Source organism: Peromyscus californicus, unplaced genomic scaffold (assembly GCF_007827085.1).
Source record: "Peromyscus californicus insignis strain IS unplaced genomic scaffold, ASM782708v3 Scaffold_11__1_contigs__length_118956290, whole genome shotgun sequence".
Taxonomy (NCBI): Eukaryota; Metazoa; Chordata; class Mammalia; order Rodentia; family Cricetidae; genus Peromyscus; species Peromyscus californicus.
This window is the reverse complement of record NW_026294402.1, coordinates 116,140,873-116,281,912: the sequence shown is the minus strand read 5'-3', so window position 1 is coordinate 116,281,912 and position 141,040 is coordinate 116,140,873. Positions and strand designations below refer to the sequence as shown.

General features: G+C 50.1%; 3 protein-coding genes and 1 pseudogene across 7 annotated transcripts; 2 read left to right on the top strand and 2 right to left on the bottom strand.

The window, feature by feature from the left end:
- Positions 1-4,069: 4,069 nt before the first annotated feature.
- Sec22c (SEC22 homolog C, vesicle trafficking protein) lies at positions 4,070-27,958 on the top strand. Of its 3 annotated transcripts, none has more exons than XM_052724802.1 (8): positions 4,083-4,194; positions 4,417-4,670; positions 12,333-12,540; positions 14,748-14,911; positions 17,906-18,085; positions 20,149-20,267; positions 22,474-22,539; positions 23,055-27,958. In XM_052724802.1, exons 3-8 carry the CDS (start codon positions 12,359-12,361, stop codon positions 23,253-23,255), a joined length of 912 nt encoding a protein of 303 aa, XP_052580762.1. In that variant the 5' UTR covers positions 4,083-4,194; positions 4,417-4,670; positions 12,333-12,358; the 3' UTR covers positions 23,256-27,958. The 3 variants fall into 3 exon arrangements, with proteins under 3 accessions (XP_052580755.1, XP_052580762.1, XP_052580769.1); XM_052724809.1 differs by having other exon boundaries at positions 4,115-4,194; positions 4,436-4,670; XM_052724795.1 differs by lacking the exon at positions 4,417-4,670 and having other exon boundaries at positions 4,070-4,194.
- Positions 27,959-32,582: 4,624 nt separating this feature from the next.
- Positions 32,583-62,693, bottom strand: Vipr1 (vasoactive intestinal peptide receptor 1). Of its 3 annotated transcripts, none has more exons than XM_052724763.1 (13): positions 62,477-62,693; positions 52,733-52,838; positions 48,662-48,769; positions 46,567-46,673; positions 45,799-45,905; positions 45,269-45,401; positions 41,249-41,402; positions 40,728-40,788; positions 40,458-40,524; positions 40,073-40,119; positions 37,380-37,509; positions 37,118-37,159; positions 32,583-36,556 (listed from the first exon to the last, which is right to left on the bottom strand). In XM_052724763.1, exons 1-13 carry the CDS (start codon positions 62,552-62,554, stop codon positions 36,365-36,367), a joined length of 1,332 nt encoding a protein of 443 aa, XP_052580723.1. In that variant the 5' UTR covers positions 62,555-62,693; the 3' UTR covers positions 32,583-36,364. The 3 variants fall into 3 exon arrangements, with proteins under 3 accessions (XP_052580723.1, XP_052580704.1, XP_052580714.1); XM_052724744.1 differs by having other exon boundaries at positions 40,073-40,164; positions 62,477-62,692; XM_052724754.1 differs by having other exon boundaries at positions 40,073-40,164; positions 45,799-45,902; positions 62,477-62,692.
- Lyzl4 (lysozyme like 4) lies at positions 62,070-123,826 on the top strand. The gene is made up of 7 exons (XM_052724784.1): positions 62,070-62,283; positions 78,052-78,153; positions 108,987-109,086; positions 112,298-118,448; positions 118,551-118,700; positions 119,795-119,873; positions 123,577-123,826. The coding sequence occupies exons 4-7, from the start codon at positions 118,301-118,303 to the stop codon at positions 123,644-123,646; spliced, it is 447 nt and encodes a 148-aa protein (XP_052580744.1). The 5' UTR covers positions 62,070-62,283; positions 78,052-78,153; positions 108,987-109,086; positions 112,298-118,300; the 3' UTR covers positions 123,647-123,826.
- Positions 88,462-89,395, bottom strand: LOC128101533 (60S ribosomal protein L17-like; annotated as a pseudogene).
- Positions 123,827-141,040: the final 17,214 nt, after the last annotated feature.

Here is a 141,040-nt window from a genome sequence, read left to right as displayed (position 1 = left end):
GAAAAACCAAAAAAAAAAAAAAAAAAAAAAAAAAAAAAAAAAAAAAAAAAAAAAAAAACAGGATGGAGACCTCGCTTTATGCCACTCTGCCTTTAACAATTCTGATTTTTAGACAGTGGAGGAATGGCGTTAGCAGGAGATGGTGTTGAGGGGGGCAAGTGCAGGGGATGGACAGTGACCCAGCCATTGAGGAAAGACAAGCCCTCCAGGGCAGGAGACGTCTCAGCGTGAAGATGTGCAGATTACAGAGATGATAGGGCTCAACTCTGAATTTGGCATCTGCTGGATGACATCAAGGACCTGGCTGAGGGCTGGAGAGATGACTCAGTGGTTAAGAGCACTGGCTGCTCTTCCAGAGGACCTGGGTTCAATTCCCAGCACCTACATGGCCACTCACAACTGTCTGTAACTCCAGTTCCAGGGATCTCCTCACACAGACAAACATGCAGGCAAAACACCAGGGCACACAAAATAAAAAGAAAAAACAAAAACAAAACAAAATAATTGACTGCCAGGCATGGTGGTGCACCCCTTTAATCCCAGCACTTAGGAGGCAGAGGCAGGTGGCCAGCCTGGTCTACAGAGTGAGTTCCAGGGCAGGCTCCAAAGCTACACAGAGAAACCCTGTCTTGAAAAAAGAAAGGAAAAAAAAAGGACTTGGCTGAGGTTGGCAATGTGTGTAGTACAGATCCACGTGGCCGGTAGAACTTACAGCCCAGGAGGAGATGGATAGTAGGTGGGACAGAAGGATAACTGTGCAAGGGTGTCAGTATGTCAGAAAGAGTGTGATAGATGTGATCACCTGGGACTCCCAACTTATGTGGAAGGAAGTTAAAATGAAAAAGAATTAATGAAAAGGGCAAAGTAGAGGGACATGGACTAGAAATTTCTAGTTTGGGAGGGAGGCAGAAGAGGAGAGGACAGAGATCAAATGTCTAAAGTTATAAATAACTACTTGTGGAAGTTGTCTGTGGAGATGTAGAGATTGTGGGGGTGGAGAGCTGAAGAGGCTTGGAATGGAAAGCCTCTGAAGATGACAGTGGTTGTGAGCAGTCAGTGACTGGAGATGAGGGCTGGGATAATAGGTATCACATCTTACCTGTTTCCCATTCCATTCTACGGTAGTGCCAGAGGCTCACCAGGTGTACCAAACAGAAGGTGAAGGAACATTCTATCTAAATCACTCAAGTCTCAAATACTAATATCCCAAGGCTCCATCCACATTTGAAAAGATCTTATTTTGTTTATTTGATTTTGATTTTAAGATAGTGTCTCAGATAGCCTGGGCTGGCTTCAAACTCACCAGGAATGATTGTGAGCTTGACTCTCCAGAGTGCTGGAACTGCAGGTGTTCATGTGCTGGGGTAGAGCCCAAGGCTTCACTCATGAATGCTAGGCACACACTTTCCCACATGAGTCACACTCCAGCTTGGATTTTTCTATGTTGTTTTGTTTTATTTTGTTTTTGCTTTTCCAGACAAGGTTTCTCTGTGTAACAGAGTGACTGTCCTGAACTTGCTGTCTTCCAAGTGCTTATTTATTTATGTGTATGAATGCTTTGCCTGCATATGTGTATGTGCACTGCATGCCTGTCTGGTGCCTGTGACTGTCAGGAAAGGGTATTGAATCCTTTGGAACTAGAGTTACAGAAGGTTGTGTGTTGTGGAATATTACTTTAACTATGTAAAGGTGTGTTGCATTTGTTTAACAATGTAAAGATGTGTTACATTTGTTTATGCTGCATTTATTTATGTAAAGATGTGTTGCTGGTTTACCTCACCTGCCTAAGGCACCTGATTGGTCTAATAAAAAGCTGAATGGCCAATAGCTAGGCAGTAGAGAAATAGGGTGGGCTGGTGGGCAGAGAGAATAAGTAGGAGGAGGAATTTAGACTCGAGAGAGGGAGAGGAGAGAGAATGATGGAGAAAGAGAGGGAGATGCCCAGGACTAGAAGCCAGGCAGCCTCCATCCAGAGAGACACAGAGTAGGACATACAGAATAAAAGCAGAATAAAAGAAAGTTAAAAAGCCCCAAGGCAAAACGTAGATGAAGAGAAATGGTTAAAATAAGTTATAAGAGCTAGTGGGACAAATGTAAGATAAGGCCCAGCACTCATAACTAATAATAAGTCTCTGTGTCATGTTTTGGGAGCTGGTTGGTGGCCCAAAAGGAAGGCTGCTACAGTGGGTAGCGGGAGTCAAGCCCCAGGTCCTCTGCAAGAGTAATAAGTGCTCTAAACTCCTGAGCCAACTCTCTAGCCCCACTGGTTTTTTTGTTTGTTTTTTTAAGTAGGGACTCAAACTGTAGTCAAGCTGGCCTAGAATTCACTATTTCCCTCAGGCTAGCCTCAAATTCATGGCAATGCTCCTGCACCAGCCACCTGAATACCGATAATACAGGTGTGAGCCACTACACTGGCTAAATCCAGAATTTTAGAGGTCTAGCATCAAAGTTTCTCTAGACAGAGCAAACAGTGGACAGGGTGTCAGTCTCCTTTATCTACCAGTTTTTCTCTGTGAATGTTATGACCCAGCCTTGCTGGGGCTTGTTACAGACCAGCCCTGACTCAGTGTGGGAGGGACTATGGCAGGACTTGAATACCAGGAATGCCCAGAGGCTATCTTAGACTATCACAAGTCTTCCTCTGTTCATTTTGTAATTTGTCTGTGGTTACATAAGCCCGGTTTCCATTTCCACCCACAAGAAAAATGCCTTTTAGAAGTCTTCACTCAGCTCAGCTCTCTCCATGGACCTGCAACCTGTCTATCCAGCTGCTGTGTTTGCACCTGTACTAGGCTTCTCCATAATGACAGAACTGCTAAGGCTGTTTCTGTCTATATGAGGATTTATTAGGAGAATGAGTTCACATGGTGATGGAGGCTGAGAACCAGAGGAGCCACTTGTGGGGTTCACTGACTTGCACTTGGTCTCAGAATCAGGAAAGCTAACTCTGGGAATGTGGCTCAGTGGACAGAGCTCTTGTCTAGCAGGCAGGAAGCCCTGGGTTAGAGCTCCAGGGCCACACGGACTGGTTGTGGAGGCACACTTCTGTAATCCCAGCACACAGGAAATGGAGGCAGGAGGATCAAGTTCAGAGTCACAGTCAGATATATAGTGAGTTCAAGGTCAGTTTGACATACATAAGGCCCCTTCTCAAAAAATAAAAATGAAGTATCAGTAAAGCTGACGGTGAAACTTAGTGAGAAGTCGAGGTCCTGAGAACCAGGAAGTGGGGAGTCACTGATTCACATTCTAAGACCAAATGGCAGGAGAGCTTGGAGTTCTGATGCCTAGGGCAGAAAATAGGGCTGATCCCGGGTTTTGTAGTTCAAGCATTCTACAGGGTTACATCCTCAGCCACACAGTACTGCACACAAGCAAAAGTCTCTGAAGCACACCAGCTCTCCTTTGCCCAACCTGCTGCTACATGGGGGAAGCTTTCCCTGAGCCCCAAGTCCAAGCCGAATGCTCCTGTAAATTCTCTTTAGAATCCATACTTCTTTGAAGCATGACTCATGATTAGACTCTGCTTTCCTGCCTGGTGCTCAACCCTACCCTCTACTCTAGACATGGTCTCTGGAGTAAGGAGTTCCTTGATGTGTTCACACTGACCGGCACACTCTGCGGTGCTCAGCATGTGTCAAAACAGCAGGGGCCTAACTTTGCTACCCTATTCCCCCTCCAGCCTCACAGCGAGGGTGTGTCGCTTGGGGATCGGACTTTGGCACCTCCTCCAGGCTGGCAGGAGGGACGTGCTCTTCGGATCCTCTATCTCGGGCCTCTAGCCCAGCTGGGTAGCCTGCAAGAACCCACGCCCAGGGAGTGTCACTCCAGTCACGCGGGGCCTGGACGTCTCTGGAGAACAGTCCTGTCCGCTCCCGGCCAGGCATCGAGGAGACATCGGAGCCTCTTCACACCGCTCGAGGTGAGATTCCCGCGTGGGCGGCTGTGGGGGAAGCAAGCGGGTGCCAGCCCTTTAAGATTCACGCAATTCCCAAGTCTGAACAACAGGACTGCGGAGACGCACCACGATTGGTCTGTTTGGGTGTGAGCGTCGCTTAGCAGCAGCGAATGAGAGTTCAAGGTGTGCGCAAGCGCACTGTATCCTACCTCCTGCAACCCGGCCGCCGGTGACCTGCACCCGGCCGCCGGGTGGGCTGCGGTGGCCGAGGCGGAGGTCGGCCGCGGGGCGAGGTGAGGCTGGCGGGCCAAGAGGGCGTGGAGAGGCGGGGTCGGGGTTCAGGCCACCTGGGACTTCCCGAGGCCGGGCCCCCTGCACCGCGCCTACCTGCTGGGATGCGCAGCCCACTGAACCTGCGGCCCGGGGCGGGGCCGGGGCGTGTCTCGGGAGGGGCGGGGTGGCGATTCCCTTTTGGTAAGCTGAGCTCTAGTCCTGGCTCTTGCTTCTTTTGATAGCAGACTTGGTTTCTTCAAGGCCTGGTCACCCCTGCACCGACTGTCCTGGACTTGGGTACCCCAGGACAAAGGACCCACAGAGCAGGACGGGCGTCTAGCTTGCACAAAGCCAAAGCCACGGAAGGAAGAGAGCTGCCACTGATGAAAGGAGTTGGTGCAGTTTGTGGTTTTGTGAGGCAGGGTCCCACGTAACCCGAGTTTGGCCTTGAGCTTGGGATCCTCCTGCCTCCAGCTCCCAAGCTCTGGGATCACAGGTGTGTGACTTCCATGCCCAACTTAGTTGGTGTGATTGGTGATAAGGTCAGAAAAACAAAAGCAACACAGAACAGCACCAGTGGGTAGGGGAAATGTCTGTAACAGTCTACAGAAAGTTTCTCCAGGTGAAGAGCACTTTAGGGAAATGAAAGTGGGGACAGTTTTAAGCGGTTTGACACTGATAAGCAGGATTCAGTTGCACAGTAGCTTCCTCAGGAAGACGGTTGTACCAATTAATGTAGACACTACTTAATGTTTTACAGACAACAGAGAGGACATCTTGAGGTCCCATAAAGAATTTAAGATCAAGCCAAGGGTGGCGTACACCTTTAATTCCAGCATGTGGGAGGCAGAGAGAAGCGATCTCTGTGTGTTTGAGACCAGCCTGGTCTACAGAGCGACAGCCAGGGTTACACAGTGAAACCCTGTCTCTAAAAGCCAAAACAAAAAAACACAAAGCAAAACAACAACAAAAGGGATTTCAGATCAACTATGCCCAAAATGTGCTTGGCCAGGCAAGACAACTGACGTTAGAGCATAATACAGTAAGGACAGGTGGTTTTGTTTTGTTTTAGAGACAGGGTCTCACTGTGTAGCCCTGGCTAGTCTTGAGATCTGCTTGCCTCTTCCTCTCAAGTGCTGGGATTAAAGGCGTGCGCTGCTGAGCTACTGAGCTATATCTCTGCAGCTCACCCACCTACTTTGTTCTCTTTTAGACAAAGTGTCATGTAGCCTAAACTGGCCTTGAACATGTCACTTAGCTGGGGGTGACTTTGAACTCCTGACCTTCCTGCCTAAGCTCCCCAAGTACTGGTATGACCATAAACCACCATACCCAGCTTCTTAAGGGGCAGATGTAACAGGTGTCACCTTGGGCCTCCTTCGCTACCAAGAAGTCTCTGGATTTTTTTTCTTTCAAGCAGAGTCTCACTATATCCTCAGCTGCCTTGGGATTGCAGGTTTGAGCCCCACACCCGGCTTCTGGTTAGCTGTTTGCAGTACTGCTCTGGAGAAGGAAGTCTTTAGAGAAAGAGTAGCTGTGATTCTAAAGGTTTGGTTTGGAGGTCCTCGTGCCGTGGAAAGAATGCAGGAGTCTGGGATAGAAGCCTAGCTTTACCTCCCAATCCACAGGAGAAGCAGTTTCTTCTCCTGTGTAGTGGACCAGAGGAAGCTCTGAGCGCTTGCTAGCATTATCCATACGAAGGTCCCAGTCCCTCTGCATCCTCGGGAGGTTGGGCTCAGTCCATCGTATGCAGTGGCTTAGTGTTTGTGAATAATATGTGCATATTCTCTTGTATGCTTCAGATAATATAGTCATTAATTATAACGTCTTGTGCTTTATATGTGGTTGCTACATGGCGTTGTTTAGGACATGATAAACCTATACATGTTCAATACAGATGCAGTTTTTTCTTTTCTTTTTTTTTTTTTTTTTGGTTTTTCGAGACAGGGTTTCTCTGTGTAGCTTTGCGCCTTTCCTGGAACTCGCTTTGGAGACCAGGCTGGCCTCGAACTCACAGAGATCCTCCTGGCTCTGCCTCCCGAGTGCTGGGATTAAAGGCGTGCGCCACCACCGCCCGGCCTCTTTTTTTTTTTTTTTTAATATTTTCCATCAGAGGTTGGATGAATCTTCAGGTGCAGTACCCACGAATACAGAGGGTGGGTTGGACTGCTTCTCAGCCTTTGGGCTGAGATCAAGTGTAGAAGGACAGCTGTGATGTTACCCACATCCTATCCAGTTCAGCTTCCTTCAGTTTTCAGTTCCCTTAAAGATGGTGTGGTTGATCTCTGTGTCCCTCTCTACGTCATCCCCAGGCAACTTGGAGCCTAGAGGATCTCAAGTTAGGTAATCACGTCTCAGATCATGTGGCTGAGAGTGAATCCATCCAGGGTTCCCTGCTCCCTTAGCATGCTTTCCTCAGGAGTACTGTGCCTGTGGTGGGTGCTTATACTTGACTAAGTGTTTGTGTGCTGAATTTGGCTCATTTTGCTAGTTGACACTTGGTTTTTTGCCCCTCCCCCATGCCTGCATGTTAGGGGGATTTGAGGGAAGCTATAGCGTAAAATGACAATCACAGAGTGGCTTCTGGTATAGGCACAAAGTCTATGGAAAGAACAGGGATAATCTGGTGTTTGGCAGTTGCCAACACGGTAAAGGGAATTTAGGGAGTTGGGAAGTGGATTAAGATATGCCATATAAACCTGCGGTTGTGGCCCACATCTTTAATCCCAGCACTCAGGAGGCAGAGGCCACACTTGTCTACAGAGTAAATTCCAGGACAGCCAGGGCTACACAGAGAAACCCTGTCTCGAGAGAAAAAAAATGTGTTACATAAAACATGAACAGGGACCTTTTGATTATCACCCATGCTTCTACTCACACAGAATGCCGTCCGTAGAAACGTTCCTTGTTCTTTCTCCAAGAGAATTACTGTGTGAGAATGCTCAAAATATGGTTCAGAAGTATGGCTGCATACCCACATTTCTTGTTTCCGTGAACAGAAAACTCGGTTCCTCATCCATCTGCTCAGCAGTTCTTTTAAAAAATATTTATATTGTTTGATTGTTTTTTTGAGATAGGGTTGCTCTGTGTAGCCCTGGCTGTCCTGCTCACTCTGAAGCCCAGGCTGGCCTCGAACTCAAAGATCTGCCTACCTCTGCCTCCTGAGTGCTGGGATTAAAGGCGTGTGCCACCATGCCTGGCTTATTGCTACCTTCTTTATCTAATAGTATGTTGTGGTGTGAGTCTCCTGTGGCGTGTTTAGCTGTTCATCTGTGGGCCATGTTCAGTTCTAGTTTTTGGTTAGTGAAAACAAAGATGTAAGGAGCAGCTGTACACAGTCCTGTGTGGTCATCCTTAGCCTGTTCTGGGATGAGATCCAGGAGTGGCATTGTAGTGCCCATATTTTATTCTGAATGTGGGTAATTTGTCTTTTCTTTTTCTAACTTAGTTACATTGGTTTCTACTCTATTCTGTCCTACCTTCTGCCTGGACTTTTAAAAATATATTTTTATTTTATTTTATTTTTTGAGACAGTGTCTTACTGTGTACCAGTGGCTGTCTTGAAACTTGCTATGTAGACCAAGATGGCCTTGAACTCGTGGAGATGCCCTTGCCCCCAGTGATGAGATTAAAGGTGTGAGCCACCATGCCCATCATGTTTTTTAGTTTATAATATTTCTGTGTTTATCTTTATATAGTTTTTTCCATTAGTTGAGCTATGAGCAGGCTTTTACCCATGAGTTGTGTGTGTGTGTGTGTGTGTGTGTGTGTGTGTGTATTTAGAGAGAGAAATTGTCACAGTCTCCTGATAAAAGCATTTTATTATTTCAAGTTAAATGTAGAAACTTTTCTGTGACTCTTCACTCTTGCATATTTATGGGTGTCCTTTTTTTTTTTGGTTTTTCGAGACAGGGTTTCTCTGTGTAGCTTTGTGCCTTTCCTGGATCTCGCTTTGTAGACCAGGCTGGCCTCGAACTCACAAAGATCTGCCTGACTCTGCCTCCCGAGTGCTGGGATTAAAGGCGTGCGCCACCACCGCCGGGCTATGCGTGTCCTTTTTAAAGAATTTTTCTGTTTTTATGTTCATTGGTGTTTTGTTTGCGTGTATGTCTGTGTGAGAGTGTCAGATCCCCTGGAACTGGAGTTATAGACAATTATGAGTTGCCATGTGGGTGCTGGGAATTGAACCCGGGTCCTCTGGAAGAGCAGCCAGTGCTCTTAACCACTGAGCCATCTTTCCAGCCCCAATTATGATTGTCTTGTATGTTTCCTTTGCATACAGGACACAGCCATCAGGCCTGCTTTACAAAGTTCAGTGGGAGAATGGTCTTTTATGTTTCCCATGGTTTTATTCTTTTATTTCCTTCTGCTCCAAAGTTCCTGCTTTTACAGTTTCCATTTTGCTAAGTGAACTTTCTTTAGCAGTTTATGATAGTGGCACATTCTTTAGGTATTCCTTTAAGCATGCTCTGATTTTTCCCTTCATTCTTTTCATTTTAGATTATTAATTGTGTGTGTGTGTGTGTGTGTGTGTGTGTGTGTGTGTGTGTGTGTGTGTGTAGGTGTGTGCACATGAGGACAGTACCTGAAGAAACCAGAAGAGGGCTTATATCACCTGGAACTGGAGTTATAATGGTTGTAAGCCACCATGTGGGTGCTGGGAATTGAACCCGGGTCCTCTGTAAGAGCAGCCAGTGCTCTAAACACAAGTCATCTCTCCAGCCTCCAGACTAGTCTTTAATGCAAGGCTTTCCTAGCTTTCGAGGCTGCACCACTCCTGATTCTGAGTCAAGGAAGCAGGTTTTGTTGCAGTGATGGGATGTGTTACCTGTGTCCGCTCCTCATTGGCTGCTGTTAGTGCTGGTTCCTCCAGCACTAGGGCTGAGATCTGAGACACAGAAGGGTCCGTGACCCTCCCATTTGCTCTCTTGCCTCCTTTTAGAACCTCTTTGTGATTGTTCTATAGCTGAGGTCCAGGGTTTTTTTGCACTTAGTAGGACCTGAGAAAGCCCTACTCTGCACTTCCAGGAACAGAGCAGCCACATCTCCTCTTGATCTCCCATTTTTCTCTTCCGAGTTTTGGAGGCAGTGTCTCACTTTGTATCCCAAGCTGGCTTTGAACTCAGGGTCCTCCTCCTTCAAGCCACTGGAGAGCAGGGGCAACAGGCCTCCAGGCATGCCCTCTTATTCAGTATAGATTGGCCTCACGATAGCTCATGGCCCCCAAGTTCACAAACATAAATCCCCACAAAGGTCAGCCCTCCCTTTATTACAAACTCTTTCCATCTTTTGAAGCATGTAGTTCTTTGCTTGCTGTGCTGGAGGTTAGCCCCAGGGACCTTGTGCTTACGACATGAATGTGCTACCACTGAGCTACGTCTTCCCCACCCCAGGGTGCATGTTATTAAAGGAAAATGGTGTTAAAAGCACTGTCTCCATTTTTTAAATTCTTCCTCAGCTGGTGTTAAGTCCCTCAACCCCTCAGGCAGCTGCCATCTCCGTCATGCAGAGGTGACATATTCACAATGCCACCTTTATTCAAGATATTTGAAGGATTCTAAGGTTTCCGTTCTTGGCAGCTCTCATATACCTGGACAGAGCTGAAGTCAGAACTTTTGTTTACCTTATTGAGGAAAAGCAGGTTTGGTCAGTAAAGTCTTATGGGTGAAGTTGAGGTCTTCTGGGTCCTTCTGAGAGTGGCCACACTGGTTCTCAGGATTATTGTCCCCTGGAAATGGCACCTATTTCCTCCATGCAGCCTTAGCAGGCAACTAACATATGGTAGTTTTTGTTTTTCGTTTTTTGTATTTTTCTCATTTTTCAAGACAGGGTTTCCCTGTGTAGCCATGGTATGGCTGCCCTAGAACTCGCTCTGTAGACCAGTGTGGCCTCAAACTCACAGAGATCCACCTGCCTCTGCCTCCTGAGTGCTGGGATTAAAGGTGTGTGTCACCACTGTCTGGCTGGTAGATGTTTTACACTGGGGTGCCTAGGGCTTGTCTTAACTCTTCTGGCATAGTTTTGATTTGTTTTTTCATTTTATTTTTTTTCTTCATGCCAGGTAAGGCCATACTGACCATATGAGGCCCTTGTTTGGAATTAGTGTTTTGAACCCCAGGCCTGTTCTGTTCTCAGACTGATCCTGTGTTCTTCCTCTGTTTCAGTTAGGACATTGTAAAAATGTTTTTAAAAATCAACATTGCAAACACAAAAGTGTTTGACCTCCATGCCCAGTGCCCTTCCTCACTGGGGTTGGTCTCAGCATTAGCCATGTAAGGTTACAAAGCCTACAGTGCCCTCTGGTGGTTGGCCTGGCTCTGCAGGTGCTGCAGGATATTTGAGGCATGGCTTTTGTTCTTAACAACCTACTGTAGGGGAAATGCAAAACCAGGGAGACAAGAAAAGTGGATATGTTTAATAGGGCGGAAGTCAGTCCAGCCTGCAAGGTTTGGGGATATAATGGGGTTGAGAACTCCCTTGGTTTGGGAGTGTGTGTGTGTGTGTGTGTGTGTGTGTGTGTGTGTGTGTGAGAGAGAGAGAGAGAGAGAGAGAGAGAGAGAGAGAGAGAGGGAGGGGGAGGGGGGAGGGGGAGGGGGAGGGGGAGGGAGAGAGAGAGAGAGAGAGAGAGAGAGAGAGAGAGAGAGAGAGAGAGAGAGAGAGATTGATTCCCTGCCCCTGAGAAGGGCACAGGTGAATAGAAGCCAGGAGTGGTGTTGGAGTAAGGTGTCTCCCTGGGGCAGTACCACTGCGTACCACTAATGCCCACAGAGGTGCAAAGAGGGACGTGTAGCATAGAAAGACCAGCTGAAGCTGTTTGGCCACCTGGCCAGTCCTGGATGCAGGGCTGAATCCTATGCAGCTGTGCAGGCTGTGTCCTGTACAGATGTCCAGGAGAGTCCACAGGTAGACCTCCCCCTGCTGTGCTGTGTGATTGTGCTAGCAAAGGTTTCTATCTATCCTGAGAGGTTCCTTTTCCTCATTTGCCAAAGACACCACAAGGCCCAGATCTATTTCCTTTTGTTTTTTAATACGTTCTCATAGCATGACCAAATATTTAATATCTTGCCGTGATGCGATTTGCTACCTGATTCCCTTCAGCCATCTGTAGGGACTCATCAGTTTGAAGACCAGCGTGGTATCATACAGCAGAAATTTGAGGATGTGCTCTCTTAGCTCCCAGCTGCCTCTGCTTCTCTCTGTCCCCACCACTGCAGTGCCCAGACCCCCGCTCCCCTCCACCACTGTAGTGCCCAGACCCCCGCTCCCCTCCACCACTGCAGTGCCCAGACCCCCGCTCCCCTCCACCACTGCAGTGCCCAGACCCCCGCTCCCCTCCACCACTGCAGTGCCCAGACCCCCGCTCCCCTCCACCACTGCAGTGCCCAGACCCCCGCTCCCCTCCACCACTGCAGTGCCCAGACCCCCGCTCCCCTCCACCACTGCAGTGCCCAGACCCCCGCTCCCCTCCACCACTGCAGGGCCCAGACCCCCGCTCCCCTCCACCACTGCAGTGCCCAGACCCCCGCTCCCCTCCACCACTGCAGTGCCCAGACCCCCGCTCCCCTCCACCACTGCAGTGCCCAGACCCCCGCTCCCCTCCACCACTGCAGGGCCCAGACCCCCGCTCCCCTCCACCACTGCAGTGCCCAGACCCCCGCTCCCCTCCACCACTGCAGTGCCCAGACCCCCGCTCCCCTCCACCACTGTAGGGCCCAGACCCCCGCTCCCCTCCACCACTGCAGTGCCCAGACCCCCGCTCCCCTCCACCACTGCAGGGCCCAGACCCCCGCTCCCCTCCACCACTGCAGTGCCCAGACCCCCGCTCCCCTCCACCACTGCAGGGCCCAGACCCCCTCTCCCTCCATTTTCTTGTGTGGCAATTGGGCTACTTAGTACCACCTTTCTGGGTGACCTGACACACACACACACACACACACACACACACACACACACACACACACACACACTGCCACTTGTGTCAGGCACTTCCTGTCCCTGTTGCTGCTCGTGCTCCTGAGTCCTGCTGACCCCACCTCCTCTGCCATCCTTTTGTGTTTCAAGGTGGAGAGGGTCACAGTGACAAACGATTCGAAGTTCCAGCGTGGGGTCTCTGGCGTCTTCACCGGCCCCCCTGACAGGGCGACCTTGTTTTCCTCAGGTTCCTCATGACTTCTCTTGCGGACCATGCCCATGATCTTTTTTGCCAGCGTAGTACGGGTGAGGGATGGACTGCCCCTCTCCGCCTCCACTGACTTTTACCACGCCCAGGAGTTTCTGGAATGCAGGAGGCAGCTCAAGGCCTTAGCCCGGAGGCTGGCTCAGTATCCAGGCCGAGGTTCTGCAGAAAGCCGTGACTTCCATATCTAGTAAGTAACACACGCGCTTTTCCAGACATCAGCAAAGTTGGGGTAATTTTGCTGGTTAAAGGTTAAAGGTACGGTCTCGGCAGTCGGGTGGTGTATGCTTACAACAGAATCAGGGAAGGAGTGGGTGTCCATCCTCGGGGGCCCCCATGCAGCACTGTTGACCCATTTGTTGTTGGTAGAGCACCCTCGAATCTGGGGAGACCTGGCTCCCCTGCAGTGGGCACCCCTTTAGTCACTCTTTACTTGGGTACACCAGAAGGAGGGAAAGGATGAGAGTGGAGGAGCCCAGACACAGGAATTCCCCAAGCCATAGCCTTAGACTGTAGCTGAGGATGGCCTTGAACTTCTGACTGCTGCTTCCACTTCTGGCTGCTGGATTTACAGGCATGTGCTGCCACACTTGGTTTGTGTGGCATTCTACCAACCAAGCCTCACCCCAGACCAGTTTTCCCTTTTGCTATTCTGTGATAGGAACAGGGGAATGAAAGTGAGTGAGGGTAGGTCTCTCCTTTCAAAGAACTTAAAATCTCATGAGAGAACAAGAGAAATGTATTATTGAGTTAATAAAACAGGGAAAGCCCGTGGTGGGTACCAGTGATGATGATGCTGGAGGCTGTGAATACTTTGGCTTTCTTGTGCTTCCAGTGGCTTATGAAGCACATGGCAGGATCAGGCAGGTCAGGCCGGGTCACGTGCTTTACAGAGGAGGAATTGAGGTCAAGGGACTTAAGGAAGCTTCAGCTGGTGATGGTGGAGCCAGGATTTGAAGGCAGCCATTTGGGCCCCAGGTCCGCCACTCATGTGCTTGGTCCTTCTTGTGTTGAGGGGCAAGGCAGGCTTTTCAATAGCAAAGTGGCTTATTACAGAATTTACACCTGCGATTTCACTAGTTAGGTCTTTGCTTACCAGGTCCCTTCTCTTCCCCTTTCATAATACATACAACTGGCCAGAGAAATTGGCATCACTTTAGGGCCGTTTGGTCTCAGAATGATAAAAGCAGAAAGCAAGTGCCAGCCTGGCTTGAGGGAAGACTGAAGGGTAGTACCAGGCAGGAAGGGCGGTGGATGGAGACCTGGATGCCACCTTGTGGAGGCCTCCTCCTCCTCCTCCTCCTCCTCCTCCTCCTCCTCCTCCTCCTCCTCCTCCCTCTCCCCCTCCTCCCCCTCCTCCCCCTCCTCCTCCTCCTCCTCACATCATCTACTTGAGCCCTGAGAAGCTATTTGTGCATCAAACAGGACTCCCTTTTCCAGAAAAAAAAAGTGTCTGACATCATAATCCAATCTGGGTTAGTTTGGTAACTTTAAAAACAGGATTATAAATGCTCCACCTTTGCTTTTTCTCATTTTGCTTGCCTTTGTGGTGCAGGACCCCAACACCTGTGCATGCAAGGCCAAGGCTCGCCTCGTGAGCCACCGCCAACTCACATGATTTATCCTCGTCACAGAGGAAGCTTAGTCACTTTTTTTTTTTTTTTTTTTTTTTTTTAGTTTTTCAAAACAGCGTTTCTCTGTATAGACCTGGCTGTCCTAGAACTCAGAGATCCACCTGCCTCTGCCTTCTGAGTGCTGGGATTAAATGCGTGCGCCACCACTGCCCAGCAGTCATTTCTTTTTAAAATTGAGTTATTATCGTGTGGTGTGTATGCATGTGTGCACACACGTGTACACACAAATGTGGTTATTCAGATATCGTAGCATGCACAGGGAGGTCCGTCTCCCACTGCGTTAAGGTCAGGCCTCCCTTGTTGTTACAGGCTAGCTGGCCTGCAAGCCGCTAAGCAGTTCTGTCTCCAGCTCCCATTTTGCCCTGGGAGTGCTTGGATTACAGACGCACACCTCCACATCCAGCTTTTAAATTCTGGGGATTTAACTCAGTCGTCAGTCTCGGCAACAAGCACCATTATTTGCTGAGCCATCTTGTCAGCCTTAGTCTTTTCTTAATTTTTTTAAAATTTAGATTTATTTATTTACTTTTATGTGTCTAAGTGCTTTGCCTGTATGTGTATGTGTCCACCAAGTCTGCCTGTAATCCTAGCACTCAGGAGGCTGAGGCAGGAGGCTCATCAGTTAAAGGCCAGCCTGGGCTACATAATTTGAAGCCAGCCTGAGCTACATAGAGAGATCTGTCTTTAAAGCAGAGCAGAGACAACAGCGCAGATGGGGATTTTTTCTGTTTCCTGGCAGCTCAGACATCACCTTCTCTTTCAGTTTTTCGTCGTCGGGGGACGTGGCCTGCATGGCTATCTGCTCACACCAGTGTCCAGCAGCCATGGCCTTCTGCTTCCTGGAGACTCTGTGGTGGGACTTCACGGCCTCCTATGGCACCACGTGCATTGGCCTGGCCTCCCGGCCCTACGCTTTTCTCGAGTTCGGTTTGTGGCTGTCTTCTTGCTTTTCTTTTCTCGTACGATGTTACGTGTGTGGAAATGGAAGTTTAGGTTTGTCTTTAACCATCAAGGAAAACCGAGGAAGGTTCAGCCACATGCCCCTGATTTCATAGCAGTTAAGGTGGTCATGAAGCTTACGGTTGCTTTCTGTGTCTTCAGAGCCAGTAGGGAGGTGGAGGAAGGAAGCTGGAGTCAGCAAACCATAGCCTGTGTAGTTCAGAGCTCTGTTATAGAAATCAGGGCTGTTATCTGTGGATAATAGATACCCATAGATATCTGTCTGTGGATGCTTTGCCCAAGACAGGATGTGTCCAGCAGCCTGAAGTGTTACTGTCTTACACTTGGAGAAAGCTCTGCTGACACCAGTCCTGGGCAGAGCCGCTCAGGAAGTTCCTCCATGGTGAGTAAGTCCAGAAGGTGGAGGACGTGTTTCCAACTTCTATGGTGATTTCACATTCCTGCAATATTTTTTTCTGCATTTTTTCAAAACATCCTGCTGTGATGGTTTGGAAATGAGAAATTTTGGTCCTTCCTTCAGCAGGTTGACAAGGCCTGCTCTGGCAGAAGACATTTTTGTTCCACACTCAGCCAGAAGGGCCTGTGTGGTTCCCAAGTCTACAGAACACAGCCTGGTGGTCACAGTGCACATTTAGTTTTTGCCAAGCATGATTCATTTTGAGCTCTAGGGCAGCAGTTCTCAACTGTGTGTTGAGACTCTTTCGGGGACTTCTAAGAGCCTTTTCACAGAGGTCACTTAAGACCATCAGAAAACACAGATATTAGCTGGACGGTGGTGGTGCACGCCTTTAATCCCAGCACTCGGCAGGCAGAGCCAGGCAGATCTCTGAGTTCGAGGCCAGTCTGGTTTACAGAGCGAGATCCAGGACAGGCACCAAAACAACACAGAGAAACCCTGTCTCGAAAAAACAAAACAAAACAAAAAACCCCAAACGAACAAACAAAAAACCACAGATATTTACATTACAATCCATAACAGCAGCAAAATTACAGTTAGGAAGTAGCAACAAAATAATTTTGTGACTGGGGGCCACCACAACATGAGAAACTGAATTAAAGGGTCGTAGCATCAGGAAGGTTGAGAACCACTGGTCTAGGGAGTCAGAGAGGAGGGTATTAGATATTCAGTCTCTGGGGTGGACTTGAGCAGGGATCTGGAAGTGTTTGGTACAGGCAGGCAGGTGTGAGGCCAGCACTTAGGCCATCTGGCTATGACTGCCAGAATCCTCACCTTCCCTCGGTGACCTCCTGCCTGGCCATTGGGTGTGGTCAGATTTTTCTTTTGTGACCTCCAGCTTACAAATAACAACACAGAGACTTATTATTAATTATGAAAACTTGTCCTTAGCTTAGGCTTTTTTTTAATTAGCTCTTATAACTTAATTAACCTGTTTCTATTAATCTACGTTCTATCACATGGCTTGGTTACCTTTCCTCTGTCCTGTATGTTCGACTTGTTCTGCAACCCAGTCGCTTCTCCTGCTTGCCTAGATTTATCCCTCTTTCTCTCTGCTAGAAATCCTACCTATCCTCTCCTGCCGAGCTGTTGGCCATTCAGCACTTTATGACACCAGTCACAGTGACACATCTTCACACAGTGTACAAATATCCCACAATTGGGAATGCATGGGAGCAGCACCCCCTGGCTGTCACTCTTGGGTAGGGACGCCCTGGTATGCAGACCTTACTGTGGCAGACCTGAGGAGCTCTGGGAGGCTGTGAAGCTGCTGCCTGTGGACCCTCTGCTTGCTATCAGGAGTGTGGTGACTGTCCCCAGGCAGACCACATCTGTGGCTCCCTTGGCATCAGTTAATTTGGAGAGGAATGGCGCTGCATTCTTTGCCCCGAATCTCTGTATGTGCACAGCATACACATCCTTGCACAGCAGTGAGCTGGATCTGCCAGGAGACCTTCCCTAGCACCACCGTGACTCCTTAGTGTTCGGGAGTAGAAGTCAGAACAGTGGTATTAGAATTGTGTGTGATTGGGCCTCCAAACGCATGCACAGTTCTACTTCAAAAATTTGTTAGGCCAGGCATGGTGATACACACCTGGAATCCTGGCAGTTGGGCCCATTAGGCATTCAAGGCCATCCTTGGCTACACAGCAAGTTTGAGGCCAGCCTGGACTGTATGAACCCTTAGCTTAAAAACAACAAAACAAATAAAACCATGTCATGATTTGTTGAAATGGGTTAATAGTAACACAATTAAAAGAATCAAAACCAATACTCCTCTCCTAGTTTGTTGTCTGTTGCTGTGATAAACACTATGACCAAGAGCACCTTGAGAAGAAAAGAGTTATTTGGCCAGATATATATGATATATCAATATCACAAAGGGAGGTCAGGCAGGGACTTAAGGAGGGAACCTGGAGTGGGAACTGAAGCAGAGGCCTCAGAGGAACCCTGCTTACAGGCTCGCCCCTCATGGCTTGTTCAGTCTGCTTTCTTGTACAGCTCAGGCCTGTCTCCCCAAGGGTGGCTCTGCCCTCTCACATCATAGGTCAACCTCATGGAGGCGATTTCTCATCTGGAAAGGTCCCTCTTCCCAGATGGCTCTAGCTTGTGCCAAGTTGGCAAACACAACCTGCACACCTCCAAACATGGCATCCCAGCTTGTACATCGGATCGGGGTCGTATTTATTTGTGATTTTTTTTTTTCAAAAAGCTTTTGATATGAGACCATTAGGGATAGTCCTTCCCCCTGCCAGGCTCGGCCCAGTGCCTCCTGCCAGGTCTGGGTCCCTGAGGTTGGTCTTCCTGAGGCCACACTTAATTATTCTGCTTTGAAAAAATGGATCAGACTAGTGTTAATGCGGCGTAGTCACCTGACCTTCCGTAACTGACTCAGTTTGGAATCTGGCTGACTTACTAGTTGCTTAGCAACAGGCGCTTCGCCTCCCACACGCTGTCTTGGAGCACCTATTCTGATGATGCTCAACATGGACTTCTTTCTGCAGACAGTGTCATTCAGAAAACAAAGTGGCATTTTAACCACACGAGTTCCTCCCAGATGAAGAGTGGCTTAGAAAAGATTCAGGAGGAGCTTGAGTTCCAGCCTCCAGCAGTTCTGTCCCTGGAGGGCACAGATGTGACAAATGGCATGCTGAACGGCCACACCCCAGTGTACTCTGAGCCTGGTAAGTGAAGATGAAGGGATGTATGTCAAATAGAACTTTTTTTCCCCACTGGAAAAATGGACTGGTTTGGTGGTGGCATATCAGATATGTTGGGAAGAATTTAGATGGACCCTATATCTGCATGGTTGTTATAAAAACAAAACAAAAACCTTACTGTTGTGATAGCGACTTGCTTCAAGGAAGCAGTCTGATGACATGCTGGAGTGTCCAGACTGACTTGGCAGGTTGTTCATCAAGGTGACGTTCACAAGTTTACACGTTATGAGAATTGGTGTGTTAGAAGCACCTCGTTGGACTGCATGGATTCTCCTTGGCTTACCACATTACTGAGACACTGGAAGCCTGCTCTGGGAAGCCCCAGCCCTCTTGTTGGAAAAGGGAAATAGGGGAAGTATTCTGCCCTGGGGACCAGTGGGATGGCTCTGTATAAAGGCTTGCCTCTAAGCCTAAGCACCTGGGTTTGTTCCCTGGGGACCACACGGTAGTAGGACAGTCCTTTCAGTTGTCCTCTGACCTCTGAACTTATGCGATGGCGCATCCCCTGGAAGATCTGTCTACATTGCAACAATCTAATTTTAAAGACTTCTGTACTAAACTCCAGGCTTGAAGTTTTAAGGGGCATATTAAATATGTTTGGTTTCGGCTTAATGTGTTTAAACCAGTAAGTTCCCAGGTTGGCTCACCTGCCAGTCAGCAAGCCGCTCTTGTTTATTTTGGGAGGATTTGAAGAAGGCTGGGTGACTGAGCCCAAGCTTCTCCCTTGCCATGCATGAACACAGGGACCCCTTTGTAATGTATGTTTTGTTTTTTTAAACGCTTAGAAAAGAGGAGCAAATCCCAAAAGCGCCAAGTTACCCATCTGTCTAGGACATTTTACTGCCTCACCTAATTGTCCCAAGGCTAGAGTCCTCACAGGTAGCATGTTCTGTTCTAACGGGAACTCGAATTGCTCCATGCGAACTAACACACTAACATTAGCATTAGCTGGGCTGTGGCTTCCAGGGGATGTGTGTGTGTGTGTGTGTGTGTGTGTGTGTGTGTGTGGTGTGTGGTGTGTGTGTGTGTGTGGTGTGTGTGTGTGTGTGTGGTGTGTGGTGTGTGTGTGTGTGTGTGGTGTGTGTGTGTGTGTGTGTGTGTGTGTGTGTGGTGTGTGGTGTGTGTGTGTGTGTGGTGTGTGTGTGTGTGTGTGGTGTGTGGTGTGTGTGTGTGTGTGTGTGTGGTGTGTGTGTGTGTGTGTGTGTGTGTGTGTGTGTGGTGTGTGTGTGTGTGTGTGTGTGTGTGTGTGTGTGTGTGTGCATGTGCGCGCACGCGCGCAGGGAAATGTCAGGACCAGAAAGGATACTGAGGAAGGAGCACAGCAGGAGAGCAGACTGGCAGCATCTGTGAACCAGACTTGGTTTTAATGGTGACCTTCGGGAGAGAGCAAGTCTGTGTTCCCATTATCGTCCTGGCTACAGTTGCAGCCTAGACAGTCAGATTGTTCTAGATTGACTACCTCCTCTTCCTGTGCATTTTAGAGTTTAAGGACTTGTCTTCTGTGAATTTCTCTGGATGCCCTATGACACTGAACATTGTCCTTGTTGGGAAAAGAGAGGAGCAGTTTACAAACTGAAGACTTGGGGCGGGTGGCGGGTGCTCTAGAGACTTGAGGGTCCCTGCCCCCAGCATCTCAGTCTGACAGGTTGGCATGCAGTGTCGGGTGACTCTGTGTTGGGACATCCCACTGGCACTTGCCTGTCCTGGTGACAGTTACAGGTGTCTCTGGACACCTCCCTCTGGGAGCACATCACCCCTGGTTAAAATAAAAAAACTACTAAGTGCTTACAAATTTGTGTTTGACACAAAAAGGGCTTTTTTCCGGAAAAGATTCACCTCCATTTCTGAGATCCATTCTGGCGTTCATTCCTGGCTTGCCCCGCTGACTTCCGTTGCTTTTTAGATGTGTGCTTGTGGTTCTGCGTTTAGCATCGTGAGTCTGTTAGCAGAGGTCTAGTTGGTGTCCTGTTCCCTTCTGTCACAGAGACGCAATTCTCACAAGACACTCTTTTCTTTTCATTGTGAAGCTCCGAATGTCCGGATGGAGCCGGTGACAGCCCTGGGTGTCCTCTCCCTTGTCCTCAACATCATGTGTGCTGCCCTGAACCTCATCCGTGGAGTTCACCTCGCAGAGCACTCTTTACAGGTGACCCCTCTACAGGTCCTTTTTTTTTTTTTTTTTTGGTGGTCTTGGATTGAATCTAGGACCTTATGAATGCTTCAGCATGCGCCTTTTGCCCTGGAGCTGCATCCCCAACCCTTCTTTACAGTCCGGATGGAAAGACGGGCACAGAAGCTGTCATGGGAGACAGATTGTCATGGGGTTAGGATTTTTGTTTGTTTGTTGTTTTTGTTTGTTTGTTTGTTTTTGATTTTTCGAGTCAGGGTTTCTCTGTGTAGCTTTGGAGCCTGTCCTGGAACTTGCTCTATAAACCAGGCTGGCCTCGAACTCACAGAGATCTGCCAGCCTCTGCCTCCTGAGTGCTGTGATTAAAGGTGTGAGCCACCACTGCCCAGTGCTTTTTTCCTTTTTTTGAGACAGGGTTTCTCTGTGTAACAGCTCTGGCTGTTCCAGAACTCATTCTGTAGACCAGGCTGGTCTCGAACTCACAGAGATCTGCCTGCCTCTGCCTCTCAAGTGCTGGGATCAAAGGTGTGTGCCATCACCACTGCCCGGCACAATTAGGTTTTATGAATGTTAAAAATTCAAATAAAATGTTTTAGAAATTTTAATCCATAAGCTGGATATGGTGATGCACCCCCATAATACCAGCACTGGAGAGGTAGAGGCAGGAAGATCAGAAGTTCGCATCCCATCTTCAGCTACATAAGAGTTCTGGGCCAGCTTAGGGTAGAGTATAAAAATAAAAGAATCTGAAACAAAAAAAGTTGAACAAATCTGGAAGGATCCCTTTGTGGTTATCTTTGGGAGTTCTGGGATGTTGCTAAGAAGTAGGTAGCTTGCTGTAAAGACTTTGGGCTGCCTCTGAGCCCTTAGGAACCAAGGATCTACTATCAACAGGATGCAGGTTGGGTTTTCACACTGCCAGGCTCTGGGTAAAGATGTTCCCACCGAGTGGTGTGTGGCCCACAGGAGCCTCTTCTCTTGTGGGAGACCCACATCCCTGGGATGAAGTGAGCATTCCTTTTGTTGGCCACTGGTGGTGAAACAACTTTCTGTTTCAATGCTTTCTTCAAATATTTCTTAAAAAATATTTTTGGAAATATTTCAAACACTTGACAAAGGAATCAAACTATTATTTGTGTAAGCAGGTAGTTGTTATTTTTAAAGATAGAACCATAGTTTTTTTTTTCTTTATAGATTTTTGTCTCATTGTTTTCTTTGGGCATTTTTTAATCTTACTGGCCTTTTGAATATATATTATGGTTTCTGATCTTGTGTTTTTATGGATTTTGGGGTTTGTGTGTATTTACTGTGCTTTTAAATTTTCTTTATTTTCTTTTTCTTTATTTTTTATTTTATTATTATTTTTGCCTTTTTTTTTAAGAGAGAAAGAAAGCATGGAGTTGGTTGGGTGGGGAGGTGGGGAGAGTCTGGGAGGGGGTGGGGGAGAGGAAACCGAGACCAGAATATACCATGTGAATTTTCAATTGAAAAGATAGCCAGGCAGTGGTGGCACCCGCCTTTAATCCCAGCACTCAGGAGGCAGAGCCAGGTGGATCTCTGTGAGTTTGAGACCAGCCTGGTCTACAGAGCGAGATCCAGTACAGGTTCCAAAGCTACACAGAGAAACCCTGTCTCGAAAAACCAAAAAAGGAAGAGATAAAGCCATAGTGCTCACAGCAGTGTTACTTGTTGACTAGAGAGGAAGGGTGGTGTTTGGTGGGTATTGAACCAGGATGATGTGGACGGAGCCGCTGGAAGAGCAGCATCAGCCTGTTTTAGAGCTGTAGCTGTGAAACCCCTTAGGCCGGTTACCACAGCTCATTCTTGACCACTGTGTGGTGTGACTCAGGCATCTGTCAGCTGTTTGTAGTAGGATTGGTCCCTGGCTGGCAAGGTGGTTAAGATAGACCTTGCCTTGAGGTTCTCATGGCCTCATGCAGGGATAGCACTGAGGAGGCAACTGTGCCCGGGTTCTAGAAGCTTAGCATTAACAGCTGAGAAAGGTTCTGAAGGGTGAAGGGATGGGGAGCTCACTGCATGTGGAGGATGTATCATGGAGGCATGGGACAGGAGTAGAAACAGTTTGTCTAACTGTTGAGAAAGGTCACATCCAACCCTGGATGTGGCTAGGCATGTCACCCCATTGAAATGGGAATAGCAAACTTCACACCACCATGGTTCCTTTCAGTCAGACCTTCTTCTTTGTGCCCCCGATCTGTTTTAGGTTGCCCAGGAAGAAGTTGGAAACATCCTGGCCTTCTTTATTCCTTCTGTGGCCTGCATGGTCCAGGTGGGTGCAGTCCCTGACTGGGTGCTTTTGGAGACTGCAAGCAGGTGCCTGAGGAAACAGTGACACCCAGTGTCATGCATCCCTACTGTGATTTCTCTGGAGTCACGGCTTTCCCTCATAGCTTGCTCAGCTGTCATGGTCTCTGAGGAGGACTTCACAAGGAGGCCACTCAGTCTTGGGAGGGCCTTCCTGCTTGCTCTGCCCCCTATACTGCATCTCTGTCTTCTCTGCATCCCCAGTCTGGACATCTGCCTGTGTGTCTCCAACATTCCCCCTTCTGTGACACCTGTTTTGTTCTCTTTGAATCTCCTCCTGTTCATCCGGTGATCAGCAGCCGCCGGTCCCAGCTTTGCTGTAGCGAATTCAGTTAATAAGTAAACACATACAGGTATCAGTTAATAGGTGAATGCATACAGGTGTCAGTTAATAGGTGAATGTATATAACTGTTTGTGGCTGCATCTGACTTGAGGCTGTCTGCTGCTCTCTGATTGAATGTGATGTGGTCTCATTTCAGTGTTATCTGTACCTGTTCTATAGTCCAGCAAGGACTCTGAAGGTGGTGCTGATGCTGGCCTTCATCTGCCTGGGCAATGTGTACCTGCATGGGTTGAGGAACACCTGGCAGATCCTCTTCCACATCGGAGTGGCTTTTCTGTCTTCGTATCAGATCCTGACCAGACAGCTGCAGGAGAGGCAGTCTGACTATGGAGTGTGAGGACAGCATCATGCAGTGATGCCTTTGATTTTTTTCCCCCGGAAGGCCAGTCTGTTTCCACTCCTGCTTCTCAACTTCACCTCAAATCTCCATCCTTGAAGCTCACAGATTCTGGCAGGTGCAGCGGAGGACCCAGGGCTGCTGGTTGCAGTCTTGGTCTGCGTGGAACATTTGTGCAGAACTGCCAGCCGAGCACAGGACGGGGCGGCCGAAGCTGGAGCTTGCTCAGAGAGCATCTCTGAGGTCAGAGTAGCAATGTTTTGGTCTCCCGAATGGAATGATACTGCAAACCGCTAGATTCTGTAGTTTTAGTCATTGGTGGGTGTCTGCTGAAGTCCGTTTGCAGCTTCAGTGTGACTCCAGCTGTCCTCAGAGTGTCAGTTCAGGGTGAATATGCTTCATACGTATAAGCTAGGTAAATTTTGTTTACATTTTTGATAACTTGGGTTCGATATACTTTTGGAATATTTAAATATATTTTGGATATAAATTGAAGCTCATTTAGAACAAAGGCAAACTTAGACTGAGGAAATGCTAAGGAAATCCGAGTTTATTTAATTTACAGAGACCTTTTATGGTGATGGGACTGTTATGGTGGGATACAGATGTGGTTTATATCTATTTTCAGGGTCTAGCTGAAGATCTCTAAATTAATAACCAATATTACTGGGTCATAAGCACATGGGCATGAGCAGACGTAAGAGCTTTAGGGTCCTTTCCATGGGGCAGAGAGGAGTGGGAAATGCCGGGGTTCAGAGGTCCTTGACAGAATTAGGGAGAGGCTTCCGTCATCAGGCGTTGCGTGGCAGCTGAGTGCCTGTCATGGCGGCATTGCTGGAGATGTGGTCTTGCGAACCTCCCAGAGAGGCCTCCCCTGAGCATCTCAGTTAGACCAAGGGCCTCACTGTTCTGTGGACAGGCATTAAGTAGGCATTAGCGCAGTAAGGCTTTGTGTGACTGACATGCGCGTTGCAAAGCTGCTGAGATGTGCTTCTGAGTCAGAGCCTCTGTGTCTCCAGTGTGGGTGTCTGGTGGCACTCAGGAAGCTATGTTGGGGTTCACCCCTCTGACTTCTTCTTGGAATAGTGCACTCACAGCTGTGTGGGCTGACCTGTATGGCTCCATAATTGGTAATCCTGTACTGATCGTTTTTAAAGGAGAAAGCCATCCCCAAAGTTACTGAGGAGTAGGGCGGACAGGAGTGGAGGGTTAGAACTCTTTTGTTCGGCTGTCCCTAGTACCATGTGTTGGTGAGCCACCAGGTGTCATTTTAGGAGAGAGCGTCCGTGACTCAGAACTGGGTTGGGAAAGTATTGCCATTGTGATTTTGTTTCCTTAGAGAATTTTCTGTTTTTAGTCAAATCTATAATGTCTGGGTTTGAATTCATAATGGGAACATCCTTGGGCGTGAATTTCAACCTTGTGTCTTTGTTGATTTCACACCTATGTGATTTTGTATATACTGTGCAGGCAAATGCTGACTCTTCTGAGAGAGAATTTTGAAGTGGCCAAAGAGGAAGCCAGAGGGAGGAGAAAATTCTTTTAATTCAAAGCACACACTCAAAAAATTTTTTAAAGTAAGTTAAAAAAGATCAGCCTAAAAATATATTGTTTTCCTCGTAAGCCTGTGTGGTATTGTGTTGCCTGTGTCTGGAGACCACACATACTCGAGGGTCTGAGCCTGTGGTTGTCAGTTCACAAGTGGTAACGAAGCAGTCCCTGAGGGTGAGCCCTTGCTAGAGATACTTCATAGAAGCTAGTGAGGGTGTTATCCACACTTGGTTGACACAGCTTGTGAGTTATCATCTACACAGGGTTCCAGACTGTCATATATGGAAGGAAAAAGTGTCCGCGAGGGAAACAGAAAACAGAGAACCTTTAACCGGAATCTAGCCAAGAAGCCTCACCTCCCTAGCGGAAGTGACTGGTGACAGGAAAGGAGCTCCAGGGAAACCCCAGGCTTTGGGCTAACTTACTCAGGCCTAAATGGTGGTAGCCCCCGTGGGATTTTTGATGCCAGGAAGCTGGTCCCACGGCAGGAGTGCTCCTCGGTCCACCGTGCACGATGCTGCTCTGGCATCTTCAGATGAGTGGTCAGGTGGTGCTGCCCAGCTGGCTCCCGTGAAACGGTGTTGAACAGCCTCAGGGGCGCTCCGGTCCAGATGAAACGGTGTTTGTTGAACAGCCTCAGGGGCGCTCCGGTCCAGATGCTCACAGACTTTGGGCTTCTGCAAGTGCTGTGTCTCTGCTGATATCTGGATGGGAGTGGCCCAGCAGAAAGCATATGATTTGGGTTACTTTTCCCTCAGTGATCCTTATCTTGGCGGGGACTGTACCTGGCTTTCCTTTTTCTAGGTGGATACAGCTGGGCCATCTAGGGTCGAGTTTCCTCTCAGTCCCAGATGCCTCACTGACTCATGGCTGTGGTTCTTGCTGTCCATGAACCCTGCTGACATGCATTGTGGGCCTTTTCCTTGACCCGCCTTTCTTTCCTAGCTGCCGTGAATTCCCTCTCCCCTGCCTGCTTCCACTCTGCCTCCTACATTCCTGTCTCCACATAGAGGTACAGGCTGGAGTCTGTGGAGAGACAGGAATCATGATGGAAAGGGAGCTGGCTTTGCAGTCTCACCCTCTGCCCCACCATGGCTCAGCACTCAGGAGAAACAACTCTTTGGCTGTCATCCCTGATGGGGGCTAGGGCAATAGCAGCAGACCCATGAATGTGGCTGTTTGGAGCATAGGAAACAGGGAACGAGGGCCGAACTTCTGTTCACACCTATGCTATGTTGATCCTTGAAGGAGGAGCTGCCTGCTCATTGTAATACCAACACAGCCCTTTAATCTCTTCTACATGTTTGACAATGAATGACACACGGGAGAAGCCGGGCATGTCCAGGAGTGCACACACAAGAGAGGCTGGGCATGTCCAGGAGTGCACACACAAGAGAGGCTGGGCATGTCCAGGAGTGCACACACAAGAGAGGCTGGGCATGTCCAGGAGTGCACACACAAGAGAGGCCGGGCATGTCCAGGAGTGCACACACAAGAGAGGCCGGGCATGTCCAGGAGTGCACACACAAGAGAGGCCGGGCATGTCCAGGAGTGCACACACAAGAGAGGCCGGGCATGTCCAGGAGTGCACACACAAGAGAGGCCGGGCATGTCCAGGAGTGCACACACGAGAGAGGCTGGGCATGTCCAGGAGTGCACACACGAGAGAGGCTGGGCATGTCCAGGAGTGCACACACAAGAGAGGCCGGGCATGTCCAGGAGTGCACACACAAGAGAGGCTGGGCATGTCCAGGAGTGCACACACGAGAGAGGCTGGGCATGTCCAGGAGTGCACACACAAGAGAGGCTGGGCATGTCCAGGAGTGCACACACAAGAGAGGCTGGGCATGTCCAGGAGTGCACACACAAGAGAGGCCGGGCATGTCCAGGAGTGCACACACAAGAGAGGCCGGGCATGGTCAGGAGTGCACACACGAGAGAGGCCGGGCATGGTCAGGAGTGCACACACGAGAGAGGCCAGGCATGTCCAGGATGCTCAGGTCTGGGGCCATTCTGCCTGTGTGCTGTGAGAGCCAAGAACGGTGGAGGAAGGAAGAGAAACCAGGTGTGCCCTGGAGAGATGAAGTAAGGGAAGGGTCTCACAGGTCAGCCCACCCAGTGGCCTGGAGACTTCCGCTCAGTCCTGGTCACAGTGGGAATCCCTGCCTGCTGTCCTCAGTGTCTTCACCTGCAAGAGGACAGGAACACCAGTTTGCAATCCCTGTATGCTCCTGTGAGAAAAGCATATGCACTTGCAAGTGGCCACAGGGTGGATTGTCATAGAGAAAGAGAAGGGTTGCCAGATTGCTGGGTGTGTGCAGCAGGCAGCAGACCTCACCTATGTTCAAGCATTCACAAGGTGACATTTTCTGCTGCTGCAGATTAAGGCTCCATGCCTTCATTCCAGAAAGGAAGTGGCTCCTTTCTCCCTGGACCTGCCTCTGGGTTTTTGTGCATGGATCGTTATCATCACTAGACCTGCTTTAGGATCCAGGAATCTAGTCTGTAGACTGGATCAGACTTCAGTGTCTGTCTCCAGTCTCAACAAGGAGAGCCCCTCTCCGCCCACTCACCCACCCAGAAGCGATGCTGTCACTCTTGTGTCTCTGGGGACAGCCGTGGAAGGGGGCTTACTCTTCACATCTGGTAATAGTGGGCTAGGGGAATGCCTGCCCGTGGGAAGTGATGGGCAGGGCTGTGGCCCACAATTGCCTTAAATTAAACCCATTCTTTCTTTCCCTTTGACCCATGTCTGCTGCACTATGTGTAACCTTTAACCCTTAACATTGATATCCTTAATTGCTTCAGAAACGTTATCTAATGAATACTTCGTATGACTCGGCCCCCTAGGATTTGATTTGGCTTAGTGGGTTTTTCTAAGAACATAAAAAATTGAGGCTAATTTAGGCAAAACCATTTATTCCACATACTCATCCCTAGGGTTTGGTGCCCATATTATAAGCTACTTTTCAACTGATAACAAAGATCTATTTTGAGTACATGATGGGCACATTTTAACTTTCACATACTGGTAAACTGAAACTTGTGACAATGTACTGATGTTGTACAGCTGTTTATATACCGTGTATATTAAAAGGACATGAGGTGGCTTCAGAATTGTGTGGAGAATAAATCTAAAGTGTTTACCAATGCGTGTGTGTGTGTGTGTGTGTGTGTGTGTGTGTGTGTGTGTGTGAGCAGTTCTGAATCGGGGGCTATCTTATTGGTCTGAGGTGGTCTGTGAGCCGCCTCACAGGTGGGAGAAGCGACATCTGGTCTGAACAAGTCTGAGGACTTCAGAACAGGTCTCTAACCAAAGTAGCAGGAGTGGACTGCTCTATGGGTTGGGCAGCCTGCAGGCTCTGGAGCTTCACCCTGCTGTGTGAGTTCTGGGCTTCTGTGAGTGGCCACCAGGAGGCGCAGGAGCCAGCCACATCACCTCGTCCCAACTTGGGGACGCTATCCTTTGTCTGCTGCTGCTTTGGAACAAAATCCCCAGGAAGGGGTTTGATGCAGCCTCTTTGGACCAGCCTCCCGAGCTGTTAGGAGTGTTTGTTCCCAGCGTCCCTCCTTTGTCTGTCCTGAGTCCCAGCCATTGGAAGCCAAAGCCATTTTCCAAAATATGCATTTTAGTTGCTGGATTTTGGGATTTGAAGGTAGACAAGTCCTGTTGCTCAGGTGTGGAAGTTGAGCCCTGGTCTAGAGAGCCAGTCAGAGAACATCCCAAAGATCTATCCCCTGGCCTGGAAAGGGAGGGCTGTCCCCATCTGGTAGTACTCAAAAATAATAGCAGCCTTGGACCGTGAAGATGCTTCTTCTGTGCCAGGAGGACTGGGGGAGAGGTTGGGCTGCTGAGTCTCTGCCTTTTCCTGGAGTCCTACCCTTGCAGGGGGCCTGATTACAGCTGCCAACCATGCTTGCCCAGCACCAGAGGAGGAAAGACTAAGGAGAAGGGCCTGGCAGAGCTGTGAACCAGGTCTCAGACAGAGGGTCAGATGGACGGACAAGGCAAAGTGTGTGGAGTTTGCTGAGCACCAAAGAGAAGACCTTCTGATCTGAGGGGGAAGATACTTTACTTAAAGTCATAGGCACACCTATTAAAAAGATTGGCAGGTTTGGGGCTGGAGAGACGGTTCAGCAGTTCGGGACACTGGCTGCTCTTCCAGAGGACCTGGGTTTGGTTACTAGCATTCACATGGCAGCTCACAGTTGGCTCTAACTCCAGTTACAGGGGATCTGATGCCTTCTGGCCTCTGCAAGCACCAGGTATGCATGCGGTGCACAAACACACATGCACAGAAAATCCCCACAGATAGGAAAATAAGTAAGTACATATTTTAAAAAAGTTTGATGACAAGAGATCCTGGAAAAAGTGAAAAGAATGGGAGGGCTTGGTCACAGAGCTGGAAGTGGTAAGGATTGGCATAGGAGCAATTTGTGTGGATCAGCAAGAAATTGCAACCCTGATTTAAGAAACAAAAGCCAAAAAACTGAAGACAAGGTCTGAAAGGCTCATGAGTAAGCAACAGAAGAAATGACTGTTAGAACCGTGGGCACACATTAAAATAACAGGGAGACACCACCTTATGGGTAGGCCTGGGCTGTGGCTAAGTTGGTAGAGAGAATGACTAGTACTTATGAGGCCCCAGGTTCAATCCCCAACACCACATAAGCCAGGTATGGTGACTCAAGACTGTGGTCCCAGCACTCAGGAATGGGAGGCAGGAGGATCAGAAGTTCAAGGTAATCCTTGGTATATGGGGGTTCAAGCCCAGCTACATGAGACCCTGTGTCAAAACAATGGAAAGAGTGTCCATGGCTGCTTCTGGGACCAGGGAGGAGCCAAAGCGAAGGCTAGCAGCTGGAGTGGTAAGGGTGTGTTTCTGGGGGCCACGAGGGATGGGGAAAGTGGGAGCAGAATGAAAGGGAGAAGAAGAGTTGGGCACCAGTCTGACCCCCCCAGGGACTGTCCTCCCCAGATCCAGGCTGCCTGAGGTAGTTTCCTGGCTGAGGCTTTCCCACAGGAGGCACTCTGCCGAAAGGCTCTCATGAGGACGAGGAACAGCTGCAGGGGGACAGAGGTGCCCCAAAGCCAGCCTTCCCTCCCACCCCAGAAATAGCCTGAGCCCAGAGTGTGCGCCTGGGGAAGTGAAGCCAGGGTGGTGGGGGTTTGGTGAAGCAGACCGGGACCACCCTGGCCCTGGGGGCTTGTTCCAGGCGCATTTCCAAGGCCCCAGGGATCCGCACAAGGGCCAGAGGCAAGGAACGTGGGGCCAGTCAGAGTGAACTTTCTCACGGGACCGTCCAGCAGGCCTCACAAAGGCCGGGAGCTCACTGTCCTGGAGGTGTGCAAGCCGAGGGGCTGGGTGCAAGTGGGCCTCAGAACACGCTGTCCCCACCTCACAGGCATTGTCCTGTCTCATTGCTGGTATCTGAGAGGACGTCTGTTTGTCTCCCGGAGTGCTGCCTGTTGTGTCCATCCTCGGGTGAACCAGACGCCAGCCACAGGAAACAACCCATGCCAGCTCCCGTTTGAAGAGTAAATATTAGTCTTTTCAAGAGCTGCCCGTTCTCTGTCACTTGGCACAGAGGACGTTGAGTTGGGCGGCGGGGGTGGGGGGGACCTCTTGGTCTACATATACTATGGAGTTGTGGCTCTCAGTTGCTAATGCAAGGGGGGGCTTCAGAAAGAGCCCCATCCTTTTTCTAGGAATGCACCCGAATGCCTGTGAAGAAGACCACTCTGAGACCCCAAGCCCTACCTTACCCCCGCCTCTTCCCCCAGACATGGTTCAGGCTGCTTCTACTGAGGAAGGGGACTGGAAAGTCTGACTTGATCTTGAGGTATCTGGGCCCCTGTTCTGAATTACGTGACCATGAAACACACTGCTTATCAGGAAGGGGGAAGAGCCTGCCCATTTCTTGCATCAGTGCCTAGGGAAGGCCTTGGGAAGTACCCTACCTGGCCACAAAGTCCTGACTCTGGCTTCCCAACCTGTTTCTTTCCTCTGGGACCATCCTCATTTATCTCCACTGTTATCACTCCTGGGATGGTCCTAGCCTCACCTCCACCCTCAGTGTCTTAGATTTGCACCGGGTGAGTGCGGAGCAAATGGAATGGTTGTTCTTCATGGCAACGGCTGTATTTGGAATTACCTAGAAGACATGCCATTGGGTATGCCTGTGAGGACATTTCCAGAAAGGCTTAACTAAGATGGGGAGTCCACCCTGAATGTGGGTGTCTCCATCCCATGGGCTGGGGTCTCAGGCTGAGTAAAAAGGAGAAAGCGTATTGAACACCGGTATTCACCTCTCTCTGCTTCCTGACTGGGGACACCTGCTTTGACTCCTGCTGCACTGAACGCTTCCTCCTGTGACCTCCCCGCCATGATGAACTGTATCCCCTCATGCCATGACATGCCAACATACTGTCTTCCCTAGGTTGCTCTTGATCTGTTACGGCAACGAGGAAACAGTTAATAAGAAACTCTGCCGAGCCGGGTGGTGGTGGCACACGCCTTTAATCCCAATACTTGGGAGGCAGAGCCAGGCGGATCTCCGTGAGTTCGAGGCCAGCCTGGGCTACACAGAGTGAGTTCCAGGAAAGGTGCCAAGCTACACAGAGAAACCCTGTCTTGAAAAACGGGGGGGGGGGGGTTAGGGGGGAGGGAAAGAAACTCTGTGGAATGAATGTGAAAGGACAATGTGAAGGCATCAGAGAGCTGGGATTCGAACCCCCGACTCCTGCAAGCCGCTGCTTTCTTCCGTCCCAGGAAGAGCTGGAGAAAAGGCCTTCCATCCCCAGAGGAGGTACTGTAGAACAGCTGGGCAGGGAAGGGATGAGAACTGATAAAAGAGGAGTGTGGCCCCCACTGGCCACTGACACAGGAGCCCCGTTTCAGTGCCTCCCCCAATTCCTAGGCAGCCTTCAGGGACACATGAAGCTACAGATTGAATAGAAGAGGATTTGAGTGAAGGTGAGGGAAGCCAGGGCAAGAACTCAGGCAGGAACCTGGAGGCAGGAACTGAAACAGAGACCACGGGGAATGATGCTTACTGGCTTGTTCCCTGTGTCTGTGCAGCAAGCCTCTGTGTATAACCCAGGCCCACCTGCCCAGGGTGGCACTACCCACAGTGGGCTAGACCCTCCCCCATCAGTTAACAATCAAGAAACGCCCCACAGGCATACATGCCTGTAGGCCAGTCTGACAGAGGCAATTCCTCAATTGAGGTTCTCTCCTCCCAGGTGTCTCTAGTTTGTGTTAAGTTGAATCCCTTCTCTTGACATTCACGATCCTTCCTGTCCTGTGTGGAGGCTGGGGCATTGTCAAGATGGCCTCATGATCTATCTTCCTCATCCTTGGGGTCTGCAGAAGGTAAGTCCTAAATGAATTATGTTTCCCGATAAGGCATATCCTTCGTTCCCATGGATGGGCTTCTGAGGGTAGGCCCTGGGGCGTTGACAGGCATCCTACAGACAGTGGCTGAGAAGAAAAGCCAACACACTGAGGAGAGCAGTGGGAACACCGGGCTGTACACTGACAAGAGCCCTGGGTTAGCCCTGGGGCTGTCACAGCTCTCTGCCATCACCCTGGCGAAGTCCTTTGTGGAAAACAGAGGACAGCCTGGAGCTCTTCAGTGTTTCTTCCACTGTGGCATCCTGGAACTCAGGGATGCTGGGACTCCTGGGATTGAGACAAGGACTAGGGTGACATGAGGGAGGAGGTTGCTGAGAGTATGGGATCTAAGCAGGTAAACAAAACAGCAGCTCAGGAATCAAAGTAAGTAATAGTTTAATGCAGTATTTTAAAATATCAAAATTAATGCAAAAATACAAGATGAACAATATATCAAGACAGAATCAGGATTGCTGGCTGGCTTGACTCTTCTTATGTCTCCAAGTAGGGCACACCCAAACGATCCCATCTCTGACAATATACAGAATATCTGAGGCATGGCTATGGGATTTGGAGAGCTGGGTTCAACACCATCCTCTACAGTGACTTCCCTTCTCTGGATTTTGGCTGTCCCATCTGTCTTGTGTGGAGGCTGGGGCATTGCCAAGATGGCCTCCTGACGCATCCCTCTGGCCTGCTGAGGTTACTCTGTTCCTTTTCCTGGGAGTCTGTGTCTTCAGAGTCATAGACTCCGGGGCTATTAATATCTTGGCCATCCTGGCTGGAGCAGGGTGTTTAATGACTGCCAGCTGTGGTTCCACTCCTTCCCCTTCCCCCAGAGAGATAAGAGCCGTTCCTGTTCCCACATGGGGGGAGGGAAGCTCGCCACTGCTCATTAAAACAAGGCCTTGCATGGCAGCTAGGATGGAGGGGCTGAGTCACAGTCCTCACCCCACTGTGCCCAGCACACCCTGTGGGAGTGCCTGGGGACTTACCCTTCCACTCACTGTTTCTTCCAAGGGGCTGCCTTGGTCTTCCCACCTTCTGTCCCTTTAGGTCATATTTCCAATAGCCTTAGAGGGTCTCTCCTCAGACACCCTGCAGACATTACAGTCAACATGTCCCACACCAGGCCACTGTCTCCCCAACTGACCTCCTCACTTTCCTGTTGATGGCCTAGCATCCTTTCCAGACATACACCCTGGGTCCTTCTCTGCATCAACCCCCCACCATCTCTCGACCTCATCTGATAGACCTTCTCTTTGTCTCTACTGGCAAGCACCCCAACATCGACTGGGCTGGATTCAGGTGTCCCTGACACCTAAACACGTTTCCTTGGGATCCTAAGGCCTCTCATAGCCTCAGACACCTCAGTGACGTTCTGCTAGCAGGTAAATCAGCCTCCTTGGACAGGCTGTGTCCCAGAGTGGGAAGACTACCAGCAATCAGGCCTTTCCCAGAGATCAGATGGAGTCTCTCTGGGTTCAGATGGTATGGCTCCCTGTCCTTACCCACCTGAGTTAACTGGCCTTTGCCCTTGGAGACTGTGAGTAGGCTTCAGTTTTAAGGAGCCACCAGAGTATGGGTTTCATTAGGTTCTTTTGGGTCAAGGCAGGACTCACATGGGCCAGTGGTTTGATCTTAGGGGAGCTCCACACAAGCTGGCCTGGGTATGATCCTCACCACACCCTCTATCTCACTCTTGGGAGCTCAGAACAGAGCTGTTTCTGTGTCAGTTGCCTGCCTGTGAGAAACCTTGACTCTATTAAGCCCGAAGGTGGACAAAGTTGGTAAAGTCTTTGAAGTGTCCACCAGACGGCGCTAGAGATGAGTTGGCCTGGTTTGACAGGTCCCTAGCAGGACCAGAGAGCGACCTGTGTATTGGCAGAGGAAGAAGGGACTGGGATAGCCCTGCCTGGAGTCACCCCTGCCCCACGGGTGTCATTAACCCAGGATATCGGCACAAGTTTTCTTAGCTCCTGAACCAAGGCTTCCAGCCTCTCTTTATCCCAGAACACCCTCCACTGAGCATCTCACCTTCTTTGAGCGGTGCCCCAACTCTGCCCTTCCTGTCTTGAGCACACCTTGAGTCTTACTTTTACTCACTCTTTATCCTCTTGGATGGTACCTGCTCCCCTCCCAGGGCTCCATGATTTACCCTGTGCCACAAGACACTGGGGAGATTTAGGGCCCATTCATTTAGGCATGGGGTCCCTTCTGGCCTTCACATAGCTCAGGAGGCATTTCTGATATGTCCTGGGATGGCACTGAGTGGCATCAGCCTTTGAAGGGGCCTTGCAGGTATATCTGAGCCTTTGCTAGCCCATCCCGGCCTCTCTGCACCAGCCTGGCATCCATGTCTGGCTTGTCCAGCAAGACAACACCACATGTTTACAAAGTGGAACCACAGAGGTGCGTTTACAAACCCTCGGCAGCTACGTCTCTCTGACCGGCTGATGTCATCTGCTTTGCCACACGGCTGTGTCTAAACCTTTCTGTTAGTTACACAGCCTCCCCTCACTGACTTGCGCTGGGACATCTGCCCTGATCTAATCCTCTTGGTTGGCTCCTAGGCAACAGTGACCTGGTTATTGGATTCTCTGTTTGCTGTGTTTTCAGGAATGAGTGTGAAACCTTGCTGTTTCTGACTGTTCTATTGGATGTTTTGAGTTGCTCCGAAGCAGAATCAGTCTCCTTCCAGCTGGATTTAGGGGGTGAGGGTCACAAGGGAGCCGTTACAACCTCTTCACACCCAGGTGTGAGTCAAAGGCTCTGGGGGATAAGCCCTCACATGGAAATGTAGGGCTCCTGTCCAAAGTTAGAAGGGTGGTAACTCCATCTCTCATTGGAAAAGGGGGTGGCACACGTGCTTAGAGGAAGCAGGAGACCCACACCAGCCAGGGGAACTAAGCCTGTTAAAGCCAATATTTATTGTAATACAAGCAAGGTGCAGTTCTGAGGGGACCTGCTGACACCAGCTTGGGTTAGAAGCTGCGTGGCTGCAAGGGTAGAGGGAGGCATAAGATGCCTTGACACCCCCCCTCGTCTTTAATGTCAATGACACACTCTGCCACTCTCTAAGGAGGCACAGCAACTGGGGGATGAGGGTAATATTTCTGGTAATACAACTCCAAGAGAATCCAGCAGGTCACAATATGTAAAAAGGTAGTCTTTAAAGCCGGGCGGTGGTGGTGCACGCCTTTAATCCCAGCACTCGGGAGGCAGAGCCAGGTGGATCTCTGTGAGTTCGAGGCCAGCCTGGTCTACAGAGCGAGATCCAGGACAGGCACCAAAACTACACAGAGAAACCCTGTCTCAAAAAAAAAAAAAAAAAAAAAAAAGTAGTCTTTATGTTGGCATTAGCGACAGGAAAAGATACTTGTTCTCTCTGAGACTCAGTTTCCTATTTGTGACCTCAGGATCAAGGGGCCTGCATGTTCATGTCTCTGACCCTTGCTGTGGTAATTGGCATGTAGACGAGCACCCAGGGTGGGCAGCTCACTATTGCTTTGGTTGTGCATAAGGCTGGTGTGACTGGTCCTATAGACAAAGCCCCTTGGTGAGCACTGGCTGGGGCTGTCTGCTCCCTTCCCAAAGGTAGGTCCCTGAGCTCCCAGGTCTGAGAATAGACCGACACTGGGACAGTTCCTTCCTGAGCGAGGATCACAACACAGCTGTGGTCCCCAAACTGAAACTCCAGGTCACAACCATATCTGCCTGAGGTAGAGGAACTCACCCACGGGAGGAGCTGGCAGATAAAAGCAGGACACTCGGGGAGGGGACTGCATCCTCAGAGAGGGGTCTCACTGGCAACGCTTGACCCAAAGCGACTTGAGGGCCACAGTGGAATTCTAGGCACAAACAGGGCAGAACCATTTTGCCCTGAGTCTCAAAGCTTTGAGGACCGTTGCTCTCCAGGAGGTGTATGCTGATTTTGTGCGCATGACTGGCAGAGGAGCCTTTGGAGGCGGAGTCTGATGCCGGTTCCTCTCCACATTTTCCAGGGTTGGACCTCCTTGCTCTCTAGCTTCCACGGACCCGGTCCTGGCTGCAGCAAAGGAATGTGTCCAGACCAAAGGTTGGAGCTAGCGGCGCTGCTGCAGACCTCTGCTCCCGGGCCGGCCTGGGGAGGGTGCGAAGGGGCCTGGCGGCCTCTGGCGGTCACACTAGGGAGACCTCGGCTTGGAAGCTGGAGGAGCGGCGCGCGCTGGGGCTGACGCGGGTCAGCATGGACACCTGCGTGCTGCACGTGGCGCCGTTGCTGCCTCCCCACGGGTGCTGGGATTTGGAGCTCCAGCACAGGACACCCTGCAGGTGCCAACGCCGCCACTTCCGGCGCAGCTCCGCCTGCACCTAGGACGGAAAGGGTGGTTAGCCCCCATACTGTGGAGTTCCAGGGCAGCCTTGTTAAGCTAGCCTTACATGTTCCCTAGCTTAAATGAAGAGGTGTGGATGTTATCCTGAGAGACGAGCAGAGTTGGGACAGGGTTGGGCGTCAGGGAGAGAGGGAAGGTGGGATGAAGATGGGCACTAAATGTAGTACAGGGAGGCCGAGGGGTGCTGCCTGGAGAGTGTACCCCGATTCTTCATCCAGGCACCCACTTGAGCGCAGTTTTATGGCTGCAGCTGCACCTTCCCTTGATGACTTACCCCATTTCAGCCCACACGCGCCTAGCTGGAAGTAGTCTGCACCTCGGATGCGCACAGGAGCCTGGCTCCTAACCCCACCCAGGGGATGTCAGTGCAGGCTGTGTCCCCACAGTATATCTTAAAGTGAGGCCCTAGGCAACTGAGAACTACTCTTGAGAGAGGCAGGCTTTAATCTATCCTTGCTCTCAATGATCCCAACAAGGTTTGTACACCCTGAGCCTGGGAGTTCTGGTCCCGGGCCACCAACATCTGGGAGGTGCTTACCTCGCCATTGAGGAAACAATAGAGGATGGCCACCACAAAACCCTGAGAAGGAAGGGGACAGGAGAGGTGAGGCAAGACCCTAGGCACTCCCAGCCCCACCCAACCCATCCCTGGTTCCCCACAGCCCCTTTAGTCCCCTGATTAAGGGAGATACTGAACGTTTAACCAGCGTTTAACCAGCACTTATGACAAGGGAAAAACTGGAACCCCCATCCAGGGCCCACCACAGCCCCAGATGAGTTCCCTGATCCCACATTCATACCTGGAAAGACCCCACAACAAGTTCGAAGACCATTTTCACCTCGGCCTTGAAGTTGTCAGGGAAGAAGGCAAACATGACGTAGTGGACTCCAAACAGGGGGATCAGCAGAAGCGTGGACTTAGCCAGCCTCCTGGGGACAGGAGAGGCAGCTGTGGGCATGTGTAGCTACATGTGGAGATGGGTGTGGCCCACCAGATGGCCAGACTGTGTGAGGATGGACAATGGTTTCTCTACCCCCATGTTTTGCCCACATCTATTCCTGTCCTCTGTCAATGTTCCTGCTTTCTTGTCCCCTACCTCCTTGCCTGGGGGAAGCACATGAGAGAATTAAACTCCCTCCATGCTCTTTCTTCTGGAGGAAGCCCACTGAGGATGTAGTTGTAAGAGGCAGGATTTCCCAGTCTCCCTCCTCCTGGTCAGTCTCCCCTGCCTGAAGAGTGAGGGTAAACGCATGCCCAGCATAGCCACATCAGAGATGCTTTCTCCTCGTAAGTGCTTTGGGTATATCCACGGACACTGGCTCCTTTTGGGAACGAGAACTCTGAGGAATGAAGTCTTCCCAGCCCAAAGGCTGATCCCATGTGCCCCGGGTGCAGGAGGGTGATGAGCACTCAGCTTTATGCCTGGTCATCAGGCATAAGGGCAGACTTGTGGCCCCTGTTCCTCTGCTGTGACCCTGTCTCTGGGAGTTGCCTATTTCCCTGATCCTGCATCCCTCCTCCACTCACCACATCAGTACAGAGTCCTGCTCCCAAGAACTAGCTTGTTTTTCTGCCACCCCGGTGCCAGCAGGGCCAGCATTCCCTCTAGGCACTCATCTGTCCCTCCACTGTGTACACTCAACTGACCTGACAGCTGGTCTAGGAAGTGAGGGCCATGTTTTCCTGAGTCCTGGCAGAGAATAGGTCCAGGGGAATGTGGGTGGGATGGGGTGCCCCTGTCTCTCTTGCCTTAGTCCTGGGATCCCACCCCAAGCTCTGTACAGATGCACCCTGGTCCTTCCCCTCCTTATTGGGCCTGGCTCCCAGCCACACCTCTTTGGCCATGAACCCATCCCACATTCGGAGGCTGACAGATGGAGGCTTTCTTTAAATTGAAGAGTGGGAACTGACAGCCCCTCCTTAGGAATTGCCAGCTCCAGCTCCCCCTTCTGTCTGTGACAGCTGTTCCTTTCCCTCTCTCCCATTCAGACCTGGCCACGGTCAGTTTGGGTTCTGTCCCCAATATTAGCCCATTGCAGCTGGACTTTTGGAAAACAAGGCTGCTGAGGTAAAGAACACCAGTGTGTGCAGGACGGCAGTGGGCAAGCCCCACAAATTTCCTTCTGGAAAGGAGAGTGATGTTCTGCCCACACAGCCTGCTGGGTACAGAATGCTGTCACACCAGGAACGGGAGGAAGCCTCAGTCTCAGGCCTGACAGTTGCAGTGTTCCAGAATAGAATACCAAATCCAGCAGCTCGTGACTCTAGCAGGGAGTCTTCCAACCACCGCTGAGATTCCCCTAACAGAGGCCAGTCTAAGGACACCTAGGATCCCAGGACTGGATGGCCCCTGTGGGACTTCCAGGCTTATCTGGCCTGCATGATGGTCCTCCGTCCTTCATTGCCACAGTAAAATGAAGGTCCCATGGGCCTCTGCATAGGTGCCCTGGCCGTGTTTTGTGTTTCTTTCCCTTCCTGTAAGCTCCGATTCCCGTAGGAACTTGTTGATCTCCCCAGTACCCAGCACAGGGAATGGACTTCCTCTTTCCAGACAATGAACTCAATATCTGTCCCACGGACACTGTGGCTCCCTGTGATGGTTAACACCAACTGTCAACGTAACGGAATTTAGAATCATGGAGGAGACAAACCTTTGGACATATCTGAGAGGGGCTTTCTGGATGGAGTTGAGGTGGGAAGACTCACCCTGACTGTGGGTGGCACCATTCCATGGCTGGGGTCCCAGACGGAATAAAAAGGGGAGAGTGAGCTGAGCACCAGCATTCACCTCTCTGTTTCAAGACTGTGGATGCCATGGGACCAGCTGCCATGATGGATGGCACCCTTGAACTATGAGCAAAAATAGACCTTTCCTTCCTGGAATTGCTTGTCAGGTACTTTGTTACAGACACAAGGAAAGTAAACACCTCTTCTCTTCCTGCCCATAGACCCCAAACCTTGGAGGGCGAGGAGGTATGCATCTGTCTTTTGTTCAAAGTGGGGAGCATTTTACAGTGGACTCTGAGTGTGACAGGGGCTGATGCATGGAGACCTCTTGGCTGGTGCCTGGTATGAAATCTGAAAGTACGATTATTATCAATGGGGAGTACGGAACATGGCTGCCTCATGGTGGAATGGGAGCTCCCTGGAGCATCACCTGCTGGACATCTATTGTATCCTCCTTCTCTACCAGGTACAGGTCAGGGATTGAGCACAGCTCAGTTTGAAGAAGGCACAGGTTTTTCATCCCCATCAAGCTCCCTGGGGGGCAGTAGGTTTGGACTTCAAGGACACTGGGTGAGTATGAAAACAGCAGATGTGGGGTGCAGAGGGAGGGCTGCCTGGTGACAGGCAGTGGATGCTGCTGAGCCTGGCCATGGATAAGAATGATGTCTGGTTTTGGGTAATTCTAGAGGTGTGGGGTGAGGTGTAGCGGATAATCTGAGGATCCAGGATGGAAGTTTGGAGCTGGCGTGCTGGGTCCACACTTACGAGTATGGGCTTCTGTCATTCTTCCCAATGTCGGGAGGCCGTAGTTTCTGAACCAGGATTCGGATGATGCAAATAAACAAGATGAAGTTCACCTATTGAGTGAGGGACCCCCAATGTTGGTCACTTAGAGCAAGCTAGGGGTGGGTTGCCTTCCCCAGTGTTCTGCCACCCCTCCATAGTACCTCTTAGCAGCTCCTCCCTTTGAAGAAAATCATCTGGGGACTCTCCTGAGGACCTGGCCTCCAACTTACCTGCTCTAGAGAGAGAGCTGGAAGCATGGGAAGGTGATGGAAACCTGAGGTTCCTTCCTGACCTAAACACTCATTTCCTATGTGTTCTGTGGTTAGCTGTATACTCTGGGATCAGTGAGGAGAGGAGGGCTTACCAAGATGGAGGTGAGGATGGGAGCCTTTATGATCCACCACAATGAGGAGTGGATGGTGTCCCAGCACCTGAAGAGAGAGAGCACAGAGGTTTGGGAGGAGAAGTCCTCAGCTTGAAAGTCAGCCATCCCCCAGAGTCTGCTACCCACATCTCCCTCCAGCCTCTTGCTTTGGACTTGGTGCTGTGGTCTGTCTGGGCAAGTATCATCATTCCCAGGGACTCTGCCCCCAAATGACAGCAGCCAGAGGGAGAGGATGGGACAACAGCTCACCCAAAATCTTCAAAATGGATCCTGACAATGGTCCATACCATGATGAATACACTGGGCACCCCTGTGAGGGCCAAAGAAGAATGGAAGAGAAGGAAATGGGCAGAGAACACAGGGAGAGGGTTTGGAGAAGGAACCAGAGAGAGGGAGGGAGAGAAAAGGGCAGGCGTTTAGGGCTGCTACCTACAGTGGCACAGGTTATTCACTGAGTAAAGACCCTCCAAGAGTTACTGAGGCTGTATGTCTGAGGGTCTGTGACCACTTAGACAGTTTTTTTTTTTTCTGATTTTAAGCCCTTATAGATTAGCAGTGGCCCTTCGTGTCAGGGTCAGAAGTTGGAAATGGATGTTTTTGTTCAGGCTCTGTGCCATAGAGTAGCTGTGGGAGGTTAGGAGGTGGGCTACCCCCAGGTCACACATTCTGGGGACATTCATCACTATTGGTGGAGCAATAAGCAGGCTAGGGTTGCACCCTCCCACCACCCAGTGAGCTTTCCCAGCCTGTCCCCCTCCCTGGTACCATACCCCAGCCGATGAGTATGTACCCCCAGAAGTACTTCCGTTCGGAGAAGAAGGAGACGGCCAGCAGGGTGTGTAGGTAGAGGCCCTCCACCAGCAGCCAGAAGAAGTTGGCCATGATGCAATACTGGAAGAAGACCACAGCTGCCTTGCAGCCGACCTGCGGGGAGCGAAGGGAGGTTCAGGGGTGGCGGGTTCCTCGCTGCCCAACCTCTGGTTGTGGGGACAGACACACTTCATCACTGTCAGCTCCCAATCAGGCTCTTGAGACGTACACAGTGGGTTTTCCTGTGATCTTGACTTTATATCCTTGGGCACTTTGGGCCAAGCTGGTAATTCAAATTATCCATCTGTCAATGTACCTTCTGTACATCTTCTGGCTACAGATCCCAGTGACTCTGGGCATGTCCAGTCCTCAGCCTGTGGCTGGCTACATGTGGCTGAGAATAGCCATGGATGCAGTCCAACACAAAATGGTAAACTTGTTTAAAATGTTAGGAGATTTTTTTTTTCTGGTCATATTTTTGGTAACTGTATTTCAAGATTCTCCAGCATGAGCTTGATCAGTAACAACATGGTGTCACAGTGTCAGAAAGTTGGACAAAAGGTGTAGACAAGCTTCTTGTCTGTCTGTACACCTGTTCATTTACCCGTCCACTAGAAATCTGTCTATTTGTGTATGCACATTATGCATGCTTGGGTGGATTTTCAGTCAGTCTCACACTGTAACCAGGCTGGCCTAGAACTCACTATGTATCCCTGGCTGCCTTCCAGTTCACAGCTAGCATACCTCAGTCTTCTGCATACTGGGATTATAGGTGTGAGCCACCATGCCTGGCCATTTATCCATTTATTGACCTCCCAACTCATGACAACTTAGCCATCTATTCAGCTACCATCCAGACATCCATTCATCAACTGTTTATCTGCTAAACAACCCACCCACTCACCTGTCTCCTCACCCACTCACCTGTCTCCCCACCCACTCACCTGTCTCCCCACCCACTCACCTGTCTCCCCACCCACTCACCGAGCCGTCTCTCTGTTCACTCCCTTCAGCTGTCTCTCCATCACCGAGCTGTCTCTCTGTTCACTCCCTTCAGCTGTCTTTCCACTCACCGAGCTGGCTCTCCATTGTTAACCAGTCCACCCCTATGGTACCCTTTGTTTTTGAGCTGGCCCAGGACTCACGCTGCCCCGTCCATATAACCACTTACCAGCTCCCTCTAACGGCCTGTCTCTTTCCTCTCTCCTTTGTTCTCTGCGCACTCAGCCCTCCATACACCTCTTTACCCTCCCCAGCACCAGCCCACTGCCCCTGCTCCCTGTCCCCCAGTGAGGACTGGGGGAGATGGAACCCTGAGGGCAAATTCTTGCTGGAGACTTCAGGAGCTCCCTGACCATAAGGTGTGAGCTGAGGCGTTGGAGGAGTCCCAGAGACAGTGTAGTGGACGCTGACAGGAGGGTAGAACAGGGTACTGGCTAGCTTTCTGTGAAAATGACACAAGCTGTCTGTTCATCGGGAAGAGGGAACCTCAGCTGATAAAGTGTCCCCACCAGTGTGAGTGAGGCTGTGGGGCATGGTCTTGATTGATGATGGATGTGGGAGGGCCCAGCTCCCAATGGGTGTGGTATCATCCTCGGGCAGGTGGTCAAGGGACTATAGGAAGGCATGCTGAGCAAGCTGTGAGGAGCAAACAGTGAGCAGTGCTCCTCCATGGCCTCTGCGTCGGCTCCTGCCTCCCCTTCATGATGGACTACCAGCTGTACGAGGAAGTGAGCCCTTTCCTCCCCAAGTTGCTTTTGGTCATGGTGTTTATCACAGCATAGAAACCTGACTTAAGAGAGGAAGGGAGGCAGAAGTAAGGGAAAGAAGGGCAGGGTGGGTCTTCCTTCTGGGAGCCATCAGAACTGGTAGAAAAATGGCCCAGGCAGGTAGGGACAACAGGAGATCCAGAGAGACATGGAGCAGGGTGATCAAGGGACTCTGGGTGGCTTAGTTAACACGATGGGAATGAAGGACTCCTGGGCCTCTGTCCTCGCTCAGAACCCTTCACTCACTTCACAGCTTCACGCACCCTCCCAGAGCGGCCCTTTACTTCCATCCCCCACACAGAGCCTGGGTCGCCTGCCTTCTCTTTCAGGCCCTTGGCTGTGTGGCACCCTCCTGGAGCAGCCCCCTCTCCTCCCTATGACTGGAAAGTCCTTTCCTGGGTCACAGTCTAGTCTCTCCAGCTGCAGGCCCGTCTTACCGGCCTTACAGGACTACTCCACAGAACCACTCACAGCATGGGTTGGGAAGCTAGAGTTGGCCATGATGCTGGACAAGCTCTCTGGAGGCTGCTGGCCTCTCCCTGGCCCTGCACTAGGCTCTAGCTTGTAGAATCACCCTGGGTTTTTCTGTCCTCTTGAGATCACGCCATCAATGGAAGCAGGTGATCCAGATGCAGTGTGCTGCCTCTCTGGTCTCACTCAGGAGCTGTGACTCCTTAGAACATGGTGTAGGAGGGAGTCCTGGCTGCTTCAAGCTCTGTCCTAGGGTGGGGTCCTCTGAGTCACTTGAAGACGATGATAGAGAATATTGGCAACTTGACAGAAGCTAGAATACCCAGGAGACGTGCCTTTGGAGTTTTTAGATTTGGTTAATTGCGGGGTAGGCAGAACCATTCTAGGAGCTGCGGTCCCAGACTGAACAAACAGGAGAAAGTGAGCTGAGCATCGGCGTTCCTCTCTCTCTGCTTCCTGACTGTGGGTGCCATGTGACCAGCGCCCACACTCCTGCCTCCATGCCTTCCCTGCCATGCTGCACTGCACCTTCACACCCTGAGCCAAACCAACCTTTCTTTCCTTACATTGCATCTGTCAGGCATTTTGTCATAGCAGCGAAAAAATAACAAATACAGAGGCATACTCTCCAGTGCCTGGAAATGGATTCCTCAGAGGTTCCCCGAGTCTCTGACCCCAGGAAAGCCTAGGACTGGGCTGATGAAGGCAGTCAGCAAGAGCAGGAAGAGAAGGACAGCAATGTGGGGACCAGCACCTCGGCTGCAGAGAGCAGAGGGTTGACCTGGGAGCAATATGGAGGGGGCTTGCAGAGATGGGGAAACTGAGGCAGGGAGTTGTCTGAGGTCAGAACAGAAACTAGTGATGAGGGAGGATGGGGGCCTGACTATGAGGTGTGGGGGCTCTGGTCCTGACTATGAGGTGTGGGGGTTCTGGACCCTGACTATGAGGTGTGGGGGCTCTAGGCCCTGACTATGAGGTGTGGGGGCTCTGGTCCTGACTATGAGGTGTGGGGGCTCTGGTCCTGACTATGAGGTATGGGGGTTCTGGGTCCTGACTATGAGGTGTGGGGGTTCTGGGCCCTGACTATGAGGTGTGGGGGTTCTGGGCCCTGACTATGAGGTGTGGGGGCTCTGGTCCTGACTATGAGGTGTGGGGGTTCTGGGCCCTATGAGGTGTGGGGGCTCTGGTCCTGACTATGAGGTGTGGGGGCTCTGGTCCTGACTATGAGGTATGGGGGTTCTGGGTCCTGACTATGAGGTGTGGGGGTTCTGGGCCCTGACTATGAGGTGTGGGGGTTCTGGGCCCTATGAGGTGTGGGGGCTCTGGTCCTGACTATGAGGTGTGGGGGTTCTGGGTCCTGACTATGAGGTGTGGGGGTTCTGGGCCCTGACTATGAGGTGTGGGGGTTCTGGGCCCTATGAGGTGTGGGGGCTCTGGTCCTGACTATGAGGTGCCCACGTGCATTTCTTATTAACAGAGGCAGATATGTGAACTTTCGGATGGCCCAGCAACCAACCGGTTGCTGCTGCTGAGAGGGGAGAGGGATTTGTGGAGTGATCAGGGTGTGTGTGGTTCTGTCCTTAAGGAGAGAGGAGAGAGGAGAGAGGATGGGCAGAGATTGGAAGACAGAAGGAGAAAGAGAGAAGAAGGAGCAGAGAAGAAAAGAAAGAGGAGGAAGATGTGAAGCATGAGCATAAGGAGGATGTGGAGCAGGGTGTGGGGAGTAAGGTGGGTCCTCACCGAACCCTCAGAGCAGTGGTCCATCTCTCCTCTGTTGAAGAGGGCCAGGTCCTTGATGAAGACAGCAGTGGCCCTCAGGACGAAGGACATAAAGAGATGCATGTGGATGTAGTTTCGGGTACAGTGCAGCTTCCTGCAAGGGGCAGATACATCTAGAATGTGGAAGGGACCTTGGACTACCCCACCCTGATTGGCATGGTGCCATGCTTTAGGCAAGGTGGTGGGAAGATATGTGGCCTCCATGTTACAGGCCTTGCCTCCAAGGTGACAACCCCTAGTCCCCAAACTCCTGGGCATCAAGAGTATTTTGGCAGGCCCTCCCTCAGTTGCCCAGTATACAGGAAAGGGGACAAGACTGCTCTAGAGGTCACACCTTGGCCACTTGCTGTTGAGTCTGGGATGGCTGGCCTGGCAGAGGCAAGGGCAGGGACCGTGAGCTGTCTGAGGGTGGGAAGTGGCAATGGAGGGCCATACTGGGGTTCCACCAAAAAAAGACACATTTCATGCTGGCTGCTGGGGCTGGGCCTCACCTGAACAGGCTCAAGACAGCCATGGCAACCAGGAGGCTGACCAGGGACAGGCTGTAGCCGATGGTGTAGCCAGTCTTCACGGCACTGTAGAACTCGGTCTGCTGCTGCTGGGGGGAGGTAGGCAAGGGTCTTGGGTAGGAGTCAGGGGAGCTCAGCTTGGGACTGTTGATGGGGGATGAGCTGGCTATATGCTCTCCTGGTGCCCCTGCCTCACATAAGGAAGATGTGCTCAGGGCTCCCAAGAGCAGCTGAGTGGTGCCCACTAAGCTCTGGTTTTCATAGACACATGGACACTGTGCCCAGAGGTGACAGGGGTAAATGGGTCCTACTTTCTGCTGTGCATGATGAATATCAGTGTGGCAAAGAGTGGAACTTCCAACTCCCACTTGCCAATCATTTTTTTTAAATAGAATTTTGAGAGTCTCCCTTTATAGCACAGGCTAGCCTCAAACTCATGATCTTTTTGCCCCAGCCTCTCAAGTGCTGGGATTGCAGATGTAGAGATGCAGACCAGCTTGAGGGTTAGCCCAGGCTAGCCTCAAACTCATGATCTTTTCACCTCAGCATCCCAAGTGCTAGGATTACAGATGTAGAGGCAAACCAGCATGGGGTTCTATTTCAGTTTTGGCTGCTCTGAGGACAGCTCCCCTTGGGTGTGATCCTCATGAAAGGCCTGTGTGTACCCTGCTGGGGGAGTCGGGACAGGCCTCGGGAGTGCAAGCTTGAGGAAAGTGGACCTCGGTGTACAGAGGCACAAGACTCCCTCACCTCATCCAGACTCGATGCGCTGTCATCCAGTCCACAGGCAACGTAGTAGGAGCCTGACTCCAGTTGTGACCAGCCTTCTTCAGTGCAGCTACGGCTGATGTTATGTCCTGGAAGCAGGTGACAGAGGGAGAGATGCAGAGTCTAGAGCCAGGAGGCAGGGCAGAAGACACAGAACTCGCTCTCCCCATGCTCTGGTGCTCCCAGACCCAGGCCCTTGGGGTTCCCCTAAGGTGAGAAGTTCCTGCAGAGAAGCTGCCTGATGACAGACTCAGAACAGACGTTACTGTGACTCCATTTTACAAAACAGAATTTGGCTCCTTTTTTTAGTGCAAACACAGAGGCAGGAAGACTCTGGTGTGTGTACATAGTCACCTCCTGTGCAGTACCAACTGGAAGGCACAGACTGATGAGTGATTTAGTCATGCAAACAGAAAAGTATCATGCTCTACACTTACCAGAGCACATTAAGAACATGTGGACCCATGGAGATATTAAGACCATATCAGAAGAACCAGGCAAGAAATTGTCAAACATACCAGACCAATGAAGGGTTCAAGAAACCCCCTCATCTGAACCCCATAAAGAGCAGGACACCTAACGCTAGGCTCGCCCCACCGACCTGTTATCTGAACACCCAGTGTGTGTGCCAAGAGACAGAGAATGCCTCATTGTCCCTGAGGCTGTGCAACTCAACTTTTTCCCCACTGCTTGGCATGGCCCACTTGAATTTCTATCCACCTGTCCATTCATCTACTTGTCTGTCTGTCTATCCATCTGTACCTAGTCCTATGTCTTGCCTCAATGGTCCTGTACAGACTGGGCACTCTGTCTGGGCTCTCACCTCCAGTAGCCCGCCAACTGGGATCTTAGTAACTTATCTAACCACCTGGTTTTTTCCATCTCTGTCAGCTCTGCCTTTAATGTTGGGGTTGCAGATGCACCCCACATGTCTGTGTTTACAAGGGTGCCAGAGATCTGAGCTCATAGGGGTCTTCATGCTTGCACAGCAGGAGTTTTCCCATGGAGTTATACCTCCAGTCCTCCAGTCCTCCTCCTACCCAGCCAGAGCAGACTTCCTTCTAACCCTCTGGTTTTTATCTTCCGTAAGAACCAAGACTCTTTGCAGGGGGCACGCTTTCCTCACTCCTGTTACCCTAAAGCACAGGAGTGGGGGTTGGCATCACTCTTTATCCACACTTGCAAATGCCCCCCTTGGGGTTGAAGGCCAACTGATCTCACCCCTTCATCCACACTCTCTCCTGTATATCCAGTCACTAGCCATAGTCTCCCATTCCCTCCTTCAGCTTCAGAACTGGGTCCACTGAGTACTGCTGCATAGACTTCACAAGGTCTTCACAAACTCAAATCTTCATATTCATGTGCACTCTGAGGTGAGGTCTGCGGCTAAGGAAGGGCTAGCTTGTTCACATCCTCTCAGGTCCTCATCTGAGCAGAGCATCACTTGCGTCCCCACATCCTCCTCCCTCCCAGAACCTCTGCCCATTTACTGTACATTTGCTTATTGTTTCACTTAAAGGTGTCTCCAGCTAGCACCATGACTCCCAGAGGACAGGCAGGTGACAGTCTCCAAAGTCCCTTCCCACTGTGTAGCACGGAGCTCAGAGTGACGGGAGGTATCTCATCTACTGGCTGAATGTGGGCTGGAGGTCTTAAGGGGGCCCCTTCCCTTTTTGTCTAACATGTGAATGTTTGATCAAATAGAACATGACAAGGTATGTAAGCAAAGCTGTGTGGTGGTTTCCTAGGGCCCCAAAGGTCATCTGTTCCAGGCTGTGACAGACTGAGTCATAACCAAGACAACAAGAACATGGGAGGCATAACTCAATCAGACCTGCCAGTCAATCAGTTATCAATTGCTGAGCAAATATTTAATGAGCCCTTCCCACACGCTTATCTCCATGTGAAGAGCTAATCAAATCCCACAAGTCCTCTCAATGCCATCCTTGGTTGTGAAGCCCCCAGGATCCGCTAGACCCTTGGACAGCTTTCTCACTTCCTTAAGTGGCAAAACCCCCAAGCTTACACCATTCACAACATGTGGCCCAGCTTCTGGCCTTCAGCCCACAGCTCGTACCATGAATAGGAGAGAAGAGCTGAAAGATGAGTGGGCAGTCCAGCACCACCACCTGGCCCAGAGGAGTGGGTGGCCAGCAGGTGAGGTTGTCCCACATCTTGCTGCAGCCTGTTGGGTGAAAGCAGAGGACACGTGTCAACGAATGGGCACAGTGACCACTCTCTTCCTCCTCCTTTCCTTAGAGGGGCTCTGTCTGAGTGGAGGCTGTGCCTGCCCAGGCTGCAGAGGTCCTGTTCTGATGGAAAGAAAAGAGGACCCTCTCTCCATACGGGATGGAGCTTCCCTACATGGCATCAAATATTGATTTTAGACAGGGTCTTGTATAGCCCAGGCTGGCCCCAAGGAAGACCTTGAACGTCTGGTCCTCCTGTCTCTACCTCTTGAGTGTTGCTGGAATGACAGGTGTGTGCCACCATGTCCAGTTCATACGATGCTGGGGATCAAACCTGGGGTTTGTGCACGCTAACTGCCAACAGCAGAGCTACATCTCCATGTGATAGACGAGCACCAGAGATGCCAGGGAGGTAGCTAGCTGGTTCTGCCCAATGGCAAACTGTCTCTCATTCTGGATGAGTTACTGGACACGTGTACAGGTGTCAATCTTTTTGAATGACAAGAGCTAAGGCTTTGGCATCCAAATACTCAGAACAGCGGCTTTAACTCTGTGGAGTGTTCTGGGAAAGCAGTCCCTGAGAAAAGGGTGCAAAACCTGTTTTCATTATGTTCTGAACTTTAATGGGAGTTGGTCAAAGTGTGAGAAGGTCATGTCACCTACTGTAGTGCTTGCCTGTGGTATCTGAGTCAGTGACGAGCACAGCTGTATACTCCAATCCACGTTTACAGCTCTCTCGTTCCCAGAGCTTATATTTATAGGCACAACCTTCAGACTGTCACCTTTATCTTTTACTGCTATCACGCCTGCACATGCATACGGCATTTGATTATAAATCACTCTCCTTTCTGTTTTTTTCTTTTATAGAGAGTCGTATATGTTTCTAGCAGCACAATGAGTGGCCTTCATTTTTATGGTTTGTAAGAAAACAGACATTTAGATTTCAAAATCTTATATTACCAAATTACCAGCAGCAGTTTCTAGCAATTCAGTCCCACAGTTTGAGTCTGCCTTCTCAACACAAACAAGGCTATTAATCCACATTCAAAAAAGCAAGATCCATCTCAAGAGGCTCTGTTAGAAACCATCATTGTTTAAAAACACAAGTATGCATCTTCTGAATTAAAGGCAGCACTGGAGATGTTTCTGTAAGATGCTGGGTACCAGGAAGCATGCTGAGCGCACTTCTTCATAGAGCTTGCAAAGCATTGCAGGCTGGCTGGTGAGGATGCTGAGGGGTGTTTCCAGGGGGTCTACAAAACTGGGTGTCCCTGAGGTAAGATGACTCCTCTGGACCCCTCTCCTGAAGGAGGCTGCCTCTTGCAATGCTGCCAGCCCCACCGGTTTGCTCAGGAAACCCAACCCCAGAGTCAAAGTCAATGCCAGCTGGGCCAAGCCCAGACCAGCCCAGGTCCGAAGGTTCACAAGTTCTCAAGAAGGGGGCCTGGGAAGAGGAGGTGGAGGGATGCATCCACTTGGGGGAAGAGCCTCCAGACTCTCAGTGCTGTGGTCATGTGGCAGCCAAGGAGGGGATTGGGGTGCGCGGGGAAGGGGGCAGGACCCCTGGTGCTGTAGCAGTATGGCTGGCACCTGCAGCCAAGGCTAAGGAAGTCACCCAGAGTGCATCCTCTCTTCCTGTGGTCCTGCCACTTTATCATGTCCCTCATCTATCCTGAGTCCCATGGTTGCTTTGGCTGATGGTCCGACTTCTGCTCCTAGGAGGACATAGAGCAACCCCTCAGGCTGGGAAAATCTGCTTATGATTTATGACCTGTTTCAATTAACATCAGTCAGCTCTAGGTTTGGAATGTCCCAACATTGTTTCAGTCTCTAAATAAGCAGCTTATATAACCAGTCCATTTCACAGATGAGGAAATGGAGGCAAGGTGGCAGGATGAGGTGTGGCCGAGCCTGGGGCTTGCCCATTCACACATTCCTCTCCTGGTTTACAGGGCTTGGTAGCATTTCTCTGGGAAATTGGCTGCTGCTGGACTTTATGTACCCTTGCTGACAGTACTGGGCACACCCTGTTTTGCAGGCCAGCTATTGTGTCTGGGTCTCTGCCAGACCTCAAGCTTTCAGAGTTGCCAGTCAGAGCTGAAGAGTGGGGGGCAGGGGTTCAGCTTCCCCAGAGGTGGGACAGAATTGAAGGACACTGCGCTGTGCCCTGTGGGGACTCTGCATTTCGCCTCAAAGAAGTGCAGCATGGCCAAGGCCATGCTGTGAACTGGACCCAAATCAGCAAGAAGACCCTGAGGAAGAGAGGCCTGTAGGTGTGTGGGCGAGGAAGCTCCTTGCAGGGGGCACCTCAGGGGTGGGTGGCTTGCTGGGGCAGCTGCGCTGGGAAGCATAGAGGAATGACAGTCATAAAATGTTTGGTTTGTAGAAATGACTGTGTCTGGGAGATTTCCCCATGTGCCCATGCAGGGCTAAGACCCCAATAGGAAAACCAAGAGGCTGAGATGATGGATAGAGAGGCAGGCAGGCACAAAGCCCCCAGGAAGTCAATTTTATATAATTTCCTATACATAATGACACACACTTACATGTACTTCCAGACACACTGACCCCAGACACACATGCAAACATACATGAATGGTCATGGGAAGGCCACCAAGTGAGCAGATGCAGAGAGACACAATGTACAAACTGACCCCACACGGATGCACTCACACACGGACACTCGGGAGCAGGCAAAGTGGTATACTGGAGGACCAAGCACAGCCTCAGATAGACGGGAGCCAGGGGTGCCCACTTGTGCCCATGTGAACATGTACAGAGCCTCAACAGCAGTCAGGCAGACCCGAAATCTGCACATCTATGCCTGCCTTCTTCGGGATCCCAGTCTCGTTGCTGCGTACAGGGTGTTGGCACTCCACAGGCACCCTGTGCCAGCAGTGACCTCACTGGGCTCATGAGGGTGGCCAGTCCCCTCTGGGGACAGGTCTGGAGAGGAGCTGCAGTGGAGCCCAGGGCCTGGAGTCAGGGCTTCTTGGGTTTGCCCCATGCTCTTGAGGCCTGCTGAGACCAGTCTGTAACTTGGCAGCATAGGGTGGGGCATATAGACAGTAGGCGGGTCTAAGTCTAGTCACCCACTGACCCAGGCCTCAGTCTCAGGGTCACAGGAGACAGGGGGCCATTCTGCCATAAAGTGTGGCTCAGGCCAGGCCCATCTGTGAGACTCCATACCCACACACACCCATGAGCACAGGAGGCCTTTGCACCAGGGTTAAGGAGGGACCCCAAAAGGTTACATAACAGCTTCAGAATGGTGTCGGTAGCCAGGAGTCAGCAAGCTGGACAGGTGCTCCCTGCTCCCATTATGTAACCATAAACACAGCCTGGAGAGGTGACCCAGGATGGAGGCCCAGCTGCCTTCCCGCCTCCCATTCTCTCAGGTCCTCTGCTTCCCTAGACCTTCCCGCCTTTCCAAATTTGCTCAACCCTGGGTGACCAAGTCAAGCAGACAGAGCTCTCCTTTGTCCTGACGGCCTCTGCAGGGTCTGGCCAGTTGGTCTCATCTACTCTCTGGGAAAGTCAGGAGTCAAGGACGTTATCTGGGAGTGCTCCCATGAGCAGTGGGATAGGGAGGGGACGGGGAGGCAATGGACCCACCTGGCTCATCATGGAAGGTCTCGACCATTGAGTACCCCAGGTCTCCCTCCTCAGGTGGTCCAGCAGCCATGGCTGGACCCTTGAAGGCAGAACTGTCTGTATTTCACATCCATGGTTTACCGTGTTGTTCCCAGATAAGAACTGGGAGCTCCCCAGATTTGGGTGGGGTCAGGAAAGCATGGAGGCCTTGTGGCCCTTCTGCTGTGTGACTTCTCAGACCCAGAGCTCTGTGGTGTGATCCCTACCCTCGATCCCCATCTGACTGATGGTTATGGAAGGCGCGTGCTTTGGATGGGCTGGTGACACAGGGGAACTTGGGACTCCTCTGTTTCCATCAGACTCACCCGTGGTTTCATTCTCCAGCTGGGCCTCCTCCAGGCATTGCTGGCGCTGTATTTCAATCATCTGCAGGTACTCACACTCCTGCTGTGGGCTGGCTGCCCGGATGCCCTGAGGACAAAGCAGACAGAGATGTCAGCCTCATCCACAGACTTGAGGAGCAGAGGGCTGAGCAGGGCCAGCAAAGGTTGAACTAGCTCTCAACCTGAGGATATGAGTTCCACACTGAATGTCCATTGTGACCAAGGTCTTCACCATAGCCTCAGACTGAACCCCCAACCCAATCTCAGTCTATAACCCATCTTAGTCCAAGACTGAACTCATCCTAGGCCCAGATGAGCCCTTACCCCAGCTCCACTTTGTACCCTACAACAGCCCCAGGCTGTACCCCTGCCTCAACTCTAGACAATCTTCTCACTGACACCCAGACTCTGCCTTGAGGATCCTCTCAGGCCTCTTGGCTCGCGAGCAATGCTGCTGCTGTAAGGATTCTGACTCTGGGGGAAGTACAACCCTAGGTGGAGGTCAAAGATCCTTTCCTCAGAATCTTGAGCTGATCACTAAGCTCTGCCACTCTGTCCCTGCCTCAGTCTCCCCTGCATGGGTGGTGCCATTCTAGTGATTCCCTGTTATAGGATGTTGGACACCAGCCTGGAGCTCCTGGGGCCAAACCTGGGCAGAACAAAGGAGTCTGGCTGCAGCATCTCCTTCATATATGTAGCCTCTGCTCATTCTTGCTCATGAAGATGGGACAGGATACTGACCCTTCTTACCCAGTCCTCACCATCTCCTTCACCACAGAAAAAGGTAGAACAGATTCCACAAGGACTAGGAAGGCTTAAGCAAGTAAGTGAGGCCACAAGAAGTCCCCAGACCCACCAGCCTCCTGAGTCTCTAGGAAGTCAGAGGGGATAAAGAAGCCCTTGCTTCTCTCCTGGCCTCCAGCATGCCTGGGCCCAGGAGCAGGGTTGGGTGGGCAGGCAGCATGGCAACACACAGCACTGTGGTAGACATGAGTCTGAGGGTAGCTGCCTGGGATCAAGGGGAAAGTGTCAGGTGTTGAGGGTTTGTGGGTGTGCACAAGCTGAAGGCCTCTGTGAGTGAGCAATAGCACTATGGCAGCTTCTGTCTGCCTCTGACTTTAGGAAGTGGCCGCTGTTCTGGGCAGTCCTGTTTCCACATCTCTTCCTGGGTTGGAGAGTATCACAGTCTCCACCAGGGCCCTAGGCAAAGCTCTGGGGGAAGACCTCACAGTTAGAGATCCCGAGTCTCCCTTTCATTACTCTAACCCTGGACTCAGTCTCTGCATGGAAAATGAACATCAGTCCCAACCCCCACCCCCAACTCGGCCTTGCTGACCGAAGCTTGTGGAAACAATGTAGACATGGGAGCTTCTCTTTATTTCCTCCCTCCAAGGGGACCTCCTGGCTTGCAGCATCAAAGTACATAGAACTCGACCAGTGGTCTAAGTGGGTCAACACCAGTGACTGCTCTGCACCCAGACCGCGGGGTGCTCTCCACTACCATCAAGAGAAGGGTCTAAAATGAACCAAGCTAGTGGGAACTCAAGAACTTTAGACCAACAGCTGTGGAGCCTACATGGGAATGGACTAGGCCTTCTGCATACAGGAGACAGTTGTGTAGCTTGGTCTGTTTGAGGGGCCTCTGGCAGTAGGATCAGGATCTATCCCTAGTTTATGAGCTGGCTTTTTGGAGTCCATTACCTATGGTGGGATACCTTGCATAGCCTTGATGCAAGGTGGAGGGTCTTGGACCTGCCTCAACTAATGTTCCAGGTTTTGCTGACTCCCCATGGGAGGCCTTAGCTTTTCGGAGGAGGGGATGGAGGATGGGTTGGAGAGGGAAGACTGGGGGGGGGGAGCGGGAGGAGGGATGAGGGGGGATCTGTGGTTGGTATGTAAAATGAATAAAAATTTTCTTAATAAAAAAAAAAAGAGGTCTAAGCTGAGGCTTGGCCATGACGTCCCTTCTACCCCAATGGGTCTTTCACTCCCGGGAAATTTCATTTCCCAGGTCACCAGTGGTCCAACTAGCACTGTGTCTGTCCTAGCCCAGGTCCATAGGAAGACCTCCTCCTTCATCTATTCCTGCCACCCAGACCTCACTTGTCTAGGACTGGAAGTCACGTACTGAACAAAGGTACCCAGCCAACTGGGGTCCAGACAAGGTGCTAAGTTCTTTTCAACTTGGCAAATGGAAATTAGCATGGGACTGTCATGGAACATCGCAGAATCATTTAAAGAAAAGGCAGTTTGAAGGAGTCCCAGCACCTGTGTGTCCTCTTAGGGACCATATGCTTCACCTCTTTCAGCTGGAATGCTTGTAGTGATATGGCTTAGGGGATCCATGACTGGCTCATCCTCAGGTGTAGAGAGTAGTGGGGTAGTCATGGGTCTCCTGGAGGTGACCTCTGAAAGAGGAAGTTGGGACTGGCCAGCCAACTGTTTTACCTTGCTCATCTGGGAGCACGCACCTCCTCACTAGGTACCCTCCCAGGCCCAGCCTATCAACAGCTAGATACCTTCAGATTTGGGGCTTCATCCCCAACTCTCAGGGTTCCCCTCACATTTTCACCTTCTGTCACACTGTGCTGTGATATGAAGACAGGGTGGCCATGTGGATACCTGCTGTTTCTGTGTATAAGCCCACCCACAAGCTTTCCTCTCCTCTGGTGCCAGGTTCTCATTAGAGACTCGCCTCTCCCCAATCACTGCTCCTGGTGAACCCTCTTGCAGGGGATTGGTGTGACCAAGACTTAAGGCAATTAGCATTCCCAGACTCAGAGCCTGGCACCTGGCCCAAGCCATGCTCCTCTGAGCCAGAAGGCTCTCACTCCTGGGACTTTGGATTAAACTAGGAGGCAAGTGGGTTTAATTCTCCCCACTGGATTGGGAAAACCTCAAAGGACCAGAGGCTGGGCTACTGTAGTAATCTTGTTGACAAACAGAACATGAAGATGAAGGCCACGGAGGGGGTGGCAGGATGGAGACAGAGAAAACCCAGAGCTGCTTGACAGTGAAGGCAGGCAATGTCTGAAACCAGATCTTCCCACAACACGAGCCAACAACCTTGTTTATAGTTTAAGCTAGTTTAATTTTTTTTTTTAATCTCAGGAACCCAAAGTGTCCATTTTTATGGTCTGAGGACAGAACAATGGCTGTTCCTAACTTTTGGAGTCTTCTTAAGCCAGAGTTATGGTCACACAGATTGCCAAGTGGTATTCCATATTTGTGTGTGTGTGTGTGTGTGTGTGTGTGTGTGTGTGTGTGTGTGTGTGTGCATGTGTGTAAATGTGCACATAGAGACCAGAGATAACCTAAGATGCTGTTTCTCAGGCACTCTCCACCTTATTTTTTGAAACAGGGGCTCTCATTGGCCTAGAATGTGCCAAACAGACTGGGCTGGCGGGCTTGCAAGGCCCAGGAATCCACCTGTCTCGGATTCCCCAGCACTGAGAATTCAGGTTCCTGCTAACCACCTGGTTTTGTGTTCCTTCATTCCTTCCTTCCCTCTATTTCTTCCTTTATTTTTAGCACAGGTTCCAGGATCTAACTCAGGTATTTGTGCTTGCAAGGCAAACAGGTTATGAACAACCATCTCCCCATTTTGAATCACTACGGGACACCTAATTCTTGGCCACTTCTGCCTGATACTCTTTAATAAAATTCTGGCTGACACCATGCAACTGTCCCTCCAGAAGTATGCTTCAGAGCATGGTTTTGAGTCAGAGAGAGGAGAGAGGCATGGATCCAGGAGTCCCCAGGGTAATTTGGAATCCTGGATAGCTGTGAACCATGAAGAGGTATGGTATCCAGTAGTTAAACTATCTTTGCCAAAATTTAGTTGATTAAAACACCCCTGTCCGGAAGAATGTAGAGGAAATAGTGACCCAGAGAGGGACTTGAGGTCACCCAGTAAGTCACATCCTCAGATAGGACCCAAGTCTTTGACCCTAATTTGTGTAGCATCAATCCTTTGCCAGAGATTTGCCTTTGGCCATCTGGTCAACCATGGCCCTTGGGAGGACAGAGCTAGGGCAGCTCCCTGTGGCCCTTATCGTGGAGGAATTCAGGCAGACCTTGGACTTCCTCTCCCATTTGTTTCCTTTTTCTAAACATCCTCATTATCCTTCTGGACTTCAGATATACAGTGGACATTGAAAAATTTCCTGGGCAAATACTGCCAAGTTTGCTGATCACTGGACAAGCTCCAGGGTGAGATCCTGGTGGACAGTGGGTATCAGGGTGGGGCACAGAGTTTATATAGAATGAGGAAAGAGTTAGACAATCTGGGGTGGACTCAGCATCTCAGGGTACACACAGACTGGGAGACATGAACTCCTCACCATGTTCAAGGTTGCAGGAAGTCTTGTGTTGCTACTGTGAGGAGTTCTAGGGACATCTTGTGAGGAGTCATAGAAAGGAGGCAGGGAGAGACTTGGGAAGGGCCTCGAATGCCAGTTTTGAAGTATGAGCTTTGACTCCTAGGTTACTGGGGACCCTCAAAGATGTGTTCCAAAAGGATGAGGGTAGGGGAAACACACTTTGCAAAGACCTGTCACATTATAGGTGGTTGGATACAGGGGAACAGGTGAGCTCTGCAGGGAGTATGAGGTGGACTGAGTCAGGAAAAGTGTGCTGTCTGCAGAACTGTAAGCACGAGGAATCACTATGAATGACTTGTGCTGTTGTGTCCTGTTACAGAATTTGGGACCATCAGGCAAGGAAGGAAATCGGCAGTAGTTGGTAGGACACTGGGTGGTCCTATTTGATATCTTCCTTATTGCATTGGCTCCATACAGAAAGCATCACACATACTGAGATTTGTTTAAGTGCCCCCATCCCTGAACCCGGATCACATGATGATAGGCATACGTGGAAACTGATGACCCGGGAAAGGAAAAGCTCTGTAGAGCACTAAAGATTTCACCTTATTGGTGAGGGCATGAGAACCCCCAACAGGAAGGTGTAGTAAGTTGACCTGTGTGGTTGCCACCACACCAACACACACATACACACACACACACACACACACACACACACACACACACACACACACACACACGCCGTCTCTTATTTGTTTGTTTTTGACAAGGGCTGGCTGTGCAGTCAGAGCTCAGCTCTACCTTGTGATTCTCTTGCCTCAGCCTCTTCAGTGCTAAGATTACAGATGTGACACCATGCCCAGCTCTAACACACACACACACACACACACACACACACACACACACACACACACACATACACACACACACACACACACAAACAGAGAGAGAGAGAGAGAGAGAGAGAGAGAGAGAGAGAGAGAGAGAGAGGGAACTTTCGAGAGCTCTCATAATTGCTGGAATCTCAGCAGAGACATCCATCCCCAAGCACTTGTTGGGAAGTTTCCTCTGGGGCAGGAAGCCTCTCACAGGGTACATATTCAATGTAACCCCCTGTTGTCCTGGACACCCCCGGGGAAGAGGACCAAGGATCTGTGGGTGCTGCTAGAACTAATAACACCAACCACCCAAGGAGCCTGAGGCTGTAAGTCTTCAATTTACAGATGCCAGCCTGTGGACTCTTCCCCTCCTCCAATGCCCTGTTATGCAGGAAGAACTTGTTTTGAAGGTGGCTAGGAGGAGGTGCTTCCTGAGAGATGTAGATCTTAGTACCTTGAACCACATAAGACAGAATGCGTAGAGGCTTCCCCAGGCAGGAAGCTTCCCTGCCAAGACACCTCACTCTCACCCCAAATGCCTGCCAGCTGGCTGTCTAACCCCATCAGTCATGCAGAAGAGCCACTGCCATAAGACAACCCTCTGAGAATGTCACTGTTCACCTTGTGGTGCTTAAGTGTGGTTGGAGAATATTTAAATATTGGATATGAGGGAGACTAACATGCATATCGTGTTAGGTGTGACCAGAATATCATAGTTATATAGGAAAATGGTCTTTGCTTTTAGAGATGCATTTGGATCCAGGGTTTCAATATTCCCCTAATTGACTTTAAATGTACTTTAGCCAAAATAAACAAGTGATGTAAAAATTAAACATTGAAGTTACCCAATGTCAAACCTAGGGAATCTGTATGTTCATTATACTATCCTTTTACAAAGATTTTTACATTTTTTATGTGTATGTGTGTCTGTATCTTAGCATATGTGTCTTCATCACATACTTGCAGGTGCCCAAGGAGGCCACAAGAGGGTATTGGATGCCATGGAACTGGAGTTACGTGTGGTTGTTGAGGGTACCAACATGGGTCCTCTGCAAAGCAGTATGCTGCTCTTAGCCACTGAGCCATTCCTCCAGTCCCTATTATGCTATTCTCGTTTACTTATTTATTGGAGACAAGTTCTCACGGAGGAGCCCAGGCTGGTCTTGAACTCAGCCCTCCTGCCTCAGCCTCTTGAGTGCTGGAATTACAGACATGAGCCACTACTCAAAGCTTTAACATAATATTCTTTCTATTTGTTTATGTTTGAGACATTTTACAGTAAAAGGAAAAAAACCTATTCATGTAATGGAGAGATTAAGCTCTTTTCTTCAGAAGCACTGCTGAGAAGCAGGAGAGAATTTCTATATTTTGTGGCTCTCCTGCGTACAATGCTGGGAATCCAAATGGGAGGGCAAAGTCTGAGAGGCTGAGAAAAGGCCAAGGCTCACTTTAGTCCCCAGCCTCCAACCCTCACCTGTGAACCAAGCAGCCACAGTGAAGGGGTTGGTAATGGCAGGAGGGTGGCCGGGTAGAGGCCCTGTGCCGGCGTAGTTACACACATCGGATTGCCGTCAAGGCTTCCCTCACTGTGAGATGTCCTGCCAACTACTGCCCAGCCTCCTCTAAGGAGGCTTTGTCACTTCCTGAAGAAACCTCATGAGGATACCTCACCCACTCCATGGATCTTGCTTGCCCTGGCTGGACAAAGGTCCAAGCTTGGGGACCAAGGAGCAGGGATGACCTGTCACATGGGCCACACAACATCTTCACTACCTTTTCTTCCTTCAGAGTTCACACAGGTCCTGTCTGGACACCTGTACCTGTCTCACTTGGACATGGGGTTCAGAGAATATCAGGCCCCAGCTAGAAAGTGGGGCTAGTAGCTCCAGCCCCGCCTAGCCTTCTCAGTTCTCCTTCACACTGGGCCAAGGGTTCCTTTGTCCCTTCAGAGATGAGGAAATCAGGTCCTTCTATGGAGATTAAAGATGTTTCCCAAGCCAACTAGACATGGCTGTGAGGGTAAGGCAGGGTCTAAGGCTCTTGTCCTAAGCTGTGACCCCCATGCAAGCTACAGAAGCCTCAGAAGAGGTTAGGTCTCCAGACTGTAGGGTGGGGAAGCATAAACCTCTAGAGAGTTCTGTCTTTCAGCGTGGCCCTGGGAGTCCTGAGCAAGCATAACTGAGGTTGTCTCTCTATTCCAGAAGGTAGCCTGGCCCAGTAGCCACCATATTTCCTAAAGTTCACAGTATGGTCTGCTGAGGCCAGAGACCTGGGCAGTAGTGGGAAGACCCTAGAAAGGCTGACTGTAGTGGCCAGGAAGGCCTCCTCTGGTGAGGCGTGACCTTCAGGAGCAGGTGGCTTCCACCTGTCTGGGGAACACTCAGAGGAGCTGGCCTTGCCTTTCATCCAAGCCATCTCAGTTCTAATGGGAACCGGGCACTGGGGTTCTCTCTGCCTCTGGGGCTAGGCTAGTAAAGGCTGTTTTCACAGTTTGCAGTTGAAGTTGGCCAATGGAGCCAAATTTAAAGGCATTGCCCTGCTTCTTCCAAGGAGGTCTCCCTGTTTGTCTGTCACAGCAACCCTGTCCCTCAGTCCTAAGAGGCTGTTCCCCACATCCATTCAAAGTCGCTGGTTGTGCCGTGCTCCTACAGTGGAGACTCTTGCAAAGTAAGGCCTCAGATTGTCTCCAGTCTGAGTGTTCCCACTAGCCTGGCACTGGGCATCTGTCTGCTGCCCAGGGGGCAGGAGCTATGGAAGGCCTTGGGACATACTTCACTTCCTCCTCTGGGACATTGGAGGTTTTCTTTCCTTTCTTTTTTTTTTTTGGCTTCCCCGTTCAAAGATTTCCCTTCCCAGGCCAAGGCAGGGCCCCATAAACAGAGTGATAAGGCTCTGTGCCTTCAATGTGAACTCTGCAGCTGCCATTTTATGGCTCTGATAACGTGTCCCCCCCACAAGTCCGGCTGGAGCAGGAACACTGGGTGTCCATTCCAGGAGAGAGCAAGTAAGGACAGCAAGGCAGGAACTGGGACCCTTCTCCATGCCAGGCTAAGTCCCTTCCCCTCGTTTTGTGGGCCAGGCCACAAGAGGACCGTGAGTCTAACTCCACAGGAGGAGCAGAACAGCTGAGGCAGGGAGGCTGGTAGAACTGAAGGATGGGCAGAGTGGGAGATCAGAAGCAATCAGGAGGAGCCAGAGTTGGGAAGATGGGAAGAAAGGTATTGGAGGGGCCAGGCTCAGGCTATGTCTAGATGGAGGGCACCTGGAGACCTCCAGTGGTCCAAAGAGTCCTGGCTTATCCAAAATAAATCAGAGTAGCTGGGACCCAGAGTTGGGAGCACTGGAGAGTTGCTGGTGTGTGGCCGGAAGAATGTGACACTGAGGGCCACTGTGAGTCACACTGTAAGTCCGACGGAGCCTGGAGTGTGAGGAGGTGGGACTGTGAAGTAGAGGGAGGGGCAACACCTGTCAATTCTCAGAGGGCTGCTCCTTCACCAGGGCATGAGCTTTTCCAGGTTAGGGCGTGCCAGACACCAGCCAGGTGGGAACAGATTCATGTTCTGATGGAGGCCATGGTAGGGGAGGTAACCATGGGACAGAACCCCCTAGGTGACGAAGATTCCCCACCCTCCTCCAGGCAGCCTGCTGTTTCCAGACCAGAATCCACTTGGGAAAAGACTATCTTGAAGCAACAGCCCCACAGGCGGGAAGCAAAGGGAGGAAGACAATAACCTCTATCCAAGTGCGTCTGACAAGGACAGGTGTGGCTCCTGTGGCCTCATTTTGCCCTTCTGTAAAATGGGCAGACTGAGTCTTGAGGTCTTCCTTACTCTCAGAGGAGGTGACCCAGCATCTGGCCCATGGTCCTGGTGAGCCATCCACAGCCACAGGATCACACCCACACACATCGGTGTGGTGAGGAAGCAGAAGTCGAAGGCAGAGCAAGGTCCCCTGCTTTTCCCAGCACACCTGTCCCTGCCACCAACTCTGACCTTTCTCTGCTCACCACCATCCTATAGTTAGAGGAGATAGAGCACAGGAAGGCGAGTCCTGTACCCATAAGCTCCCAAGGACCCCTTTCCAGGCCATAAGTATAAACGCTGCATCTGCTGCTGGCCGGTCTTCATCCCACAAGTTCACAAAATGCCTAGAGACGCTTTCAGAACCCCATAGTCTCCTTCCCACCTCACAGTCTACCAAACCTCCCATCTCACCTGATCCTGCTACCCACGGCTCTCCTCCCCCATGCACCCCCACAGGCACTCCTCGAAAAGCAAGTCTGGGGCTCCCTCTCGCCCTCAATCTCTCCACTGCTGCCTGGGATCGCCTCGAGGTGAGCGCTCTAGCTGCGTTAGGAGGGCACCGGTGCCATCGAGCTCCCACGCCTCTGGGCTAGATACGGCCCCCGGTGGAGAGAGACGATGAGAACCGCCCTCCCGCTGCCCCCCGATGGCCGGATGGCCCCAGATCCACCGCCCCCGCAGCTCCCTCTTCCCGGGGATCTGGGTGGAGGGGCGCATACTCACCGCTGGTCCGAGGGCACAGGCGAAGGCTCCTGCCAGCACGCAGAGCCAGCGGGCAGGCGGTGCGCTCGAAGGGCGCATGGTCCGCCCTGAGCCCGCCGCAGGCGGCCGGGGCAGCTGCGGGGTCTGGGGCGGGTGCAGCGCGGCAGAGTGGCGCGGGCCGGCGGCCCCGGCGCTAAGAGGAGCAGCTCAGGGCCCCGGGAAGGACGGCGGGGGCTCGTCTGACGGGCGGCGGGGATACCCAATGGCGCGGCGGGGGCGGGGCCTCGGCGCAGGTAGGGGGCGGAGCCTGGGCGCCCCGGGGCGTGAGCGCGGAGTCCCGCTAGTGGTGTGCGTCGTCGGGAGCTGCAGCTAGCGAGCCTCGTCCTAGCGGCTCCGTTGCGGGACTCCGCCCAGCGTTCCCCGCGCCTGCACCTTCTCTCCCAGCCCAGGCCGCGCCCTCGGTCCCCGGCAGCGTGCTCCTACGGTCGTCGGCTCCAGGGGGTGGGGGTGGAGGGGAGCGGTCGCCTCCCTGGTTCCCACGCCGGCGCGCGGCCCAGATTCCTGGACGAGAAAGACCGCAGCTTTCCAGGGCTTCAGGCTGGGTTCCAACGGGGTCCGGTGGATCACGCTGCTGCAGCGGTCTGTGACAAGGGACAAGCCGAGGGGAGCTCAGCCGGAGTCGGGGAGCCCTGACTCGGGGTTCCTCCAGGCCGCTCTAGGGCCAGGCAGGGCGTCGTGGCCCTTCACAGGATGCACTCAGACGGTGGACTCGTCTCGGCCCGCGCAGATCGCGAGGGACGCGAAGTCAACGTTCCAGCGCCCCGGCGTGGGGGACAGAAGCTTGTACCTGTTCGCGGGCCCAGACTGCCCACAGACCCTTCCTCCCGGAGTCTGAGGTCCCCAGGAACTAGGACCAGGGTGCCGATGTCCCGCGCCGAATCTCCAAGATCGCGCAGGCCGGCAGCGGGTGATGTGAAGCTGCGCTCCCTCCTACGCTTGTCTTTAGGACCCGGTTATTCGGTGCTAGCGTGGAGCGCGGGGTCACCGTCTCTGAGCTCCCTGCGCGCGGCTTATGAGGGAACCAGATGGCTGCCTGGTCTCCTTGCCGAGAGCTCGGGTGGTCACAGTGAGAAGGTGTTGTGGGGGGCTGATGGTGCGAGGGGATAGAAGGAGGGAGGAGGGGCGGAGTTGGGTGCACAGACGGAGAGAGCCGCGTGTCCCTGCGCGCGAAGTGGGGTGTGCACTCCGCTCGAAGGAGGTCCGTCTCCAGGCGCTTTCTGGCCAGCAGGGGCGCGGGAATGTCCGGAGGACGCTCTGGCCTTCCCAACCTGCAACGTGGGAAACTAGGGCTGTGGGCGTGGCCTTGAGGTCGGTTACAGAAAGGTCTGGAAGCGACCCCTGGCCTTCCTCCGTTTCTTCAGGCTGGGTGGAGCTTTCCACCCTCCCTCCTTCCCCTCCTCCTCTACATCAGTCCACCGCACCTCCCTTGCTCTCTCCCCCTACTTTATTAGTCTGTGATTCCGAGCCAGGCCTCTTTTACACACCAGGGCTTAGAGGTAAGAGGACACAGCAGGCGCTTTCTGCAGTTTCTGCTTCCTTATAGAGAACGGGCTAGCTGGACACAGGCCTTCCTCCAGATGCCGGGATGTCAAAAGGAGCGAGCTATTCAGTAGTTGCCTTCCAACGCTTCAGCATGGGCACTGTGAGCTCAGGAATCAGGGGTTTACCTCTCTTTGTGGCCCTCGGTACCCTCCTCTCAGGTACCTTAGGCCCCTCATGGGGCAGCAGGGTCTTACCAGCTCTTGAGGTGGTGTCCTCAAATCCTAGATATGAATGTTAAACCTGTGGGCTTTGGCTCTCACCCCTGCCCGCCCCCACATGTCACCGATGCAGTTGCAGAATGCTGACGTCCCATCAGAAAATGGGGCATGGTGGCAGATGCCTGTGATCCCAGCTCTCGGGAGGACTGCAGTGGATTTCAGGCCAGTCTGGGGTGCAGTACTTCACATTATGGGCCTGTTAGCATTTTCTTGCTCTCTGTGGACAGGATCTTGAGGAGGCTTTAGGGTGCATGGAGGGGAGTGGGGACTGGAGGGTGGGAGGGAGCCAGACCCCTGTGACCCTCACCAGGTAGTTGAGGCAAGTGGGTGAAAGGGAGAGGCACCAGTGATGATGGCTGCCCTGCCCACACTGACGCCTCTTAGGCTGGAGGTTGGAGGGCTGGTGCCAGGCTGCAGCTGACAGGGCAGGCGGGATCCTGTCTGGTGTCTTCCCAGCCCACCCCTGGAAGAGGAAGGTGGCTCGGGGATAGTTTTCCTTCCAGTTCTCTGCCGTGAAAGGCACTCTTGGTTCTTTCTGGATTGTCCCCTGGGGGATCCATCCTTCATTACCATTGAAGGACACAGACACATTCAGAAGTAAAAGGAGCAGGAAAGCAGCAAACAGGCCTTTAACACTCAACTTAGGCTACACCCACCACGTGCCAACGTCCCGTGTCCTGAGACATTGGAGCAGCAAAACAGCAAACAGGCCTTTAACACTCTACTTAGGCTACACCAACCACGTGCCAAACCCTGACTCTCAAACCCTGTGTCCTGAGACATTGGGAAGTCAAGCATGGGCTTACCCTTGGGGAGCCCTGTGGAATCTGAGGAGGGCACCTGCTGTTTACCTAGGCCATAGGAAAGGCTTCACGGGAAAGGGAAGTCAGAGGCAGAGGTGTAGGCACATGGGCTTCCTGAGGCTGAGGGAGCAGGCACTTGTGGTGGTGGGTGTAGTTACCTTCCTTCCCCACATGTCCTGAGAAGGAGTCCCTGCATGGATGTCTTTGCTTCACTAATCTACTTTGGAACAGTTGCACAAGAGCCTGGACCATGGTCTGTTCCCGCTCCTGAAGCTCTTCTTGCTAGGCAGATCTGTTTTGGAGCCCTGAGACCTGTTCCCAGAGTTTGGCTCAGCCCCTCACCTCCCTTCTAGTTGCCAGAATCACAGGGGTGCAGCAGATTCAGGGGGTGGGGGAGAAGGGAGACAGTCACTTGCCATTCCCCGTGACAACAAGCTCGGCAGAGGGAATCTACAGTTACTCATCTGAGCCTGTCTGGCTTCCAGCCCGATGCATCCCTGTGGCGTGTGCCGCCCTCGCCTCCTCCGGGCCTGCAGCCACCTCTCGGGATGCTTTAGTCTCAGAGCCTTGTGTTGTGGCTGATGAATCGATGGTAAGGAGGTTCTGGTGAATGGTAAGGGCAGCGGTGAAACATGGAGGAGTGTCCCTGACCTGCATGGTGGGAACTAAGTCAAGGCCTGGGCAGCCACTGCGCCAGGCTCACCAGCAGATCCACCCACATTGCCATCTGGATGAAGACAACCTTCCCTTCCCCGAGCTTCCGGGCAGCTGTCCCCACCTCTCCAGTGCACCCCTTCTTTGGGGGCTAGACCTTTCTGAGTGCCAGAGCATTTCAACTCCATTTGTATCTTGGAGGAGGGTGGGGAGAGTTGAGCAGATGTTTGAAGGGTATTCCTTGTGTGTCTTCTGTAACAGCATGGATATCCATTCATTCATTCATTCATTCACTCATCTCTCATGTATCATGTCTGGCTCTGTGATGAGGCAAGGCTTGTCGCTGATGGAAACATGTGTTGTGTCTTCTGAGGACCCTAGCGTTGCTTGAGCAGAGGATAGGGGGTCTTGAAGAGGCCTTGCAACCCCACCTGGGAGCAAAGCTCATGGAACTTGGGGTGGGGGAAGCCTTGTAATGACTGGTGAGTGGGGCAGTGAAGCCCGGGGCCCAGTTCTGAGAGAGTCACCCTTGATCCTGAAGGCTGGGCTCTGGGGAGGGCTGGCACCATCATGTGTATCACCTCAGGTGGTCCAGGGAGCAATACTGAGAAGGATATTGGAGAAGTTTATTGAATGCAGGGTTCCTTGTGGATGGTAAAGGGGAGGAAAGCAGGGTGAGATCTTCAGGCTGTGCTACAGAGATGAAACTTGAAGACTTCCTCTCCATTCCCCCCGCCCCCACACACAGGGTCTCATGTAGCCCAGGCTGGCCTTGAACTTGCTACGTAGCTGAGGATGCCTTTGGACTTCTGATCCTTTTCATCCATGTCCTGAGTGCTGTTTGGTCTTATGGGCAGGCCTGGATTATGAGTGCTGGTCTTAAGGGCAGGCCTGGATTATGAGTGCTGGTCTTATGGGCAGGCCTGGATTATGAGTGCTGGTCTTATGGGCAGGCCTGGATTATGAGTGCTGGTCTTATGGGCAGGCCTGGATTATGAGTGCTGGTCTTATGGGCAGGCCTGGATTATGAGTGCTGGTCTTATGGGCAGGCCTGGATTATGAGTGCTGGTCTTATGGGCAGGCCTGGATTATGAGTGCTGGTCTTATGGGCAGGCCTGGATTATGAGTGCTGGTCTTATGGGCAGGCCTGGATTATGAGTGCTGGTCTTATGGGCAGGCCTGGATTATGAGTGCTGGTCTTATGGGCAGGCCTGGATTATGAGTGCTGGTCTTATGGGCAGGCCTGGATTATGAGTGCTGGTCTTAAGGGCAGGCCTGGATTATGAGTGGTAGGAACTGAACCCAGAGCATCGAGCATGCTGAGTAAGCACACTACTCACTAAGCCCTACAGGTTCTTCCTTGAGGAAGGCCCAAGTGATGTGCCTGTATGTCCACAGAGAGAAAACTGAGTCATGGAAAGTGTAGGCAGGAAGTAGGAGAGCTTCAGTTCTGCTCCAAAGGACTGAGGAAGAGGCCCTGGGCCTCTGTGAACAGAGGGGCGACTTGAGAACTCCTTTCTCCAAACTCAGGGGTTAGCAGTCCCTCCTCCACACTCCTTCACCATGAACCTCAGCAGGGGTCTGCAGAGGGGCTGCTGACTTCTGAGTCTCGAATGTGCACACACAGACAAGTGTCGACCTGCAGTGCCCATTAGGGTGACTATCACTGTGAGGAAACACCATGATCTGGGGTTGGGGCAGGTGCACAGGACAACAGGCAGTACCAGGTTGTCTCTCAGCTCATTTCCCACTCCAGGAGAGCTCAGAGTCTCTCTCTCTCTCTCTCTCTCTCTCTCTCACACACACACACACACACACACACACACACACACACACACACACACACCCTTTCCCAGCCCTGTGCTCCTGTGAACTGTTGTACAGGTGACCTTGGGCAGAGATTCTGAAAGGGGGTGGGACAAAACACACATGGAGTTTCAGCAACGTAATTAACGTTGCCAGAGATTACTGAGTGTTAAACATGTAGCTGTCCACTGGGGAAATTAAAACTCCCATGTAATTCCTAAACAATCAGGAGGAGGGGGAAGAGGAGAGAGAGGATGAGGAGGAAGAAGAGGATGGGAGGGTAGGAGGAAGGGGGAGAAGAGGAGGGAAAGGAGGTAGAACAAAGCAGGTGAGGAGGGAAGAAGCGGAGTGACCCAGCAGCCCAAGGGAAGACGGTTTTTGGAGGGTTAAACCAACACTACAGCACCTGTAGGAGCGTCATATCAGAGATTAGGGATAGTTTTGAGTTTTAATCAGCATAAACAATGTGAATGAATGAGAATTTAAGATGGAAAGCAATTTTAAAAAGCACAAAGAAGACTCTATTAGATGGGTCTCTGAGAGAACACAACCAATAAAATGTGAATATATTTTATAAGAGGTGATTTATTAGAATGGCTTATACTGTAGGGTCTGGGCAACCTAACAATGGCGGTCGGCAAGCTTCAGAGGTTAAGAACTGTAGCTTCTCATTCCAGAGGCTGAATGTCTCAGCAGTCCCAGTCCAGTGATGAAAGTCCAAAAGCTCCCTGGAGAGTCACTACTGTTGAGAACAGGTTGGAAGGCCAAAGAAGCTGGAATCTGATGTCAGTGGAGGAGGGAGACAGCCACAGCAGACACACTTGCTCAGGGACACTGCCTGCTCCTCAGAACTCTGAGCTGCCTGTTCCAAGATGCCTGTTTGGAGATAGGTTCCCTCTCTCCTGATGGCAGTCGTTCCTGGAAATGCCCTCATAAACATATCCAGAGGTGTGTCTCCTAGGTGACTGACAATCAAAATTAACCAACAAAAGAAAAATTCATATTGTTAGAACATTCAGTCTATCAAGTAGGTATATTGACCCTAAACATCTAATAAATAACATCAAAATATATAAAATGGCTGTACAAACTGTCAATCTATAATTATGGTGGAAAGACCTGGAAATCTTCACTCAACAGACTATTCAGCAAAGCAGAATAAGTGAACCAAAGTCACATCCATAGGTCAAGTTATATCTATCTAAAATACATTGTTGGGCAACTAAGGCAGGAGGCAGAAATAATATGCATCAGTTACTAAAGAAGAATTTAACCTCAACATAATACTAACTAACTCTTACAGACACATAAATATGTAGCAAGGTATAAAAAGTGTCCTGGTGTTGTGGAATATTTTTTTTTTTTTTTGGTTTTTCGAGACAGGGTTTCTCTGTGTAGCTTTGCGCCTCTCCTGGAACTCACTTGGTAGCCCAGGCTGGCCTCGAACTATGCAAAGATATGTTGCATTTGTTTAACTATGTGAAGATGTATTGCTGTTTACCTTGCCTGCCTAAAGCACTTGATTGGTCTAATAAACAGCTGAGTGACCAATAGTGAGGGAGGAGGTATAGGTGGGACTTCTGGGCAGGGAGAATATGCAGGAGAAAGAATTTAGGCTTGGGGGAAGAAAAAAAGAGACACCAAGGAGACGCCAGGGGCCAGCCAGTCAGACACAAAGAAAGCAGGAAAGTAGGACATATAGAATGAAAGAAAGGTAAAAAGTTCCTGAGGCAAAATGTAGTTGAAGAGAAACAGGTTAAATTAAGTTATTTGAGCTAGTGGGACAAGCCAAAGCTAAGGCCAAGCATTCATAATAAGTCTCCGTATCTTTATTTGGGAGCTGGTTGGTGGCCCAAAGAAAATTCCAACTACATCCCAGAACAGTAAACACCCAAGTCATGTGAAGAATGGATGCATTAGGTTTCAATTGCTGGGTAAGACATGACAGGAATGCAGCAGCTTGCAACGATACCCACTGATTCTCCTAAATTGTCTGTAGTCAGAGGTCCACGTGCTGGGTCATCTGCTGAAACCAGCCAAGGTGTCAGCCAGAGTTGTTCGACAGAACTGGGGTCTTCTCCCAAGTTCATCCAAGCTGTTGGCAGAACTCCATTATCTGTTACTATATGACTCTCTTTTAAAAATATCTATTTTATTATTAATTATGTGTAGTTTTGTATGTGTGTGTGGGTATGTGCACATGAGTACAGGTGCCCATGGAGGTCAGAAGGGCCAGATTCCCCTGAATCTGGAGTTACAGGCAGTTGTAAGTTGCCTGAGGTGGGTGCTGGGGACTAACCTCTATCTTTCATAGGAGCAGTATGTGCTCTTAACCACTGACCCATCCCCTCCAGCCCTTGACTCCCTTTATTTGATGGCCACTGGTTGGGTTCATTATGAGGTCCTAGGGACTGACCTCAGGTCCTAGCCCCATGACCTGCTCCGTAGATGTTTACTTCACTGTTGGGTTGCTCTTTGAGTCAAGGTCTCTATAGCTCAGGCTGGCCTTAAACTCCTAATCATTCTGTCTGAACTTAGTGCTGGATTGCAGATGTAGTCCATAATGTTTGCTTTTTTTTTTAAAACCAGGCTAGCAAGAGAACTACTACAGCTTTAAACCTCTCTGCCTCTTACCCTAGGACCTCTGTAAACAGGCTCACCTGGGGCTGGAGATGTAGCTTAATTGGGAAAGTGCCTGACTAGCATGCATGATGCCCACCACGTAAGCCTGGTGTGGCAGGGCAGGCCTGCAATCCCCGCACGTGGCAGGTGGAAGCAAGAGAATCAGGACTTCAAGGTAAACAGGGAATTCATGGCTGGCCTGGGTTTCATGAGACCCCCATTTCTGCCCTCCCTCCCCCCAAAAATCAACAAAACCAAGAAAATATCACCTGATGAGGTCAGGACACCCATGCCCAAAGGGAGAAGATCACACAGGGCAGGGTGTGGTGGGCAGGAATCTTGGTGTCACCTGAGAACTCTGCCAGCCACAGCAAGAATTGTTGAGTTCACAACTAAAAACACTGGAAACAGATAAGAAATGACAAATTAAACACAAAGAAAGAGGGCAGGAATTAGTAAAGATCAAACAGAAAGCGATGAAAAACAGGGAAAATATCAAATGAATGCACTTTCCTCTTGAACAGAGACGGTTATTGAGTCTGACGACAGTAAGAGCACAGGGCACAGTTCCAGGAGGAGAGGGTGTGTTAACAGAATGCTGCTGTCATTCAAATGTCTAGGTGAAATGGACAGGTTTTTAAAGACAGGGTTTCTCTGTGTAGCTCTGGCTGTCCCAGAACTCACAAAGATCCGCCTGCCTCTGCTTCCCGAGTACTGGAATTAAAGGCATGTGCCACCACCGGCTGCACACATAATTCTTATCAAACCGAATTCCAGAGCAGCAAAGAGCCTGCAGCATTTCCTGACATATTCTGCAAGGTGCTATAATGTTTATATCAAAGCAGGAAGCCAGGGATGGAGCAGGCCTCCCTCCAGTCCCAGTACTTGGGAAGCAGTGGCAGGAAGGTGGCCAGTTTAAAGCCAGTCTAGGCTGTATAGCAGGACTGTCTCAAACAGAAAGAAAAGTGTAGTCCCATCCACACAAGCCTTACAGCCCGAGTTCAATTCCCGAAAAACCTGCAGTGGAGGAGAGAACTGACTCCCGAAAGTTGTTTTCTATGTGCCTTGGCATGCACTGGCCTGTGCCCCTCCCTCAACACACACACATACACAGGCACACAGGTACACACACACAAACACACACACACCAATAAAGTTGAGGAAGACACCAACCTTGATTTCTAGCCTCTGTGCTCACGCTCATACATGTGTATGTGCACACATGAAGACACAAACATGTGTCACCAGCTGTGGAACAAGGGTTTACAAAACCAGCCCTAGAAGGTTTCAGATTCATGCTGACTAAGTAAATGGCCACTTGTGTGCTTCCAGTACTGAGGTGGGCTCTGAGATGGGCCAGACCTGTGGTTTGAAGACTGGCAGACAGCAAAACCCTTGGATATGATGGGAGAGCCCAGCTCCTGTCCCTTTGTCCTCAACCCCAGCCGCGGGAGCTTCCTAATGGCCTCTAGGGTCCTGTGGCCCTACTGTGGCCACAGTGAACTTTTCTGTCTTCCTGTCTCATGATCTGACTTCCCTCTGATCTCAATGCTCTGCCCTGGGCCTATGGAGCCACCCTTGCTGGAGACAAGGCTACTGGATCCAAGGGGTGGGCTGCTCAGTCCTCAGGATGACAATGGTCTACAGTCTACGTCTGTGGAACCTTGGGCCTGGCATAGCCAAAGCCCTCAGTCTCCCTCCCGTCTTTCCTTCATGTGGGGGGAGTGTTGCTCCACAGAGTGAATTTGAGAACAGGGCTTGTCATCATTTTCTAGAGGTCAAATTAATTTTGACTTCATCTTCTCATTACATTACAAAACCCCCCAACTTCAGCCTTCTTGGTCCTTAGGTGGTTTGTACTGGGGAAGGCAAACCCTTCCATGGCTGGTGCCAAGACCTGTGTTAGCCCAGCAGCAAGGTCCTAGCAGGGGCAGAGGCTGGCACTCTGGGCCTGAGAACCGTGGGGAGGTTGAGAGCTAGTGTCCTGTGTACCCTGCTGCTGACTTCCTGAGGCAGAGGCAGGAAGCAGGTCCAGCACTGCTCAAGGGAGGCACTCTGGGGATCACAGAGAAGTCCCCCACCACTCTTGGGTTCCTAGGCTTGGCACTCTAAAACAAATGCCTGGGCAGGAAATGTCCTGAGCCACTTCCGCCTTTTTTCCAGCCAGTCTTCCGCTGTGGTAGCAGATTGTCTGTCCAAGACAGGAACCATCACCTGCCGTTGCCAAGCTGGGCCCTGTGAGCCACCATCCCCGATTCCCCCTAGGCTGTTCTGAAGGGGTACTACCCTCAACAAGGGGAGAGCAGATTCAGGGGGCCTGGAGTGGTGGGGCTCAGAGGACTCACACCGGAGCTTCCTGGCAACCTCGCTGTTGGATGGGGCTACCTGTCCAGGGCTAGGAGCCAGGCCTGGAGATGGTGGGAGGCAGGGAAAGAGAGATGAGGAAGTGGTGACAGGGAGGAAGAGGGTGCACACAGGATGGAAACTTGGGAGGGAAAAGAAGGAACAGGCATCAGGGAGGGAGGAGGAAGCTGGGTGCTGAGGCAAGGGAGCAAGGGGATGATTCTCTGTCCCCTCCTTTCCACTCTGTCCTGCCCAGGTTGCCTTTATCTCCCTGATCTGCATCTCTACTTTCCATGAACCTTTGGCTTCTCCCTGGTGCCCCAGTTTGCAATCGCAATACTGGGTTGAGTATTCATATTGGTGTGTGTGTGTGTGTGTGTGTGTGTGTGTGTGTGTGTGTGTGTGTACACATTTAGCATTCATTGTCCCTGCCTGGCATGACAGCATGCACAGAGCAAAGTGCATGCGCATGTATGTGTATGTGTGTGTGTCTGTGTGTGTGTGTGTGTGTATGTGTGTGTGTATGTGTGTGTGTGTGTGTGTTCAGAACCAAGGTTGCAGTAGTCACTTCATGCAACATGAGACTTCAAGCAACTTGAGTGAGCCAGAAACACCTCATATTCATGACACATTTGATTTTGAAGTAATGTTTGGTCACTGTAATGTTGGACACATAACTTTCAATCCACTGCAGTCCACTCTGTGACCTATGTTGGGCCAAGGCTCACCATTTAAGGAGCTCTGCTCTGAAGAATGAGAGCTGGTGAGCAGTTGGCACCAAGCTGCGCCAAATGCTGTGATTCCTTCATAACTCTCGATATATAGTCAGTATTTAATTTTTAATTCTCCTTCCCTGCTTTACAATGCTTTTTAAAAGATGGCTTGTTTGTTTAAATAAGCCTCACACATTAGACAGAGCCCTACCTCTTTCTGATGATGCCTCTTACAAATTCTCTTCATCTCATGCACCAACCGCCGGTGGTCAGAAGTTGGCTGACTTCCTCTCTCTGCTGTTATTTAACATCTTTCATTTTTGTTGCTATAGTTTTCAAGACAGGATTTCTCTGTGTAGCCCTGGTTGTCCTGGAACTCACTCTGTAGACCAGGCTGGCCTTGAACTCACAGAGATCTGCCTGCCTCTGCCTTGGTGTGCAGCTGTAACATCTTTCTTTCAGACTAATTCTCTTAAAACACCAGTGATGCCTTGACTCTCAGAGGATTGCAGACCCTGAGTGTTCGGGTCCTGGCTTCTCCTTTTCTCCTGTCTGTCTTCTGTCCCCCTCCAGCCACTCAGGCCTCCTGCTGTTCTGAGAACCTTTTCCTGGAATCCCCCCTAGTTTGAAAGTCCCAGGGATTCCCCTGTTCCTCTCTCTCCCCTCCATGTTTGAAGCCACAAACTGCTCCTTCTCCCGCCCCAGTTCCTAAGCCCCCTCCTATTCAGATACCCCACCCCCTGCTCGTACCAGCTTCAAAGATGTCATCTAATTATTTGTGATCCCTAACCAGAACATCTGTCATTTTATCCCATTCCCGGAACATAAGCTTCAAGAGGGCAGGAATTCAAGGCTGTAACCTGAGTTCCTGGATTGCTGGATTAACCTGGGCTAGTCATGTCTATGGAATAAACTCTGAATCTTCGTAGGAACCTTTGTCTGCAGGTCTCTAAAGTTGCCCCAGTTCAGGGGACCCCTCCTGCCCAGCCCTGCCTTCTGGTCTTCAGTGTTCTTTCTTACCTGGGTCCTGAGATCGGGGAATGGGGAGGGAGATCATACTCTCACCCTAACTTAGCTCTCACAGGTCCTTCTGGGAGGATACCTCCTGCTTCAGGGGAGAATGCCCTGTGAGGTTCTGAGCAGGGATCCCTGTCAGCCACACCTCTAGGAAGACTGAGGGGCTCCCACTGGGGATGACAGGCCCAGAGTGGCTGTCAGTAGGGTGAAGAAGCATGGAAAAGGTTGGCTTGGGGTTTTTTCTCAGCTTTTCTCTCTCTGACTGGCCGTGACCAAGCCTCTCTCATGATTGCAGGCTAATCCCCAGGTCCAATCCCAGGCCTCCACCCAGCTACCCAGGACTCTGAGTTCACTTCTGACCCCAGCCTGACCCTTGACCTGATTACAGGCTCCAATTCAGATGGACCCCTGATCCTGACAGTGATCCTTTCAGTCCACATCGACCCGTGATCCCAGACCCACACCTGACTATGATCCCTCTCCCCACCCTGACCTCTGACTCCCGTACTCTGACTGCAGCCCAGCCCACAGGCCTGATATGGGACCTGAGAGGTTCAGCTTGTTCCTGGCAGGCGGTAGCTGAGTCTGAACCCACCTTGCCTAGAGGAAGCTAATGCCTCCAGACAGAAAGTCCCCAGGGCACCTAGGGGCAGTTCTTACTGCCTTTTCTCTAGCTGTCCGTCCTGCCTCTGTGGCTCCAACCAAGCGGGCACTGCCTACCTGGTAATGGCTCTGTGGGCCAGATGCCAGGGGAGGGAGAAACTAGCCGGACCAGCCCGCACCTCTGTTTGCACAGGTCTTGGTAAAAATAGCCTCATCTACGCACACCTCTGTCATTTCCTCCCTGACCTGGATGGTGCCCCAGGCCCAAGACACTTGCCAGCTGTTCCTTCCCTGAGGCTTGTTTTAGCCTGGAACAGGACAGGGCTCAGAGGGGCAGGGCAGTGGCCTCTCCCAGGGTTGATCAGAACCACTCTACCAAGACCTTGGTCTCAGGTGTCTAGTTCTCAGAAAATTAATTCCTGTTGTTTCGGCCACTCTCTTTGTGGCCCTTCTTCATACTAACCCTAGAAACTCATGGTGATGACTGGTTCAGGTGACATCCAAGGGGTAGTATGCCCAGGAGCACCCTGAGACAGGAACACCCTGAGACAGGAGCATCCTGAGACAGGAGCACCCTGGGTCCTCAGCACCCCAGCAGGAGTCTCCCGGCTGGCTCAGTAATAAAGAAACAAGGTTCTTCCTTTACATAAGGTGCTTGTTGGTGTCTACCACATGCAGACATGTGACTGAAACCGCATTCCAACAAGTGCACTATCTAAAACTACCCTGTGTGTCCTCCAGGGACATGAGTCCCCCAGGCAAACAGACAGTGGCCACACTGTGGGTATTAGGCTGACTTCTCACAATGGACATGTCGACACTAACATCCCCTTGCTAGGTTTAAGTTTTTTCATTTTCTTCTGTGTGTGTGTTCATATCTTTACATGTGTGGTTGCACATGGGGGTGGGGGCATGTGGAGGCCCTAGGTGGGTGTTGTAAAGGTTCTTTTACCGTATTCTTTGAGGCAGGTTTCTCAAACAAACCTGGTCCCTGATACAGCTCACTGCCTTGCTCAGAAGACATGCTCTCTGCCTTCCAAGGCTAGGATTACAGGCAGGCTGCTATGCCCACTAGGGATTTACATGACTTCTGGGGATCCGAACTCAGGTTTTTTGTTTGTTTGTTTGTTTACAAATCAGGCACTTGAACTGCTGAGCCACCTCCCCAGACTGACCCCTGTGCTCCTTAACTGACTTAGGGTGACAGGTGGGCTGTTTTTGTTATTGTTCCTCGACGTGTAGAAGCCGCACCTTGATCTGCTCTTTCATGGTTACATGGGTTTCCCCTCTGCAGCTCACAGCTGTGGCCAACCTCTTCCTATGAGTGTGTGTGTGTGTGTGTGTGTGTGTGTGTGTGTGTGTGTGTGCGCACGCACATGGAGGCCAGCGTTCAATCTCAGTGTCGTTCCTCAGGAGCTTCCCACCTCTCTTTTTGTCTGACAGGCTCCGTCACTACTGATTTAGCCAGGCTGGCTGTGTAGAAAGCCCCGAGGAGCGGCCTGTGTCCATCTTTCCGTCACTAGGGTCCCCAGTGCTTAGCACCACACTTGGCTTTTTTCTCTGGGTTCTGGGGATCAAACTGAGCTCTTTATTCTTGTGCAATGAGCACTTTCCTGATGGAGGCATCTCCCTCGCCCCGCAGCACTCTTTTCAGGGTTATAGTGGATGGGGCCCACCCTATAATCTCATTTGAGTCTGATCACCTCACTGAAGACTGTTTCCAGTGCCACCACATCCTGAGGTCCTGGAGGCTCAAGCAAGACTTCAACATATGAATTTTTGGAGAGTACGTTGTCTGACTTAGCGATTGACCCTAAGATTGAATCACTGTAGTAAATCACGGTTGTCTGCCTCTGTGGACCTAGGTGTCGTGGCCAGCAGGTGTCAGCAGGGGACCTCCCTTGCCCCATCTGCAGGTGGATATGGCAGGGTGGTGGTCCTCTGCAGGCCTGGCTGGGTGGAGGGTCCATTTCTAAGGTGGCTCACTCACGTGGCTGTCGAGAAGGTCTCAGTTCCCACACCACAGTGTGGGAGGAGGCACCACAGGGTGTGAATGCCAGGAGACTCTTGTCCCCATGGCCCAAGCCGGCCACCGCTACTTCTGCTTTCCAGTCAGGAGGAAGAGGTCAAGGAAAAGAAGAGGACATACCTTTTCCTAGGAACAAGATGGCTTAAAAGTTCACAGTGACCTCTTTTCACGTCTCACTTGCTGTGAGCACTCACAATGGCTGTGTGTGGCTGAAACACAGCTAGGAAACGCAGCCTTCGTAAGGGACTTCAGATCTCTTGCCTGAGGAAGTCATAGGCCCTGCCGGCAAAGCTGCTGCTGTTTCACTAAATAGAAGCAATTGCCCATCAAATAGCCTTCCAATCACCTACCTATGCTCACGCCTATGCTCACGCCCGTGGGTTGGTGTTCTGATCACCTATGCTCACACCCCTGGGTTGTGAGCTTTGGCCAGAGAAACTTGGTTCCAATGGGCAGCAGTTCCTGGAGGGACACATAACTGGTCAAACTGCTGAGAATTAGTGACTAGTGACTGCTAGGCCATAAACAGGATAGACATGTTTATCACCCCTTCGAGGCTCAGGAAACACTGGAGACAGGTGGAGAGAGTGTAAGAGCTGGAGGGAGGGTGGGGTTTGTGGAACACTGTCTTCTGCCTTGGCATAGATGTTGTACTCTTCTTTTTTTTGAGACGGGGTTTCTCTGTGTAACAGTCCTGTCTGTCCTGGAACTCACACTTTAGACCAGGCTGGCTGTAGACTCACAGAGATCCACCTGCCTCTGCCTCCTGAGTGTTGGAATTGAAGGTATGTGCCACCACTGCCTGGCACTGTTGTACTTTTGAAGTACAACTACTGAAAGGAGAAAAGAACTTGAATTTAAAAATACAGAGTAAAAAAGAAAAACTCAACCAACTAACTTCAGATGCGCAAGTCTCAGAACAGAATATAAACAGCATGAATAGCCAAGACCTGTGTCCTCCATCGACAACAAGGCCCTAGCACAGAGGTTTGAATAGGAATGGCCACCATGGACTCAGGTGTTTGAATGCTTGGCCCATAGGAAGTGGCACTATTAGGAGGTGTGGCCTTGTTGGAGTAGGTGTGGCCTTGCTGGAGGAAGTGTGTCACTGTGGGGGGTGGGCTTTGAAGTCTCATATGCTCAAACTATGCCCGTGTAGGACACAGTTTATTTCCTGTTGCCTTAGGATCAAGATGTAGAACTCTCAGCAACCTCTCCAGCACCAGGTGCCTGCCTGCATGCTGACTTGCTTTCTGCCATGATGATAATGGACTACACCTCTGAAACTGTAAGCCAGCCTCTATTAAATATTTTCCTTTATATAAAAGTTTCCATGGTCATGGTGTTTCTTCACAGCAATAGAAACCCTAACTAAGACACCTAATAACCACACCTAGTGAAAATGACCTGGGAAACTGTCAGACAAAGAATTCAAAGACTGATTATAAGTATGGTCAGGGAACTCAAAGAAGACATAAATATACTTTAAGAAAATGAAAAAGAAAAGAGTAATGAAATAAGGCTATCAATCCAAGATATGAAAATAGAATTCAACAAAGATATAGACTTTAAGAAAATCCAAACTGAAATGATGGTGGAAGTGAAAAATTCAACAAGACAAATAAAAACTTTGGCAGAAAGCCCCACCAACAGAATGGATCATGCAGAAAACAGAACCGGGGTGGAAATGGAACACTCAGTAAAGGTGAACGATCAATCTTAAATATATACAAAACATACATTTACAGAAATATGAACAGAAAGGGGGAGAACTCTGGGATACCAGGAAAAGCTTTGGCTTATGAACATAGACTAACAGAAGAATGCCACAGCAAAGGCATTGAAACTCTTTCCAATAAAATTAGAGAAGAAAATTTCCCAAACCTAGAGAAAAAGTTATCTGTTTAGGTATAAGAGGACTATAATAACACTAATTAGAAAAGATCAGAAAAGAAACCCTCTATGACATAGTCAAAACATTAAAACCACAGAATAAAGAAAGGGTATTTAAGTCACAGGGAGGAGGGCTGGAGAAATGGCTCATTAGTAACAGCCCTGGCTGTTCTTGTAGAAGACTAGGGATTAACTCCCAGCACCCACAAGGTGTACACAACTGTCTGTAACACCAATTCCAGGGGGATCCCACACCTTGTCTTCCAAGGTCTCAACACAGAATATCTGTAGACCAACTCCATGTTCTGGCAGGTCCTCAACCCTCTTGGCTCAACAGCAACCAACCCTGGCAGGGGAAGGGTCTGTAACCAGGGTCTTGAGGACTGAGAAGGCAGAGCCACCCTGGGGTCAGATCTCATAGATAAGATCTTAGCCCTGGGTCTACCAACCTCATGAAACACCCGAGTAAAATGTGAAGGGTTCCTATATTTGAGTGAGAAATGCCGTTTTATTTAGCATTCTCTCCTACATGAAAGGCGACGACAGAGCAGAGGTCATCAGCCAGAGCTGTGGCTTTGTCACCAATGGAGATCTCAAGTAGCTTTACGCGTTGTCACTGGTGAAGGCGTCTCGGAGTCTTTTGCTGTCATCACTCCAGCAGCACCCCTATCGTACAGGGGTTCAGACAGAACCAAACACACACTGTAATGAGCACGAGCATACTGTGCCACAGACATTGAGGGTCACCTCTTTCACTCCACAGCGTCACAATTTAGGGAATAACAATAAATGCACAAACTACATTGATTTCATTGGCTGAAACCGACCAAGTAGTCCAGATGTCCCTCAATGGCAGGCCACTGGCAATCACCTTTTCTTTTATTCCCATCTTAATTGCTGATATGAATTCTTATATCATACCTTAACACAGCCGTGTGTGTGTATAGGCTGCAAAATAACACAGACGGGTTAAAGAGGCCTTGTGGAGGCAGAGTTGCTAGAGGTGGTTAGGTGGGAGTGAGGAAACCAGTGGGAGGGCTGAGAACAGGGCCAAGCTGTGGGGTTGAGCTGAACAACAGAGCTGCAGGGGCAGCTGGGAGGCCTCTGCCTGTTGGTCCCTTGACATGTACAGTGTGAGGTCAGATGGCGGGCCACGGGACCATTCCCATCGCAGAGGCAGGTGTGCATCTCTTCATGAGGCACAGGTGAGGCACTGCCGTCCTGATGGTTTGGTGTGCTGGGCAAACCCTCAAGCTGTCTTCCTGATATGGTTTTAAGCTGTTACTGTGCTCATAATGCTCACTTTGGTTGATTTATAAGTGAAACCCCCGGGGCTGGGGCTGCAGCCCAGTGGGCAGAGTGCTTGCCCGGCATGCTTGCAGCTCTGGGTTTGATCTTAGCCCTGCACAAACTGGGCACCATAGTGCACACTTGTAATCCCAGCTCCGGATAGGTGGGGCAGGAAGGTCAGGCACTAGATGTTATCCTTGGATGCACATTGAGTTCAAGGCCAGCCTGGGCTATATGAAACTCTGCCTATAAAACCAAATAAATGGAGGCTGATATGAAATAACAGCTCAGTGGTTAAAAGCATTTGCTGCTCTGGACCTGGGTTCAGTTCCTAACACCCACATGGCAGCTCACAACTGTATAAACTGGTGACATGACTGCTCTATGGAATTGTTAAGTGGAGGGTGTTTATTATAGATATGAGAGAGAGAACATTCAGAGGCTTCTGGAAGAGTCTAGAGCAGAGAGAGAAAGTATTAGACTAAACATGGCTAGTTGACTGGACTTGGCCATAGGAGAAGTAGGAGCAGAGCCTAGAGATGAGAGAGGGAGGGAGAAAGAGGAGAGAGGGAGATAGAGATAGATAGATAGATAGAATGATAAATAGAATGATAGATAGATAGAATGATAGATAGAATGATAAATAGATAGAATGATAAATAGAATGATAGATAGATAAATAGATAGAATGATAGATAGACAGACAGACAGACAGATAGATAGATAGATAGATAGATAGATAGATAGATAGAATGATAGATAGAATGATAGAGAATAGCCAAAATAGCAGGGTTATAAGGAGAATGCAGAGTTCAGGGGAGGGAAGCCCATGAGCTGGAGAAGTTTAGGGTAAGGGAGGCCCAGGATGCTAGGCATGGGCTTTGAGGTACTCAACAGGTACTTGTGATACTGAGGGGTCTGGAGGCCAGCATGTGCTTTGGTATGCTAATAGGCACCACAGAGAACCATAACAGTGCCTGCCATGGTGCGCTAGTGGAGGTTGCCACTTCTGATGTTGGTCCTCACCTTGCCCCTTGAAACAGGGTCACTTGTTAACTAGCTGGGTACACCAATCTAGCTGACCCACAAGCTTCTAGGAATTCTCCTGTCTCCTGCTGTGGGATGTTCTGTATGGCAAATGTGTTGCTGATTAGTCAATAAATAAAACACTGATTGGCCATTGGCTAGACAGGGAGTGTAGGTGGGACAAGGAGGAGAATAGAGCTGGGAAGTGGAAGGCTGAGTCAGAGAGACACTGCCAGCCGCCACGATGACAAACAGCATGTGAAGATGCCGGTAAGCCACGAGCCATGTGGCAAGGTATAGAAATGGATTAATTTAAGCTGTAAGAACAGTTAGCAAGAAGCCTGCCATGGCCATACAGTTTGTAACCAATATAAGTCTCTGTGTTTACTTGGTCGGGTCTGAGCGTCTGTGGGACTGGCAGGTGAGGGACTGGCAGGTGAGAGAGATTTGTCCTGACTGTGGGCCAGGCAGGAAAACTCTAGCTACAGTCTCCACTTTCCAGTTCTCTGTGGGAGCCCTGAGACCATAGACAGGTACAACCTCATCCAGCTTCATGTGGTTCTGAGGCTGTAGATGCAGGTCCTCATGAGTGTGTGGCAAGTGCCTTTACTCACTGAGCTACCTCCCCAGATGCCTGCAGTGCCTACTCCTTATTGAAATGTTTATGTCAATTCTGGTCTGGCAAGCTTTAACCCACACCTTGGACTCATTGCTTTAGGTATGAGAATTCCCTTTGGAAGACTGCACAGAGTGGCTGTGTCGTTTCATACGTAGGTTGAGGAAACCAGGTTTTCTGTTCATGGACTGCCATCATCTTGAAGGCTGATCCCAGGGGAGACTCCCCAGCTCCCTGGTCTATTCATGATGTTTGCATGTCCCTCAGACAGAAGTGAAGGTACTCAATGTAAAAAGTTGCAGGGATGTTTTGATAGGGGTGGTGGGTGCGTAGGAGATCTGGGTCGGGGCACACCCACATCACTTGCCAGTAATCCCTTCTTGTGTTCCCATGCCTGTGCTTTTTGAGGGGTCCACAAGTACATCTTTGTGGGTAGGTCAAGGTGCAGGACGTAGCCCTGAACACAGGTAGTTCACTCAGTGAAGAAAGAAAACTGAGGCAAACTGCTGTGAGCAGCATCTGAAGGGGCTGGAGTGCTGAGGAGCGAGGGTGAGAGAAGGGAGCCAGCCTCTGACAGGACGGAGGCAGGAGGAAGACTGCGAGGATGTCCCCTGGGCGGCGCTGTGGCTGGACAAGCGAGGCAGGACACAATGGGAAGGAGACCACGGTCGGGCATGGAGACAGGAGTGGAGGCTTCAGCTTGGGCTGCTGGCTAGGCCCCAGCTCTGCTCCACCAAAGCCTGGGGCATTTCCTCCTGTGGAGGCCACTGGAAGAGCCGGTCCAGCCAGCAGTCTTGGCTCTGGGGCATCTTACTGAGAAGTCACCGGCAGCTGGGCACTCCAGCAAGAAGCCATTGATGTCACTTATTCAAGTGGGATTAGCCACCCCCAGGCTCGGAGTCCTGATGTAACAAAACCTAAGGGTTTGTAAAATCATCAGATATAAAAACCTAATTGTGCACACCTTTAATCCCAGCACTCAGGAGGCAGAGGCAGGCAGAGTTCAAGGCCCTCCTGGTCTACAGAACTAGTTTCAGGACAGCCAGGGCTACACAGAAAAACCCTGTCTGGAAAGAAAAAAACAAAACCCCAAAACAAAACCAACCAACCAAACAAACAAACAAAAACCACCACCACCAACAAAATCTTAATTGCTGCATTTGTCCTGAACCTGGCTCATCCCACTCAGTGCCTGGCTTTGTTTAATTCTGCTGGAGAGTGTGGAAGCTGCGGACAGGCTTAGTGGGACCCTGGGCGAGCCTGAGCCTCAAGGTCGTGGGGGTGTTTTGCCCTGATTGTGCAGAAATCTGATTCTCACCATGGTTGTACCCAGCTGTGTGCTAGGCAACCACTCACGTTCACTATTGTGCCACGAGGGTCAGGAGGAAAGGTGACAGTGGAGGACAAAGCGACTGCTAACGGATGGCTGCTTAGTCTCCATTGCCCTAGTGCATCCTGGGAGGAGGAGGAGCAGACTGCTGGGCTACAGTGCAGACACAGGAAGGAGACCCTGCTCAGCTTTACTGTGGCTCTAGCTTAGGAGATGCTTATTCATGTAGGTGGTTGTGCGCATGCGTGTGGCATGTGGGATGTGTGTGTATGTGTGGTGTGTGTGTGTGCATGTGGTATGTGTGTGTGCATGTGGTGGTGTGTGTGTTGTGTGTGCATGTGTTGTGTGTGTGTGTGTGTGTGCGCGCGTGTAGTATATTCTCAGAGAGGATAGGCGTTGACATCAGGTGTCTATCACTCTGTGCTTTGTTTTTGGGAACAGATCTCTCTCGCTGAACCTAGAACTTAATGATTTAGTGGGGGTGGCTAGCCAGCAGGCTTCAGGCGTCCTCTGGTGCTGTGGGGTGTCTTTCTGTGTGCTGTGAATATGTGTTGCTCCCACTGGCTAATAAATAAAGTGTTTTTGGCCTATGGCAAGGCAGCTTAGAGGCAGGCGGGAAATCCAAGCAGAGAGACAGGAAGAAGAAAGAGAGAGAGATGCAAGCCCAAGGAGTAACATGTAATGGGACCCGGGTAAAGCCACGGAACACGTGATGATACATAGATGAATAGAAATGGGTTAATTTAAATTAGAAGAGCTAGCTTGTAAGAAGCCTGAGCCGTAGGCCACATAATTTACAATTAATATCGAGCTTCTGAATTATTATTTTATAAGTGGCTGAGGCAGGGTCGGGCTACACTTTGGTTCAGCATCCCCAGGGTTGGGATTATAGGTGCATGCTGCTTCACTCAGCCAGGTGCTCACACCTGCACACCAAGCACACTTTCCCGACTGAGCCATCGCCCCACACTCCTAGGTAGCTCCTGGCCACAGTCTTCACTCTGCTCCTTGGTCCTTCACTCTCTTCAGCTCACTCCAGGCTCAGCCCCAAGTCCCTCCTGATCCCTTGCACTGCATCGGCTCTCACAGCCTCTGAGTCTTCTCACTGCCCAGCTTCCAACACTCTTTAACCAGAGAAGGCTCTCTCACACTCATCATGGCGTGTGCCACGCTCTTGTCCCCTACCTTCAGGGGCTGCCATGAACTGATGACCATGACTCCTCCGACACCCACTCCACACCTCTTGGAGAATCAACAGAGCCTCTTAAAGGCAGAGCAGTGTGAGGAGACTTCCTGGCTCCGGTGCCAGCTCTGTTACCTGTTGGCCATCTGACCTTGGTGAGGGGCTTAACTTCTCTGCACTCAGGTTTCCTGTGTATAAAATAGGGGTGAATCTGGGTGCGATGGCTCACATTTGCACTCTCAGCATTTGGAAGTTAGAGACAGCAAAATCTGGAGTTCAAAGTCAGCCTAGGCAACTTAGTGAATTTAAGGCCAGCCTATGCTATATGAGACCCTGTCTCTGAGGGGGAGGGGGAGGGGGAGGAGGAGGGAGAGGGGGAGGAGGAGGTGGAGGAGGAGGAGGAGGAGGGGGAAAGTGCAATAACAGTCTCCAAATCCTTGTGACTGAAGATTAAATGAGATAGATGTGGAGAGTGCTCGGCTCAGTGATTGGTTGCTTACCATGGTGCTTCTGTCCCAAAGACTGATCAGGAAAGGCTGAGAGACCAATCCACCCTTCTGGTAATTACTCAGTAACACACAGCAGTGTCTGTTTGACATTCCCCTGCCTGCACCCTGCCTCTGCCACCTTGGCCCAATATTTTGGCATCTAACAGCCACCCTTAACTATTTCCAGTGACCCGAAGTCCCATCAGAACTCCCCATACAACCCTATATTGTTTGTCCACGATTGTCTGACAAATCAAATGACCTCAACCTCTGCTGCCTAAAACAACCGTCCATTCTGAACCAGTTCCCATGGCTTGGGGGCCCATCATAGCTCCACAGGCTTTCTCTCTACTCCTTGGCAGAGAGTTGAGGCGTCTACCAAGCTCAGTCTTGCCTGAAGCTCACCTGGGGAAGGGTTGGCTCAGGGGTCCCACAGCTGTAGACAGTTAAGCTCTGTGTGGCTGGAGGACTTGGGGCCTCATTTTCATGCCAGCTGCAGGCTGACAGCTGGGGCTGCTGAGCGCCTTGCTATGCGGGGTTCCTCAATATGGCTGCATGCTTCCTCACTGCCAGGGAAGGCGGCAGATGCTTTAGCAAGAGGACACCAGTACTGCATGACAAGCACACAGTCACGTTTGCTCATTTACCTCCTCGCCTTCCTGTGTTCTGCTTGTTAAAAATCAAGAGGCAGACACTGCCCAAGCTCAGGAGAACGGACCATATGAGGGGCCAGCTCACGCTGAAGCGGGGTGGGCCACACGAGGTATCGATACAAGGACGCAGGGATGGGGGGTGACCTGTCTGCCACAGGCCCCAGCTCTCTCTTTCTGCCTGAGAGGCTGTCTGTGTTCCAAGATCTCCTCCTCTTCTCTCTCCTCTCCTTTTCTTCCTTCTCCTCTTTCTTCCTTCCCTTCCTCCTGTTTCTTCTTCCCCTTCTTCTTTCCTTCCTCTTCCTCTCCTCCTCTCTTCCATCTCCCTCTCCCTCCTTGTCCTCCTCATCTTCATCCTCTTTTTTGTTTTTTGTTTTTGTGTGTGTGTGTTTTGGAAACACTGCCTTACGATGTAACCTGGTTTAGACTATAATTTTCCATCCTCCTGGTTCAGCCTCCCAAATTCTGGGATTACATGCCCAGCATTCAGGTTCCATTTTGCATGCCTCCCATGCTTCTGGAGACTTGTTGCACCCCAGTCCTGTGTTGGGCTCTAGGGTAACTAAAATGAACAGCACAGTCCAGTCCACCGAGTCATCACCTCCAAAGAGCTCTGGGCAGCACCCATAGCTTGTCTGTATGACACGGTGCCTTGTTCCTTTGTCCCGACAATAGCACTGTTTGTATAAACACTTCTGTCTCGTTGGGATCCCAGCCTCCACAGTGCCAGGGTAAGTCTGGGTCAAGGTCGACACTTGCTTTGAGTCTAGGCATGAGAACAGAGCTCTGACTACTTGCTGGGTCCGAACTGGACTGTTTCTTTTTTAAGTTCATCAGTGAGAAATGATCAATTTGCGTTCAGAAGCAGGTACAGGGCCTTCCAGAAGCCACAGTGAATCCAAGTGACCAGGCCCTGGTTCTCTCTGTGATATGATGCTTGTCCTGGGCACAGGAAGCAACAGCTGACAGCAGGGTTTGATTTTCCCACTTAAAGGCAGGGATTGCCATCTGCAGCTGCTCAGCCCTACTTCTCTTTTGGCCCAGAGGGGGGCATCCTGTTCTCTTGGTCTAGGCTTTTTCTGGCTAGGCTGTGTCTGGATCTGATTATCACTTGCCTGGAGTGGGATGATGGGACAGACAGCACTATTTCCCTGAAGGAAGGGAGGGGAAGCAGGCTGGAACGTCCTTGCAGTGTGACAGTCAGTACAAAGTGACAGAAGAATGATCTGCTGGCAGAGGACAGAGCCAAGCAGGTGTTAGGTCTGGACTCTACTGGGCTCATTCATGGGTTCATTGTATTGAAGGGGAAATCATGTCTGGAAGAGGCAAGGGGAGCTTGGGAAGGTCACATGGTAAACCAGGGTAGATGGTCCTCACAGTCTGGTTCTTTCTTATGCTGTTGTATCGCCATCTCAAGGCTCTGCAATGTATAATTTCTGGTTTTACGTCATCCTTGGGGAAGTGAGATGAAGTTGAAAGATCTGGGGTAGGGGCAGGACTTAGTTCAGTAGCCTTCTGGAGTTGCTAGGTGTCTAAGCTTCAGGGCAGGTTGGGACTTTAGATATCTAGTGGAGAGTGGGTTAGCCTTCCATTCCTGCCTATAGATGCAAATGATAGTGTGGAATGATGCATGAGAACTACGAGGTGATATTCTAGTTAGAAACAAGAGGCAGCCAGTCCCTAAGATAGGTCCGGGTCAGAGACTGGGCTCTGGGAGCTCTATTAAGCTAGGCTCAGCCTCTTGTTTTCCATGGGTCAGTTAAACAAAGTACCGGTTAAAAAGCTAAGAGAGATTTATTCTATGTCGCCATATTGGGAAGATCTTCAAATCTTGAGGAGATTCCAAAGCCAGACAATACTTAGAGCATGACTGGGCTAGCATGTGGGTTTCCTTCTCCACTTCTGATGGTCTCTCCAGATGTACAGGGATCCAGGACACGCCTACAAAGCCCTGTCTTCCTGAGAAGGTACTCCCTGTTGAAGCCAGAGGGTGTTCTTGGTAGCCAATGTCTGGCTAATAGGGACTATTGCTTAAGTTACAGCTAGACTTAAACCCCACACCATGCTGTGGCCCTGGAGGAGGGCTGGACTTCCTGTGAGACGGTGAGGGTCCCCATGGTACCTGGGATCCCACAATGAGGCATAACATCTGGCAGACATGTTGGGGCAGAGGCAGATCCTAACCTCTTGGGCTGTGGGCTGAGGCCCAGGTTATCTGCCCTGGACAATGGACACCCATATTTGGCCCTGCTGAGCAGTGCCCTGGCTTGTCACACCCACAGGAACACAATGCTTGCAATTGCATAATGGACTTTGCTTGGAGCCTGAGGGGCTGGCTGGAAGTAACAGGCATGGTTCAGGTGTGGCATGGGATGAGGGGCTGTGCCTTGCTGCCAAGGGCCCATCTGGGAGGAGGGAGAGGTGGGCCCACTCTCCCAGGAGCCTTCTCCCAAGGTCAGAATGCTCCTCACTGCCAGGGAGGCGTCAACAGCCTCTTTGTACTCCACAATGGGAGAGAGGATGATGCCTGGGGGGATGGCCGCCCTGGACGCCTGTAATAGTTTCCTTGTGGAAACAGGGGTGACAAGGTTTGTCCAGGAACAGAGAGGCCCAGCTTTGTTCTGAGAGCTGGGGTGCAGGTTAGTGGACCAGATCCCTGGGAGTGTTGAATTCCCGAGTTTGAAGCAGTTCAGAGTTCGTAGCACTATTCCTAATAACCAGCCAGATCTAGGAGCAGGTGGAAGATTTTATTCAAGGACCAGGCAGGGGAGAACTGGAGCTCACATTTGAAAGACCTTCCGCCCAGCAGGCCTGGTGCTGGGTTTTCCCTGGGGCTGGATCATGGCATCTGTGCTGTGGGCTGCTTAGGCATCTCCAGGGGCTGCCCCCCCTTTTTAACTTTAACTTTTTTTTTTTTTTTTTTTTTTTTTTTTGGTTTTTTCGAGACAGGGTTTCTCTGTGTAGCTTTGCGCCTTTCCTGGAACTCGCTTTGGAGACCAGGCTGGCCTCGAACTCACAGAGATCCGCCTGGCTCTGCCTCCCGAGTGCTGGGATTAAAGGTGTGCGCCACCACCACCCGGCCCCTTTTTAACTTTTAGCTGCATTTATTTTATGCTGAATTTATTCCCGTGCCATAAGTTTTTGTTTCTTCAGTTTCTTCTGGGATATCTTCTTCTTCTTCTGCGCAACCTCCTCTTCTGGCTTTGGAACAATTTGTTCCTTTTCAGTGAGGATCATCTCGATGTGGCAGGGGGAGCTCATGTACAGGTTAATCCAGTCATGAGCTCTGTAAGTCCATCGGTGCATCTTAGGTCTTTGTTCACCTGGACGTGCTCAATGACTGGAGAATCTGCATCTAAACCCTTAAGTTCAGCATCACTCTCTGCATTTTTAAGCATGTGCAGCAAAAATTCAGCACTCTTTTTAGGCCACCGGCCTGTGTCCAGCCCCACTGTTTGGCCTGGGCGCACCTACCGACTCCACCATTATACCCCGGAAAGGCACACATTGCTTCTTTAAAGTGACATCTTTCAGATATTTGGTGACTTCAGATATGCATACCCTTGGTGGCCTAGGCAGTTTCACGGGTGTTCTTAAAGTGAACCCGAAGATTTGAACATCTTGATCTGAATGATTTTGTAGGGTTTTCTGGGTCAAGAGAGTAGTGAACCATCTTCACAGGTCACCTCAGGCCACTAACAGGAAGAGCCAGGGGCTGCTGCCTTTTTTTGTTTTTCCTGATTTGATCATAGTTGTATCTATCATGGCGCCTCTGATGTTACTGTAGATGGCAGAGTCACAGCCTGGGCCCTGGCAGCCCAAACACACCAGGCTCAGCCACCTTCCTCAACAGGCTGGTTAGAGGACAGTGAATGCAGAGAAAGGAGATTTGTGTGGTCACTGAGAAGGGAACAAGTGCAGGTGCCGTGGATGTCCCCACAAGTCCGTCTTCGGGGTCCTGACAGGAGGTCCAGGTTTAGACAGGAGACCAAAGGTGGGCATAGTTCAGACCAGGCCAAGTGTGTTCCCACCAGTCACTGACCCACCATTGTTCCAGTTCCAGTTTGCAAGACGACAGAACTATGTCAGATCTCTTCCTGTGAGACGTGCCCTCCTCTGGCTGGCACTGGGCTCCTGTTATGCCCGCGTCGCAAGCCCCCCCCCCCCCCCCCCCCCCCCCCCCCCGACAAGACCACCAAGGAGCTGACTTCCCATGCAAAAACAAAAGATCTCTTTATTCAAACCCGGGCAGGGACTTCATCTGACACTCAGTTACAGCAAGTGAAGGAGGAAGCCCGGAGCACTTATTACAAGGGGTTTGTAGAGGAAAAAGTTTACATGCAGTAGGTTACATATCTTAGTGTCTTAGTGTGGTGGTATTGTGTTCCCCAAAATATTGTGCACCCTAATAATCTTATCTGGGGTCAGAGAACAGAATAGCCACTAGACAGACATAGAGGCCAGAAAATGGTGGTACTCGCACCTTTAATCCTAGCATTCTGGAGGCATGGATCTCTGTGAGTTCAAGGCCACACTGGAAATAGCCAGGCATGGTGACTCACGCCTTTAATCCCAAGAAGTGAGCCTTTAACCCCAGGAAGTGAGCCTTTAATCCCAGGAAGTGAAGGCAGAAAGCAAAAAGGTATTTAAGGCATGAAGACCAGAAACTAGAAGCTTTTGGCTGGTTAAGCTTTCAGGCTTTTAGCAGCAGTTCAGCTGAGATCCATTTGGATGAGGACTCAGAGGCTTCCAGTCTGAGGAAACAGGATCAGCTGAGAAATTGGCAAGGTGAGGTGGCTGTGGCCTGTTCTGCTGCTCTGGTCTTCCAGGGTTCACCCCAATACCTGGCTCTGGGTTTGTTTTTAATTAATAAGAACTTTTAAGATTCCTGCTACATCTTAGGATTGGACGAGGGGGCTAGGGGTGAGGTAGTTCTTTGAAGTTATTGGCTGAACTATAAGCATGAAATTTCTAATGGCTGACAGGATGCAGGGCATCTATAGAGACATCCTTTTTTTTTTTAAACTCCTGTATCCCGTTTTACTGGGTAGAGAATATACATTTAGATTTATTGTTCCAGCCCTATTCCCATGTGAGTTCAGTCTCCAGTCAGCTCTGAGTTTAGTCTCAGATCAGCTCTGAGTCAGTCACCTGTCAACAGATACCTCAAGACGGGGGCTGACTCTCCAGAGGACTGCTGACTTTTCCCCTTCAGCTCCCAGGCCTGAGATTCTTGGGAAAACTATAACTTCTTGGGGTCTATTGTTTCCAAAGTCTGATAGCCAAAGGCAGGGGCACATGTATCTTTCCTTCAGTTATCTTTGCTTCAGCCAGGACAGTAACACCGTGCCAGTGTGTGTGTGTGCGTGTGTGTGTGTGTGTGTGTGTGTGTGTGTGTGTGTGTGTGTGTGTGTGAGAGAGAGAGAGAGAGAGAGAGAGAGAGAGAGAGAGAGAGAGAGAGAGATCATTATAATATTATAAAAGATAGATTATAAAGAGCCCAAAGTCATCGAGAGTGTCAACATGGCTTTGGAACCAGATGGAGTCAGTCTAGAGCTCCGTTTGGTGTTAGGGAGTTATGGTCTCAGTGGTCTATAGTTGGGAGCACCTGCCTTCCAGCATCCATACTTTAACTTTGCAAGCCAGAAGCCCAGCAGACAAGACAATGGGAACCTGACATCCCTTTGACTACCACGTAAAACTTTTGGAATATATTCTTAGCAGGATGCTAGCTGTCACCAACCCAAAAGCTTAGAATGTCACCAGACCGCATCTGAAACCTGGGGCAGATTTCTCACTGTGCTGTGTAGCTCACCTACTTCGTGTCCGCTCTGACATAATTGCCAACATGCCTTGATTTAAAACTTTCTTTTGTTCTGTGACTAGAAAAGCTAATGTGATCCATTCCATGCTGGACCATGTCATTTTGGACAACCCTAGGCTGTATTCCCAGGCTTCAGTCACTAATTTTTGGCTCAGAACAAACTGGACTGCTGTGTGGATGCTGGAACCAAAACCAGGTTCTCTGCCAGAGCAGCCAGTGCTTTTAACTGCTAAGCCAACTCTCCAGCCCCTTATTAAACTCAGATCTGGTGGCAAGTTCTTATATCTGAGCCATCTCTCTGGCCCTGAGACTCTGGACACACATATTCTCTCTCTCTCTCTCTCTCTCTCTCTCTCTCTCTCTCTCTCTCTCTCTCTCTCTCTCTCTCTCTCAGCAGCCGGTCCCTGTGTTTGGATGTAGCATAAGGCCTGTATGAGTTTATCTAATTAGCTTTCTACAGCCTCTTAGCACACCACCCTGGGAAAAACAGAGCCCTGACTTTTTATAGAGAAATGTATGTAGTTTTAGTTGATTTTGGTTTGGGATTACAAGAAAAGTTCAGTTAGCTCATGATTTTGTTGCTTGGAGGAGCCAAACAGCCTGGGACTGGCATCTGGTACAACATGGAGGGAGGTGATGCGGGAACAGCAGCGTGCAGGAGGGTCCACGGCTGTGAGTGGCCTCCCTTTGTATAAACTCAGTCTTGTGAGAGCTATCCAGGCCTGAGAGTACTTTTTCAGTCCCTTAGAGGCAGTGCTTTGGTGACCCCATCACCCTCCCCTGTGCCCTACCTCTTAAAGCCCTCCACCTCTCAGTATTGCTATATGGAGGGTCACAGGAGTCTTTAGGGGGCACAGGCAAACCACATCCCCATCCTAGCCATGGATGGTGTGACCTTTGGCCCACTCCTAACCAAAGAAAGGTTTGGTAGTGTGACTTGAGTGAGAGTGTCCTCCAGAGGCGCCTGTATTTAACCACTTGGTCCCCAGTTTTTGGTGCTTGTGATTTGAAGAATGACTCCCATAGGCTTATACGTTTGCACACTTGGGCCCCAGTTAGTGCAAGTTTTGGGGAAGGATTAGGAGGTGTGGCCTTGTTGTAGGGGGTGTGTCACTGGGGGTGGGCTTTGGGAGTTTAAAAGCCTATGTCATGCCCAGTCTCTCTCTCTCTCTCTCTCTCTCTCTCTCTCTCTCTCTCTCTCTCTCTCTCTCTCTCTCTCTCTCTCCCTCTCCCTCTCCCTCTCCCTCTCCCTCTCCCTCTCTCTCTCTCTCTCCCTCCCTCCCTCCCTCTCTCCCTCCCTCCCCCTCTTCCTCTTCCTCTCCCTCTCCCTCTCCCTCCCTCCCTCTCTCCCTCTCCCTCTCCCCCTCCCTCTCCTCCCTCTCCCTCTCCTCTTTCTGCCTGCTGCTTGAGGATCAGGATGTGATGTTCTCAACTAACTCTACAGCACCATACCTGTCTGTTTTGCATCATGATGACAATGGACTAGCCCACTGAAACTTGTGAGCAAGCCCCCAATTAAATGCTTTCTTTTATAAGAGTTGCCATGGTCATGGTATCTCTTCACCTCAATAGAACAATGACTAAGACAGTGAGTGTAGTTTGGGGGGCCTTTAAGTGTGGCCCTGCTAGAGGAAGTATGTCACTGGGTAAAGGTGTTGTAGAATATTATTTTAAGATGTGTTACATTCATTTATGCTATGGAACATTTACTTAATGATGCAAAGATGTGCTGCATTCTTTTATGTGGCATTTGTTTAACTCTATGAAGCTGTTTACTTTGCCTGCCTAAAACACCTGGTTGGTCTAATAAAGAGCTGAATGGCCAATAGCAAGGCAGGAGAAAGGATGGTGGAGCTGGAATGCAGAGAGAATAAATAGAAGGAGAAAAAGAGAGAAAAAAAGGATCAAGGAGCAAGAAGAACAAGGAGAGGAGGACGCTAGGGGCCAGCCACACAGCCACACAGCCACACAGCCACCCAGCCAGCCACAGAATAAGAGTGAAAGTAAGATTACAGAAGTAAGAAAAAGAAAAAGTCCACAGGCAAAAGGTAGACAGGATAATGTAAGTTGAGGAAAGCTGGCAAGAAACAAGTTAAGCTAAGGCTGGGCATTTTTAACTAAGAATAAGCCTCCATGTGTGCGCTTTATTTGGGAGTTGGGTGGTGGGCCCCCAGAAGAGCTAAGAGAGCCCAGAGAGTAAAAAATAACCAACTACAGAAAGGATTTCTGAGCTAAAAGATTCCTGTCATTTCCAATGGCTTTCTCTCTGCTTCATGCTTCTGGTAAAGGATATGAGCTCTCAGTATCCTGCTCCAGCTACTGTGCCTGCTGATGACTGCCACATCATCTCATCATCATGAATCCTTATCCCTCTGGAACCATAAGATGAAACAAACACTTCCTTTTATAAGTTGCCTCGGTCATGGTGTTTTATCACAGCAATAATAAAGTAATTACTACAGGTACCAACTCACACTGCCTTGCTCAGAGCAAGAGTTTGAACTCAGCAGAGCAGACCAGTTTTCTCTGTCTCTCTCTTTCTCTTCCCCTTGTCTCTCTTCATGCTAGGAATTGAACCCAGGACCTTGCAATGTGGAATAGGCATCCTACACTGAGCTACATCCTTCCCCCACTGGTAATATTTTCTTGCTACAGGGTAGGGATGAAGCTCACTCTTCACTGGGCTTGATGATGCATACAGTGATGACATACTTTACTTGCTCTTCTTCTCACAGCCTCATTCAGCCTCATTGCTGATGGGTGCAAGTGGGCATTCCATTCTCAGCGAGGTCTCACTGTCACCAGAGGTGGAAGAGAAACTGGTGGCTACTCCCATCTTGCAATGCCTTTTTGAGTTTCAATGATGCTGGCTGGGGCTGGAGGTTCAGTGCCCCTCTGCCCCCAGCTGACATCAGAAGAGGAAGTGAAACTTCCTGGTATCAAATCTCACTTTGCACCATCTCATTAGGTCTTGTGGCTGCGTGGTAGCTGAGGTTCAGTTCCCTACGCAATGCTACTACCTTTTAGGGAAGTTGGAGTGCTGCCTGCTTCTGCCAGGCAGAGAAGGGACTGTTAGCTCCCTGTTCAATCTTATAATGTCACCTAACATGATGACCCAATTGTGCCTGACTTCTGTGAAAGGAGAGGGTGGGTAGAGCACCCCCCTCTGCCCTAGGTGGTTCTGTAGAAACTGCCAAGGGCAGGTTGTGTTTGGCTGGAGTAAGGAGAGTATTGCTAAAGTTTTCTATTGTTAGGCTCTTTACCCCCTGCTCCTTTGGCCGCAGAGAACAGGCTTTTCTTAGAATTGTCTGTCTGTGCCTGTTAACAGCTCTGGGTTGGAAATTTCTGTAGTGCTCTATCCAGAAGACCTGAGAAGCAATGAGAGACACCAGAGGACTTACTGTGGGGTGTGTTCAAGTCCACCTTTCAGGGTCTTCCTAGTCTTGCATTCTGTTCAGGTTTTCCATCATTAAAGAGAAGACTGCAGGGTTGGAGAGATGGCTCAGCATTTCAGAGCACTGGCTGCTTTTCCAGGGGACCTGGGTTCAGTTCCCAGCATCCATATGGTGGCTCACGATTGTCTATAACTCCAGTCCCTTCTTCTGGCTTCCATGGGTACCAGGCATGTGTGTGGTACACAGACATACATGCAGGCAAAACACTCATGCACATAAAATCAATTTTAAAAAGAGATAGAGGAGGAGATGACGGCTCCACCCAGGTGGAGTTAGAAAGCTGCACAGTTGTTTTCACATGAAGCAGCTTTCTCAGCCCTGGTTAGAGAAGCTCTTCAGTGCAGAGACTCAGAACCAGTCCAAGAGGATGGTGAAGCCCTCCAAGGCTCAACACACACTGTGGAAGGGGGGCAGAAGGAATGTGAGTGTTGGAGGACAGGGAGGAGGCCTGTGATCTGTTGTGTTATGTACCTAACACACAAGCAGCTGTGGTTAACTGTACCAGAACAAGCCAGCAGGACCGGTCACCATTCTGATTGGACTGTGTGGGTTACCAAAATAAATGAATGAAAAGTAAATAGGAGGGGGCATGCTGGCGGTTCCTGGGGGAAAGTGGGAGGAGGAAGTTGCAGGTGGATATGGTCAAGCTACATGACCACCATTCCAGGTTCAATCACTGGATGGAGGGATCCACACAGCTGTGGTTCATCATGGTGAAAAGATACAGGCTACGATCAGGAATAGGAAGAGATGTACAGAGCAGAGTTCAGGGAAAGCCATGTGGGAGTGGGGCGTGGGGGCTCTCGCTGTTCTCGTTCAGGGGAGTCACGTGGACAGTGCTCACTTCTAACGACTTGTGCTAATGCCACAACCTCACCACAGTGCGGCTGCTAGCATTGGCCACCAACTTTTGTTTCTGTTATTCAACCAGCTGATACCATGTGACTCAAGGCTTCCGGAGTCAGTCACTTGGGGAGCCAGACAACATGGTGATCGAAAGATCCTAGGGTGAACAAAGACACTCGGGCAGAACCTTTCAAAGTCTCAAAGGGAATCTTCCGGAAGTCAGAGGCAAAGGGCCAGCTCCCTCTTTGGGCAAGGCTGACCCTGGCTTGCTGTGCTGCTCCTTCTATGTCAACTTGACACAAGCTAGAGTCATTTGCGAGCAGGGAACCTCGCCTGAGAGAATGCCTCCACCAGATTGGCTTGTGGACAAGCCTGTAGTTGATTGTGATGATTGATGTGGGAGGCCCAGCTTATTATGGGTGGTGCCATCCCTAGGCTGGTGGACCTGGGTGCTGTAAGAAAGCAGGCTGAGCAAGCCATGGGGAGCAGGCCAGTAAATAATCATCTCCTGCCTCCAGGTTCCTGCCATGCTTGAGTTCCTGCCCTGGCTTCTCTGGATGATTGACTACAAGCTGTAAGATGAAATTAAACCTTTCCTCCCCAGCTGCTTATGGTCACGGTGTTTAACACAGCAATGGAAACACTGACTGAGACATTTTCCTGGAGTCTATGGCATCCCCTGTGTTATTTGTTTGTACACCAGGACAAGCTCACATCACACCTAATATAGTTTGTGTCCAACTCACCATCAAACACAACAAAGCGAACAACAGACTTGGATGAAGGAACAGCACCACAAATGCACTCAATGAGGAAGCGGGTGTCATTTTACCTTGTGCATTTGCCAAATGTCTTCGGTCTTGCCTGACTTTGTTGTCTGATCTGGTGCTGACATGTGTCTACTTAGCTGTTGGCATCAGTACCATGTGGGAAAGGAGCTGTGACACCGGACCCGGCTGATGTGCGTAGTACATATGTGCACTGTTGTCTTAGTTAAGGTTTCTATCGCTGTGATAAAGCACTGTAACCAAAGGCAACCTGGGGAGGAAAGGATTTGGTTTGGTTTGTTTTTTCCCCATACAGTTCCATTATTACTGTGATTCAGAGAAGTCAGGGCAGGAACTCAAGGCAGGGACCTGGAGGCAGCAGCTAAAGCAGGAACATGGTTCCCAGCTTGCGACCCATGGCTTGTTCAGTTTGTTTTCTTATCCCCAGGACCAGCTGCCTAGAGGTGACACTGCTCAAAGTTGGCTGGGCCCTCCCACATCCATCATTACTCAAGAAAACGCCCCTACAGACTTGTCTACAGGTAATCTGGTGGAGGCATTTTCTCAATTGAAATTCCTCTTCCAAATAACCCTAGCTTGTGTCAGGTTGACAGAAAACAAGACATACAAAATCAACCCCCCAAAAAACCCAAACAAATCTAACCAGGACAATTAGATATATTCCATTCACATCTACCATGTGCATTGATTACACCTAATGGTCCTGCTGGCTTTCTTGGTTCCATGGAGAGCTCAGCATGACCACAGGGAGACTGAGAAGTCATTACGAGTAGTATGGGGAGATGACCTAGCTTAGCCAGGGCAGAGACCCCAGTGGATAGAAACGGCCATCATACTGTCATCATAGTGGCAGATGTACCATGGACACCACAGCAGAGGTCTCAAGTCCTCTTGGACACCTCACAAAGGACTCGTCAGCCTTCACTGACTGCCGGTTTCACAATGACCTATTGCTTCCTTGAGCATTTGCAGTCAACCATCCAACCCCAGACAAAAAATCAACACTGCGCCACACTCTCCTGGTGGGTTAGTTTTGCTTTACAGATTTTACCTTGGTCCTATTCAGAGTAACAACTTATACAAGTTTATTGTTCTACTTTTCCTGGGGAAACATAGTGGACTGGACCCTCTCACATCAATTAGCAATTAAGAAAATGTCTCATAGATGTGCCCATAGGCCAACCTGATGGAGGCAATTTCAAAATTGAGAGTCCTTCTTTCAAGTATGTGTCCAGGCAACAAAAACTAATTATGACACAGTTCAAGAGCACAGCCCTTCATGGTGGGGAAGGCATGGCGGCCGGACTATGAGATAGCTGGTCAGTCACATTGTGCCCACACTCAGTGGGGCGAGAATGATGTATACCGCTGCTCCTCTTCAGCCGTCCGGAGTCCCAGCCCGGGGAATGGTACCACTCACCATTAGTGTGAATCTTCCCGGCTCATCCTAATCAGGATAATTCCTCACAGGCATGCACAGAACCTAACATGTCTAGATAATTCAACATGGTCATGCCCAGAAGCCTGTTTCCAGGCTGATTCTAGAGCCTGTCAAGTTGCTAGCCAATGTTAACTGCCATCAGCCCTTCCTAGAGCTAGTGGAGGGGTTGTGGAGTATGAATTACTTCTGAGTTGTCTTGAGGATGGGTTTTTGGTCCCTCTGTGACAGTTGACAGGATATGTGAGAGCTGGGATAACTGGAAGGGACTCTGTGCTGTGGATTTTCCAGGGAAGAGGCAGCCTGGGCATGGTAGTGTAGAGCCTGGGGGACTGATGCACCAATCCTGCAAGGGGATCAGGCCAGGCCATCCACAGATACAACCCTGATTCTGAACCTTGTGTGTGTTCAGCCCTCACATCTGGCTTAAAATTGCTTAATTCAACTTCATCTCTTGAAGGTGGAAACTAATTAGCTGTGTGCAATTTTAAATCTCTATCAATCTTGTCAACTTTGGCCTGGAGGCCAGGCCCACCTCCCGTTTGTGTGGGTGACAGATGAAGAAGTAGGTGGTTGGCCAAGTTGTACAGAGGCACTATCCAAATGACAACCTGCAGGCTGTGCCCCAAGGGTGCCATTTGTATAGGTACCACAGGGATAAGTAGAGGGTAAAGAGTTTTGAGATGAAAACCAAGTGGAACTATGCATCCCCAGTGTGGCACTGTCCTAAGTATGAGGGGAGCACGGGAAATATGACTACAATCATGCTGGAGGGATCTAGAGGGTCATGTTCCTCTTTAGAGGATCTCTCCCACATTGTCCCAATTCGGAGAATTGGCATGGAAGAGCCAGAGGTGACAACATCACAAAGGGGCTGTCACTTCAGCACCCTGAGCTAGTCACTCTTCATTATTAACTGGACTGGATTTGGAATCACCTAGAAGACACGTCCTATGGAGGTGTTTAGCTGAGGAAGGAAGACTTAGCCTGTATGTGATACGCACTATCCCTGGGTTAGGACCTGGGTAAAAAGCAGAAGCCAGCAGGATACCAGCATCTACCCGTTTGCTTCCTGACTATGGGAACAGGATGGCCATAGCCTCACAGCCCGGCCTTCATGACTTCCCCACCACGATAGGCTTCACACCCAAACCGTGAGCCCAAACAAACCCATCTTTCCACAAGCCTTTGCCAGGTTTTTGTCACAGTGGTGAGAAAAGTCGTTAATACAGGCTCTGTATCTCAAGTCCCTCTTTCCCAGTTTCCTCCTCAGCGCTCACCCATCCTGCATTTCATCCCATCTCCTACACAAGAGTTAGGGGGCTTGGTGAGCAGCTGCTGCACACTGATGTACCAGTGACATGTACAACCCTTTGCAAACATTGATCTCAAGTGTCTTCTCTTTGAAGGGGACACCATCTTGAGTTCTCTGGGGACAAGGTTTCCAGAGAGGGTTGGGGAACTTAAGGTATTCTCTTAATGTGTCTGTCCTATGGTGGTCTGTGTTCTGAGTGGTTGTACCGAGTGATTCTGTGTGGTTGTCCCCAGTGGAAGTCCTGGGCTGTGTGGCGGAGTCCCCACCAGGTGGCAGTGGCATCTTGTTCATAAGTCCCCAAGAAGCCACTCAGCTGGTTCATCTGAGCTTAGAGAAGCCAGGCTCTACCGCCAACAGGAAGTGTCAATCACTGCTTTGTACTGAGTGGCTCTGGGCCTGGGGCAAGGCGTTGGCTTTGTGGATTTCCTCCTGTATAATGTAGTTGTGTCTGGTGGATCTCCAAATACAAAACTAGTTGTTACCACTATAGCGTGTGGTGATACTTTTGTGTGTGCTCTAGCAAATAAAGCTTGCCTGAAGATCAGAGGGCAAAGCCAGCCACTAGTTAGCCATAGAGGCCAGGCAGTGGTGGCTCACACCTTTAATCCCAGCATTTGGGATCTCATGCCTTTGCTCCCAGTATTTGGGAGGCACACACATGCCTTTAATTCCAGCATTAGGGAGGTTGAGATAGGAATTGATATGGCTGAGCAGATAAAGGAATATAAGGCAGGAGACAGGAGTCAGTCCTTTTCGGCTGAGGATTGGCGAGGTAAGAGGTGGCTGTGGCTTGTTCCTTTGTCTCTCTGATCTTTCAGCATTTATCCCAATATCTGGCTCCAGGTTTTATTAAGACCAATTAGGATTCATGCTACATCAGCAGCCAAGCTGTCTGGCACTGTTGGGACTCATACTGTATTTTTCTTTGTATTTCTTTAAAATTAAGATTTTGTTAAGAACTTACAAATGAAAAATGTCACATGGTAAGATTAGCCAGGTCCAAAGTCTATACATCTCAATAGCTTTCTCTAAAGTTAGAGTAGCCATGTTGGAGGTATGGAGCTTCATGTCACAGTTTACATGTCAACTTTCAATTGTATTCTTAGGTACTTATCCACCACCAGGAAATGAATATTCCAGTACAGAGTTAAAACTAGAAAAACATTAACTCTATGTCTCATTTCATGACTGAAGTACCAGTTACCTACAGTCAGTCTTTCATCACCTAATATTTCTCCTTTCTATATTATGCTGTACCCACATTCACATATATACACACATTATTGTTCATATACTTACATGTATATATTATAATATTCATAGATATGTGTATATTATGTTTATATACATACATGTATAAATTGCATATTCAGATTCATACTTTATTGAGGGTTTGTTGTGGTTTAGATTTATTCTAAAGATTTTAAAAGTGTGTGTGGATTTGTGCATGTGGGTGCAATGCCTGAATAGTCCAGAAGAGGATGTTGGATAGCTCAGAACTGGAGTTACTGGTAGTTGTGAGCCACCCAGTGTGGATGCTGGGAACCGAACTTGGGTCCTCTGCAAGGGCAGTGTGCATTATTAACCACTGAGCCATCTTTCCAGCTGTCTAGGCTTGTACTAAGGATTTGGAATACAGTTCAGTCAGTAAAGTGCTTGATACAGGAGCATGGTGGAACAAAATGAGGACACAATCTCTCCAAGGAGAAGGCTTTCAATGTAGACATGAGGGACAGCACAGTCAGAGGCATCTGGAAGAGTCCAGAGCAGGGAGAAAAAGTAGTAGACTGGACTGGGCCATGGCGGGGGCCAGGGGGTGTGTGAGAGCAGAAGACCAAAAGAAAGAGAGAGGTAAGAGGACCATGAGAAAGATGATCAAGAGTGAAGGACCATGAGTGGAGGATCATGAGTGGAGGACCAAGAGAAAGATGACCAAGAGTGGGGGACCATGAGAGTCAAGAGAGCAAAAGAGAATGCATGGCCGAAATGGAAGGGTTATATCGGAATGAGAAGCTGGGGGAAGTGAAGTCCATGAGCAGGAGATGTTTAGGGTATGCAGGGTGAGAAGAGCTAAGGAGTTACAGGAACCGAGTGAGCCTGGAGGCAGCATGCACTTTGGTATGCTAATAGCCACCACAGTTATCCATTTGTCCCAGCTTTCTTTTGGATTCAACAATGAAAACTCTAGTTTGACCCCCAGAACCCACATAAGAATCTGGGTGTGATGGTACACGCTTATAATCCCAGGGCTGGGGCCCGGCAGGTCAACGAGAGACTGTCTCATAAAAAAGGCAGCGGCTCCCGGGGAACAGCAACTGCCATGTCCTGCACAGCTTGGTCCTGGAAACCTTCCTGGGGTAAGGAGTGACAGAAGAAAGGACAGACACACAGACACATGTCCAGAGAACCTGGGATCAGGTGGGCTCTGCCTGCTCTGATGGAACAGCACCAACTACAGAATACTGTAGAATAGCCCAGGACCTCAGTGCATTTATTCCGCACGGCATGAGGAGGGGTTAATAGTCTCTGAGGTCTCTGTAAGGGAACAGTCTCAGGCTGCAGTCATCCTGGGAGGGGAAGTTGCACTTGCTAGTTTTTGCACACATTGGTCAAATGTTAGTAAACACTTGCACTTGGACTAAAAGAGGACTCTGTCATACCCCTGAGCCCCACCCAAGAGAAAGGCTCTGCCGTTTCCCACGAGTCTGAGGCACTGGTGCCCTTGACATGGCTGTGCCCATTTACTCAGGTCTTCATTCACTCTTTGCACATTCAGTCAGGGCTTTCTCTGCTCCCCACAAGCACCTGAGCATGACCTCTAGCCTCCACATGGGTGCACACACACATACATGAGCACCACTATTCCAGATGGGGAAACGGAGCCGCAGAGAATTTCAGAACCGTGTTCAACATCATTCAGCTAAGCAGAGCTAGGATTTGAACCAGGTGGGCTGGCTTCAGAACTGCTCTCTTCTAAGCATTTGTGACATCAATGTGAGTTACACATTGTCTTTAGCAACAGCCCATGGCAGAGGACCCTCTTCTAAGGACAAGACTACAAAATCCAAAGAATCACGAGGGCCGATTCTTCTTCCTCAGCCGCCCCCCCAAAAACAGCCTGTCACCTTTCCAGAGTCCCTGACATAGGGACTTAATGTCTAAGGCAGGCCTCTGTGAGACTTTACTGTCTTGCTCCGGGAAGAACTGGCTCCCACCACCCCTGCAGGGTACTTCTATTCCAGACACAGGGGGTGCCTGCTGCCTGGTTTCCTGGGATGTGTGAAGACTGAATGCTGAGGGAGAGGACTGTTTCTTTGAAGTCCTAAAAAAATTGCAAAGCCAACCTATGCGGACAGAAACCACACAGTGGGCTATTGGGTAAAGGCACTGGCCACCAAGCCTGACACAAGTTCCATCTCCAGATGCACGTGGTAAAGAGAACCAACCCTGGTAAGCTGTCCCCCATCTCCGTGTGTGGGCCGTGCCTCACTTGTGTCCCCACCCACAATAAGTAAATGTAAAAAGAAGAGACCTTGAAACTTTTTTTTTTGAGACAGGTTTTTACTGTGTAACTCAGACTAACTCAGACTTTTAAGATCCTCCTGCCTCAGATTCCTACCCGCTGGGATAATAGGCACGCACCCGGCATCTGCTCCTGGCAATTCTGCTAAACCTCAGCCTTAGCTTTATCATTTCTTTGTTTCCCCCCACACCCTCCCCTCCTTCCCTGCCTCCGCTTTTCCTCCTTCCTTCCCTCCTTTCCCTTCCTCATTCCCTCCCTCCCTGCTTCTTTCAGACAGTCTCATGTAGCCCAGGATGGCCTTGAACTTTCTACATAGCTAAGGATGTCCTTGAACCCCTGATCCTCCACTCAGCTTCAGCTCTTGGATGCTGGGATGACAAACTTGAGCTGTCACATCTGATTTCACTCCATGCCAGGGATCAAACCCAGGTGTTCCATGTGTGCTAGGCAAGCATTCTACCAACTGAGTCCCACCCAGTCCCCTTGTCAGCTTTTTGAGGAATCCTTGAGAAGCCAAGCTTGTTCCTTTGCCGGCCCCACACTTGACATGCCCAGTGGAAGGATCACTGCAGCGAACCTACTAGAAGCTTGCCTCGCAATGAAGAGGCATTCTGGAAGGGACTCTGGAGCTGTCACTTTGGCCTTGGCTGGCTTGCTCTTAAATTAAAACATCTATTTGTCTCAGCCACTAACTGGGTTTTTCTATTACTTATGGCCATACCCTGAAAGTACAGGTTGGGGATTCTGAGTACAGACTCAGTGCTTGCCTAGCACACATGGAGCACCTGGGTTTGATCCCCAGTACCAAGTAAAACTAGGGATGGTGATACAAACCATAGTTCCAGTGCTTGGGAGGTAGACTAGGAAGGATCAGAAATTTAAGGTCATCCTTGGCTACATAGCAAGTTTGAGGCCAGCCTAGGCTTCATGAGATACTGGCAAAATAAAACAAAAATTATGCAAAAGCCAGGTCAAGTTTTGACTCCTGGTCTTGTCCAGATTCTCCACAGGGTTTCTCAGCTGTTGAAGCTGAGGAATAACTCAGATATAGGAGGAAATGTCCCGAACATGTTCCAGCATGTTCCCCAGCTGCCCACGACATGGTTCTGTGACGCACCCAACACTTGTCCTTCTCTTTCAGTCCCAGCTCATGTTTCCATGGCCACTGGGGCATTGCTGTCACAGCTGTCAGATTGCAAAGGATGGGGGAACCTGGACCACTCACAGCTTCCTCCCCCATCATCTGCCAGTGAATTGGCTTCCCAGAAGGGGGCTGTCATGGTGTCAGCTCCACCTGTTGGTGCCAAGTGTGGGCGGTGGAGAATCCCAGTCTGTCATCCAAATGCTGGTGATCAGAACTGAGGTGTGGCCTAGACGCTTGAGCTGGGAAGCTTGCTGTGCACTAGCCAGCTCACTTCTGGTAAACTGTGCTGTGCTGTTCCTGTGTCCTCATAAGGGAGCAGCTACAGAGTTAACTTGGAACTCACAGCCTGGGCTGTGCAGACATTGGTCAAGGGACTGCAGAGACCTAAACATGCCATTACCTTCAAGGTACCCCGAGCTTGTGAGGCAAGGGAGCCGGGGGGTGGGTGGGGGGAGTAATTCTGGCAAGTGTTTTTCCTCTGCCATCAGGCTAAAAATGTACCAATTTGTCTAAAACATGGGTCTTAGTCACGAAAGAAAGTGAAGGAGTGATGGAGAGAAGCGTCCCACACTTGGCAAACTTGCGATGAATTTGCACTTCCTGATTCAAAGTCACTGACATTTTTGGAAAATCCAAATTTAATCAAGGCATTTTAAAAGATCTGAACTGAATCAGAGAGACTCGAGGTCCATTAGCATAAATCTCAACTAGAAGGAATGTATTTTTCTGGGAAGATCGCTCTCACTGGAGGCGGTCTGAGCATGGGGCTGGGGAAGGGCTAGTTTGAAGTCACGTCACTAAGGTTGAACTTGGAAAGAACAGTGATACTTTGGCTGCCACATTCACCCCAACACAGAGCTCACAGTCTGGGGAACAGAGTGGGTTTTGAGGCATGGTGTGAGCCTTGAGGACTGTGAGAGCAAAGCAAATCTTATTTAAAAACCAAGTGAGCAGCATACTAAAGCTTTTCTCCGAAGTCTGTGCCTGCCTGGGTCCTGCTGTTTGCCCGGCTGCAATTCTTCTCTCTGGACTTGGCTGACACTCAGCGCTGTCCCCAATGCTCTGAGTACAGTCAGACCCTGTGGCCTTTGCTGTGTGCTGAAGCTGTGGAAGACAGTGTTCACTGTTAGGCTTGGGAAGGGAGAGGATGGGGGTGGAGCGAAGAGCTCCTGGTTCATCATCCTTCAGCTAAGAGCTACGTGGAAGTCAACCTCCACCAGTGTCACAGGGGCTGAAGGAAGGCACTTCAAGGCTTCAGGCCACCCAGACAAAGGGAACATCTGCTCTTTTAAAAAGTGATGCCTCTGTTTGTATGTGTCTCTGTATGTGCATTTTTTATATACTGTGGGTGCACATGTGCCATGGTATGCATGTGGGGTCAGAGCACGGCCTCCGATTTGGGTCCTCATCTTCCATCTTGTTGACGCTGCTGCGTGGACCAGGCAAGCTGGCCTGACTCTCTGACTCCCATCCTGCTGTACGGATGCTGTGATTACAGATGTGTGTGACCATGTCTGGCTTTATGTGGGTTCTAGGACTCTGGATTCAGGTCCTCACACTTTTGGAGTAAGTCTGTTATCCACTGACCCATCTCCCCAACCCTCCAGGTATACACTCTTAAAGATTACCAAGGGAGGTGGTGTCCTGAACCCCTGAAAGAAGCTGGCTTAGTGAACACGTGACCTTTGCCACATGGCTGCAGTTCCCAGGCGTCAGTAGTGGTAGTGGTGAGGACTTGAAGTTCATGAGAGCTACAAGCAGGGAAGGCTGCCGGAGCTGGGTCTGCCTGTCAACCCTCCACAGCACCAGCTGAGCGTCTGTTCTAACAGCTGGGAGGCTTCCACTTTCTGCTACATTCCTGTCTTGTGCTCAGAAACGTAATGTCACCATAACCCTGCACAGTAGGGGCCAGGCTGTCCAGGCCCTGACTGCCCTCACTGACTTACGGCTTCCCAGTCCCTCAACTTATTATCAGAGATGCTTTCTGTGTTTGAGGAGTTCCCCGAGAGCTGGAGGCTGGCAGAAGGAAGGGGTCTGAGGATGTCCCTGGGGTCGAGGCTAGAACTGAGATCTGGTTTCTCTGTTACCCACACCTGCCGTCAGCCTGGGCTAGAAGCCTCCCTTCTCCCCTCCCGCCCCTCCTCCCCCTTACCTGCTCTCTGTATGCATGTGTGTGTCTATTTAGCAGTCCTGAGGATTGAACCCAGGACCTTGTGCATGCTAGGTTGGTGGTCTGTCACTGAAGCTGTAGTCCCAGCCACCTTTTTTTTTTTTTTTTTTTAAATTTTGAGACAGAGTCACAGGTTGCCCTTGGACTTTCCGGCTTCTCATGCTCAGGTGTCTGGGATCGCAGGTCTGTCCATCAGCCTGGTTAGTAGCCTGTAAACCCTCAGAGATGGGTCTTGTGGGCTTGTCTAACATGCCCAGGGCCTGTAGAGAGGAAAACCAAGTGGGATTTAAGAGGGATGTTTCATTAACTCACAGTCCCTAAGAAGGTCTATTTCCAAAAAGTCTACTTTGTAGAGAGTTTATGCCTTTTGTACCTGTGTGCACATGCACACACATGCACGAACACATACATACACTTGCACAAACAATGCACATACACATGTACACACACACATACACACATGCACAAACACACACACAGTGTACTCTGAAGCGCACACACATGCACACACATGCACACACACACACACACTCTGAGATGGTTGATGCTCCTAACCCAGAACCTTCAGTATGTCTACAGTTGTGATCACAGCTGCTCTAAGCTGGACTTCTGCCAGGCATTTTGTGATAAATGTATCAAAGCCACAGGAGCCGAATCTTTGTAAATGACTCTGGCATCTGACATCGTTCACTGTTTGCCACCAACCTGCTGGGGCAGTTAGTGTCTATAGCGTGGAGAGGACGTCTACCCTTGTCATTGAATCCCAGCTCTTCTGTTGTTGTATCTCACAGACTCCTGATGGGATTGGAAGTGGTGGTGGCTTTTTAACTTGTGAAGACCTCACAGCTGGGTTGTGTGGTGCGGCTGAAATGAGGCAGCAGAGAGAGGGAAGCCAGGACTCAGTTTGATGTCTTCCTCTCTCCCTTTACTTTGTAGGGACCCCTGTCCCATAGCCTGGGGTCTCTACCCTGCCCTAGGTAATCCCCTCTGGATACCTAAAAGTGTTCATCACTAATGCCATAGATGCTTCTTAATCTGTTCCCATTGACAGTGAAGGCTGCCATGTGTTCTCGTGATGGTTAACGCCATCTTGACAGGCTCCAGAGTCACTGAAGAGAAGAGCTTCCGGGCTTGCCTGTGAGGGATTCTCTTGGTTAGGTTTTGAAGTGGGAATCCTCACCTACAAGTGAACAGCACTGCTTCTGTGCTGGGGTCCTGGGTTGCAGGGAAGGGGAAGGAGAGGAAAGGAGCCAAACAGGTGTCTCAGGTCTCTGCTTCCCGAGTGTAGGTGCCTCAAACTGTGAGCCAAATGGCCCTTCCTTCCCTACGATGCCTTTGTCAGGGTATCTTCTCACAGCAACAGAAAATCACTGAATATAGTCCTCTAAGCCCAGCGTGGTGGGACCCAAAGAATTAATTATCGAAGACACACTGGAAGAGCTGTGGTCCAACATCCTGAAGCAGCAGCTAGTCTGTACCAGACACCAAGGTATCAGGGCATTTTCCCACCCGTGCACCAGTGAAGGGTTTTGTAGCTTCCAAAGACCTGGTTCCTCTCATTTCTGGCCGCTGCTTATTTTGTGTTAAATACATTGTCACAGACTGATCCCAAGATGTCAATTCCCACTTCCTAATCCCACAGCTACAGGAGCAGCAAGGATCAAAGAGCTTTCATAGAATTTTCATTGTGTCTTATTGTCCCAGATATCTGTGTGTCCCCGTCCCTATAACTAAGGGACTGCCATTCACTGACTGACTCAGCTCGAGATCGCAGCTCCCACCTTGAGCACCTAGGCTAAAAGGGGGGCAGACTGTAGAAGAAATGACCAGTATGTCATCAGGGGAAGAGTGAGGGGACCACGGGAAGCCAGGCCAACAAAGTTCCACTCATCAAGGAAGGGATGAGAAACGGCACTGGAGACACAGGTCCTCAGGTTTATGTCTAGACTCCAGGGACAAGACCCATATCCTTGAACATTTTGTCACCAGAACCACGACCCAAGGACTTGCTTGTTCTAAGATAACAGCAGAGAGTGGACCAAACTGAGATCTCATATTTCTATTATCATCTTTAGTGTTTTCCATATAAAATATAGAATTTGCTGTTTAAATGCCCCCTTCTTTTTGGAGGGGGGTTCAGGGTACACGGTATCTAGCCCAGACTGGCCTTGAACTTACTATGTAGCTGAGGGTGACTGTGAACACCTGATCTTCCTGCCTCTACCTGCTGAGCACTGGGCTTGTGTATGGGCATGTACTACCACACTTGGGTTGTATTAGTGCTGATTCTCAAGGGTCTCCAGAATTCAGTGTGGAATAAGCATCGCTCTGTGTCCCATGGCATCTTGATTTGACCACAAAGGGCTGACTCACACCTGGCTGGGGAGCCAGCTTCTGCTCTCACCTATGAACAGCCCCAGTTTGTCCACACCGGCAAGCTGCTCCTCACAGGCAAGGAAAGGCCCTTGGGGAGCTGCTTCCTCTCAGTGACTCTGAGGCCTCACACAGGCTGATTTGCTCCTGCTAATCCCCTGCCAGGGCTCAGTGTGGGCATTGTTGACACCAGATAACGTCAGTCTGGCTGATACAGTGACCGGTGGGCAAACACAGGTGGCAGAATCCCCGACTTCCTGAGCATCCACTATCAGAGTCGCATTGAAGTTGAAACATGAGAAGACCTATGCCCTTGCCCTTTGCGTGTGCTGGGAGATGAGGTTATCCCTGATCCACACGGTAAACAGTCACCTCTCATTTCCCCTTCAACCTGAACTGTGGATTTTAATTGGGCACAAAACCTGCTTGGCATTTTCTTGTTTTCCTCATCTGTAGGATGCAAAGGCTAGTCCAGAGTTGCTTAGAATTCTGTGTGCACACAAATCACTGTTCACTCTGGTGTGTGTGTGTGTGTGTGTGTGTGTGTGTGTGTGTGTGTGTGTGAGAGAGAGAGAGAGAGAGAGAGAGAGAGAGAGAGAGAGAGAGAGAGAGAGAGAAAGAGAGAGAGACACAGAGAGAGAGACAGAGAGAGACAGAGAGAGACAGAGAGAGAGGTGGGGGTACGAGTGCTTGCATGTATGGCACACATGTTGAGGTCAGAAGACAATCTGTTGGTCCTCAGGCACCTTCCACCTCTTCTTTGAAACAGGGTCTCTCACCGGCCTGGACTTCACCATGTAAGCCAGTTTAGTCAGCTCACAAGCTCCCAGAAGACTGCTGTCTCCCAGCTTGTGGAGTTGGAACTACAGGTGTGTCCTGGCTTCCTTTTCACTCAAACTCCCATCCCCATGTTTATAACGTAAGTGACTCAGTCATGATGTGACTGACTCAGTCATCTTCTCAGGCCTAAATGTGATTTTTTTTTGACTCATGGCCTTGTGGCCCTCTGTTTCTTTCCTGTTGTGGGGTGTCACCGTGGGAGGTAGTGAATTGATGGATTGGTCAATTAACTGAATTGACACTTTAGTCACTGGAAGATTGTGTTAGAATAGACCCTTCGGGTAAAGTCAAGCCATCACTCAGAGTCAGTTCATTTATTCACTCACACATCATCTTCTGTTTTAGGGCCCAGTAAAACCCCTGCCTGCTGCTTATCTCTTCCATGATAGGGGTGCAGGAGTGGAGGTGGGGCTTCACCTCAAGTGTATCTCCTGTGGATCCATGACTCCTTTTTGGAGGCGTGTCCTGTCTTCCTGAAACCCTGCGACCTGAGGCCTCATGCCTTCCAATGTCCCTTTCGATGCACCTTGGAGGGCTGTCTGGGTGAGGTGGCCCTGCGTTTTTTTCCATCTCTTTTGTGATGTGGGCTCATAAGGCTCCGGGGATCAGAATGGCATTCCACCTCCCACCATGCCAAGTCGTGACAGGTCTTCTGCCTGCTCCCTGTGCAGTATTTCTCCTGGCACAGCCTGAGGTCTTTTTCCATCTTTGCACTGCATTGTGGGTAGCTGAGGGAAGCTTTGTCCTCACAGGGGTAGCGAGAAGAGTGTTCATAAAAGAGCGTGTCCACCTCCCTCCGCCTTTAGTGGCCTTTCTTCAGGCTGCGAACATACTTCCCTTCAGACAACCCTCAGTGAGTGCTCAGGAGCAGAGCTGTCCTCCTGACAGCTATATCGAAGCCAGCTCGATATTTTAAGCTCAGAAGCAGCACCACCGCTAGGAACATTTAGATTTGAAAAGGAATGCGTGGTAGCCACACAAATCCCTCAGAGCAGTTGGGAGCTTGCAGCATTGAGAGACAATACGGGACTAAATGGGGCTCGTGTGGCTTAGTCTGGAGGTGGTGGCTGCTGACATTGTCCTGTGGGGGCATTGATGTGGGGCATTGATGTCAGGCTCTGGATGGTGCTGATGCTGTCCTCTGGTCCACTGCCACCCTGCCATCAGCACTAAAAACACCATACTTCACGTAGCTGGGCTTAAGGAAGAAGCAAATTGGCTTAAAAAGGGACCCCTCCTTTGTCTCTCTCATGAGGATGCCCGTCAGAATCCTCCTCCATCCTCCTGTCAGAGCTGGTCTGGACACCAGCTAAGGGCAGGGGCCACCTTCTTTGGCATGATCTCTGTCCCACACAACATTGGGACTCATCTAAGATGTTTTAGCTGCACGCCCAACCCTCTTTCTTTGGGATTCGGAACTCAGTTCTGGTTTTGGGCTTGTCACAGTCTTACACACGTGTGAATGTGCTGGCCTGAATGCACTCACTGCCCAGCTTCCTTCAGCTCCAGCATGGCTCCATGGGCCACTGGGAAAAGAAGCAATGTGAGCTGCCAGTGAAGGGTGCCACACGGGATGGCCTTGACTGAAAGTGTCACAGAATGAAATGACTTTGCAAATAGGTAAAGAAGAATGTTTTCAGCGTGCTCTTCTATCTCAGAGTGGGATTGGCTACCTGGACATTTTCTAGGCTTGTGTGGATACTGTACAGATATGGATGCTGATATCAGTGCAGATACAAATATAATTATTGATTGTGGTTCCTGAGGATGTCTGTTCAGCAATACAGGCCATCTGTCAGTGAAGGTTCTGAAGAGGGCTGGTGAGTGCCCAGTGCCGGGGCACACTGAAGGACCTCTACTCAGTAAGAACAACTGTGACTCGGGGGTTTGGAGCTGGGTCCTTGTCCCCAGCTTAGACAGCAACCAGGTTTAGTTTCCAGGTCCTTGACTTCTCCAAAGGCCTTGAGCCTTAACACTCCTGCTTTGGTCCCCCACCCCCACCCCAGTAGACAGACCCTCGGAAAGCCGACTATAGGTGTTGTAGCATTTTGCTCCAAAATACTTGGACTGGGCTATCAAGAGCAAGGACAGAACCTTCCCAACAAATGCCACCCAGGCCCTTAGTTGAAGTCCCACACATTTCCTTTATAACTCTTCTATTTTCTTTTGTTTATGAATGTGTGTGTGCTTGTATGTGCACACATGTGGAGGTGGTGGTTGGCATTCCATCTTGGCTTTTTTTTTTTTTGAGCTGGGGTCTCTCACTGAATCTAGAGCTCACTGATTGGCTAGGCTGGCCAGCCAATAAGCTCTAAGGATCCATCTGTGTGAGCTGACGCTGCCCTGTGCTCGGTGCTGGGGTTACAGATGGGTGCCTGGTTCTCACAATGGTGCTGGGGATTGAACTCAGGTCCTCAAGCTTGTGTGGCAGGCACTTTACCATCTCCTCAGGCCCTACAGCTATTTTTCTTTTTTTTAGATTCCAGAACCCAGCCAGAGATTACAAATTGCCCTTAGCTATTGCGAAGCTTTAGTCTTACCAGTGACATGTGGTCTCCAGGCCCCTCCACTCTTCCTGATTCTGAATCTTCTGTTTTTCAGGACATTTACATTCAGTGTGTGTGTCTTCATGTTCACTTAGGTTAAATATTTCTGGGGGGGGGGTCTAAGAATGACCCTGGAGATGCTGTATGCTCATTAGGGTTGCACAGTGTTAGGCTCTGTCCCACCACCTGGACACCACACTTCATACCTTGGTGAGGATAGTTTTTCCTTTGTTGCTCTTGGCAAACCTAGAGGGAAGGAAGCTGCACCAACTCATTTTCTGATTCTAAGTGACCCAACCTGAATCAGAATGGCCTCCACACAAATGGGATTTTTGTCTCATGGAGCCAGCAGGTGATATTTTCTAGATTTAACTTGCTGAACCTCAGGTTGGATATCAAGTCATCACATATAGATTTGGTCACTTCTGTTTCTCTCTTTATGTAGTCAAAGAGGAACTCAACTGCTAACCGTCCTATCCCATGCGAGCTTGGCAAATTGCCAACTGAACCATGTGCCCGCCCCATTTCCTCAACCCTTTGCTATTTCCCTCCTGTGGGATTGATTCACCAGAAGCAATTTTAGCTGAAGGCTTACTGACTTTAGAGTCAACCACACCACAAAGGGGGCACTCATCTTGAAGGATGGCTTTGCTTCCAAGGCCCAGGATGACCTCACTGCTCCCTTCTGCTGCAGGTTGTCAAGGCCTGCACTGCTTCTCCTGAAGCTGGAGTCGTCATACGTAGCCTTCTCCCTCCATCTTCCTCCTGCTTACGAGGAAGGAGTGCATCAAGAGGCCTGCTCGGGAGCAGTGTCCTGGCACCAGACACCTGCTGATCAGGAACCTAGGGCCGAGGACCAGGGTGTGCGTGCTACTTGCTTCTTCAGAGGACATGGAGCCATCAGTCCCTTCCACTGGCACTTAGACACCGTGGCACTGGTGGGCAGCGGACGGAGACGGTGTCAGGTCAACTGTGTCCCCATCTTGCTGGTGCTGTTTCTACCCATCTTCCGAGGCTTGCTATGCACATCCATTCCTGGTGCAGGCTCTGAGCTGTGTGCACGCTGTCTCTATGGAGAAACGGAAGCACACAGAGGAAGACTAGCTGCCCCGAGGCCACACAGCCAGTTAGTGGCAAATGCAAAACCAAGTTGGTCCAGTCAAATCCATGCTCCAGGGGGTAGCATATTACTTTGAGTAATACACACTCCAAATTTCAAAGGCCTTTTTAACTCAACCTCAGTTCTGCCAATGCAGCCCAAAGCGGCCATTAGACAATATGTAAATGATTGGACATGCTTCCTTCCAAAAGAACTGTTACAATAACAGCTGGCTGTATTTAGCTCCTGCGCTGGGACTGTCAGTCCTTGCCCTCAACCAGTAGCAATAATGGTAGCATGGGCCATGCTTCCCAGGATGTCCCAGTGACCTCTCTGTCCTCACCCAAGTAGGTGTTTCCACAGATGAATAAGAAGTCTGCACAAACAGCAATGGGGTATAGGGAAGGCAGAGGTTCTAGAAACCAGGACAGCTAGGACACCTCTGCTCTCCCCTGAAGAGACATGGTCTCCTGCCTAGAGGCTTTAGGGTGTGCTGACTCAAGATGATCCTCAAACGCTATTTAGAAGTTCGTCAAGTTGCACGATGCTCTCTGGCATGAGCAGCAATGGATGCTCCTTCACCTTGGCTGTGGGGTTAATGGCAGCCAGACAGCCCCTCAGTGCTGACGTGCCAGCTGAGGTGATTATAAGGCTGGGGCAGGTGGGACTATCCACACTGGACACAAGTCGGTCACCCTAGCTTAAGGTAACAATACAAGTAAGTTAAGTACTTTGAGAAACTTGAAAAATGCAACTTATCAAAAAGTATTTTGCCAAAGGAGTGAATGTAGAGTAAGATTTAAACATCTTGAAGGCTCAGAAGGGAGGGTCAGGAGAGGTTGTTTTGCTTGTTTTTACATCATTGCTTCACTTCACAGCAATAGAAACTCCAAGTGAGACACAATGTAGTATACAGTGTACACACACACACACACACACACACACACACACACACGCACACTCATATAGCACTGTGATTGATGATACCTGAAGAAAGACCAGTGCTGAGAGTTCCCGATGCACTTACGGGTCTAAGCAGGAGTGTTTGCGGCTGGCTGGCTCCACTTTCTCATTTTAAATCAATTGTGCAGTTACCAGTTTGACTGAGCTATCCAGAACACTCCATGTTTCCAAGAGACCAGCTCTCCCTCCCTCACCGTGAGGTGGTTTATCTTTTGAAACCTAACAATAATCCCAGCACTTTTTCATGTCTCAAATTAAGTTGCCAAGGTCCCAAGAGAGAGCCTCCTTGATCCTGGGCCTTGTGAGCAGACACTGACTGAAGGCTCTTCTGTCGTCTTCTGCCTATGGGAATGTCATGGTTGGCAGAGTACTGTCCTGGCAAATGTGTCCTTAGCTTTGGGACATCAAAATATGTTACTAGCAAAGGGGATTTCAGATATGATGAAGGCCGAGGGCCTTGAGAGGAGGGGATGCCCCTGAAGTCTGGGTGGACCAGTCTAGTGGCAAAAGTCTTCAGAACGGTAGAAGAGAAGGAGGTGACCTGAGGAAAGAAGATAGCATAAGATCACGGTGGGAGAGCATATGGACTCACCCTTGATGGCTCTGATGACCAGAGTGAGAGGTGCAGGCAGCCCTCAGCAGTTAGGGTGGCCTTCCGCCAACAACCCTCAACTTGTAAGAACCATATTCTCACGACACCACCTTTACTGTCTCCAGAAGGAGCCTGGCCCTGCCAGCACCCTGTTCTGAGTCTTCCGAGGCCCACATCAGGCAGCAGTGGCAGAAAGCTAACAACACCATTTCAATGGAGACGGATTCCTTCCCTTTTCAGAACATTCTGGTTCGCAGATGTCATAGAGAAGGTTCTAGAAGAGTTGCTCATGGAGCGGGATCGACGGTGTAGAAACTCTTGTGTGAAGACAAAAGAGTTACTAAGTAATTGGCACCCGAGAAAGCCCAGTGGACCCAGGGCAGGCAGAGCACCCAGCCTGCAAGCAACGTGGAGGCGGCTGCCGAGCCCTTGGGCACCCTGGTGGGCTGGTAGGTGGGCCTTGGTGGGGAGGCACAGAGACAGGCCCAGGTCGCCCAGTTGCAGAGCACACTTGTCAGCAAAGTCCCTTCTTGATCATCTGGAGACAAATTTCGGAAGGGCAGTTTCGCTCATTCTTTAAACGGGATCATTGAGAATCAGCCATGCACCAGGCACTAGCCTGTGGGGAGGAGACAGCACTCCCACTGCTCATATCCTAGTCTGAGAGCGAAGTCATAGCAAGAGAACAAATTTACACTGGGATTTCTGTCAGGGTGTATCACAAAGACAACCCAAACCACCTTCCCTGATGGGTCGGTAACCAGGGCTAAAACCATGGTGGTTGGAGGAGTCGTGTTCTAGGCAGAAGGAGCAGCTGGTGCAACGGACATGTGGTAGGAGTGGTTGGTGTGGTCATGTGGGAGTGGTGTGGTCAAGGGAAAGTGTGCAGGGAGCCTGTGGAAGAAGAGGTGAAGGAAGAGCCAGGAGTGACTTGGGGTCAGACTGCAGAGTTGCTCAGGAACCAGATCAGGGGAACTGAGCAAATCATGTGTGCGTGTGTGTGTGTGTGGGGGGGGGGGTGTTGGAAACCCATAATTAGTTAGAGATGTTGGTGACCTGGGCAAGGATGGGGGCAGACAGGCAGGTGAAGGGTGGGTGGGCTTTAGAACAGCATCCATGTTCCTGCTGGAGGGAGGGAAGTGAGAGTCTGCTTTTCAGCAGCTGCAGTGGGACCTGGCCTGGGAAAGGCAGACGTTTCCTGAAATACTGTTTGCTCAACTGGAAAATGTCAACACGGGCTTTCTCCACATGCATAGAAATTCATTTATTAATGAGGACCCGGGGCATGCAATCAGAATGCAGAACAAGGCTGTCTCCAGAGCATGAGAGTTGCTGTATTGAACTCATTTGCTCAGCACAGTTAGGCCAGGAGTGTTTTCCTCTATGTGACAGGCAAGGAGACAAGCACAGAGAAGTTGAGCAGTTTGGCTAAGGTCACTGCTGGGGTCTCTGACATCACAGCTCCCAAGGAGTAAAGCAGTGACCGGGGCCCAGGCTATCTAAGTACCAAGGCTGACTTTGCAATTGGCATCCCTGATACCACCTCTTCTGGGACAGTGGTCAAGTATACAACTAACCTCACAGCTGGATTAAACAGATGTTTGCCACCTTCGCCCCTATTAAAGGTTTCATCTGAGCTATTAGTTCATGACAGAGAGCAATTTTGTTTTCCAGAGGGTATGTTGCTTGTTACAGAGGGAGCCACGTAACTGAAGTTTTCTCCGGTCCTGCCCAGCCCCATGGACCCCGCAGCTGCTTATAAAATAATCACTCAGAAGCTTATATTAATTAAAACTGCTTGGCCATTAGCTCAGGCTAACTACTGACTAGCTCTTATACTTAAACTCAGCCCATTTCTGTTAATCTATATGTCACCACGTGTTCCATGGCTTTACCTGTGTGCCATTACATGCTGCTCCCTGGACGGCAGGCTGGTGTCTCCTCCTCAGTTCTGTTTTACCTTCCCAGAATTCTCCTTGTCTGCCTATCCCACCTATACTTCCTGTCTGGCTACTGGTCAGTCAGCATTTTATTTATCAACCAATGAGAGCAACACATTCACAGCATACAGAGCAATGTCACCCATCAGAACCAAATACCTGGTAACACAAGAATGGAACAATTTCTGTGTGGCTCTGGTTTGAGGGTACGGACCATCATGGTGGGGAAGGCATGGTCACAAGAGCGTGAGATGACTCCTCGCATTCATAAAACCACAAGGTGACGTGTCACATTGTGTCTGCAGCCAGGAAGCAGAGAACAGCTGGGAAGTGGGCTGGTGTCACCTCTGAAAGGCTCTGCAACCCTCCAGAGATAGTGTCACCACCTGGGGGCCAAGAGTTTAAACACACGAGCCCAAGGGGAACAGTTCACACCTAAACCACCCCCCAGGTGTGCCAGGACTCCAATCCTCAAAGGACTTTCTAGCCCAAGCCATGGCTGTGAGCCCCTAGTGTTGGAGAATGTCACCTGGAGAATGTACTTACACCTGTGAATGGTGACACACAGCAGTGTGAGGGTGACTGTTCACGGGTCGGTAGTGACAGAGTGTGGGGACACTGGGAAGAGGCTAGGTCCCACTTTCCAGTTGTACCTTCTGTTTTGAGACATGGAATAAAAACCAAAAACAGGATTCTCACTCTTTAAGGGTCAAGGAAGGGACTGTGAACAGCGAGAGCTGGGCTGGGGAAGGGAGACCGCAGGAGGACCAACCAGCCTTCAGGTAGTTACCAGGGTGGAGAACAGAAGATGGAGAGCAGCATGTGGGTGGGGGTGGTGTAGAGAGCCCTGTGGATGGGGAAGGCCCGTGTCCAAGGGCACCAAGGTGAGACTCTAGTGGGACATGGCAGGAGGGGCGTGGCACTTACAGACAGGCCCGGGCAGGGTGCACTGTGAGTTCTCAAGGGCTGAGTTGCTTCCTCTTGATGAAGCTCAGCAGGGTAAAGGTTCTAGAGAGCTTAGTGTGGCAAGGGATGGAGAGCCAGCGGCATCTCAAGGTGACATTTGTACATGTTTTGGGGCTATTGCTCAGTTGTACTTGAAGGTGGCAGCATGGACCTGAGCAGGTGAAAGGTTTAGATGGTTGCTGCAGAGGTGGAGAAGGTGAGATCAAGAGTCAGTCATCCGAGTGACCACCCACCATTACAGACTAGGAGGCAGAGGCACTGTGAGGTCAGTGGCTTGTCTTCTGGGACTGTTTCCTGTGTGGACAGCCAGGGAAAAGGTCAGTGAGGTTGTAGACAGAAAACCTAAGATGGTTGTAAAAGCGTAAGGCAGATGGGACATGTTGTAGGCTAAAAGGCAGCAATGGAACTAATTCAACATGGCGGACAGGTGGTGCTCAATGCTGTACATACAGTGAGTTGTGCTCCTCTCCCGCCTCCTCTCCCTCCTCTCCCTCCTCCTTGCCCTCTTCTACCCTCCTTTTCTTTTGCTTGTCCTTCTCTTTTTCCTCTTCTTCATCCTCTTTCTCTTCCCCCTTTCCTCCTTTTCTCTTCTTCCTCCTCATCCCTCCCCTCAGCCTCTCTCCTTCATCCCCTCCCCTCAGTCCCTCCTCCTCATCCTCTCCCCTAACCCCCTCCTCCTCATCTCCTCCCCCTCAGCCCCTCCTCCCCTCCCCTCAGCCCCTCCTCCTCATTCCCTCCTCCTCCTTCCCAAAATGTCCATAACAAGTTTGGCTTTCACAATAGACTCTACTCAGTAGAGGGAGAGGAAAGGACTCGAGCGTCCATGTCTATTGATGGAACCAAATGGCAGAGCTAGAATCCAGGACGGCACTGGGTCTTTCTGGGAGGCAGAAGATTTCCAGAGTGTAGTTTCCTCAGCAAATGGGAGGTCTGGGTGAGATGGGCCTCAGGCGCCCATGTTTGCAGGAGCATGAGCAGAGAATCGAGGTAGGGCCCTCTATCACGGGCAGGCAGGCGATGCCGTCTTTCTGGACACTCCGAATGCCCCCTTCTTTAGTGCCACTCTTTCTCCTGGGAAGTGCAGTGTCCCTGTGACCTTGGATTCAGCTGGCATCCCCAGCCCGGAGCCACCAGAGTATGGAGAAGATGCAGGCACACCTCGTGCTTCTGCTCATCGGCTCCTTCCTGACTCGGATTGGTGCTTCCATCTTGGGGCGCTGTGTAGTGGCCAAGAGGCTCCATGATGGAGGCTTGGATTACTTTGAGGGTTACAGCCTTGAAAACTGTGAGTAGGACCCGTAGCCCCTCTCTCCTCACCTCCTGACCTCCATTCCCTACCCTGCCACACCCAGTATCTTCTCACATCTTATGCTGTTTCACCTCTTAGGGGTGTGCCTGGCTTATTTCGAGAGCAAGTTCAACCCCTCGGCTGTCTACGAGAACTCACAATGTGGCTACACTGGCTATGGCCTCTTTCAGATCCGAGACAATGAGTGGTGTGACCACGGAAAGAACCTCTGCAGAGTGTCCTGCACTGGTGGGTCCCTTCCTTCCCAGCCCTCGGGGCACTGGAGGCTGCAGAGCCTACACATTTGGAGAAGACAGGAGGAGGGAACTGGCCTGGGCTGTGTCTAAAGTTTGTCCCTGGGAGGTAGGGTCCCTGAGAGGTGGCTGTTGGGAAAGGACATGCTAGCCTGAGAAGGAACAAGGATAGGAACCAAGGCCAAGTGGGCCCAGAGGGTGCTGGGATGCTGGGATGTTGGGAGCAGGGGCAGGGAGCAGAGCCCAGGCAGCTTGAGCAGGAAAGATTGCTCTTTCTGGTCCTATGTCACCCATGCTTCACCACTATTTCCGTAAGGGGATCCATTCTGTCACCATGACAGTCAGAAGTGGTTGTAGGGAAGAGACAGGACTGGCCAGCACAAAGGGAATATATCTGCCCCTTTTAAAGGGACCTAAGAACCTGCGGCCACAAGGAAGCGGCTGGCCAGGAGCCACTACTGTGTTCTGTGAGTTTCTAGGGGCTTTACTAGGAACTTCCCTGGGCCCTTTGCGGGTATCAGTTTGTTTAATGCTCACAGTGGCCTCTCAGGAGTAGGCATTGTTTCTATTTCTGTTTTATAAATGGGAAACTGGGACCCAGAAACAGTGAGTCTACACCCAGGCCACATGACTGGTGAGTGGAACTAGGGGCAGACACAAATGAAGTGGCTCCTAAGTCAGGTGAGGTCTCCCCAATACCTGAGGTGTCTCTGCAGCACAGGGTCTAAGTGTTAGCCCCAGTGTCCCCAGGCTTCATTAAAGACAGCATTTCCCTCTGCCCTGATTAGTGAGGAGTGGTCCAGGGTCTCCAGCTTCTGGGGGGACCTACATCACCCACCCACACATCACTCTTCTCCCAGGCTGCACCAGGAGGCTCAGAAGCCTCTGCACCTCTCCATTCTGTCTTCTAAAGTCCCAGCTTGGAAGCCACAGGCCCTGGGCCACTGCTCACTCATCTGTGCCCCCTGCCTTTGACCTGTCTTGAATGGCCGGCTGTGGCGGCGAGCAATGGCAAGTGAGGCATGTGGTGGAAAGACACGCTGGCGTCCTCAAAAGGCACAGCCTCATTCCGTTCCACTTCCTTTGCAGCTTTACTGAATCCAAACTTAAAGGATACAATTGAATGTGTCAAGAAAATTGTGAAAGGAAAGCAAGGAATGGGGGCATGGTAAGTGGCGTGCCCGCTGCAGCCGGTGCCGGCTGGGACCGAATCCCAACGGAAGCAGCTGAAGGCAGGAAGGGGTGCAGCCTCAGGGCAGAGCAGTCACGGAGGCAGGACTGTGAGCTGGCCAGGCCCGTGGCAGCCACAGTCAGGAAGTAATGAGAGGAATGCTGTTCTCAGTTTTGTTTCCCATTTGGTCAACCCAGGGCCCTTAGTCCATGGGGTGGTGCTGCCCACATTCAGGGCCCTGCTCAGTGGACCCTCCCGGGAAGCCCTGTCATAGAGACACGCGGAGGTGTGTGCTTTAGGTGAGTTTAAGAGAAGGTGACAATGAGTATTCACCACCATGGCTCCCATTAATAACTCTGTGTGGTGTTTGTGGTGTATGTGTGTGGTATGTGTGTGGTGTGGTCTGTGTGTGTGTGTGTGTGTGTGTGTGTGTGTGTGTGTGTGGTATGTGTGGTGTGGTGTGTGGTGTGTGTGTGTATGATGTGTGTGTGGTGTGTGTGTGTATGTGTGTGGTGTGGTCCGTGTGTGTGTGTATATGTGGGGTGTGTGTGTGTGTGTGTGTGTGTGTGGTGTGTGTGTATGTGGTGTGTGTGTAGTGTGTATGGTGTATGTGTGTGTGTGTATGTGGTGTGTGTAGTGTGTATGGTGTGTGTGGTGTGTGTGTAGTGTGTATGGTGTGTGTGTGTGTGTGTGTGTGTGTGTGTGTGTGTGTATGCGGTGTGTGTGTGGTGTATGTGTGTGCTGTGTGTGTGGGTGTGGTCCGTGTGTGCTGTGTGTGTGGTGTGGTCCGTGTGTGTGTGCTGTGTGTGTGGTGTGGTCCGTGTGTGTGTGTGTGTGTGTGTGTGTGTGTGTGTGTATGTGGTGTGTGTGTATGTGGTGTGTGTGTGTGTGTGTGTGTGTGTGTGTGTGTATGCGGTGTGTGTGTGGTGTATGTGTGTGCTGTGTGTGTGGTGTGGTCCGTGTGTGGTGTGTGTGTGTGTGTGTGTGTGTGTATGTGGTGTGTGTGTATGTGGTGTGTGTAGTGTGTATGGTGTATGTGTGGGTGTGTGGTGTGTGTATGTGGTGTGTGTGTGTGTGTATGCGGTGTGTGTGTGGTGTATGTGTGTGCTGGGTGTGTGGTGTGGTCCGTGTGTGTGTGTGTGTGTGTGGGGTGTATGTGTGTGCTGGGTGTGTGGTGTGGTCCGTGTGTGTGTGTGTGTGTGTGTGTGTGTGTGTGTGTGTGTGTGTATGCGGTGTGTGTGTGGGTGTATGTGTGTGCTGTGTGTGTGGTGTGGTCCGTGTGTGCTGTGTGTGTGGGTGTGGTCCGTGTGTGTGTGCTGTGTGTGTGGTGTGGTCCGTGTGTGTGTGTGTGTGTGTGTGTGTGTGTGTGTATGTGGTGTGTGTGTATGTGGTGTGTGTGTGTGTGTGTGTGTGTGTGTGTGTGTATGCGGTGTGTGTGTGGTGTATGTGTGTGCTGTGTGTGTGGTGTGGTCCGTGTGTGTGTGTGTGTGTGTGTGTGTGTGTGTGTATGTGGTGTGTGTGTATGTGGTGTGTGTAGTGTGTATGGTGTATGTGTGGGTGTGTGGTGTGTGTATGTGGTGTGTGTGTGTGTGTATGCGGTGTGTGTGTGGTGTATGTGTGTGCTGGGTGTGTGGTGTGGTCCGTGTGTGTGTGTGTGTGTGTGGGGGGGGGGGGGGGTGTATGTGTGTGCTGGGTGTGTGGTGTGGTCCGTGTGTGTGTGTGTGTGTGTGGTGTGTGTGTGTGTGTGTGTGTGTGCGCACGTGTGCATGCATGTGCCTGTAGAGCGTAGAAGAGGGCACTGCATTCCCTGGAGCTGGAGTTACGGGCAGTTGGGAACTGTCTCTGGTTGCTTTTAACTACTGAGCCATCTCTCTGGCACCTCCTTACTCATTTTGAGTGTGTCCTTTATAACCCAGGGCTGGTCGGTCAGGAATCGCATCTGTGTGGCTTGTTGTCTTGGGTTAGTCATTTGTGCTTTGACTCTGTTGATGGCGTCTTCATCGTAGACGACACCTAACTGTTTCTTAGAATCAAATCCCTCTGTCTTCTCTCTTGCGGCTTGTGGGTCTACGTGAAACCCCCTTCTTAGAAACGTCTTTAAGAACCGAGGAGGAGGCTCAGTTGGTAAAGTACTCACCTTGAAAGCATGAGGACCCAAGTTTGACCCTCAGAACCTGTGTTTTAAAAAGTGTTAAGTGTGGTGACATGCATCCGTTGTGATCCCAGCACTGGGGAGGTGGAGATGGGTGGGTCCCTGGGCCTCACTGCAGCCAGCTCCAGATCAATGGGAGACTCATCTCAAAACACAAGGTGGGCCATGCCTGAGGAACAACACCTGATATTATCCTCTGACCTCCATGTACATACACACACACACACATACATGCACCTCCACACATATGTACGTCAGCACACTCATGAAAATACAAGTGCACATGAATTTAAGGTATTTTATACTCGAGGCTTGAAAAGAACTCCATTCGCGTTTTCTCAGTATCAGAACACTGCTGACGCCAAGTAAACCCTAGATAATTTTGCTAAATTAAAAAGAAAAATAGAATTTTTATGATTTTATCCTTTTATACTTAAAATTGGGATTCCTTTGTAATTGATTTGGTATGACAGTGAGGTAGGTGCTATGGATCTTTAATTTCTGCCAAGTCTACTCATTGTGGGCAACATCATGAGTCCATTTGTGCAGTTTCACTGCTAACAGAGCGGATTGCAGCCGATGGCGGAAATCTCCTTGTTAATGACATCTGGGGCTTTCTCATTACTTGGTGAGCTTGGCTGAGTCTCTGGGATAAACACTAATGAGCAGAAGTCATCTTTATTGTGTGGCACTACGGAGCAGTAAGCTGGGCCGTGCTGGCTGAGGTGCCTTATTGTGCAGACTCCTGGTAAGGCAGGCTCTGTGTAAGCTGACATGCAGCCATGGATCTGCCACAGCTCAGACAGAGTCACCTTCCTGTGCTGTGTGAACAAGAAAGGAGAGAAGATCCTCCAGTCCTGGGGAACCCCTTCCCCACCATCTGCCCCTGGGCTTGGAAGAGCCTTGGGACTTCTGAGAATGTGGATGTGTGTATTTTCTGCTATGCCACAGCTACAAGGGGCCAGGGACCACTTAGGGACTACTATGGGTCCCCATCCTGAAGATGAGCAGAGCCCTGCAAGGCTGAGGAGCAGGACTGTAGATGGGGTTAGGGTCTTGGGTCCAGGTGTGGACATTAGGGACTGGAACTAGGGGAAAGACCACTGGGGACATCGGGAGGGAAGGTTAAAGGATCAGTCAGATGCCCCAGGGAAAGTGAAGAGGGGAAGAAGCTTCAGATGCTATGGAATGAAGTAGGAACACAGACAGGTGGAAGGAGCCCAAGGCTGAGGACACACCTGGACCCTGGGCTAGTCAAAGAATCCTGAAGCTCTCTGAGAGGAGTGACTAATAGTTCACATGGCTGTGGTGCCTCAGCTGGGTGGGGTTCCTGTGTGAGGCAGGGGCAGTGTGGGCACACCATGGAGGAAGCACCTGTATCCACACCAGGGTAAATACTAAGAAGCACAGAAGCCCGAGGAAATGTGTCCACACTGGGGAGACACAGATGTCCCAGGGCCAGGCCGGTATGAACTGTGTGGCTCTGGGAACCCCAAGCACTGACTCCAAGGAGCCACTGCCGACCACTCTCTGGCTTTCCCTCTGCAGGCCCACCTGGTCCAGGAACTGCCATCTGTCGGACACCCTAGAAAGGTGGCTGGATGGTTGTGATCTGTAGCCACCTGGGTGTTCTTGCTGCGCTTGCCAGCCATGTCTTGTGACTAAGGATGCTTTTCTGTTTGCTGCTCCGATCCATCCAGTTATCTCACTGCTTGACAGCTCCAGATGGAAAAGGACAAAAGTCCACTTCATCCAGGGGTACAAGGTGCAGAATAAACCAGCTAATTACTCAACCCAGGCCAGAGGTCTTTGCCGGCGTCGTTACATTGTGCGCACCATGGCCATCATCATTACCACTTACATGACTTCTCACTTCTGATTCTCAAGGGACGAGTGTGAAGGCAGAGGTATCAGTGTTCAGCAGGGAAAGGAGGAAGAGACACAGTGGAAACTGAGAGGAGCCACAGAAGCGGGGATGAGAGGCTGGGCAAACAGTGCTTCTTTTCATAGCCAACTTGGCTGGACTTGGAATCGCCTGGGAGACACACCTCTGCTTGTGCCCTTGAGGGGTTTCCAGGTTGGGTTAACTGAGGAAGGGAGACCCAAACTGAGTGTGGTGACATCATCCCTGGTGGGTCCCAGGCTGAATAGGGGAAAAAGAGGAGGGAGCCAGAAGAGCCTGGGCATCCCCCTTCCTGGTCCACTGAGATGTGAAGAGTATACACCTCACGATCCCATCATACGGTGGACACTATGCCAGCAAATCCTTCTTCCCATAGGTGCTTTTTGTCAGGTATTTGGTCACAGTGATGAAAGTAATGGACAACCTTCCCATTTCAACCCCAAGGGGAGTCCTCACTGGTACCAGGAGAGCATGAGACACACATACACTTCTACCCCTATTTCTATGGAAAGAACCAATGACAATCATTCTTCTTATAATGTTAAGTTTCTAAAGATTAGAAGTAACACATATGCTAATATGAACAACAGCTACTCAGATTTTTAAAACTATAGAAATGTCAAGTCCTCCATGATCTCAGCACTACTGTTTACTATTTTACATCTCTGTGTTAGTCAGTATTCTATTGATGTGAAGAGACACCACCATGGCAACTCTTATAAAGTAAAACATTTAATTGGGGCTGGCTTACAGTTTCAAAGGTTTAGTCCATTGTCATTATGGTGGGAAGCAGGCAGACATGGTAGCTGAGAGTTCTACATCTGGATCTGCAGGCAGCAAGAAGAGAGAGACACTAGGACTGGATTGGACCTTTGAAACCCCAAAGCCCACCCCCAGTGACACACTCGTTCCAACAAGGCCACATCTAACCCCTCTCAAGTAGTAGTGCCACTTCCTGATGCCCAAGCATTCAAATCTTGGGGGCCTATGGGGGTCATTGTTATTCAAGCCACCACAACCTCCTTCCCAAGGGTTTTTTTTTTGTGTGTGTGTGTGTGTATTAGAGTTTTCTGTTTTCAACAATGCTATAGATAGTGTTCTGTGTTTCACTTTTATAGAAAGAAAACAAGCCAGATGGGTGTGGTGGCACCTAATAGTTCTAGTATCTGAAGGCTTGTAGAGAAAGATTGCTGTGACTTGGAAGCCATCTTGGGCTCCATAGTAAGATCTTGTCTCAAGAAACAAATGGGGGGTGGTGATGGGGAGCCCGGCGCTGGAGAGATGGCTCAGAGGTTAAGAGCACTGACTGCTCTTCCAGAGGTCCTGAGTTCAATTCCCAGCAACCACATGGTGGCTCACAGCCACCTAATGAGATCTGGTGTCCTCTTATGGCATGCAGGCACACATGCAGATAGACTACTATATATAATAAATAAATAAAAATATTTAAAAAAAAAAAGAAAGAAAAGAAAAAGAAAGAAAGAAAGAAACAGGGCTAGGGCTATAGCTCAGTTTGTAAAGTACTTGAACAAAGCCTTGGGTTGAATCCGAACCACTGCATAAAACCAGACATGGTGGCTCAGAATGGTAATACCAACATGGGGAAGGTAGAGGCAAGAGAGTCAAAAGACAGGGTCAGCCTTTGCTACATAAGGCCAGCCTGGTCTATGTGAGACCCTGACTCAAACAAATGAAAACAAACACAGTAAAATACAATTCCCCATGTTTATAACAGTTTCATGCAGAAAGGAGTTTGTTTCTGAAGCATGGTGGCTTATTGAGTTCTTCTAGCAGGCAGTGGGTGTGGGATCCTGGGCTTGTCTGCTGGAGATTTGGTTTTAGAGATATCTAAAGCCAGGTTACTGTAGGATCCAAGTCATTAGGAGCTTGGAAAACTCAGTCCTTCACCTTTCTACAAGAAGAAAGGAGGCTGGGCAGTGGTGGCACACACCTTTAATCCCAGCACTCAGGAGGCAGAGGCAGGTGGAGCTCTGTGAGTTCAAGGCCAGCCTGTTCTACAGAGCTAGTTTCAGGACAGGCTCCAAACCTACATGGAGAAACCCTGTCTCAAGAAGAAGAAGAAGAAGAAGAAGGAAGGAGAGGCATTGGGGTTGAGGGGGCAGTGTCGACCTTCTCATGACATCATGGATGTTCCAGTGTGAAAGCCTCAGGCTGGTTACTTCTGTGTTGTGTGAATCCCCTACTGTTGGGGTTCTTGGTTTTGTCCCCTTTAAAACAGTATAGGTGGCGCTGTGTCTGTTCTGGAACTCACCTTTTCCAGTTTAAAAATGACACAAACAGTAGATGAAGAAAGCTGGGAATGCAGACAAGCAGGGTATTAAAGACCCCCCCCCCCGTCCCCCGTCCCCGCCCGTCCCCCCCCCCCCCGTCCCCCCCCTGTCCCCGCCTGTCCCCGCCCGTCCCCGCCCCCGTCCCCGTCCCCCCCCCGTCCCCGCCCGTCCCCCCCCCGTCCCCCGTCCCCCCCATCCCCCCCGTCCCCGTCCCCGCCCCCCCCCCCCCCCCCCCCCCCCCCCCCCGTCCCCGCCCGCCACAGTAAACAGGTTTTCGTTGCTGTAGACCATGTTGAGAGAGCCTGGTGACCATTAAAATTTTGTGTCTCTTTCCTGACTTTGGGGGTACGTGCACACATGCCCATGTGTTTTTTTTCCCATGCATAAGCATTGGCCACTATTAAATATACAGTACGATATCATGCTTTTCTGGTTAACAATTTGTGGCCTAATATTTTCAGTCTACATCAGAAACCTCAGCCCTGTTTTCAATGATCTCTCCATGTCTCATTTGATAGACAAACTGCAATGTGCAGAATCTTTTACTGCTATCCATTTAACCTATAGATAAATGAAGCAGCTGAAGCAGGCCACCTTAAAGGCAGGCAGCACACAGCCTAGCTTGTGTACACAAAAGGCTGCTCATCCCCCTCCCCCCAGCACCCCCTACCCACCCACCGAGGGAAGCGCTGTAAGTCGGCAACTTCTGGGGCAAACTTCCAGTCAAGCTCAATGTTGATGGGTCAACCTGGTCCCATGCTGTTGCTTGGCTCCCCTTGTCCCTGGAGAAAAAGTTTATTGCATTTTCCACACAGCATGAACCATGCAGTGTCACTGATGTTGGTGACACTGGTTCCTGGGCTCAATAAAAGCCTTTGAGGCCGTGTGGGGATCTGAGCTGTGGACCTGGCGCTGTTTCCAAGGCTGGGCTCAAGAGTGACAGGGCTCCTGATCCCAACCCAACGCTGCTGTAGACCTTGGTGACATTAGTGACAGCCTGAGATTGATCCTGACACTGTCATCTCAAAAGGAAGTCCAGCTGCTGCTTCCTTTCAGCCCATTACTTCCAAGGCTGTCCTTCGTCCCTAATGGCCTCTGTGTCAACAAGGGTGTGAGACTCAAGGACAAAGCAAATGTTAGGGTATTGATGGGAACAGCGTTGCCCACATCGGCTCCCGGCGTGGTGCCCCCAAGCTCTCCGATCACAGTGAGCACTGAGTAGGCAGGTGCCCTGCCCTGGCTCACCACCATCAAAGCTGGATGTCACCATCATAGGGCTCTGTCATTATGATCTCTAGTGCCAGCTGTTACTATAGCAATCCTGATTTCACACTGCGCGGGACTCTTCTCTCACCCACATCTCCAAACCTCTCAAACCTTAGATGCTGGATATGAATTATAACCATCTTACAGGTGTTAAAACAGCTTTAGTCCAGTAATGGTGGACATGGCATCTCCTTAGAACTCATGCCCCTATACACCTCTCCCCAAACCCTGCAACTGTATCAGTGTTAATTCTCTCTTCTCTCTGTCTCTGTGTGTGTGTGTGTGTGTGTGTGTGTGTGTGTGTGTGTGTGTGTGCGCGTGTGTGCGTGCGTGCGTGTGCCTATGAGTACTTACATGAGTGCACAGGCGTGCCTGCTCATGGCATGTGCGTGTGGAGGTTGGAGACAACCTTGGGTATTGAGTACTGTTCTTGCTGCATTGCTGTCCTCATTTTAGAGGGTCTCTCACCAGCTTAGAGCTTGTCTAGTAGGCTAGGCTTGGTGGCCACTTCTGCCCCAGTTCCCAGTCAGAGCAGCTGGTATCACAACACCATTTTGGAGGAAGATGTGATTTTATATTTAGGTTTCAAAAGTACCATCACCAGAGCAGATTGTCACGTTTTATGAGACACCCCATTTATGTGTCTGCACCTCAAAAATAAGGGCTCGCACATCTTGGAAGTGTTTACAGCCACAGTCTGTGCCGGTTCGTAGGAAGCTTCAGCTTTGTCAGGAGCCAGCGAGGGTCTGGTGTGCTCACAGCTTGTGAGGGCAGCATCCTCTCAGTCCACTCAGCCTGACAGTGATGGCTGACAGGTGTCAGCCCTACACCCTCTGCACAGAAGCTAGGCTCCCACTGGAGGCAGCATGTTTCTTTTTTATTTCTCTCCATCTCTTATAGAGTAGTCTGAACTGAGATGCACAGATGTTTCTTTGTATGAGATCCATACTGGGTGGCTTATGAAATTTATGTCATTAAATCTGTCACCAGGCCCGTGTGAAGCAGACATTTGGAGTCCAGCATTTCCCGACCCGGGGCAGAGTATTTAATCTAAATCTCACTTCCACGATCTGCACGATGAGAATAATAGCAACAACATCCCATTGGGTGTGAAGATCTAACGAGGCACCGTGCTACAGCCTCCACATAAACTCCTGAGGCTTACATCTTGTCAGCTTGTCTGGATTTAGAGCCACCTGGACGACACAGCCCGGGGCATGTCTGTGAGGGTGTTTCTAAGGAGGTTAACTGGAGAAGGGAGACCTGCCCTTCGTGAGGGCTGCGCCATCCCGTGAGCTGGAGTCCAGAACTGAATAAACAGGAAGGGGAAACAGCGAGCACAGCGTTCCTCTGTGCTTCCTGGTTCCTCAAGAAGTGAGGTGAGGGGTCGGCGGGAGCCTCGCCTGCCACCATGCCTCCCTCACCACAACGGCTGCGGCTGCGTCCTCAAACCATGAGCCAGAACAAGCCTTCCTACTGCGGGCGTTTCTGTTGGGGGGTGGGGAGGGGTTGTGTCACAGCAATGAGAAAGTAATTAGCACAGGATGGAAAAGGAGGCCAGAGAGAGGACAAGACAGGGACCTCCTGGGCAGACTAGACAGGACCACGGCGGCGTGGGAGGGTTAGTTATGTGCCTGTGACAGCAGAGATCAGTATGGTCCCCTCTTGGACAGACTGGAAAGGGAGAGACATGGCTTCTCTCCAAGAGTGTGCAGAAAGGTAGTGGGCCCAATGGACCGAGGCTCCTGGAGTCTCACCTGGAAGACAGTGCATTCCTGACTGTCGACGGGGGGCTTCAGCGCACACCCCCATGCTTGTTCTCGGTATTTTATAACTGCTGCTTAGTGGGCCCCTGCTGAGGTCAGACTTAAAATTCATCCTTGGCAATACAATCCTGCCACAGTTCCAAGGCCTCCCCAGCATCCTTGTGCTCTGACTCCCAAAGCAACAGAGATGAGAAGTGGGGCCTTCGAGAGGCTCTGTTGTCATGAAGGGACAAGTGCAGTAGTAAGAGTGGGTCTTCATGAAAGTGGGTTTGTGATAGAAGCAAGCCCTCCTCCACGTCCACGCATGCACCTTACATGTCTTCTTTCTCAGCAAGAAGGCCCTGGACAGGCTGAACTTCCTTGCCCGATAAGTTCCTCTTCCCTGAAACACCACATCTCAAGTGTTCTGCCGTCTTCAAAAGCAGAAGACTTTGAATGTACAATGTCCCCATGCTTGGTCCTCACCCAGCTGTGCTCTTCTGGGAGTTGGTGGAAACTTTACAGGAGGCCTTAGTTGGGGGTAGGGTAGGTCTTTGGGGAGGGGATGTCTTGGAAAGTTACAAAGGGCCACTTCCTCTGTCCATCATGAGGTGGGTATCCTCTGCCACATGCTCCACCATCATGATATTCAGCCTCACTGTGAATCTGTAATCAACGGAGGCAAGGACTCTGGGCTGACACCCTGAAACTGAAGCCCAGCCAATCCCCTCAAATTGTTCATGTCAGGTGCCTTGTCACAGTGACGTGACATCTTGATGAACACAGTGCCTTCCATGTGACAGCTGGGTAGACATGGGTTCAGAGTTCTAACAGCTGAGTCCACGCAACTAGTGAGCGGTGAAGGAAGACTTGAAGCCTAGGTCTCTCCATGCTCCCTCCCCTTCCCTTCCCCAAGACCTCCCACAGTGCCAGAGAAGATCAAGACCTCCTTCCTGCTAAGAAGGGGATTCATAAACTTAAAAAGAAAAAAGCATAAAACAAAACAAAACTGTGCAATCTCAGAGAGAAACCCAGTTTAATTAAGTTTATTTGTTAAGGACTTATTGTAGTGAGGGACATTTAAATGAGTACAGTTTGTTTTCTTTAATTATTAATTTTCCCCACTGAGTTATAGGAGCTCATAATATAAAGAGTAAAATGGCTTTAGCTGTGAAAGTCAGAACCTCTTCATTCCCTGTCCTCTCGGGAAAACAACCACCCACATTTGACTCTTCTGCAACTGCTTAAGGAGTTTGTTTCCGGTTGCAGCCTTCAGCTTGGCTGGATTAACGAGCGCCCGCCCAGTTGAGGGCTGGAGAAATGTCAGTGGCTAAGAGCACACACTGCCTTTGCGGCTGGTCTCAGCCTGGTTCTCAGCACCCACTTTAGACAGCTCACAACTGCCTGTAATTCCAGCTCCAGGGGTCTGACGGCCTCTTCTGGCCTCCCTGGGCTCCTGCACTTGCATACATGCCCCTCCCCATGCATTGTTAAAAATAGTAAGGATAAATACATTCTAAAGAGAAGCACCGAAGCCGTTAATGAGCATGTCACTAACTGAGTGGGGGGAATTTCCCCAAAGGTGAGCAGTGCCCGCCCCTGGACTGAGTAAACAGAGTAAAGGAGGAAGCCTACTCAGGACTCCCGCTCCCTTTCTCTGCTTCTTGACCCCCAGTATGCGCCAGCCTCCTCTGCGCCACACTTCCCCTGCCCTGATGCATCTGAGTCAGAAGAACCCTTCATCGCTTATGTAGCAGCAACAGCAGGAGAGAGTACCACAGCTGACTATAGACGTCACTCATTGAACTCCAGCCTCTCTCCAAGGGACCAACCGTCCCCTGAGGGTGCTCACATCAGGTTTTCTTTCATTTCATTTACCTGGAGAAATCTTCATGGTGCCTCTGCCCTCAGGTCTGCACTGTGCCCACACCTTGCCCACACCTGCCATGCCAGGGACATCGTCTGTCCCCACGCCCTCACCCTCTCCTGGGGAGAGACTGTTTGCAGAGCTTGTGTCTTGTTCCTTCTGGGCTGGCCCTCTTGTACTTTTTATTTGTTTTTGTTTGTTTGGTTGGTTTTGTTTTCTTTTTGGTTTTTGATATAGGACATTTCAAAATATGTAGCCCTGGCTATCTCAGAACTCGATTTGTAGCCCAACTTGCTTTGTAGACCAGGATGGTCGGGAACTCACAGAGATTCTCTTGTCTCTGCCTCCCAGTTGGTAGGACTAAAGGCTGTGGCATGTGATTTCCCTTGCACTTAGGGATGATGGTGCATGCCTGTAATCCCACTGTGCTCCTTCTGAGTTTATATAGTTTGATGGAAACAAATTAATAATTAAAAGAAACAAACTGCACCAATGTATTTTTTTTGCAATAATACTTAACAAACTAACCTAATAAATTGCTCTCTCAGGATTTATATTTTTGTCTCTTTTTAATAAATTAATTAAGGAAGTAAATTAATTCTGCTTCCTATCAAGGAGAAGATACCAGACAGGGAACCAGATCATCACCAGTTCCAAGCCAGCCTGAGAGACAGTGAATTGAAGGCCAGTATGAATTTACATAATGAGAGAAAAAAAAAATCTATGAGCTGGGGAACAGGGAGTGTGGCTCACTGACAGAGCACTTGCTCAGTGTGTACAAAGCCCAGAGTTCAGACTCCATTACCACATAAACAAGCAAACAACAATTCCATTGTCCTAAGTTTTGTCTAGCATCCCCCAGTTCAGAGATGCCTGGCTAAACTTCCGAGGGAGCAGAGCGCATCTGGCTTTATGAGTGGCGAAGAGGGCTGGGGCCAGACTCTGAGCCACTTAACCGTTAGCCACACTGTCGGATATGATTGCTGTTAGGCATCCTGGAGCCCCTGCAGGCTCCAAGGGGTAACTCGGGCTGCATCTGGTTAAATGACAGCTAGCAGAGAGGTATCTTGACACACAGCTGTCATTTCCCCAATTCCAGCACACTGTCTGGGTATCCCCACACCTTGTCCTTAAGCATCTATGTATTAAAAGGATTTCTTTTTGGCTCAGTGGTTAAAAGAATACTGCTCCTCCAGAGGACCCAAATTTGATTCCCAGCACCTACTTGGTAGCTCACAACCATCTGTAACTACAGTTTCAGGGGATCCAATGGCCTCTTCTGGCCTCCATGGGTACTCCATGCAAGTGTGCATGTTAGGTCTCAAACCTGCACAAATGGCTGAGATGCCTATTGAATATCAAAGTGGACACCAGCCACCAGGTTCTCCCAGCTTTGCTAGGCTGCTACCTGTTCCAGGGGCCTGCCTGGCTGGAAGACCCCACCCCCTACCCTAAACTTCTCCAGCTCAGGGGGCTGGGTGGCTCTTCCCTATAAAATCCGACCATTTTGGTTGCCCGCTCTCTTTGTACATTTGGGCCGCCTGGCTGCTGCACCTGGTTTTGCTGTGGGATGTTCTGTATGGCAAATGTGTTGATGATTAGTCAATAAATAAAACACTGATTGGCCATTGACTAGACAGGGAGTGTAGGTGGGACAAGGAGGAGAATAAAGCTGGGAAGTGAAAGGCTGAGTGAGAGAGACACTGCCAGTCGCCATGATGACAAAGAGCATGTGAAGATGCTGGTAAGCCATGAGCCATGTGGCAAGGTATAGATTTATAGAAATGGATTAATTTAATCTGTAAGAACAGTTAGTAAGAAACCTGCCACGGCCATACAGTTTGTAACCAATATAAGTCTCTGTGTTTACTTGGTTGGGTCTGAGCGGTTGTGGGACTGGCAGGTGAGAGAGATTTGTCCTGACTGTGGGCCAGGCAGGAAAACTCAAGCTACGTGGTTTCCCTCTCTCACCTTTCTCCTCCCCCCCTCTCCTCACATAGCCCAGCTCAGTCTAGTCGTGTCCACTCCGGACTCTCCCAGATGTCCCTGCCTCTGGCTATGCTCACCCACATACGTACAATAAGCTTTCTCCTCCACGATACCTAGGAGCAGTCATGTTTTCTGACCTTATTTCTTTTTTTCATTCAGTGCACAGACACACAAGCAGGCCAAACACACAAACACATAAAATTTTTTAAAAGTTAAAATCTTTTTATTGATAGGTAGCATATCTCAATAATATCAAGTATGACATGTAACCTGGAGCAGAATAAAAGCCTGATAAATGATTAGTAGATCATGGAATCTTTCTAAACTGTTGAGCAGAGGAAGAGAGACATCAGGATATGACACAGCCCAAGCCACAGAAGCCAGTCATGAATATTAGATACCACTGTCAACTAGACTCTTGGGTAACTCAGCATTGGGCATCACACCCAAACACTTTACACGAGTCGTATGTGAGTCATGCATATGATTCAGATGGAGTTGGGTCTGGATTTTTGTTGTTTTTATTGGATCTGTACTGATATTCCTTTTCCCCTCCAGAATCAAATGGGCCCAGTCTGTTTTGCTGCATTTAACACTTGGGCAGTTTAAAGCGCTGTTAGAAAACAGTGTGGTCTCACAGACTCCCTTTCCTCACGGCAAGCTCTGTTTCCAGTGTTATGTGCTTCAGTAGAAGATGCCCAAGTCGAACGTAATCAGTGTGGGCTCAGGGGCAAATCAGGGACTGGGCTAAGCCCTGGAATCTCTGCGGAGTCTTTGAAGGTCAAAAGTAAACACCAGTTCCCATGCCCACTTCCTGGGCAAAACAGACTCCTTCTGCAGAGTGTTACTTTGCTCTCACCCTAGTGACAGGGATGCTGCAAAGGAGTCTGAGATTACATAAGCTTTCTTCTCAGGACCTGTCCTTTAACACTCTTTTAATTTTAGGCAACTTTGTGCTATTTCAGATTTCCTTCTAGAACATTCCAACTTATCAGTGAATTCTTGCCCCTTCCAGGTGTGCTGCCATTTAATGTTGACTTGTTTTCCTCTAGAGTCATGGACGTTGAGCACTCTACGGAGCAGGTGAGGAACAGGGCCTGGCTCATGCCTTCTTTATTTTTAAATGAAATTCTGAAATAATATGCTGGTTTAGTTAATCCCTTTGAAGGACAGCTTTCTTTACATGACTTAATATTAGACTGAAATCTGTCAGAGAGAGGTTTGGGACTGCACTCAGGGTCGGAATGTACGAAATGAAAGGGGTCAAGGGACACTCTGCAAATCAGAAGAGCCCAACATCATTACATCAGTACACCCCCTTCTGAGTCTTCTCCCCAAACAGGGCGTCCACATCTATGTACCCAGGCAGGGGCTTCAGGAGCATCTGTGGGGAATACGATCAGCCACAGCAGATATCAGCAATGCCCACAAGGAAACTGCCCAGCCAGAAGGCTCAGTGAGCCTCTGTGCTTCCAAGAAAACCCACCCAGGGCCACCTGGGATGGCTTCTCGATGTCCCTTTCAGATGTTGAGACATAATGGCGGGCATTTGTTTTTGTCTCCCAGATCTGTGGGTCACTTGATCTGTTGGCTGGAAGTTGGGTTCTGGTCTGCTACAAGGAACAAAGTTCTTCCCATGACAGAGGCAGGCAGGTCAGCCAATCACCACACATGTGTATTGACAGGAGGCCAGCCAATCACACGTGTGTATTCAAGCCTGCTGACATTCCATCGACCAGAGTCAACATGGCCAGATACAAGGCTGAGGGGTAGAGCAGTTGATGGATGAAATATGGCCAAGACTATCCAGGGTTTGTACCCGACTGGTCCTGATGTGAGAATGCTGTAACAGTGACAGCAGAGAGACCTGGACAAGAAATGTTATTTCTGACAGTTCTGGAGATGGGCACTAGGAAACTGGTGTCTGGTGGAGGCTTCTTGGCTTGCTGAGAGCTCTCTTCTTGCTGTGTCTGCACATGGCAAAGTTGTGTGCTCACCCAGCACAGTACACCTGAGAGAGACAGAGAGGGGATGGATAGGAAAGAGAATTATAGCTCATTTTTGTTTTCTACGGTGACTAATCCCATTGACTTTCATTGTCTAAGCTAACCCTAGAGAGACATTCTTTCCAAATACTACCACACTGGAGATTAAAGTGTGAAATCTGGGAGAACAAAGACTCAGTCTGTAGCACAGCTGAGTGGGCCCACCCGACCTGTGTCTGAAGAGTTTAGGATTTTGCAGTGAGAAGCACAGAGGATGGAAGACAGGAGAGGTGAATTTTTTGGACAGTAGAATTCTGGCACGAAGAGGATCCTTCTGCAATCTATCAAATACCGTGTGACTAGAAACAAATCAAGAAGTGAAGAGGCGCCCATTCGTGCTTCTTCTGCCAATCAAGATGAGACAGGATCTTGCTATGTATCACAGGCTGGCCTTGAACTCATGACAGTCTTCCTGCCTCAGCCTCCCATGTGCCACTTGGCAACATTAACCATCACGTAGAGCTGGAGGGTGGGAAGGATGCTGTGAGATGCTCTTCTGGACGTGATGTAGTTCATTGCTGTGGTTACCTTCTCAAAGCAAGCCAATTAGTTCAGCCAGCATTCCAGCCGCACTAACCGGACAGACACAGCAGGCGACTTACTAAGGCAACGGCAGGACGAGTGGGCACAAAGGTGGGAAGGGTCATGTGGTGGTCGAAGGGAAGGAGGGGGGAGTGGATATGATCAAGATTCATTGTATGCATGTGTGAAATTATTGAAGAATAGGTAAAAGACAAAAGCTGACCACCACGATACATTAGCATCTTATTAGATGGGCATCTTCCGATTATTTGTATTGTCTTCAGTTTCTTACACCTGTGTGTTACAGTTTTCAATACATAGAATGTTCATCAACTTGGTTAAATTTATTCCTAAGCATTTTTATTTTATTTTTTGTATGCTATTATAAATGGGGCTGGTGAAACCAGCCAGCAGGTAAAGGTCCTTGCTCTAGCGATAACACAGCAGAAGGAGAAAACAGACTCCTAAAAGTTGTTCTCAGGCTTCCACAGGCACACCGTGGCATGCATGTGAACACACACACACACACACACACACACACACACACACTACATACATACACATGTATACACACATACATATACACATATACACACATACATACACACATGCACACACAGATATACACACATTCACACACATACACACACACATACAGTAAATGTAGTAATTTTTTGATTGGGATATTTTTTTCTTGATTTCTTTTCAGATAACTTGTCCTCAAAGGAAAGAGTTCATCTTTTTAGCTTTGAATGTGATGTCAGCTGTGGGTTTGTTGCTCTGGGGCCTATGGGTGAAGGATATTTCAGAGTTTTTTAAATTTTTATTTATTTATTTTATATTTATGGGTGTTTGGGCTGTGTGTACATGTGCCACATGCATGCAGTGCTTGAGAAGGCCAGGAGGGAATGTCAGGTCCTCTGGAACTGGAGTTAACATATGGTTGTGAGCAGCCATGTGGATGCTGGGAACTGAACCTGGGTCCTTCATGCGAGCAGCCAGGGCTCCTACACTCTGAGCCACGAACTTACGTGCAATTTTTGTCTCTGCTAAGATGACTCTGCCGTCTCGGCCCTTTGGTTAACATGGTGCATAGATTAGTTATCACATCTCTTGAACTCTTGTGCCTTGAGCTAAGTGATACTTGATCAGGACAAGAGGTCTTTTTAGTTTAAGGGGCTGTTGAATTCTGTTTGCTACAATTTAGTTACAGTGTTCGCATCTGTGTCCATCAGGGTTATCACCCCATAATTTTATTTTATTTTTTTGTAACATCCTTGCCTGGCTTTGATGTCAGAGTAGTGTCCCTGACAACAACTATTTTCAGATTCTTTTGTATGTGTATGTGTGGGGGGCAGTTTAAGATTTTGGAAAATTTAAAAATTGGGATTAGTCCTTTTTGAATATGTGATTGGATTCAGCAGTGCAAGCGTTGGGTCCTGGGGTTTCTTTGATGGGGACTTTTTCCCTATTCAATCTCCTTGCTTTTTGCCAGGCTGTGCAAAATTTCCATTTCTTTCTGATCTGATCTTGGCTGGGTACATGTTTCTAGGAATTTATCCATTTCGTCTAGGCTTTCTAATTTGTTGATATGTACCTAGGTGTGATTTTGGGAGCCTGCTGTGACATCTGTCTATACTTGAGTTTTCTCACTTGTCAAATGAGGAAACAGAAAAAAAAAACACACAAAAAAACCAAAACATTAGCTTTGCATCACTCTGTTGTAGGAACTGGGTCTGAACTGCTGTGGTGTTCACAATGAACACTGAATCTGCTTATGGTAGAGGCTGTTGTTCTAACAAATGCAGACAAGGCTTTCAGGAACTGGTTGAAAAGTAGCCCAGCTTAACACACAAGAAATGGGGAGTCCTGACCTCAGCATGGGTGCTAGCCAGCCCTTCACATTTAGAAGCTAAGTAGCCCTTGTTGTCCTAGGAGCACACATAAAATAATACTATTTAAATCTTTTTTAATAAGTCAAGTGGTGGCAGCAGACTATGTGTATTTTTCAGCAAGATGCCTCTGTGCCAACCCTGTGGGGCCTCGGGGCACCAGGCATTTCGGTCTGGCTAATTTTCGGAGTTCTTCGCTGCCTCTATGTGAGTGTCATGATCAACACACACGGTCCCTGGAATTGATGCTTCAAGGAGCAGGAGGTACGCTGCTTCTTCACCAATCCTAGTGCCAGCTTCTGGGACCCCGGGACTGTACCACCACCAACAGTGTCTCATGTCCTGTGCAGCTCGGCCACCCAGGTGAACAAGCTCATGTGGGTGGGTTTGTCTTTACCACTCCTGCCCAGGCTTTCGTCATCTCTGACAGACCCAAGCGGAAAAGCAGTCTTGGTCACATGCATCGCGTCCTCTGTCCTTACACTGAGAGACACAAGCCTAGTGGAGCTGAGTCAGCACATCAGAGAGGGACCAGAAAACCTGAGGTCCCTCTCCAGCCTCGGCTGGCCCTGCCAAACTCTGTGAGGTTCAGCAGAATTTGCCTAATAAACATCCCTCTTTCTTCAAACTGACCTGAATGGCCTTTTCTCATTTCCTACCCAAAGAAACCCAATATAATATAGGGCTGGGAAGATGGCTCAGTTAATAAAGTGCCTGCTTTACAGATGTGAGGACCAGAGTTCAATCCCCAGAACCACGGAAAAATGTGTGGTTGTGCACACTTATAGTGACAGGGCTGAGGAGGCAGACAGGCGGGTCCTGGGCCTGCTGGACAGCCAGCCCAGCCTCCTTGGTGAGCTCCTGGCCAGCAGGAGGCCCTGTCTCAAAAAAAAGGTGAGGGCTGGAGAGAGTGCTCAGTGGTTTAGGGCAGTTGCTAACCTGAGTTCATTTACCAGCACCTATGTCCAGCACTTCTACGTCCAGGGGATCTCACATTCTCTTCTAGCCTCCACAGTAACTGTAACACACACACACACACACACACACACACACACACACACACACACACACACCACACAATTGAAAAAAGAAAAACCTCACACTGGTATTCAGGCATGTACCTGCACACCTGTGAACACACATGAAGAAATCTAATAGTTTTTTTTTTTTTAACCCAGCAAATGTCCTGCTCTATGGACACACTATGGCTGATGGATCCTCTGGGGTCCTCCGCACACCTCCATTCCTTTCTGCCTCCTGCTTCTTAGATATGTGCACTTGCCGCCAGGGGCAGGCCTGCCCTGGGGTGCCACCATCCTGCTCCAGGATCCTTTAGTCCTTCACCATCTCATTTCCATTCCTAACACAATTGCTAGGCATGATACACGGGAGCCATGGCTGAAAACTCCCAAGATTTATTCTACTCCATAGTTCTAAAGATTGGGGGTATTTTTTATACATGCTTACTGTCACTGAACAATTCAATACGCCATTGTCTAGGCAACAGAATTCTCCTCAATTAGATTTTAAAACTAATATGGCAAAGAACTTTTCCCCCTTCCTCTCCGATGCTATTAGGTAAGTCCTGACTGAGAGCAAAGCTTGCTGATGCTTCATGGAGCTTCAAGCCAGACTCTTTTGTGGCAGTTCCGTGTCCTGGTGTATGTGTGTGTGTGTCCAGAGCCATGCTTGTGGGAATGACAAAGGTTAACAATTAAGGTATCTTCCTATTGCTCTCCATCTTATTTCTGAGACAGAGTCTCTCACTGAACTTGGAATTCAGGGTATCAGCCAGGAAGGTGAATGAGGTTTAGAGTTCTACCTACCTCCCCTACCCTCTGCACCCCTTCCTAGCACTGAGACTACAGGTGTGCACCCCATTCCCAGATTTTCCATGAGTGCTGGATATCTGAATTCAAGTCCTCATGCTTGTGAGGCGGGCACTCTACTACTCATCTCCCAAGTCCCACGGACACTCCTTGAAATTGCTCATGAGAAGAGCCCACAGCCACAGAGAGAAGCGCCCAGAGCCATAGTGGGAAGAGCTCACAGCCATAGTGGAGTCTAGGTGTGAGTTCTACAGAGAGGCCCCAGCAGTGGACATTGACTCTGTACATAATCTCAGGCTCCTTAGCTCGCTGAATCCTTTCAACATCTCACCAGAAAAATATCAGTCTATTTTATATCTCCCAACCACGTCTGGCTCTTAACTGTGAAAGCTCAGATTCAGTCTTTGAAATCCCAGAAGTTACTGGATGCTTAATTACACATGACTAGTGAGGGAACTGAGAACAAACTGGAAGGAAATTTAGTCATTTTGAGCATCTTGGAGATTCTAGTCAGGCAGAGGAGCTCATCTTGCTCCCTGAGGCACCCCACAGAGGCTCAGTAAACATGAACTTGGATACTGACTCTCAATGTGCAGCATGAAGGGCTTCCCACGGGCAGGGCACAGGCAGCCTCTGCCTCTGCCTCCTTTGTTTGCCTGCCCAGGGCCTGAGCACTGTCATGAGCAGATTTCATGGCTTAAATCTCAGGATATTTTTAGTTCCTTTCCACACTCATAGGGGGCTCATTTAGTCACCCCTGTGTGGATAGAAACTTGACCGGGACTGTACTTGGGGTGGGGAAGAGGGAGGAGTTGGGCTGGCTCAGGTGGTGGTGGGTGACAGCTGGATTGCGATACTGTAATGACAACGTCACTCCTGAGTTCTGCACCCAACCTTAAGGCCATGAACTCATTAAATCTTTCCAACAATGCAATGAGGAAAGGACCCGTGTGTCTCCCAGTCAGCTCAGTGGAGAATGTGATCAATGTGATGTGTTTTTTTTAATTGGCCATTTTTTTGTTCTGTCTTTATAGCTGCTAAATAAGAATGTCTGCTCATGGCTGTACGTAGTGTTGAGAATAAGGAACAGTGAGGGCTCAGCCTGAGACAAGACACTTATATCATCCCTTCTAAGGTTCAAGGAACATTCTGGAAGAGGGAGCAGAAAGAATGTAAAAGTTAGAAGATAGCAAGATGGGTTGTGAGATGTCATAGCAATCATGACCTGTACTGGGTCTGTACCAGACCGGACCTGTCAACAGCCTGGCATAGATGGAGGAGAGGCTCAGGTGAGAGTAACCAGAATATATTATGTACAAGTGTAAAACTAAGAACTAACGTAAAAAATATAAATTATGTGTATATGTAGGAAGAACATCCACCACCTTTGCTCACACTTCTGCTGCTATTGATGAGGGAGAAGAAGGGATCAAGAAACACAGCATGTTTCTGTGAACGGTCCACAGTCTGTTCCCTATTCTCCAAAGCTGCACATGTGGAAGATCCTTCACGTCAAACGACACAGTCTCATGACTGTGGTGCCCCTACCATCCTGTTTGCCTCTCACTGGCCCTCGTGTTCTTTGTCCCCATCTTTCTATTTCCACTTCCATGATCCGATTTCCAGCCATAAGAAAGACAGGGAGACATCTGCACAGTCTATA

Bases quoted from the DNA above. Each gene is read 5' to 3' on its own strand.
- Sec22c (XM_052724795.1), top strand. From the start codon at position 12,359: ATGCCCATGATCTTTTTTGCCAGCGTAGTACGGGTGAGGGATGGACTG. The intron at 14,912-17,905 runs GTTTGTGGCTGT...TTCTTTCTGCAG, and splicing joins CTACGCTTTTCTCGAGTTCG to ACAGTGTCATTCAGAAAACA. The intron at 22,540-23,054 runs GTGGGTGCAGTC...GTCTCATTTCAG, and splicing joins CTGTGGCCTGCATGGTCCAG to TGTTATCTGTACCTGTTCTA.
- Vipr1 (XM_052724744.1), bottom strand. From the start codon at position 62,554: ATGCGCCCTTCGAGCGCACCGCCTGCCCGCTGGCTCTGCGTGCTGGCA. The intron at 45,402-45,798 runs GTGAGGCCCAGC...TGCCCCTTGCAG, and splicing joins GCTGTCTTGAGCCTGTTCAG to GAAGCTGCACTGTACCCGAA. The intron at 41,403-45,268 runs GTGAGGACCCAC...CGCTCCCCGCAG, and splicing joins ACCACTGCTCTGAGGGTTCG to GTCGGCTGCAAGGCAGCTGT.
- Lyzl4 (XM_052724784.1), top strand. From the start codon at position 118,301: ATGGAGAAGATGCAGGCACACCTCGTGCTTCTGCTCATCGGCTCCTTC. The intron at 118,449-118,550 runs GTGAGTAGGACC...TTCACCTCTTAG, and splicing joins GGGTTACAGCCTTGAAAACT to GGGTGTGCCTGGCTTATTTC. The intron at 119,874-123,576 runs GTAAGTGGCGTG...TTCCCTCTGCAG, and splicing joins AAGCAAGGAATGGGGGCATG to GCCCACCTGGTCCAGGAACT.